At 36.6% G+C, this 144,179-nt stretch overlaps 7 protein-coding genes and 4 pseudogenes across 7 annotated transcripts; 7 read left to right on the top strand and 4 right to left on the bottom strand.

Annotated features, from left to right (window-relative positions):
- The first annotated feature begins 2,428 nt into the window (after window positions 1-2,428).
- On the top strand, window positions 2,429-2,869 carry LOC143549620 (ethylene-responsive transcription factor ERF011 pseudogene; annotated as a pseudogene).
- Window positions 2,870-6,993: 4,124 nt separating this feature from the next.
- LOC143549619 (uncharacterized) lies at window positions 6,994-8,027 on the top strand. The gene is made up of 2 exons (XM_077040486.1): window positions 6,994-7,625; window positions 7,883-8,027. Exons 1-2 carry the CDS (start codon window positions 6,994-6,996, stop codon window positions 8,025-8,027), a joined length of 777 nt encoding a protein of 258 aa, XP_076896601.1.
- Window positions 8,028-27,621: 19,594 nt separating this feature from the next.
- Window positions 27,622-30,198, top strand: LOC143549641 (ASI1-immunoprecipitated protein 1-like). Its single transcript, XM_077040500.1, has 4 exons — window positions 27,622-27,779; window positions 29,132-29,587; window positions 29,665-30,079; window positions 30,117-30,198. Exons 2-3 carry the CDS (start codon window positions 29,144-29,146, stop codon window positions 29,860-29,862), a joined length of 642 nt encoding a protein of 213 aa, XP_076896615.1. The 5' UTR covers window positions 27,622-27,779; window positions 29,132-29,143; the 3' UTR covers window positions 29,863-30,079; window positions 30,117-30,198.
- Window positions 30,199-57,969: 27,771 nt separating this feature from the next.
- LOC143549640 (AP2-like ethylene-responsive transcription factor TOE3) lies at window positions 57,970-61,834 on the top strand. Its single transcript, XM_077040498.1, has 9 exons — window positions 57,970-58,413; window positions 59,070-59,095; window positions 59,203-59,233; window positions 59,330-59,417; window positions 59,837-59,982; window positions 60,335-60,379; window positions 60,507-60,598; window positions 60,666-60,829; window positions 61,370-61,834. Exons 1-9 carry the CDS (start codon window positions 57,998-58,000, stop codon window positions 61,742-61,744), a joined length of 1,383 nt encoding a protein of 460 aa, XP_076896613.1. The 5' UTR covers window positions 57,970-57,997; the 3' UTR covers window positions 61,745-61,834.
- Window positions 61,835-70,213: 8,379 nt separating this feature from the next.
- On the bottom strand, window positions 70,214-71,796 carry LOC143549639 (caffeoyl-CoA O-methyltransferase-like; annotated as a pseudogene).
- A 1,486-nt stretch (window positions 71,797-73,282) lies between these two features.
- LOC143549638 (caffeoyl-CoA O-methyltransferase) lies at window positions 73,283-74,832 on the top strand. Its single transcript, XM_077040497.1, has 3 exons — window positions 73,283-73,511; window positions 74,068-74,344; window positions 74,432-74,832. The coding sequence occupies exons 1-3, from the start codon at window positions 73,348-73,350 to the stop codon at window positions 74,723-74,725; spliced, it is 735 nt and encodes a 244-aa protein (XP_076896612.1). The 5' UTR covers window positions 73,283-73,347; the 3' UTR covers window positions 74,726-74,832.
- A 963-nt stretch (window positions 74,833-75,795) lies between these two features.
- On the bottom strand, window positions 75,796-80,007 carry LOC143549663 (PI-PLC X domain-containing protein At5g67130-like). Its single transcript, XM_077040522.1, has 7 exons — window positions 79,811-80,007; window positions 79,607-79,732; window positions 79,401-79,538; window positions 79,003-79,101; window positions 77,193-77,496; window positions 76,147-76,370; window positions 75,796-76,077 (listed from the first exon to the last, which is right to left on the bottom strand). Exons 1-7 carry the CDS (start codon window positions 79,889-79,891, stop codon window positions 75,796-75,798), a joined length of 1,254 nt encoding a protein of 417 aa, XP_076896637.1. The 5' UTR covers window positions 79,892-80,007.
- Window positions 80,008-88,468: 8,461 nt separating this feature from the next.
- LOC143549636 (uncharacterized) lies at window positions 88,469-89,965 on the top strand. The gene is made up of 3 exons (XM_077040496.1): window positions 88,469-89,063; window positions 89,249-89,434; window positions 89,554-89,965. Exons 1-3 carry the CDS (start codon window positions 88,620-88,622, stop codon window positions 89,839-89,841), a joined length of 918 nt encoding a protein of 305 aa, XP_076896611.1. The 5' UTR covers window positions 88,469-88,619; the 3' UTR covers window positions 89,842-89,965.
- A 13,859-nt stretch (window positions 89,966-103,824) lies between these two features.
- LOC143549664 (mitogen-activated protein kinase kinase kinase 20 pseudogene) lies at window positions 103,825-104,981 on the bottom strand (annotated as a pseudogene).
- A 27,926-nt stretch (window positions 104,982-132,907) lies between these two features.
- Window positions 132,908-133,610, top strand: LOC143549635 (transcription factor HEC1 pseudogene; annotated as a pseudogene).
- A 2,600-nt stretch (window positions 133,611-136,210) lies between these two features.
- On the bottom strand, window positions 136,211-140,243 carry LOC143549634 (uncharacterized). The gene is made up of 5 exons (XM_077040495.1): window positions 139,941-140,243; window positions 138,270-138,845; window positions 137,202-137,472; window positions 136,522-136,603; window positions 136,211-136,375 (listed from the first exon to the last, which is right to left on the bottom strand). Exons 2-5 carry the CDS (start codon window positions 138,751-138,753, stop codon window positions 136,211-136,213), a joined length of 1,002 nt encoding a protein of 333 aa, XP_076896610.1. The 5' UTR covers window positions 138,754-138,845; window positions 139,941-140,243.
- Window positions 140,244-144,179: the final 3,936 nt, after the last annotated feature.

Below are 144,179 nucleotides of genomic sequence, written 5' to 3'. Positions count from 1 at the left end.
TTTAACCAAAAACACGTAGGATATAACTTTAGCATAATTTCAAAAATCTTAGCCCTAATGCATACACAATGGAATTTGAGTTAGTATTTCCATGCACACCTCAAGCCAAATTACATCACATGCTCTTTCATGTATGTTTGACATGACCTAGAATTCGAAGGGCATAATCATGAATTTGACCAACAACCAAAATTAATAATTAGGTTTTCAAGATTTAACGTTAAAATATTTCATGTTAAAAAGTATTTGTATTTGATCCCGAAACTCAAGAATCATTACAAAAAACTTCTTTCATATATACATTATTTTTCTTTAGCACGACCCGTTCAAAAAAACCTCATCAATATTTATTATACGTATTTTACAATACGGTGACTATGTTTTAAGTGATCTTGCTTTTAATCACTTCTTGTCTTTAAATTGTATTAAGCTTATTGCATCATGTTAAATTTTACTAAACTTTTATAGATCATTGCACGACTTGGATATCACATAGAGCAAAGTTGTTTTAGATCCGAAACAATCTTGATATAACATTAGGCTTAGCGTAGCTAAAAGGGTCTCACCCTAGTGTACATGCATCCAATACGTAGAGGTCGCCTGAGTGCTTCCATGCACGTCGTATAACATATACGTGATACTAAAAACTAGGTTTTGAGAAGTCACACGATAAATTTCATAACATATATGTGATATTACGTTATTTCTTAACATGGTAATCAGTTCTTAACCTAATCAATATATACTAACTATTTTTCTCTTATATTCTTATTAGAAAAACAAATCAAAGTTATTATAATCTAGCGGTATTAGGATTTGCCAAAATATGTGTTATTTCCCGCTATAGACATTGATGTAGTATTATTAGCAGTATGCTTAAGTGCTTAACATAGATGTAAGGGTCTCACCCTAGTGTACATCCAGTACGTAGAGGTCGTGTGAGTGATTCCATGCACGCCGTATAACATATACGTGATATTAAAAACTAGGTTTTCAAGAAGTCAAGTGATTCATAACATCTATGTCACGTTATCTCTTAATGTGATAAACTCTTAACCTAATCAATATTAATTAACTAATTTTCTTTATATTCTTATTGAAAGAAATCAAAGTGAGTATAGTCTAGCGGTACTGCTAGAATATACATAAGATGTGTTATTTCCTTTAATAGACTTGTTAGTAATTTGGAGAGTTGTTCTAAATGAAAGGTATATATTGATATAAATTTATGCACAAGTTTAGGTGGTTTATGAGAGTAGATATTAGGAAGAAAAGAGAGAGTTATCGCAGATTCACATGTTCACACCCGTTGATTCAGGGTTTCGTTATAAGGTGTTATAAGGTTTTTTTCTGTGGGGTTTCAGGTTCGACTCCAGTAAGTATTTACTATTAAAAGGTGGAGAACGCTATTGTAAGATCAAACTTGGGATAGAAGTTGATAAGTGTGAGACAATGAATAGTGGATTTACGAGGACATTTTATGTCATGTGATGTCATCTCACAATCGAAGCTTTATGTCAAAAGGAGTGTAGTGGATGAGAGTCACTCTAATAATTATTTGTATACTACAATTAAATTAAATATAAATAATATAAGTATGTGAATGGCTAGTGTTTGTGAGAATAAATTTAATTGATAGGAAGCTTTGAAACATAAAAAAATGTCCACTACACATGGTCTTATAATCATTTGAAAAAGACACTTATCAGACCCCTTGCTATGGGGCGGCTTCCAGGCTGAAGGCGGGCGCCGTTGGGCACTCAACACCTTCAAGAGGCGCCTTTGGTGGTTGGGCGTCGGTGCTGCCGGTGGTTGGAACGCCGGGCGCTGAAGAGAGGAAAAGGTGGCCCTCTCTCTCTATGATACATACATAAATACATATGTGTGTGTATATATATATATATAATGCGCCTTTGGGGCATTAAATCGTAGCGGGACATCTTTGGGGTGAGGCTTCGATGTCCTCGGTGCTTACGTGACGCTGACGTGGCACTGTGGAGGAGCTTCAAAGCCCCCATCATAGTGGATAGCCTCACCAAACTAACACCGATACAGGGAAAAAAAAAGAGAGGAACAAACAACCATAAACCAAACATTGATGACACAATTAATATCAACAATGAATAAACCTTTACATTAATTAACTTCCCACTATTTAACTCTCCCAATCCTCTCTCCTTTTCTCAATATCCCACCAACAAACCCTGACCCACTCATAGAAACCACCTCTCTAGAGTCCACTCGGACTCAATCTCCGACACACCACCACCCCACCTCGATCAAATCGCCTATCTGATTCTAACCCACCAATAATAATAAACAATACTTGTCGGTGCTAGATAGCTCTTCAAATTTTATTATTCACAACTTATAACATAAGTTACATAAGTAATAACTTAATAATATTAATAACCTCTAGTTCTATATCATGGCTAACAATAACAACATGATCTTTCTTGGTGGTAATAGCTCATCTCCGGCTATTAACAAGCCCGAGCCGAAACCGTATAAGGGTATTCGAATGAGGAAGTGGGGAAAATGGGTAGCCGAGGTTCGTGAACCGAACAAAAGGACAAGAATCTGGTTGGGGTCATACCACTCCCCGATAGCAGCGGCTAGAGCCTACGACACGGCTACTTATTACCTTCGTGGCCCCACCGCGAAGGTAAACTTCCCCGAGTTGTTAACGTTTGATAACGAACGGGATAACTTGTCGGCGGATTGTGTTAGGAAGATAGCAACGGAGGTCGGTGCTAAGGTTGATGCTGAAATCCGTGGGGTACGTGTGCATGAGGCTCGGTCTTATGATACGTATTGGTTTGTTGGTGACATTGACTTGAACAAGGAACCCGAACCCGAATTCGAATGATCGAGGTACCGGATCATGGAGAATAAGTAGAGGAACAAGCAATGAAGCAAATGTTTTAGTTTTATATATATATATATGTCTTTCTTAAAGTTATCTAGATTAATTATCAAGTTATCAACTTTTGTAATTGCTTGTTTAGTTAATAAAAATAATAATTTACTTACAAAATACAAATAATAACATATTAACAATAGATATGTGAATTTATACAAATGCTGTGTAGTGTATCTAAGTCATTATTGATGTATGTATTAAATAATAGATTGAAGAATGAAATAATTTAGTGATTGTGTTTTTATTTTTTAAATAATCAATTTAGGATGGTTGTTAACCTTACTTTCGACCTAATTAAAAGAAGTTTGTTTAAATATTATCATGTTTTTGTTAATATATATATTTATTTAGTTGTGGACAGAGAAAGAACAAGAAATGGGACCACTTTTAATGTAAAAGGAAAATGTTTAAGAATGAAGTTGTCTTATTTTGGATTTTCAGTTGTGAGTCTCGTTCAAAATTAAGAATTTTGTTCGTGTAGTTGACATCCAGGGACACAGATTTTGTCTCTTGACGAACAAAACAAAGAGACATATATGTTTTCCTTTTCATTCTGCCCATTATTGATATCCCTTTGTTTGTTTTTGTTTATTTATTTATTTACTTTTAATTATTTTTTTAATAGTATTTGAAACTTCCCCGATCCAATGATTAACTGACCTTCTTAAGATTGTGATTTCAACCGTTCATATGAATTTCAAACCAGAGACAATAAAGATTTCAAACATTAACTATCACTCATATCATTGATTTGTTATTAAGTTCTAAAGTGCATATTTATGATAACAATAAATGTCGTCCCCTAAAATCCTATAAATTGTATTATTTATGTTTTTTTAAAAAAAGAGTAAGCTTTGAACTTTAGGATAAATAAGAAAGTTTACACTTATATAAAATGGCTAGAATGGAGTAAAGTATCCGAAAGGTGATTTGTAAAGTAAGATTATATTATATTTTTCATATTTGTCATTCATACCTTAGGATGATCTATATAAAATATGTTGATTTTGACATAGTATCGTTGACAAAGTCATTTTAAACCAAGTAGTTAATTTAGTGCCGTTAAAAAAGTAGTTATTTTAATAATAATAATAACAACAACAACAACAACAATAATAATAATAATAATAATAATAATAATAATAATAATAATAAAGTGTTATTAACGACTAATAGCTAGAAGAGTGGCCGGTGGTATAAAAAAAAGAAAAAAAAAACCAAAGAGATAACTTTTGAGTAAATGATGAGTATGTTGGAAAGCATGCAAAGATAGTCATATATATTGAATTCATGAACTTAGTGATGTCATTTTGTAACGTATAATTAAATAAAGGGGTCAAATTTTCTCATCAAATTTACGTTACACATCATGTTTTAAGGAAAAGGTAATGTTAAGCTATTAATAGTTTGAAATTTTTTAATTGATAATAAATAAAGTACTTTTATCCTTATCAACATGCTTTTGATCTTGTGAATTGTGATACCAAGGTATTGGGTAGACTCGTTCCTTGGTGTATCGTATAAATATGTAGAAACATACTAAAACATTAAATAATAACTTAAATGGTGTTGGTTATTTTATACAATAAATAGTTGGTTTTCGTTAGCAAATTAAAAATATTACATAAATATAATTATAAAACATACTAAAACATTCAATAATAACTACTAAGTATAAGATAAATAAACTACTAAAAAAAATTCAAATGCAAACCGCAAATGAAAATATTAAATATATATCTAGTACTCCTAACAGTTGTTTGTTAGTTGAAATGCGTAAATATATTCTACTAAACTTACCAATATAGGTGTCAAAGCCGCTTACGAGACTAAAAAATACTTTATTTTGAAGCTTGATTGGTTTTCAATAATAATTTATATCGGAAAGTTAAAAAAAACAGCAAGGTATTTAGGTTTCTGGAAACAAAAAACTTAACTAGCACAAGTTATCAAATAAAAAAAATCAAATTAACTAGCAAATGAAATTATTCCGTGGAGACTTCAACACCGGTATACCACGATTCTTCCATCTACGAACAGTAAGGGAGGGGCGCAATGTTCGATGTGTCTACGACTTCAACTATGACACAACTTATGTATAAATAGTAGAATTATCTACACGTTGTGACAAGCATTCGGCTAGTAATAAAGACAATACTTTTTTTTAAAGCGACTAACATAACGTTATATCATAAACAAGCCACAAGAGGTTAACAAGAAGCTAGTCCCTACAGTACCGTGAGATATAACATTTAAATTATATTTTTTGTATGAGTTTTGAGTTTTAGTGGTGAAAAGGGAAACTGACGATTTAGCGGTGTGTTAATGGATTAGTTTATACTTGGTGAATCGCCTAGCGAGTCATCTATTTCATTTCTATATTTCGGCTGGTTGGCATATTAATGTTCAAATCAGGGATCAGGGATTTGGTCCACAATTTTTATACAAATCATACCGTAAAAAAAACATATGTATAATATTTATTAAAGGTTTTTTTGTTAGAAATATTTAGTGGGTATGCCAAGTTCATCTTCATCTTTAATAGGTTGGGTCTGTAGCAAATTAACAATGGTGTGAACATAAGTAGAAAAAAAATGATTCAATCACTAAATGTACTAGTCAATTTTTAGTTGTTGATTCTAATGAGTGCTTTTAATGATTATAAAGTTTTTATAAAAAATCTAAAGACACATTAAGTTTGAAAACAATCATAGATTCATAGATAAACAGATTAAAATACTTCTTATTGAGGATTATGCAGAAACGATACAAAGTTGTTCATGTCCACGAAGGCCAGCCGAATGAATCTTGATATCGCATGTAATACCTTCTTCGATATTGATCCTTTTTTCATATTATAATTATAGTATTAGAATGTGTAAACATGATTCTTTAAAATGAAAGTTTTAGTCAAGTTGATCCAAAGTCCAAACAATGATTTTTTTTAATCGGTTTGATAAAAACGGTTAACAATGATATTAAGATGTTTAGAATACCTTTCTAAGTGTTTGGCAATCGTACATATATGGAAGGTGATAAATTTATATTGTTGGTTTAATTACTTTTCTAGGTGTTTTGTCGTTGCAATGCCCGACCATCTATAGCGGCTGGTGCTTTATGTTGTTTTTGGGTTTGCCGCTTATATATGATGACGCTATGTGATTTGGGGTAGCAACCTATGTTGCATCCATAGCAGAGATTTAAGGCTCGAGTAATCTAATTTACATTTCGAGTTTTTTTTATATGTATTTGCTATGTTATTACTTTTCGGTTACTGATTTTGGGTTTGATGTTTTGATGATACATATTTTCTTTTCATTTGTGTTTTGAATAGCGTTAAAGTTTTCAGATGCTCACATGTTTGTTTTTCTTTATTACGAACACCCCACGCGCAAGTTATAAAACCTTGTTTAAGTTAACAATTAAGCGTCTTAAATAAGTTACCAAAATATTAAGTGTTATTAAGTGAACATATCAAGCTGGCAAGGATCGATCAAGTGAACCAAATTTTGCCACTAAACACTAGGTGTTGACTTTGTGTTATCCAATTTGTAGGTGTTGACTCAACTATGAATAACAATAAACAAAGACTCCAAATTGCCGAGGTAAGTGCACGATCTTTTTGTGACACGACAACACCGAAAAAGGACAAGAAGTCAAAGTGTGCTCCTAAAGTATAGGAGATGGTCTTGGTGTTCTAGAATGTTTATCTGTTTATTTATCTTTAAGTTTGTTTTGTATTTGAATTCAATTTAGTCTTCTGTATTTGAGTCGGTTAATAACGTATTCCATAGGGAACAAGATAGTCTAGTATAAATAGAGGTCAATGTCGTTTATATGTTATGCGTCTTGTAATCAAGTTTGTCTTTGATATAATAAAAAGAGTCGAGGGTTGTCTCCCCAAATCGGTGTGTTCGTGTACGGTTTATTGCTCGATTCACTTCGTTTAATTTAACAAGTGGTATCAGAGCCTCGTTTAGGCTCGTATAAGAACCCGTACAAGGTCCAGAAGGTGCGTTCGAAGCGATAGCAGGTTAGAGGAGGTCTACGCTTGATTTCAAGAAGGTATCATGGCTAATCTTCAAGTTACCAGTGGGATGAGGAAGCTTAATCAATCAAACTACAACACATGGTGTACTTGTATGATGTCGTATCTACAAGGACAAGATCTGTGGGAAGTTGTTAATGGTTCGGATACCGTCCTACCAAGAAACGACGTGAACAGGGCAATCGGTAAGTGGAGAATCAAAACGGGTAAAGCGTTTTACGTACTCAAGACAACTATTGAAGAAGAACTGTTAGAACACATCAGAGACCTTCAGACACCGAAACATGCATGGGACACCTTGGCAGCCTTGTTTTCCAAGAAGAATGATGTCAAATTGCAGCTGCTCGAGAATGAATTATTGTCAATAACCCAAAAGGATTTGACAATACCACAATATTTTGATAAAGTGAAGACCTTGTGTAGGGAAATCGGAGAGTTGGACCCTGAAGCAAGGATCGGGGAGGCTCGGATGAAACGAATCTTGATTCATGGGTTGAAACCCGAATACCATAGCTTTATCGCTGCGATCCAAGGGTGGCAAAACCAACCAACGATTGGTGAGTTTGAAAACCTACTGGGAAGTCAAGAGGCTCTAACTAAACAGTTGAGCGAGAGTCATGTTTCAGCTCCGGTGAAGTCTGAAGAGGAGGCATTGTATGCCGAAAGAGGAAGAGGAAGAGGAAGAGGAAGAGGAAGAGGAAGAGGAAGAGGAAGATCTCAGGCTAAAGGAGGTGCCTATAATCGAGGTCACGGTGGCAGACAGAGAAATTCGCAACCCCAAAGAAACCATTGGGAACCAGAAAAAGATCGAGAAGTCAAAACCGATGACAATAAATCCTCGCAAGATGGTATTTCCCGTACCCATGTTATAATTGGGGTAAAAAAGGGCACATGGCTTGTGATTGTCGAAGCCAACCAGCCGAGCAAGGAAACGCGGTTGAAATTCAAGATGAAGAAGAATGGGATGTCGAGGCGAGGTATGCACAAGACAAGCATGTGTATGCTCTAACCACCACTACTACTCAAGATCAAGTAACAAGTTTGATGAGTGGATAGTCGATTCTGGATGTTCGAACCATATGACCGGCGACAAAGGACAATTAAAAGACCCGATCAACTATGGTGGTAGCCGTGTGGTGGTGATAGCAGACAACTCGAGACATCAGATTGCTCATATCGGAGATGTTCAATTCCCGCCAAAGAGAAACGGTCACAATCTAGTGCTCAAAGGTGTCTATCATGTTCCAGGTATGAAAAAGAATTTATTATCGGTTCCTCAAATTACCGAAACAGGTCGATACGTATTATTTGGACCAAAAGACGTAAAGATATTCGAAAAATTTGAAACCAAATCAATCCCAGTTATTGAAGGAAAGAAGTCAGATTCTGTTTATGTTCTCTCGGCCGAAACCGCATATGTTGAAAAGACAAGAACTAATGAAAATGCCAATCTTTGGCACCGTCGTTTAAGTCATGTCGGATACGACAAACTAGAGCTTATGATAAAAAATAAACTCGTAAACGGAATACCGACGTTCCCGGTACATAAAGACGTTGTATGTGGTGGTTGTCAGTTTGGGAAAGCAAGCGAACAACCATTTGAGCGATCTAAATACCAAGCCCGTGTCCCTCTTGAGTTGATTCATTCGGATGTTTGCGGTCAAGTGAAACAACATTCCTTTAAGGGAATGAAGTATATGATCACTTTCATTGATGACTTTTCTCGGTATGTCTGGGTGTACTTTATGAAAGAAAAATCTGAAGCGTTCGAAAAATTCAAAGAGTTTAAAGTCGAAGCCGAAAGTAGAATTGGAAAAAGTATACGATGTTTAAGATCGGACAACGGAGGCGAGTATGTGTCTCACGAATTTTCAAAGTATCTAAGAGATCATGGAATTGCTAGACAACTCACGTGTTCCAATACGCCGCAACAAAATGGTGTCTCAGAGAGAAAAAATCGACATCTAACGGAGGCGGCCGGAAGCATGATTCATGATAAAAACGTGCCAGGATGTTTTTGGGCAGAGGCAATTAGTACGGCAGCTTATGTGATAAATAGAACCCCACAACAAGGTCTAAAATACATGTCTCCGTTCGAAAAGTTAAACAATGTTAGACCGAATGTCAAACATTTTAAAGTTTTTGGTTGCGTGTGTTACGTGTTTATACCAAGTCACCTACGTCACAAACTTGAGAAGAAAGCAACCAGGTGCATTTTTATCGGGTATGATCAAGAACGTAAAGGGTGGCGATGTTGTGACCCGGACACCGGTAAATGCTATACATCTAGGAATGTTATTTTCGATGAAGCCTCGTCGTGGTGGTCAAGAAATAAAGAAACATTACCCGATTCAGTAGAGTTAAAAGAAATATTAAATTCATCTATGTTCAACATCAATCTACCTGATGAAAAAGATGACAATGAGAATGAAGAGCAAGAAACGGTGACACCAGAAACGGTGACACCAGATGTTAGCGACCATGCGAATGAACGAGAAGATTCTGACGATACATCATCAGTTAGAAGGACGAGTCGAACAAGAAAACCAAATCCTAAGTATGCTAACATGGCTATAACAGTAGACGAAGCCGAAGAGCTAGAACCAGAATTTTTTCATCAAGCACGATTGAAACAAGAGTGGGTAAATGCAATGGAAGAAGAAATTTGTGCATTGAAATCGAATCAAACTTGGGAGCTCGTTCCTAAACCAAAGGAGGTCCAACCAATTTCGTGCAAGTGGGTTTACAAAGTGAAACGAAAAACAGATGGAACGATTGAGAGGTTCAAAGCTCGGTTAGTGGCCCGTGGTTTTTCACAAAAGTACGGTCTAGATTATGAAGAGACGTTTAGTCCGGTTGCAAAAATTACTACAATTCGTATGCTACTCGCTCTAGCTGCAAGTAAAGGTTGGGATTTGTGGCAGATGGATGTAAACAACGCGTTTCTATATGGTGACTTAGACCATGTCATATACATGGAACAACCGATAGGCTTCGAAAACAAGGTACATCGTGATTATGTGTGTAAACTAAAGAAAGCGTTGTACGGTCTAAAACAATCGCCAAGAGCATGGTTTGGTAAAATTGGCGAATTTCTAGAACATAACGGGTTTATGAGTACCCCATCAGATGCTAGCTTATTTGTTAAAAAGGAAGGAGACAAAGTGGCAATAGTATTAGTGTACGTCGATGACTTGGTTATAACAGGTGAACTCAAAGAGGTTATTGATCTAGTCAAAGCAAATTTAAGAACAAGATTTAAGATGAAAGATCTAGGAAGGTTAAAGCGCTTCCTAGGACTAGAGGTGGAATATAGAAGTGACAGTATTGTTTTATGCCAAAAGAAGTATTCAATTGATATTCTTAGAAAGTTTGATATGGTGGATTCCAAACCTGCCGTCACACCAATAGATGTTAATACAAAGCTGCTCTCAGATGAAGGAAGAATGTGTGAGGATGCTATAGTGTATAGAAAGATGGTTGGTAGTCTAATTTATCTAACACTAACACGACCCGATATTGCGTTTTCGGTTGGAGTGTTGAGTCGTTTTATGCAAGAGCCAAGGGTGCCTCACTTGCATGCCTTGCGAAGGGTATTGAGGTATGTGAAAAACACAGTAGACTATGGAGTTAAGTTTATTGAGGTATGCCAACGGTATCCCTATCTACTACCGAAGCTGGGTATAGGTCTGCCGCAATGGCGGCTCAAGAGATGGTTTGGCTTGTGCAGTTGTTGAAAGATTTGAACCAGAAAGTGGATTACAAAATTAAGTTGTATTGTGATAATATGTCAGCAAAACAGTTGGCTGAAAATCCCACATTTCATGCTCGAACAAAACACATTGAGGTACATTATCATTTTATACGAGAGAAAGTCTTGGAAGGAGACATCGAGCTGTTATATGTTGATACGAACATGCAAGTAGCTGATGTGCTAACAAAGGGGTTACCGAGTGTGAAGATTCAAGAATTGTGCAAGTACATGGGATTGGAAGATGTCGGTGTTGAGAGGGAGTGTGACACGGCAACACCGAAAAAGAAGGACAAGAAGTCAAAGTGTGCTCCTAAAGTATAGGAGATGGTCTTGGTGTTCTAGAATGTTTATCTGTTTATTTATCTTTAAGTTTGTTTTGTATTTGAAGTCAATTTAGTCTTCCGTATTTGAGTCGGTTAATAACGTATTCCTTAGGGAACAAGATAGTCTAGTATAAATAGAGGTCAATGTCGTTTATATGTTATGCGTCTTGTAATCAAGTTTGTCTTTGATATAATAAAAAGAGTCGAGGGTTGTCTGTGACATTCGTCAATTTCAGGTTAACTCCGGTAACTCAACTCCGTCAATTCAAACTTAAAGATCACCGAATCTGTAACGCACACCTCATTACATTTAAACTAGGGTTTAAATGACGCTTGACACTTACTACATGTGTAGTCTTTCGGGAATTGCACCGAAACGCAAACGAGTTGACGCAAACCATTAGTGAATAAACGAAAAACGTCAAAACAATAATTATATGATAATTATGTGTTAGGCTTATGTGTTATGTGATAACATGTTATATAACGTTAACTCAATGTGCAAACTAAGTTAATTAAGCTAGAAAAGTAGCATTTGAAAGTTGAGGGACTTAAGTGTAATATATTATTATTATTAATATTAACCTAAACCCTAAACTCTCTTCTCTCTTTCTCTCCCAAACCGATCGGCCCTCCCTCTCACTCCCTTGGCAGCCGTCGACCTACACACACATACATACAATCAAGATTGTTCAAGTTTGATTGAAGATTAAGGTGCTAGGAAGGTATAAACAACTATCCTATGCATCCTCTATGCTTAATTTCGATTTTTAATGGGTTAATTATAAACCCTAGGTCCAATTTTTATATGTGATTGTGTTCATGTGTCTTGTTTTGATTGAAAGATGTATTGATTGTTGAATTGATAGCTAGTATTGGTGTTATTGCATGTTAATCGTTTGTTTCTTGATTTTGAGTTCAAGTAAAACCCTAATCATGGATGTAATGTGTATTTGATGTGCATGGATAATGATTATGGTGTCTAGAACGTCATATGAATGGATTGTGGTCTATAGATGGTTAATATGTTGAGTTTGGATGCAAACAGTTTCTGGACAGATTATGTTTTTGATGTTCAATTGACTGTAACGGGGTGTAAATGTGAAAATTGGTTGAGATTATTGATACTACAGTAAACTAGGTTGAGTCTAGTTTCTAAAGAATATAAATTTGCAATTTTTGAACGTGTAAAAGTTAACTTTTATGATTTTACAAAAACGTTGTGCAAAGCTGAGTTGTGAGACCTGCTGTTAGGTTGTTTTGTAAATATTATATCTCATGAGCTACAAGACCAAATAGGTTGGTTCCACTTCTGGAAGTTAACTTGTTGAGTTAAGAACCTAACCCAATTGGTCTTGCAATTGTTGGATTTTTCATTTAAAGGGAATTTCAAATAACATTCTGTTGCGCATGAATTTGACTGTTATGAGCTTGATGTAATGTTTTGATCATTGTGAGAAATCTATGTGGAATAAAAATATAATAAAATATGTTCTGGAAACCTAATTCATGTATGCTTTTGTGATGATTTTTGGTAAATTAATTGAGATGCTATGATCGGTGGAATAGTACAATCTTTCAAGTAGAATTTCTGTCTCGGTGAAACTAGCTGCTGAATTTTGTGAAAATGCATGAAACATGATAATTGCTAGTTAATTGTTATGTTTTGACCAAATTGCCCCTGCGGGGAATACTTGCTAAATAGTTGTGGTGTTTTGACCAAATTGCCCCTGCGGGGAATAGTTGCTAGTGATATACATTATTAATACATGACACGTAAATAATTGTTCACACATGTATCGTATCACAAATGTACTTGTTAAGTCACACACGATTCACAAACGAAACACGAAACGTAATTTGTGCATAGGTGTTATGTGCCGAGTCTAGAGACTCGATAATAGTTCCGATACTTAGAAAATCTCTTTGTTGTTTTAGAACGCTAGAGAGAGTTTTCTGTGACGCGCATCACTTGGTGATTTATTTTTGGGAATTCTTCGCAAACAGTGAGTTTCACTTACCCCTTTTAAACTTTTTAAAAGCTTTTCACTTGGGGGAGATAACATACTCCGAAACACTTTTAGATTTTGTTATGAAATTATATATCACTTGTAAAGGCTAAGTGGCAAACGAAACAACTGAAGTCCTACACATCGAACCGTTTAGTATTGGATAATAGCGAGTCACTGTTGAGTAGTACTACTGGGTTTGACAAACCCCGCCCAACGCTAAACTCGACTGGAGGTCGAGTGGGTGTAATTTTGGCAAACACATTACCATGGTCTGGATGACCTGGTGGCAAGGCACTTGATAAACAGTCAGCTTCGGTGTCGAACACTTAGTAATACTTGTTGTATAGGCTAGCTACCTATCGATATATAATTGATTTAACACTATTTGGTAACGCAAAACGTTGAACGCAAAACGCTAAACGCTTTATTTTAGATAAACTTGTGAACTCACCAACCTCGTGTTGACACTTTTAGTATGTTATTCTCAGGTAGCCGAGGCGGGCGCGCGGTATAGGATCATGCATTGCTTGAAATGCTTTTGTTATGCAAACTATTTTAAAACTGTTATCATTGGGTTTAAGTCGTCCTGCGTGACGCCACATTTATTTTATGGCTTTTACGCTTCCGCATTTAATTACTCGTAAACGTTTTTGTGGTTTGAAAACTTTGTTTTATGGTTTGATTATAACTAATGAATCCGATCCTGTTAGTTCACACCCTCTGACGGTAAAACTCCGTTAGTGGATTTTGAGGGTGTGACAGATTGGTATCAGAGCCATTGGTTATAGCGAACTAGAAGCTGCATGCATACTAGACTATAACCGCGGCGACCCATTAGTTATAATAATACGCATTGCATATGTTTGTGTAGTCTTCGTTATCTTATCTCTTTACCTCTTTCACTCATACGCGCGCATACACGGCTTACCTGTAGGGATGTCGACTCTACCATCATCATCGTCTGATCAGATGACTCATGCTCATGGGAAGGAACCGCAGTTACCTAACTCATCGCTACCCCGTGTAGTCCCGGAACTCGAAGCTCCTGCACCGAAGAGGTATCATTTATTCGGAGGCATGTACGAAAATGAAGTTAGCTGGGATTGGTACCCTAATATGATCAGGCGTATGGTCTATCGTGAACAAGTTCCCCCGATACCTCACCCGAACCATCCTGCTTACCCCAACACCCTACCACCCATAACCGAACCTGTGGAGCGAGTTCTCGCAGCTGTCGTTTCTTGTTTGGAGCATGATGTGGGTTACATGCGCTATACGAGAGCTAACGTTTCCGGACTGTTAAAAGATGGAACCGAGACTAAGGAGGAAATTTACCGCATGACAGCGGCCATGAAGGAAATGCAAGAGGCTAGTGATCAACAGATGAAGATTATGAGAAAGATACAAGCCGAGATGATAGACTTGCAAGAGCAACTCCAAGTAGCAAGGACTCGAACCGAGATTGTCACACCCTCAAAATCCACTAACGGAGTTTTACCGTCAGAGGGTGTGAACTAACAGGATCAGAATCATCAGTTATAATCAAACCATAAAATAAAGTTTCAAAACCATGAAAACGTTTACGAGTAATTAAATGCGGAAGCATAAAAACCTTTAATCCAAAAGTTGCGTCACGCAGGACGACTTAAAACCAATGATAACCGTTAAAAATAAGTTTGCATAATAAAAGCGTTTTCAAGCAATGCATGTTCCTAAACCACGCGCCCGCCTCGGCTACCTGAGAATAACATACTAAAAGTGTCAACACAGGGTTGGTGAGTTCACAAGTTTAAATAAAAATAAAGCGATTAGCGTTTGCGTTCAGCGTGTTGCGTTAAGCGTTTTGCATTACAGCGTTTTGCGTTACAGCGTTTTGCGTTACAGCGTTTTGCGTTACCAGATAGTGTTTTGTCAATTATATATCTATAGGTAGCTAGCCTATTAAGCAAGTATTACTAAGTGTTCGACACCGAAGCTGACTGTTTATCAAGTGCCTTGTCACCAGGTCCTCCAGACCATGGTACGTGTTAGCCAAAATTACACCCGCTCGACCTCCAGTCGAGTTTAGCGTTGGGTGGGGTTTGTCAAACGCAGTAGTACTACTCAACAGTGATTCGCTATTCCAAATATTAACCGGTTCGATGTGTAGGACTTCAATTGTTTCGTTTGCCACTTAGCCTTTACAAGTGATATATAATTTACTAACAAAATCTTAATTGCGTTTATCTAAGTATGTTATCTCCCCCAAGTGAAAAGCGTTTAAAACAGTTTAAAGGGGTAAGTGAAACTCACTGTTTGCGAAGAATTTCCCAATTTAAATCACCAAGATGCGCGTCACCGAAAAACTTTCTCTAGCGTTCTAAAACAACAAGGAGATTTTTCTAAGTGTCGGAATATTATCGAGTCTCTAGACCCGGCACATAATACCTATGCACATAATATGTTTCGTGTTTCGTTTGTGAATCGTGTGTGACTTTAACAAGTGTATTTGTGATACATTACATGTGCAAGCAATCATATACGTGTCATGTATTCATAAAGTACATCACTAGCAATTACTCCCCGTAAAGGCATTTTGGTCAACAAATAACAATTAACTAGCCATTATTCCCCATGAGGGCAATTTGGTCAAATCATGGCAATCAATTAGCAATTATTCCCCGCAAGGGTATTTTGGTCAAAACATAGCAATTATGTAGCAAGTATCATGTTTCATGCATTTTCACAAAACTCAGCAGCTAGTTTCACCGAGACAGAACTTATACCTAAAAGATTGTACTATTCCACCGATCATAGCATCTCAATTAATTTACCAAAAATCATCACAGAAGCATATATGTCTTAGGTTTCCAGAACATATTTTATTATATTTTTATTCCACATAGTTTTCTCACAATAATCAAATCATTACAGCAAACTCATAACAATCAAATTCATGCGCAACAGAATGTTATTTGCAATTCCCGTTAAACGAAAAATCCAATAAATGCAAGACCACTTGGGTTAGGTTCCTAACTCAGTAAGTCAACTTCCAGAAGTAGAACCAACCCAATTGGTCTCGTAGATCATGAGATATAACATTTACAAAATAACCTAACAGCAGGTCTAACAGCTCAGCTTTGCACAACGTTTTTGTAAAATCATAAAAGTTAACATTTACTTGTCCAAAAATTATAAATTTATACTCTATAGAAACTAGACTCAACCTAGTTTACTGTAGTACCAATAATCTCAACCAATTTTCACCTTTACACCTCGTTACAGTCAATTTAACATCACTAACACATTCTGTCCAGAAACTGTTTGCATCCAATCTCAACATATTAACAATCTATGAACTATCATGCATTCATATAACACTCTAGACTCCATAAACACCATCCATGCACATCAATTACACATTACATACATGATTAGGGTTTTTGTTTGAACTCAAATCAAAGACACAACAATCAACATGCAACAATATTCAATCTAGTTATCAAATCATCATCAATCAACAACAAACATATTAACTTCATACATACATGAAAAATCGGCAGCTAGGGTTTTCAATTAACCCATTAAACATCAAAATCAAGTAACAAGGATGTATAGGATAATCAATTATACCTTCCTAGCACCTAGTTCTCCAATCAAAGGCTTGATTTCTTGGTGTTATGTGTGTGTATAGTGGACGGCAGCCAAGGGAGGTGGGGATGGGGTTTCCGATCGGGGTTGGGATAATAATAATAATAGTTAGGGTTTAGTTGTTAAGGATATATTTATAATAATAATAAGTTACACTCAAGTCCCTCCACTATCAATTGTTGTTTTTCTAACTTAAATAACTAGTTTACATCTTGAGTTAACGTTTATAACCATGTTATCACACAACACATAAGTCTAACACATAATTATCACATAATTACTGTTTTGACGTTTTTCGTTTATTCACCAATCGTTTGCGTCAACTCGTTTGCGTTTCGGTGCAATTCCCGAAAGACTACACATGTAGTAAGTGCTAAGCGTCATTTAAACCCTAGTATAAATGTAATGAGGTGTGCGTTATAGATTCAATGATCTTAAGTTTGAATTGACGGAGTTGAGTTAACGGAGTTAACCTGAAATTGACGATTGTCACAGAGATAGCTTTAGAGCGTTGCGATGTCTTACAAATGCAAATTGCTCAGAACGAGGCCGAACCTGAGGCAGAGCCCGAAGTGGAACCTGAGGAAGATCCTGAGGAGGAACCTGAGGAGGATCCCGAGGAAGATCCCGAGGAGGAACCTAAAGAAGAACCGGAGGAAGAACCGGCTGAGGAGGAGGCACACTCAGAGGTGTCCTCAGATTATGACATCTAAGGATGATAACACCTAGATGGAGGGGTTGTCTCCATCCAAACTATTATTTTCTATGATTTTAAGGATTGGTTTTAAATACTTTGTAACGAATACAATGGTTTTAATCATGAATTATTATTTGGATTATTGTATGGTTGTGATGTGATGTTTGTTTCTTTATTTCTTTCTTACCTACCTTTTATTACATGTATGGTGTGTTGCATATGAAAGAAAAATTCATGTTTAACATTTTATGCTGTGATTCTAGGAAATGGCAGGAAGAAACGCTGGACACGGACGTGGTAACATCAACTTGACTGCAGCAGAACTCCAAACTCTGCTGAATGACCACGCGGCGGCCGCTCTAGCCGCACATGTCCAGAACCAAGCTAGAGGTCCAATTGGAACGTGTACCTTCAAGAATTACCTTGACTGCAAGCCCAGTTCGTTTAAGGGCACTGAGGGAGCTATAGGCTTCCTGCGTTGGGCTGAGAAGGCCGAATCGGCGTTTGAGATGTGTAATTGTCCCCCTGCCAGTAGGGTCAAATTTGCTGCTGGAACACTTGAAGATTCTGCCCTCACTTGGTGGAATTCAAACGTGCAGATCCTTGGATTGGAACTGGCTAACGCTATGAACTGGGAGGAGTTCAAAAACATGATGCGAGAAGAGTACTGTCCGAGAGAGGAGATTGCAAAGTTGGAATCCGAGTTTTGGTCATTGAAGATGGTGGGTTCAGAAATCGAAGCCTACACCACCCGTTCTCACGAGTTAGCTGTGATGTGTCCACGGATGGTAGAACCGCCGAGTAAGAGGATTGAAATGTATATTGATGGGTTAGCACCGCAAATTCAGGGCATGGTGACGTCTTCCAGACCAGCCACGATTCAACAAGTGATCCGGTTAGCTCACAAACTGACGGATCAAGCAGTGACCCAAGGTGCGCTACCACCTAGGGGTTCAACCACTAAAGCCCGTGACAACCCGAGTACTGACAACAACAGCAACAATAACCCGAGCAATGGGAAGAGAAAGTTTGACAACACCAGATCCTCGTCCTCGAACCCCCCACAGCAACAACACTACCGCAAGCCCGAATTCACTCGGGGCTTCAACAATCAGGGTCACAATAACAACGGTGGCGGGCAGGGTTCGAGCGGCTATGCTGGGAAATATCCGAAGTGCAACAGGTGCAACTATCATCATGTTGGCCCGTGTGACCGTGTCAAGTGTCTGAGATGCGGAAAGATGGGTCACCAGGCAAAGGAATGTAGAGGAGACCTTGCGGCAAAGGGTGCTTCTAAACCGCCTATGACGACGAAGGGATATTTCGAATGTGGTCAGGAGGGTCATTTCAGGAAAGATTGCCCCAAGCTGAAACAGAACGATAACAATGGAAGTGGCAGTGGTGGTGGAAGCAATGGTAAAGGAAGAGCTTTTGTTATTGGGTCGGGTCAAGTCCGCAATGATCCGTACGTGGTGACTAGTAAGTTCCCTGTGAACGATTGTTTTGCTTCTGTTTTGTTTGACACTGGAGCTGATAGTAGTTTTGTATCAAAAGCCTTTAGTCAACTCTTAGACTTAACTCCAACCCCGTTAGATGCTAAGTTTCCTGTTGAATTAGCTGACGGTAAGACTATAGTAACGACTCATGTACTTGCGGGATGTAAGTTAAAACTGTCAGGTCATATTTTTGATATCGACCTCATACCTTTTACGCTTGGTAGTTTAGATGTCATTGTCAGCACGGACTGGTTATCTGAGAACCGAGCAGAGATTATTTGTCATGACAAGATAGTCCACATTACTACCCCTTCCGGCGAGATCATTTCGATCCGGGGTGAGAGAAGCGGCATGATCACCAGCGTCATTACCCTCATGAAGGCGCAGAAGTATCTACGAAAGGGTCATCCTGCAATTTTGGCGCAGATTGTTGAGAAACCCGCGGAGGAGAAGCGAATTGAAGATATACCGATTGTGCGAGATTTTCCGGAAGTTTTCCCGGAAGATTTGCCTGGACTCCCTCCTATACGGCAAGTCGAATTCCAAATCGAGTTGACACCCGGTGCAGCACCCATAGCACGAGCCCCGTATCGGCTCGCACCGGCGGAGCTTCAGGAACTGTCCACTCAGTTGCAAGATTTGTTGGATAAGGGTTTTATCCGACCTAGCTCATCGCCATGGGGAGCCCCTGTCTTATTTTTCCGAAAGAAGGACGGGACTTTCCGAATGTGTATCGACTACCGGGAGTTGAACAAGGTGACGGTCAAGAACCGTTATCCTTTACCCCGAATTGATGATCTGTTTGACCAGCTCCAAGGATCGAGTTATTACTCGAAGATCGATCTGCGGTCTGGTTACCATCAACTAAGAGTGCGCGAAGAAGATACCTCAAAGACGGCTTTCAGAACACGGTATGGTCACTACGAGTTTTCGGTTTTGCCTTTCGGCTTGACCAACGCACCAGCCGTATTTATGGATCTTATGAATCGAGTGTGCAAGGCGTACCTCGACAAGTTTGTGATTGTGTTTATTGATGATATTCTCGTCTACTCCAAGGACAGGGCTGACCACGAGGAACACTTAAGGGTAATTCTGGAATTATTGAAGAAGGAACAACTGTACGCAAAACTTTCGAAATGCGAATTTTGGCTAATGGTATCCATGTCGATCCCGGTAAGGTAGAGACCATCAAAAACTGGGAAGCACCTAAGACTCTGACTGAGGTGCGGCAATTCCTAGGGCTGGCCGGCTACTACCGGCGTTTCATCGAGGGATTTTCAAAGATTGCTCAACCCCTCACCGCTTTGACTCACAAAGGCACTAAGTACAATTGGGGTGACGCACAAGAATCCGCTTTTCAACTGTTGAAAACCAAACTCTGTAGCGCCCCTATTTTAGCCCTCCCCGAGGGAACAGAGAATTTTGAGGTACATTGTGACGCATCGATACAAGGTCTCGGTTGTGTGCTGATGCAACTCGAGAAGGTTATAGCCTATGCCTCTCGACAACTACGGATTCACGAGAAGAACTACACGACCCACGACTTGGAACTCGGAGCTGTGGTGTTTGCTCTTAAGATATGGAGGCATTACTTGTACAGTACCAAGTTTACCATTTACACCGACCACAAGAGTCTCCAACATATCTACGATCAGAAGGAGCTGAATATGCGACAGCGCCGTTGGGTCGAGTTGCTTAAGGATTATGATTGTGCCATCAAGTACCACCCTAGCAAGGCCAATGTAGTGGCCGACGCTCTCAGCAAAAAAGAAACAGATAAACCCAGGCGAGTGCGAGCACTGCAACTCACGATTCATGCCAACTTACCCGATCAGATTCGCGAGGCGCAACTCGAAGCTTTGAAAGATGATAATCTTCCATCAGAACTCATGCGGGGCATGAGCAAGCAACTTGAAACCAAATCGGACGGGGTCCGATATTTTGAGAACCGGATTTGGGTTCCACGATACGGAGAGTTGAGAACTCTAGTGATGGACGAAGCACACAAGTCCCGATATTCTATCCACCCTGGCTCAGATAAAATGTACCATGAATTAAAGGCACTTTACTGGTGGCCGAACATGAAAGCCGACATTGCCACCTACGTGGGCAAATGCTTGACTTGTGCCAGAGTCAAAATAGAATACCAGAAACCATCTGGCCTACTACAACAACCGGAACTTCCAATGTGGAAATGGGAACACATTTCAATGGACTTCATCACGGGATTACCTAAAAGACCGACGGGATGCGATACCATCTGGGTGATCGTTGAGCGATTGACTAAGTCTGCACACTTCTTAGCGATTAAGGAATCGGACAAAATGGAAAGACTGACTCGTGTCTACATGAAGGAAGTAGTGTCTAGACACGGAGTGCCTGTCTCAATCATTTCTGATCGAGATTCTCGTTTCACTTCGCACTTTTGGAAGTCACTACAGAGCGCACTAGGCACCCGTCTTGATATGAGCACAGCATACCATCCTCAGACGGATGGGCAAAGTGAACGAACTATTCAGACCTTAGAGGACATGTTGCGTGCATGTGTGTTGGATTTCGGAAAAAGTTGGGAACCTCACTTACCTTTGGTAGAGTTTTCGTATAACAACAGCTACCACGCAAGTATTAAAGCAGCGCCGTTTGAAGCACTGTACGGACGAAAGTGTCGATCACCTCTCTGCTGGGCAGAGGTGGGTGACAGCCAAATCACTGGTCCAGAATTGGTACTCGAAACCTCTGAAAAGATTGTTCAAATCCGAAACCGCATGGCAGCAGCACGAGATCGCCAAAAGAGTTACGCCGACAAGCGCCGAAAACCTCTCGAATTTCAAGTGAACGACCAAGTATTACTCAAAGTCTCACCTTGGAAAGGTGTGGTTCGCTTTGGGAAGCGAAACAAACTTAACCCACGATACGTCGGTCCTTATCGAATAACTGAGCGCATTGGTCCGGTGGCGTACCGACTGGACCTACCAACGAAACTCAGTGGCGTACACAACGTATTCCACGTATCCAATTTGAAGAAATGCCTATCTGATAAAACCCAAGTAGTCCCTTTGGATGAACTGCAAGTTGATGAACAATTACGCTTCATTGAAGAACCAGCCGAAGTTTTGGATTGGGAAACCAAAACACTCAAGCACAGTAAAATTCCAATTGTTAAGGTTCGTTGGAACTCGAGACGTGGACCGGAGTTCACGTGGGAACGCGAGGATCAAATGATGAAAAAGTATCCTCACCTTTTTGAAGGGCTGACCAAACACCGAAAACCGCGAAACCCGGCAAACCGTCAGAAATCACCGGAGGTATGAATTAAATTTCGGGACGAAATTTCTTTCTACTAGGGGATGATATGACAAACTGAAAAAAAAAAATTTCTTACTTTTTCAGACACCCATCACGACTAGACTCAAATTTTCGGGACGAAAATTCTTTAACATGGGAATGATGTGACATTCGTCAATTTCAGGTTAACTCCGTTAACTCAACTCCGTCAATTCAAACTTAAAGATCACCGAATCTGTAACGCACACTTCATTACATTTAAACTAGGGTTTAAATGACGCTTGACACTTACTACATGTGTAGTCTTTCGGGAATTGCACGAAACGCAAACGAGTTGACGCAAACGATTAGTGAATAAACGAAAAACGTCAAAACAATAATTATATGATAATTATGTGTTAGGCTTATGTGTTATGTGATAACATGTTATATAACGTTAACTCAATGTGCAAACTAAGTTAATTAAGCTAGAAAAGTAGCATTTGAAAGTTGAGGGACATAAGTGTAATATATTATTATTATTAATATTAACCTAAACCCTAAACTCTCTTCTCTCTTTCTCTCCCAAACCGATCGGCCCTCCTTCTCACTCCCTTAGCAGCCGTCGACCTACACACATACATACAATCAAGATTGTTCAAGTTTGATTGAAGATTAAGGTGCTAGGAAGGTATAAACAACTATCCTATGCATCCTCTATGCTTAATTTCGATTTTTAATGGGTTAATTATAAACCCTAGGTCCAATTTTTATATGTGATTGTGTTCATGTGTCTTGTTTTGAATGAAAGATGTATTGATTGTTGAATTGATAGCTAGTATTGGTGTTATTGCATGTTAATCGTTTGTTTCTTGATTTTGAGTTCAAGTAAAACCCTAATCATGGATGTAATGTGTATTTGATGTGCATGGATAATGATTATGGTGTCTAGAATGTCATATGAATGGATTGTGGTCTATAGATGGTTAATATGTTGAGTTTGGATTCAAACAGTTTCTGGACAGATTATGTTTTTGATGTTCAATTGACTGTAACGGGGTGTAAATGTGAAAATTGGTTGAGATTATTGATACTACAGTAAACTAGGTTGAGTCTAGTTTCTAAAGAATATAAATTTGCAATTTTTGAACATGTAAAAGTTAACTTTTATGATTTTACAAAAACGTTATGCAAAGCTGAGTTGTGAGACCTGCTGTTAGGTTGTTTTGTAAATATTATATCTCATGAACTACAAGACCAAATGGGTTGGTTCCACTTCTGGAAGTTAACTTATTGAGTTAAGAACCTAACCCAATTGGTCTTGCAATTGTTGGATTTTTCATTTAACGGTAATTTTAAATAACATTCTGTTGCGCATGAATTTGACTGTTATGAGCTTGCTGTAATGTTTTGATCATTGTGAGAAATCTATGTGGAATAAAAATATAATAAAATATGTTCTGGAAACCTAATTCATGTATGCTTTTGTGATGATTTTTGGTAAATTAATTGAGATGCTATGATCGGTGGAATAGTATAATCTTTCAAGTAGAATTTCTGTCTCGGTGAAACTAGCTGCTGAATTTTGTGAAAATGCATGAAACATGATAATTGCTAGTTAATTGTTATGTTTTGACCAAATTGCCCCTGCAGGGAATACTTGCTAAATAGTTGTTGTGTTTTGACCAAATTGCCCCTGCGGGGAATAGTTGCTAGTGATATACATTATTAATACATGACACGTAAATAATTGTTCACACATGTATCGTATCACAAATGTACTTGTTAAGTCACACACGATTCACAAACGAAACACGAAACGTAATTTGTGCATAGGTGTTATGTGCCGAGTCTAGAGACTCGATAATAGTTCCGACACTTAGAAAATCTCTTTGTTGTTTTAGAACGCTAGAGAGAGTTTTCTGTGACGCGCATCACTTGGTGATTTATTTTTGGGAATTCTTCGCAAACAGTGAATTTCACTTACCCCTTTTAAACTTTTTAAACGCTTTTCACTTGGGGGAGATAACATACTCCGAAACGCTTTTAGATTTTGTTATGAAATTATATATCACTTGTAAAGGCTAAGTGGCAAACGAAACAACTGAAGTCCTACACATCGAACCGTTTAGTATTGGATAATAGCGAATCACTGTTGAGTAGTACTACTGGGTTTGACAAACCCCGCCCAACGCTAAACTCGACTGGAGGTCGAGTGAGTGTAATTTTGGCTAACACATTACCATGGTCTGGATGACCTGGTGGCAAGGCACTTGATAAACAGTCAGCTTCGGTGTCGAACACTTAGTAATACTTGTTGTATAGGCTAGCTACCTATCGATATTTAATTGATTTAACACTATCTGGTAACGCAAAACGCTGAACGCTGAACGCTGAACGCAAAACGCTAAACGCTTTATTTTAGATAAACTTGTGAACTCACCAACCTCGTGTTGACACTTTTAGTATGTTATTCTCAGGTAGCCTAGGCGGGCGCGCGGTATAGGATCATGCATTGCTTGAAACGCTTTTGTTATGCAAACTATTTTAAAACTGTTATCATTGGGTTTAAGTCGTCCTGCGTGACGCAACATTTATTTTATGGCTTTTACGCTTCCGAATTTAATTACTCGTAAACGTTTTTGTGGTTTGAAAACTTTGTTTTATGGTTTGATTATAACTAATGAATCCGATCCTGTTAGTTCACACCCTCTGATGGTAAAACTCCGTTAGTGGATTTTGAGGGTGTGACATTGTCTCCCCAAATCGGTGTTTTCGTGTACGGTTTATTGCTTGATTCACTTCGTTTAATTTAACACCTTCTCAAACGGGACATTCATCATAATATCATTTTTTTACTATTTAATAATTATATTTTTGAGTACCGTATCATATATACTCTTCACTTTATTACTTATGTACTTTTGCTAGCATATATACAAAGTTGAAGTACTAATCATCTCGTTCTGATGTAGTGACGTATGACTACTTAGTTTTAATTACATGTAAATTACAAGCAAAGAAGCACATTACCGAAATCTCGTTGATATACATGTAGATACAAGCCTTAATATGTACAAGGACCGTTTGCAATGTCAAGGGTGGTTATAAAGGAGAAGGACATGGATAAGATAGAGCGGAACAAATATGAAGTTACACGGAGAGAAAAGAAGAATAAGGGTAGTTCTGAGAGAAGAGAGGGGACCCACAGGTCCGACGTCCGTTGCAAAGAAGGGATAGAAGGGTTGGGCAACTTAGGTGGCACTGGACAAGAGAAAATTCCAATTTGCCTCCCTGTGATATATCGGCGGGAGATGGTCTGACCACTGAAAAAGAATTTGCGCATTATGTAACAATATAATTGTTAATTTTGTAATATGAGCCCCTGGTTGAGTGTATTGAGCCCCTGGTTGAGGGTACTTTAGTAATTAGACAAATAATAATAATAATAATATCTAATAATAATAATAATAACAATAATAGTAATAATAATAATACTAGAGCAGCTCATCATCATCATTATCATCATCTCAACCATCATCATCATCTTTTCAACTCTCTCATCCCTCCCCAGTCGCCACCGTCGCCGTCGTCGTCCACCGGAAAACTTCCCACCACCAAACCCATAGGTTTTCTACAAGAATTTGAACAAAAAAAACATAGATCTAGATATAAGGTGTGGATGAGATTTGAAAATAAATATGGTGATGCCACTTTGGTGAGCAAGAATGGTAGCGCATGGTGTTTGGTGAGTAGTGATGTGATGATGGAGGTTGAAAATGTGAAAAGGGACGGAATCCGATTTTCCGGCAGCCGGTGGCCGGAATCTGATTTTCCGGCATAGAGGCATGAGAGGATGGCGGTTGTAATGTTTAATGACCGGAATACGACTTTCGGCGATGGCGACGATATCGAATTAGAAGTTACAGCGACGGCGACACGGTGATGGTGACGGGTTGCGGGGGAAGAAGATGGGTGGTGGTGATGAAGATGAAGATATGGTGTGGCGAAGGAATGGTGGTGACGGCAGCGGTGATGGGTTGTGGGTGAAGAAGATGAAGATGAATGATGAAGATGAAGATATGAGTTTGTGTTTGAATGATGATGTTAATTTATGTGTTTGTAAAAGATTTATGGGTTAGGGTTCTTAGACGGAGATGATGTTCTTGATTTTTTGGGTTTGTGTTTGTGTTAGGGTTATTGATGTTCTTGATTTTCTGGGTTTATGTTCTTGATGTGTGTGAATGTTAATGATGAAGATGAAGATGAAGGGTATAAGTATAATAGTCATTTAACCAATTATTAACCACCGCATGGAGCATTCTGATCATAATAAACACTGTATGGAGCCAAAAAAACCCGCCCAGTAAACACAGGTGCGCAAAATGAGCAAATTCTTTTTCAGTGGTCAATCCATCTCCCGCCGATATATCACAGGGAGGCAAATTGGAATTTTATCGTCTTAGAATCATACAGAATCCTAATCATATTCCTTGGAGTTGGAAATATGAATTTTGTGGGTTTAATGATTATTAAATGCCCTTCAGGATTTTTTTTTTTTATAGTTTTGTCCTGTCGGTATATTGGTATTGTGTTTCCCCTTATAAAAATGAGATAGTGAGTTCCAAGCATTGCAAGTGCAATGTTTGGAGGATTTTGGATGGAAAAATTTTGTTGTAAACGAAAAGAAAATAGTGATTATTAAATAAGTCTAGATAGGCACGTATATGACGTTATGTACTAATAAACTTGTACAATTTGGGATGAGTGTGTTTGTGTTGCAACGAATTTGGACGGATGCCACTCAAATTACAAGAAATTTATCATGAAATGGGGCAAACCCTATGCACAAGACTTCCTGATACTGATACATGTTTCCGGTGGTGTCAGGCCACTTGGGCCTTTCACTTCCTCAAATGATGAAAATTTAATCGAGTTGGGTTCTCCACAAATTTGTAAGTAAAAACACATGGTAATCTAGTTGCTAAATTCGTTATTGAAATAGTAGTTGCCACTTTGTCATATGACATGGCATGGCATGCTCATTTTACTTTAATGAGTGTGATCGACGACCCATCCTAGGTTTATATATATAAAAAGCTTTTGTTAAGCTTGCCATATTAAACATAGATTCCATTTATCGCGCACCAAGCTTAATTATAAAATTTCAAAGCTAAATATAGCATGTATGGTTAAAGTTAGACATGCACTAACCGGTTAGACCGGTTAATCAGGTCAGTTAGTAACCGGTTTTCAAGCACAAAAACCATAACTATAACTGAACCGGTTAACCGAAAAAAACCCGGTTTAAATAAATAATTTAAAAACCTAAAACCGGCCAAAATGAAAACCGGTTACTAACAGCTGGTTTTTTTTCTGGGTAGAAGCCGCTTAGCGAGGGACCGGTTACTAACCGGTTAGAGAATCAAATAAAAACGGGTTTAGTACTTTCGGCCCAGTACTTTTGGCCCAATGGGTTCATAATTTCTAGGAACACTAAAAAAGTATAACCCGAATCAATCAATCAATCAATTAGACAGAATTCACTCCGGCGATTAACATTCGAAAGCTCGTCGGAAATTATCTCCGGCTGCTGACGTCACACCACCACCGATTACCGGAACTGTTATAGGTACAATATTCCTTTACCTAATTACTCTTACGCTGTTGAATTAGTTTGTGTGCTATTGTCTAGGGTTAGGGTTTTATAGAATTTGAGGGTTTAGATGCATAGATTCAGGCTAAATTAGGCTGCGGGGTGCAAACGAGCTCATTTTGACTCACGAGAGCTCGAGCTCAGCTCATTTCGAGTGGCTCGTGAGTCGTTTTTTCAAATAATTTGTTCAAATAGTTTTAAAGGGCTCGTTTTGATTCCCGAGAACTCGAGCTCGAGGTCAGCTCATGAGTCACATTTTCAAGCTCAGGCTCGGCTCGGTTATTAGTTTTTACTTATACTTATTATTATTTTTTTTACAACTTTTTTTTTTCATATTATATCATAATATTAAAAATAAAATGATCCAATTACAATAAAGAGGCAGGTAAGCGGGCAACAAGCTGCGCCGCCACCCCCTTTTGAATGGCAAAACCGATCCTACTGAAAACAAAGTTATCGTTCTTCGGCGTCGATGAGTTACTGTGCACGACCCGCTGAACTCTTTTTAGAAACGTAGCAGCATCGGGGGCAAGAGACCCAAAAAGCTTATTTTATACTTATTATCTACAATTTCAATGTTTTTATATAGTGTCAATGTATAATTATTATATGAGTTATATAATAATAGACTCGTTTAGATTCACGGGCCAGCTCGATAAGGGAAGCTTGGGCTTAGGCTTAGGCTCGTTTATTAAACAAGCTTATTTTAAGGCCTTATATGTAACATAGTGTATATTATATAGTTAATTTATCATAATTTTATAAGTAATAAGTATTATTATATACATACATACATACATTTATAATACTTTAAACATGAGTTATATAATAATAGACTCGTTTAGATTCACGAGCCAGCTCGATAAGGGAAGCTCGGGCTTAGGCTAAGGCTCGTTTATCAAAAAAGCTTGTTTTAAGGCTCGAGTTTGCTAAGGCTCGTCTCAGTTCGTGCTTTTAACGAGCTGATCTCGAGTAGCTCACCAGCTGGCTTGGCTTGTTTGCACCGCTAAGTTTGGGCCTCATTCTAAACTGGTTACTCTATATCTATATATCATTGGTGTTCAAATTTGTTCAGTCTTTGGTCTAGATTGCTCAATACTCACACACGTTGCTCATTTAATGATCACATTTGTTCAATCAGAATTAAAAATTCGGATTCATTGCAATTTATTGTCTAGTTTGTATGCATTTTTAAACTTTACCTGCTTGAATATTTAGTACTTAATTACAAGCTCGTTGTTTCAGTTCTGGTGTTCTTTATAATAATCATATCTTGCTCTGTATTATTTGCAACTTCGGTTTGTAACACTTTATTGTCTTCAAATTAGATAATATTATTAATGGCGCAATCAGCTGATGAAGCGTACGCTGCATTTGAAGAAAAGGTGAAAAAAACAATTTACGTTCATAACTTATCGCCTCAAGTCACCAAAGCAGTTCTGGAAAACGCGCTTAATCAGTTTGGGAATGTAAAAGATGTTAATTTTATTCCCAACTACTTCACAGCTTGCGGTGGTCATGCTGCTTTGGTGCAAATGGAATCGGCTAAACAAGCTGAGGAGGTCATCCGTGACATTGCTGAGTCTCCACTGATGGTATCCGGGATGCCCAGGCCTGTTAAGGCTCAAAAAGCCGAGGCTGATATGTTTGAGGACCGGCCCAAGAAGCACAAGAAAAGGATTGTGTGCAGGTGGATCGACCCGAGTGACAAAGACTTTGAGGTTGCTAAGAGGAAAAAGGTTCAGACCAAAAAACATGCCGCTGAGATTCAGTTTTTGATGGGGGTAAATAGTAAAAATTACTTAATTTTTCTGTATTTTGGTTTAACATGTTAAATATTGTATGAAATGAATGTGATCAGGTTGACTTGGCAGAAGAAGAGAAATTGCATAATCAGCAGAGTGAGACGTTGAAGATGAATTACAAGAAGTATGAGTTGATTGATGGTACTCATACGGATGGAAACATGAAGCGTTTAGCAGCCCATACGGGACAAAAATTAATGACTACTGATTTTGTGGTTTTAATCTTCATGACAAACTCAAGAAACATATTTTAGGCTGTTTATATGATCTATGTGATGCTGTTAACGTCCGTCACTGATTTATATTATCTTGACCTCTACTTGTTTATAGCTTTGTCTCTAAAGCCCGGGCTTGGTTTGTAAGTTACTTTTTAAACTCTAGCTTGGGCTCAACTTGGCGTGGTTATTATTTATAAGTACTTTTAATTTATATTGTGTACATTGTTTAGTTAAATTTGTTCGTACTGTTTGTGTATAATAATAGTTATAGAAATAGTAGGCTTGATAAGTGACAATGGGTTTAGACTTGTTTATTGAGCAAGCTTAGTTTTAGGCTTGAGTTCGTTTAAGCTCGACTTGATTTACAATTCTAACGACTAATCTTGGCTATGGCCATGAGAATAGAGCATGAGGTCAAGTCTAGAATCTACTTTTGATGCTTTATCCCATGCTAATCTTATTTATTGTAATGTCAACTAAGAATTCTTGTGGCAAAATGAAAAGAAAACGTAAACTTGATGTTGGATATGAATATTTGATTTGTCAAACAAGTTTAACTTAGATTGGGTATCATTTAATAGAGGTGCACAGTATACCTGGTTCCCGACCCGACCCTGAACTAGTTCTTACCGCTACCAGATCGGCAAGTACGACCTGGTATTAGGTTTCTCCCTAGACTTGTACCCGGAACTGGACCCGACTCGAGCCTACCCGAAACCCGAAAAAAACTTGGTCAAACATCTGATTATACCTGGAACCGGTTCCTACCCGGCCCAGATTCTAAAAATACCCAATTTGTGCACCTCTATCATTTATTGCGTGGTCCGCATGGGGCTTGTTCTTAGAGGTGCAGAAATCGGGTTTTTCAAACACCCGGTTCCGGGTATGGAACCGGGTTCGGGTATGACCAGGTATTGAAAAATCGGGTATTGGCAATACCCGGTTCGGGTCCGGGTCCGGGTAGTGCCTCTAAAAAGTAAATACCATACCCTATGTATTGGGTTCAGGTCGAGTATTGAAAAAAACCCTATTTTTGGGTTTTTTCGGGTTATTTGCCGGGTATATTTAGGGTATAGATCGGATTTTTTTAGGAGTTAGCACTTTTTAGGGGTATTTTTAAAGTATTTTTTTTAGGATTTTTAAGGTAATTTTGGGTATATCGGGTATTTGTAAAACCCGGTTTCGGGTATTGGAAAAAATCGGTTTCGGGTATGGAATTTGTTTCGGTTTTCGGGTATTACCGGGTACAAATTGGGGCCGATTCGGGTACGGGTTTTGGTATCGAAATGCTTACCCTATCCATACCCTACGGGTAGGGTCGGATACTGGTTCGGTATTAAAAACCCAGGTATAAAAAAACCGGTTTCGGGTTCGTTTTTTTTTCACCTCTGCTTGTTCTTAGTGGTTTGCAATGTAGTGCATTAGTGGCCCAAGTATAAACCCATTAGGTTGCATGGGCGTGTTTTTGTTGGTTAGTAGGTTGGGCTTATTAGTCTTGTGTTTAGATCCAAACCTGTTAGTTGTCGATGAGCTAGTAAATATCCCAAAACAATAACTAGTTACAAGGTGGTGTGAATTAATTTGTTTGATTGTGGTTATATTTAACTAGTTTTTATCCCCCGTATTACGGGGTTGTTTTATATTGTTTGTTCTAATATTTATTTATTTTTTGAATTTATATTTTTTATTGTATGAAAGTTAATAATATACTTATGGTTTGATGATAAATTGTTTAACAAATAAATGAGATGTTATAACCCGGTTTAAAAGCTATATGGTTTTGATGAGACCCAAGACCCGTTTATTTTATTTTTTTTACAATAAAATTGGTTTTTTAATTATAAATAATATTTATGAAAGTTAATAATATACTTATGGTTTGATGAGACCCAAGACCCGTTTATTTTTTTACTATGAAATTGGTTTTTAATTTAAATAATATATATATATATATATATATCTTTTTTAAAATAAATAAGATATTAATTTTTATTATATCCTATTTTATAAGATTTTTACATCAATAATTTGATGAGAATAATTTTTAATTTAATGAGATGTTATAAGCCGTTTAAGAAATATCTGGGTTTGGTAAGACTCATACCCATGAATTCGGGTCAAATCCATGAGAAGCCTCCATTTAAAAATCAAGCAAATCTGGTGACTCCAAAAAAAGGGGGAGCGACCACATCGCGACACGTGGGATTTTTATATCTTCGTTTATATATATTATTATAGATAGATTGCACTGGTAAACAACTTCTATACGAATCCGTAATCTTTTAAAAACTTATAAAAGACATAAAACAATTTAATCTAATTTGTTTCATAATAACGCCAATGCTTATATGAATAATTAATAAGTAGTTGCACATATATAAAATGCACCAAATACTAAGCATCGGTTGTGGTTAGGGCTGTTCACGAGTCAAGTTGATTCAGGGGAAGCTCGGCTCGGTTTTGAAGCCGAGCTAAAAATATGAGCTCAAGCGACTCAACTCGATTTAGCTCGGTTTAAAAAATAAATTTATTAAACATTTGAAACAAAATAAAACTGAAAAATGAAAATACAGGATTTAAACAGTAGACAAATGTTTTAAGATGAATTGGTTACTCCTATAAAAATGTCAATAAATCATAAAAACTGTCTAAACGACACTAAACCTAAAATTAGCAACCATTATGGTCTTCATTTGTACCCATCACATGGAATAACAATAATGATGGTTTGCATGATCACATCTAATTACAGGAAAAAAACATTTTGTTTGGTTTTAAAGTTAAATGTCTTACTTTGGCTTATTCATGTGAGAAATAAATGTTTGTCCATGTGGGAGTTAGTCAACATACATTGTTTCCCAATTACAAGTTCATGCATGATCCATCTTTTCACTAATAGAGAGTATTTGAAGCATATATACATATACCCACTCAAAAGTAAGCACAACAATTTAAACACTAAATACAACTAGACCATTTGATTCACTTAACATACCTTATTTATAGAATGAAAATTAGATTTTAATAATTCAAATTAATAATTATGACTCATATTAATCTCAACTAACAATCTAACTGCTAATAACAATCTTAACTTTTAATTTTATTGCTGATAACAACTCAAGTTTAACGGATGATAACTTCGTATATTTTTTGATAACGTGACCCTTATGTGCTAGAAACACATCTATTTCAAAAGTCAAAAATACTTTTAGTTTAACAAACAAAGAGATAGTGTTTTAGTGAGCCCCACCAACTAAATAACCCAATCCCCTAGAGGTGGAGGGATTGAGTTAATTTTTGTTGATGGAACCCACTAAAATAAAATCTCTTTATTTGTTAAATTAAAAATATTTTTGAATTTTGAAATAAATATATTTTTGCCACATCACGCGACACACCGTCAAAAAATAAACGAAGTTAACCGTTTGTCACATTCGGACTGTTATTAGTAACAAAATTAAAAATTGAGATTGCTAATAATCAGATTGTTAGTTAGAATTATTATTGGTTAATGGTTAGTGTTTTGGATTATTAAAATCTATTTTTTCTTTATAGAGAGATGAATAATTCCATACCTAATTTCAATTAAATGAGACTAAATGCTTCAAGTGATTGTAGCACCCATGTGTGTTTCATGTTATAATGTTTTGGGAAAGGAGGATGAATCGTGCTTCGTATTTTGCCAAGATATTTTTCACATGTGATTTTCTAAATGTAATGATTGATGAAGTAGTCACTAATTAAGAGCATACGGAATACCAAGTCGCGTGTCATCGCTATAGGCACGTCTCCTTTGTTATTTCACAGTTTTCACTATGGTTAACTCGAGAGTGCGTGATAGGTGTGCCTCCTTTAGTTTTTCATAATTCTATTAAGAAAATTATTTAAATATTTTATTTTTTTTAAATGTGTTAATTAAAACACAAGTTGTTAATAATACTAATTATATTGTTATAATTAATATAAAGTACGTGTAATGATTAAAAAAAATAAAACTACGTCAAATAGTAGAAAATAGGTGATATTAAAGAAAACTCAAAATTTAGTTCTTAATTTTTTATATGTATTTATATATTTTGGTTAAGTTATTCTACAAATGGTAACAAAAATGAGAAGTGTGAGAAGCCATAAATAATTGACATATGTCAAGTGGGGACCAAAAGAAAAAGGGTATATAGGTAATTGTACACATTTTCTCTCTCCACATGCAAGGCACATGTTAATACCCCCATCATTTTAGAACGTTTATAACTTTTTCGTATGATATTTTTTTTAAAAAAAAAAGTTCACCATAATAACAAGCGTTTTTTATCTTTAATATGAGTATGATTTTTGTTATATAAAATTTAAAACAAAAATCAAGTCATTGTGTCTTTTTTCGTCATTGTGTCTTTTCGCACACCATTGTGTCTTTTCGCTTATCATTGTGTCTTTTTTCGTCATTGTGTCTTTTCGCTTATCATTGTGTCTTTTTTCGTCATTGTGTCTTTTCGCACACCATTGTGTCTTTTCGCTTATCATTGTGTCTTTTTTCGTCATTGTGTCTTTTCGCACACCATTGTGTCTTTTCGCTTATCATTGTGTCTTTTTTCGTCATTGTGTTTTTTCGCACACCATTGTGTCTTTTCGCTTATCATTGTGTCTTTTCGCACACCATTGTAACACCCCGACCAAAGGCGGATTATACATCGGGGCGCCACATATTGTTTCATTACTCGTGACACTATTGGGTGTCAATATTTAATAAATACGTTCATTCGCGCACGCGCAGGGTAAACAAGATAACATAAAACATCATAAATCAATATATTATAAATCATAATATTCGAACAGCAAAAACTTGTCTTGATACATTTTAATCTAGGTCCAAAATAAAGAAACTTCCTATGTGTCCACAAGCTCCAAAACAGCTACTGCAAACCTGAACATGTGTTAAAATAAAACGTCAAACACTTGCGTGTTGGTGAGAAATCAAGTTTAATACAATACATAGATAACAATAAATCTGCGCGCAACATGTGTATGTCTGGTTTTCAACAAGGGTGTAATCTGATCGGGACCAACTCTAAGATTCATAAGACTGCCAGTGCTCACAATTGAGCTCACAAACAAGACAAACTGTGCATGTGTAAACAAAAGAGAAAATCATAAACGATAGTTCTCCCGTGTTCATCTAATGGTACCATGAGAACTGCGGAATAGACCGACAAGACGGTTAATGATCCACACATACAAATAAACAGCCAAGTCTACGTCCTCAACACATGGGATACTACGCGACTAAAGTTCATAAACAAGTTTAAGACTCTAAGTTTGTATGAACACATGAACATCCCAAAACATTAAAAGCAAAACGGGATTAGATACGAGATTACTCACTTGATAAACGATGCGGTGTAAGATAAAGCAAGAACCAACTTTAAACAAGCACAAGTTAACCTATAAATAAGATTATTGTTTTAAGTCTTGATTATAAGTTAGCATAACTAATAAGTAAATTATTATATATAATATATATATATTACCGGAAAAGCAGGGCAGAACAGGGAGGAAGACGGAGGCAGAGAGGAAGACGGCAGAGAGAGCAAGGAGCAAGAGAACAGGAGAGATTAAGTGTTTTGTGTGTGTAGTGTTATGAAAATATTATTATTATTTATAGGAAATCCCTAGGAGACATAATCCCTAGAAAAGGGGAAAAGATCTTTAACAGGATCAAGCAAAAGATATCAAAAAGCATAAGAAAACAAAAGCAAAAGATATGGAAAGATATGGCAGCTGCAGGGGGCAAGATAAAGCTGACAGGTAACAGTAAAAAGCATGGGCGGGTCAGATAAAGGTACTGGTCAAGCATGGAAAAAGCAGATCTCCAAAGATAATGTCAGTCACTTTTTCTGCCAACCAATAGGGTTGGTGCGCATGCTGCGCCGAAAGTAACTTTTCAGACATAAAGCAGATTAGGTCAACAGCACAAAAGATAAGACAACACAAAAGCAACGGCTAGATTAAACAGAAGAAAACTCAAAGGGTTCAGCGCGAGAAGGCTCGAGCGCGAAGGCAGACACAGAAGGTCAAGAGAGCGCGAGCGCGAAGGCAGACAGAACCAACCTTAACGCGTCGCGGAAAGAACTACATTTCTAAGCGCGCCGCGGGAAGAATCACATTTCTTAGCGCGCCGCGGGAGGAACTAAAATTCCTAGCGCGCCGCGGGAAGAACTATAATTCTTCGCGCGTCGAGGGATGAACTACGATTCTTAGCGCGCTGCGAGAAGAACTACAATCCTTAGCGCGTCGCGAGAAGAACTACCGTTCTTAGCGCGCTGCGAGAAGAATTACAATTCTTAGCGCGCTGCGAGAAGAGTTCGTCTCGCGTATCGCTGAAACAGGTGGTCTTCACGCAGGATTCCTTGTAAGGGGTCTGGCGCGTGGAGCTGCGCAGACAACCTTAGGCGGGAAGGAACAAAGGACAAGCAAAGAGTTAGAAGAAAAAGAGGGAAACAAGGCTTAAGGGCGGGACGGCGACAAGAGGGAAAAGAAGGCGGAAAGAAAAATATATTATTATTAAAAATAAAGTATAAGTATAAATAAATATTAAATCATAAAAGAAAGAGATCGGATAAGAGAAACGGGTACCTGGGTCGGGTCGGATCGGGGCAGATGTTACAGTCTCCCCTACTTTAAGAAATTTCGTCCCGAAATTTATCTCGAAGTAGGTTGCGCAGAGAACAGGTGCGGGTACTTGATCTTCATTTGATCTTCCCTTTCCCATGTAAACTCGGCTCCGCGCTTGGACTCCCAACGAACTTTCACGATAGGGATACGACTGCGCTTGGTTTGCTTAACCTCGCGATCCATAATCTCAACAGGCTTCTCCACGAAATGCATAGTTTCATCAACTTGAACTTCATCAAGTGGAATGTGAAGGTTCTCGTCAGCTAAACACTTCTTGAGATTGGATACATGGAACGTTGGATGCACATTACTGAGCGCGGGCGGCAGGTCAAGTCTGTAGGCAACTTTTCCTACATGCGCGAGAATCTTGAATGGACCAACATAACGAGGAGCAAGCTTACCCTTCTTCCCAAAGCGGACAACACCTTTCCAAGGCGACACTTTGAGGAGAACAATATCACCAACTTGAAATTCGAGAGGCTTTCGCCTACGATCTGCGTAACTCTTCTGTCGGCTTCTGGCAGTCAGCAGATGATCACGGATCTTGGCGATTTTATCGGTTGTCTCTTGAACAAGTTCGGGTCCTGTGATTTGAGTTTCACCCACTTCGCTCCAACAAATCGGGGAGCGGCACTTACGACCGTAAAGTGCTTCAAATGGGGCCATACCGATACTGGAATGATAGCTGTTATTATAAGAGAACTCGATCAAAGGCAGGTGCGAATCCCAATTACCTCCAAAATCAAGAACACAAGATCGGAGCATATCCTCAAGAGTTTGAATAGTTCGCTCAGACTGACCGTCAGTCTGAGGATGATATGCCGTACTCATGTCCAAGCGAGTTCCTAGCGCAGATTGGAGAGATTTCCAAAAGCGAGATATAAAACGGCTATCGCGATCGGATATGATGCTCAAAGGAGTACCATGGCGGCAGACAATCTCTTTGACATAAAGCTGCGCGAGATGCTCAACACGGTAGTTTTCACGAATGGGCAGAAAGTGAGCAGACTTAGTCAAACGATCCACTATTACCCAAATGCTATCATGTTTGCTTGCTGTCAAAGGTAACTTGGTAATAAAGTCCATCGCTATACCTTCCCATTTCCACGTAGGAATTTCTGGTTGTTCGAGCAAACCAGATGGGCGTTGGTGTTCAGCTTTTACTTTAGAACAAGTCAGGCATTTAGCTACGAACACAGCAATATCCTTCTTCATACCGGGCCACCAATAAGTAATGCGCAAATCCTTGTACATCTTATCAGCGCCAGGATGAATAGAATACCGAGATTTGTGCGCTTCACTCAGGATATCAGCGCGAAGATTCTCATCAAAGGGAATCCAGATGTGATTGAGATAGCAGAGAATTCCACTCAGATTAGGGACAAAGTGTGCTTCCGCGCCACACGCTAACTCGGCGCGAAGGTTACCATTACTGATGGATGCGCGCTGCGCGTTACGAATACGCGATTCAAGGTTGCTTTGGATCGGCGCAAAGTGAAGCTGCGTGCGCGGCAAGATACAGTTAAGCTGGCAGGGTTTTCGGCTGAGCGCATCGGCTACCACATTAGCCTTACCAGGATGATACCGGATCTCACAATCGTAATCGCTGATGAGTTCGTTCCATCGGCGTTGCCTCATGTTAAGTTCCTTTTGATCAAAGATATGCTGAAGGCTTTTATGGTCAGTGTAAAGGATACACTTAGTACCATAAAGGTAGTGTCTCCAGATTTTCAAGGCAAAAACAACTGCACCAAGTTCGAGATCGTGAGTTGTATAATTCTTTTCATGAACCTTGAGTTGCCTTGATGCGTAAGCGATAACCTTGCCTCGTTGCATAAGAACACAACCGAGACCTTGGTTGGAGGCATCGCAGTACACGACAAAATCATCATTACCCTCAGGTAGCGCAAGAACAGGAGCTTCACACAACAATCGCTTGAGCGTTAGAAAGGCTTCTTCTTGCTTCGAGCCCCAAATATACGGTTTACCTTTGTGCGTTAGAGCTGTTAAAGGCAAAGCGATCTTCGAGAAGTTCGAAATGAAGCGCCGGTAATAACCAGCTAAGCCCAGAAAGGAACGGATCTCGGTAGGAGTGGTCGGCGTAATCCAGTTCTTGATTGCTTCAATTTTGGATGGGTCGACATGAATACCCATCTTGTTCACAATATGGCCAAGAAACTGTACTTCATCAGACCAGAATTCACACTTGGAAAGCTTAGCATAGAGCTGCTCGGTTCGAAGCTTTTGCAATACCAATCGAAGATGTTGCTCATGCTCGGCCTTGGTCTTAGAATAAATCAGAACGTCATCGATAAACACAATCACGAATTTATCCAAGAAAGGCCTACACACCCGATTCATTAGATCCATGAAAACGGCGGGTGCGTTGGTCAAACCGAAGGACATGACCAAGAATTCAAAATGGCCATAACGAGTTCGAAAAGCAGTCTTGGGAACATCTTCATCGCGGATGCGCAACTGGTGATAGCCAGAGCGGAGATCAATCTTGGAGAAACAAGAGGCACCTTGGAGTTGATCAAAGAGGTCGTCAATACGCGGTAAGGGATACCGGTTTTTAATGGTGAGTTTGTTCAACTCGCGGTAATCAATACACATGCGAAACGATCCATCTTTCTTTTTAACGAACAACACCGGAGCACCCCAGGGCGAAGAGCTAGGGCGAATGAATCCTTTAGCAGTCAATTCTTGAAGTTGGCTTGCCAATTCTTGCATTTCAGCGGGCGCAAGACGGTAAGGAGATTTAGCTACGGGGGAAGCACCAGGGACAAGATCAATACGGAACTCGACTTCACGAGCGGGAGGGATACCAGGAAGATCATCAGGAAAAACTTCAGGGAAATCACGCACAACAGGGATAGCGCGAAGCTTCTTTTCTTCAGCAGGTTTAACCACATGGGCTAGAAATGCAATACACTTCTTCCGCATGAGTCTTCGGGCTTCGGCGCAAGACATAAGTTTAAGACCACTGGAGGGTTTTTCGCCGTAGATATGAAGATCACCATTTTCTCGAGGTATGCGAATCATCTTCTTGGCGCAAATAACTTCGGCGCGATTATGCGAAAGCCAGTCCATACCAATGATAACATCAAAGCTTCCAAGAGGCATAGGGATGAGGTCAATCAGAAAATCGTTTTCGTTAAGGTTAAGCGCGCAATCTTTAATCACTGAGTTTATTAAAATAGTTTCGCCATTAGCCAATTCAACTGAAAAATCTTCTTTTAAGTTATCGCGCGGTCGCGCAAGCTTCTGCTCGAAGGCGCGAGAGATAAAACTTCGATCGGCGCCAGTATCAAAAAGTACAGAAGCATAAAATCCGTTAAGCAAAAATGTACCATTAACTACGTCATTATTCGCTTGCGCTTGGTGCGCGGTTATGTTAAAAGCTCGTCCACGCGTTACTTGGTTTGAAATCTGGTTCACCGGATTCGCTTGTGTGATTTGCACTTGTAGTCTCGGGCACGCGTTCCGGAAATGACTGGGATCACCGCAGTTAAAGCACGATCTGGGTGTAGGTTGGTTGTGGGTTCTGCGGGTAGACTGGTGGTGTTGGCGCAATTGGGTTGGCGAGAAGGACCCTACAGTTTTCTGCAAGGTGACCAGCGCGGCCACATCGGGTACAAAGTCGACATGGGACTTGAGGTGGGTGGTGGAGTCTACAGGTTGGGCAAAAGGGGTGGTTTCCTGTGTAAGGTTTCTTAGGTGGATGGGCAGGGAGTGCTGGATTGGTTAAGGCATAGTTGTGGGCTATAGGAGGTGTTGGGTAGGTTGACAGTGGGTTAGGCGCATAAACTGGAGGTTGGTATGCGGGTTGCTGGACAATGGGCGGGTTGGTAAGCGCATAGGCCTTGCGCCTGCGCTTGAGGTTGTTACGGTTTGAGGGTTCAGGTTTGGTTTCTGTTGGTTCAGGGGCAGTCTTGGTGGGTTTGGTCTTTTCTGTTCCCCGCAGGAACAGGGTTCCTGCTCTGACATGGTTGTCGCTGAGCACAGCGGCCAACTCGATGGCGTCAGAGAGGGTTACTGGGTTTCTGGCCCATACAGAATCTTGAATTTCCATGGGGAGACCCCCAAGGAATTTCTCTATGGCTCGGCGGGAAGGGGTAACAAGGTGAGGGACAAGCAGGCTTAGTTCATGGAAACGCGTCGCGTACTCGCGCGCTTCACCGCTGTATTGCTTCAAGTTCCAAAATTCTTCCTCCAAGCGCTTAACTTCGTTGGGAGGGCAGAATTCTCGCGTCAGAATTTCCTTAAATTCCTCCCAGAGCATGCTAGAAGCAGGTTCTGCGCCACGCGCATGAGCTACTCCATTCCACCATGTAAGCGCTCTAGATTCCAGGACACTGGAAGCATACAGGGTTCGTCTGTCTGAGGGGCATTGGGTGTGGAGGAAAGTGTTTTCTATTTTCTCAAGCCACTGGAGCATCACGGTGGCTCCTTCAAGACCTGTGAACTTTGGAGGGTTACCCGCGTTAAAGGACTTAATGTTGTAACCAGAGGTGTTGGTATTGTTTTGGCTCAAAGCTTGGGCTATTGCGGCGGCCATTTCCTGGGAACGTTGCTGTCTACGCATGCGCGAGGCTTCTCTTCTCTGAAATCGGCGAGATAGCGGAGGCATTCTATAAAAATTTTAATTTTAGTTAATATCTTGGTTTTAGCGCAAAGTTTTAATCTTATAAAGCTTGGTTTCGCGGAGTCAGTTACTGTCAAAAGTTAAAGTAAAATAAATGACCCTAAATGCAGACTTAATAAAGGTAACAAATTCGAATCAAGAATCGACAATTCATGTATCACCATTACTTTCCGAATTCCTAATTTAAAATATACGAGCAAACGAGTATTGGAGATTGACGATTCATGTATCACCATGACTTTTCAATCTTCAATATAAAATATACAAGAAAATGAGTATTGGAGAGTGACAATTCATGTATCACCATGACTTTTCAAGTCTCCAACCTCAGAACATAATCGTAAATGGGAATTGAAAATCAACTATTCATGTATCACCATGACTTTTCGGATTTTCAAACCCAACAAACGAATATGTAAGAAAAATCAATAAAAATCGAAATTCAACAAAAATCGAAATATCGCGAAATAAAACATAAAATCATATACTGCGCAGGTGCGAGCATATTCATAAATAACGAGTAATTAACAATAAGCGCGCAAACATGAGATTTCTCTCATGCGCGAGAAGGGACTCTTAGGTATTCTAGGCCGTTACGTCTAACCACCTATCCTAAAGTCAACGAGCTCTGATACCAATCTGTAACACCCCGACCAAAGGCGGATTATACATCGGGGCGCCACATATTGTTTCATTACTCGTGACACTATTGGGTGTCAATATTTAATAAATACGTTCATTCGCGCACGCGCAGGGTAAACAAGATAACATAAAACATCATAAATCAATATATTATAAATCATAATATTCGAACAGCAAAAACTTGTCTTGATACATTTTAATCTAGGTCCAAAATAAAGAAACTTCCTATGTGTCCACAAGCTCCAAAACAGCTACTGCAAACCTGAACATGTGTTAAAATAAAACGTCAAACACTTGCGTGTTGGTGAGAAATCAAGTTTAATACAATACATAGATAACAATAAATCTGCGCGCAACATGTGTATGTCTGGTTTTCAACAAGGGTGTAATCTGATCGGGACCAACTCTAAGATTCATAAGACTGCCAGTGCTCACAATTGAGCTCACAAACAAGACAAACTGTGCATGTGTAAACAAAAGAGAAAATCATAAACGATAGTTCTCCCGTGTTCATCTAATGGTACCATGAGAACTGCGGAATAGACCGACAAGACGGTTAATGATCCACACATACAAATAAACAGCCAAGTCTACGTCCTCAACACATGGGATACTACGCGACTAAAGTTCATAAACAAGTTTAAGACTCTAAGTTTGTATGAACACATGAACATCCCAAAACATTAAAAGCAAAACGGGATTAGATACGAGATTACTCACTTGATAAACGATGCGGTGTAAGATAAAGCAAGAACCAACTTTAAACAAGCACAAGTTAACCTATAAATAAGATTATTGTTTTAAGTCTTGATTATAAGTTAGCATAACTAATAAGTAAATTATTATATATAATATATATATATTACCGGAAAAGCAGGGCAGAACAGGGAGGAAGACGGAGGCAGAGAGGAAGACGACAGAGAGAGCAAGGAGCAAGAGAACAGGAGAGATTAAGTGTTTTGTGTGTGTAGTGTTATGAAAATATTATTATTATTTATAGGAAATCCCTAGGAGACATAATCCCTAGAAAAGGGGAAAAGATCTTTAACAGGATCAAGCAAAAGATATCAAAAAGCATAAGAAAACAAAAGCAAAAGATATGGAAAGATATGGCAGCTGCAGGGGGCAAGATAAAGCTGACAGGTAACAGTAAAAAGCATGGGCGGGTCAGATAAAGGTACTGGTCAAGCATGGAAAAAGCAGATCTCCAAAGATAATGTCAGTCACTTTTTCTGCCAACCAATGGGGTTGGTGCGCATGCTGCGCCGAAAGTAACTTTTCAGACATAAAGCAGATTAGGTCAACAGCACAAAAGATAAGACAACACAAAAGCAACGGCTAGATTAAACAGAAGAAAACTCAAAGGGTTCAGCGCGAGAAGGCTCGAGCGCGAAGGCAGACACAGAAGGTCAAGAGAGCGCGAGCGCGAAGGCAGACAGAACCAACCTTAACGCGTCGCGGAAAGAACTACATTTCTAAGCGCGCCGCGGGAAGAATCACATTTCTTAGCGCGCCGCGGGAGGAACTAAAATTCCTAGCGCGCCGCGGGAAGAACTATAATTCTTCGCGCGTCGAGGGATGAACTACGATTCTTAGCGCGCTGCGAGAAGAACTACAATCCTTAGCGCGTCGCGGGAAGAACTACCGTTCTTAGCGCGCTGCGAGAAGAATTACAATTCTTAGCGCGCTGCGAGAAGAGTTCGTCTCGCGTATCGCTGAAACAGGTGGTCTTCACGCAGGATTCCTTGTAAGGGGTCTGGCGCGTGGAGCTGCGCAGACAACCTTAGGCGGGAAGGAACAAAGGACAAGCAAAGAGTTAGAAGAAAAAGAGGGAAACAAGGCTTAAGGGCGGGACGGCGACAAGAGGGAAAAGAAGGCGGAAAGAAAAATATATTATTATTAAAAATAAAGTATAAGTATAAATAAATATTAAATCATAAAAGAAAGAGATCGGATAAGAGAAACGGGTACCTGGGTCGGGTCGGATCGGGGCAGATGTTACAACCATTGTGTCTTTTCGCTTATCATTGTGTCTTTTTTCGCCATTGTGTCTTTTCGCACACCATTGTGTCTTTTCGTTTATCATTGTGTCTTTTTTCGTCATTATGCTTTTTTCGCACACCATTGTGTCTTTTTGCACACCATTGTGTCTTTTCACTTATCATTGTGTTTTTTCGCACACCACTGTGTCTTTTCTAGTCATTGTGTCTTTTTACACACCATTGTGTATTTTCGCTTATCATTGTGTCTTTTTTCGCCATTGTGTCTTTTCTCAAACCATTGTGTCTTTCCGTACACCATTGTGTCTTTTCGTTTATAATTGTGTCTTTTTTCGTCATTGTGTTTTTTCGCACACCGTTGTGTCTTTTCGCTTATCATTGTGTCTTTTTTCGTCATTGTCTTTTCGCACACCATTGTGTCTTTTCGCTTATCATTGTGTCTTTTTTCGCCAGTGTGTCTTTTTAGTCATTGTGTCTTTTTGCACACCATTGTGTCTTTTCGTTTATCATTATGTATTTTTTCGTAACTGTGTCTTTTATTTTTATTTTTATATAACAATATTACACAATTAAAAAAAACACAATGGAAACAACATATTACACAATGACACAATGAACAATAAAAAAACACAATTAAAAAACCCATTAATTTTTTTTATTTTTATATAACAATATGATACTCATATTAAAGATAAAAAAAACGCTTATTATTATGGTGAATTTTTTTTTAAATTATGTCGTATGAAAAAGTTATGGACATTTTAAAATGATGGGGGAATTGGCATGTGGCTTGCATGTGGAGAGAGAATGTCAACAAAGGTATGTTATTACTTTCATGCCATTTCCATCAATTTTTATTTATTAAATTAATCTCAGTCATTCAATTCTAAGATCAATGGACATGGTTCTTTCTCACACTTCTCATTTTTGTTGTCCTTTGTATTTTAACTTTACCCTATATATTTATTATAACTACAATTAAGGTTAACTTAGCCATGTTATAAAAGAATAGTTAAAGACTTAAAAGGACTAAGTTCTTTTGCATTGAGTTAGCATTTATCAATTACGAGTATATGAAAAAAACCAATACTGGTGACTTTTTTTTAAGTTAACATAATTTATAACTGTCAAGTTAAAGTTTATTTTTTATAACCACATTTTGATGATTGTTTGTATTGATAGATTACATTAAATTTTGTTCAACCCGTGTAAATACACGAGATTCTAAATAAACCAGTGTGTATTTAGAAATATATAAATTTCTCATTTTATATATAAAAATCTTTATTGAATTTACTGGATTTTATAAATTAAACAAATTTTACTTTATAAACTTAGGAGGCATTGAACTGTTGAAGCATTAACGAGAATGAATATTTTGCCATTTTAGTTTTTTTATTAACTTTTATAGAACCCTGATCACCATTAAAAGTTTACTCTTTAGATTTTAGTATCATTTTAGTATTTTAAACTTTTTAATCATAAATTTGATATTTCAGTTTTTTATGGACTTTGATAAATAGTTTACGCCTATTATATGATGATTTAACAATATATACTAATGTTTAATTGATGATGAAAACAAATATAAATGTATTTCATATAATGAAGAATGTAACTTGAATGGTATGTATATCTCATAGTCTAAATAGTAAAATAAAGCTATAACCCTAGAAGTAAATTACTGTTTGTGTGTATCTATGTAGACATGCATTTTAAATGTATGTGTTTGAATACGTATAGTATAAATATGTATGTATGTGTGTGTAGAATATGATATGTTTATGTTAAATTGTTACTTGATTTTAATATTTGAATGTGTGTATGATATGTGTATGTATGCATGATGATTGTGTTTTTCTGTTATGGCAAGTGTCGGTGTGAACTAACCCTCAAACTCTTAATCGTGGCTATTGATTTCTTTATAAAACGGAATTTAAATCAGAAGGAGAATTGAAGTATTCATTGAGTTTCTAGCCTCTAAATACCACCATGGTCACAAATCTATTCATTTAAGTTGATATATTTGTCCTAACAAAGGCAAAGTTCAACTTCAATCGATTAACTTCTCATTAAGTTTCGTTCATAGACAAAGTCTATTAATACTGCACTAGAAAAACCTCGGGCGTGTCGTAACAAAGACGAAGCCTCAAAATAACACTTAATGAAAGAAACAGAATATAACTGAGAGTTAGTTTGTTATGGATGATGACCGCAAAAAGTGAGAACATATTTTACTTTTGTGATGTAATCTGAAATTCTGTATTTTGCAATTTCAATTCCGTATTTAATTTGTAATCTAAAATTTCCATGTTTGATATTATTATCAGGGTTTTATTTGTGAATTTTGAAAGTTACCAACAGATTAGCGATGACTGTTGCCTTCAAGCATATTAATTATCATTGCATAACTATAGTCATTATACTCCGTAACTAGAATAAATATCATTCTAGTGTAATTACTTTAGTTATAAGTGCTATTATTTACAATTTCGTCACTACAATCTATTTTCTCCTTTGATTCATACGACTTCGCACGAAAATCTTATTTGTGTTAGAAGTGACTTAGAACCTAACTCCTACTATAGATAAGGCTAGCAAAATATGCGTCAAAATGGGATATGCAAACTTTTTTTTTAACTAAATACGAAAGTTATTGCATGGTTATCCTTTACTTTATACAAGTCGAGCTCGAGCCTAGTCGAACTAATCGGCTCCGCTTGTTTGCACTCCCAAGTGTAAGTCAACGGTTGTTTGGAACTTACCACCTGAGCCATTAAGAGGGCTAACTGATTCAATCATTCAAAGACTCCATTGAACAAGTTTGTAAATTTGATCGGATAACTCTGTGACTGATTCAGAGGTTTTCTTTTAGTGAAACAAACGCACTTTAGTGCTTACCAATTCAGATGTGGAGACTACCAAATAGTCCCCTAATAAATCTCGTAAGACTATATCTTTACTATCCTATTGTGACATCTGGTTAACATGTTGTGGCTCATGATTTTCTACAACTTACGTGCCACTATAGCGAGAGAGATTGCTCTAAGGTTTACATAAAAGTGTTACATTGTTAGAAGTTGTAAGAAATATGATTGACTATACATAGAACTTGTGTCATACATTACAATAGTTTTTTTGGGGACAAAAATGAATGTGTGCATTGAATTGAATGTCAAGCACTCAAGTTTAAGGGGCTATGAAAATAGAACAAACATAGATAGTGTATGGGACCATTACATTATTGAACTGAAGGACAACAATTTTGACATTTCGGTATATAATTTTTGTGATACATATGAAACTTGTAATAAATTGAATGCTTAAATGATCAAGTCGTATCATTCCAATGTACTCAAAACTATAATTCGTTTGATGTAAGATTTTGACTTAAACGTAGTTCTCTTTATATCAGGGAAGAAATTTATCCTTTTATGATAACTAGGTTGTTATCCGGCAGCCGGCGCGTTGCGCCGGGGCGCGCTGGACAATTATGTATTGGTTATACTCGGGTGTCGTTTCTATAAGTTGGCGCGAATTCAGTTGGTATCGACAACGTTTTTTACGGTATCAAAACTAAACCAAATAAATAATTCCGCAACGTATTTAAAATAAATTAAAAAACGAAATACCACACCACCTTACTCCTTCATGCTTGATTTAGTATGGAATCTATAAATACAAAAATCTATTTCAATTTAACAAAAAACAAAAAACAAATAAAATGGCTTCAAGAAAGCTCGAACTCACGACCTTTCAAGTTACAAGAACAAAACAATACCATCACAACAACTACCTTTTTTTTGTTACTTTTATTATTTTCAAGTGAAAAAGAAAAAAAAATGGCTCAAGGAGATTCGAAGTTGGACCTAGAGCATTCAGCAACACAACAAAACCACCACACCAGCTTCAACTCTTGACAGCAAAGTTAGTTTCAAATTATTAAATACCCAAAATAAAGTCTAAATATTAAAAAAAAGGAATCTTAGTGGCTGCCACATGGCAGCCACTGATTGTACCTCCCATCAAGTTATTTTAGCTATGCATTTCCTTTAATATATAGGGTAATATTATAATTAATTATAACAAGTATTATATTTATAATCTAACATATAAAAAGATTATATGTGTCAATCTTCGTTTGTTTCTCACAAACTCTCAAGCCATTAGATTGCTTAACTTGTGATTTGAAGATTCTCATGCGTTTGATCTGAATTAGGGGATATGGGTCTCATGACCCGGATAGTCTTTAGTTGAGTTATAACATCTTATTTATTTGTGAAACATTTTCATAATCAAACAATAATTTTCTTCGGTCATGGGTCTCACAAAACCCGGATAACCGTTAAAAAACTTATAACATCTCATTTATTTGTAAAATTCTTTCATCATATCAAACCCCAATTTAAATTTTCTCATCTACATATTCTTCGTCGCTAGCTATCACCGGTTAACTTCCGATTACCACTCACCATCATCAACCTCCCCTCTCATGCATAACCACCACCGTCACCTACATCAATTGCTCGTTTTTCATAAGACAAATATTTGTGTTCATGTTTGTTCATTTAAAAAATCAACATATTCGTGTATGTTTATGTTCGCTAACAATCTGGAAAACCTACACATCTCAATTGAAATAGCCAAACGTTAGAAAATATAATGAACGTAACAAACTAATATACACGCACACACACACACACTCACACGTATTCAATCAAAACAAAACTACGTTAAAAATCATAACAAATCACTACAAAATATATTGATCATGAATTTTTTTTTACGTTGAAGTTTGACTACAAAATTTTATTAGCAACTTATGAATAAATAGTGTTTTCAAGGTTTATAGAATCCCCCTAAAATGAAACGCTCTGGGATAGGGGTTTTAGACTTTTAACAGTTGGATTTAAACATTCACGTAGTACTTAAACATAGAGATTTCATTCACTTGTTGCGGAAAATAACAATAATGTCCTTACAAAATGTCTAAATAACAACTAGTGAACAAAAAAAGTAATAATTCAATATATATTGAATTTTGTGTTTTTAAACAATGACAATTTTAATTGAACGGAGGGAATATGAGATAACTGAAAACATTACGTATCTTTTTAGTGAGACGATTTTAACCAACATAACAATGACTTGATAGACCTTTTATCTTATGTTCTTTGTGAAACCAGTATCAATGTTTTTTATTCTTTCAAGAAATTGATTAAAAACTGTGACATGAAAGGAGAATCTCCCCAAGATTTTGAAAGCAAATTCATGTCATAAGATTCCAATTTAGGCATAAAATGAATCAGACACTTTAGATATTTTCGAGACCTTAAAGGTTTGTAAGCTATAATAGGAATCTATAGTACGGTACAAAGTTTTACTATAAATAGTATATGACAAGATTCACCTGTCGCCCCTCACCTTTTTAAAAGTACTCTTTGAACCACGAAATAGGTTAATTAATAATTCATATAGGGTAACTAGAAAATAATCTAGAGGAAACTTAATTCACCTTTTTTGATTTTATAAATGTGCTCGTAAACAGTAAAAAATATATCATACAACTATCCATACAATTAGGGGTGTTCATCGGTTCGATTAATGATTTAATTAATTTAATTTAATTTAATTCTTTAAGACATTTATTGGAATCAGAACGCTGGATAAAGGGGGAAATTCCTAAAATGAATCTATTTTGGAAAGAAAATTCATTTTTGTTTCCTAAACTATAGAATTTCAAAAATGTCCACATCTAACTTATTTTTGACCATATGTTAAAAAGTCTAACACGTCGTCAAAGATGTGTTAGACTTAACACGTCGTCAAAGACGTGTTAGACTTTCTAACACATGGTCAAAGTTGAGTTAGGCCTCAAAATACATGGTCAACGACGTTTTAGTATCTAAACACATAGCCAAAGACAAGTTAGCATTTTGTTTGTATTTTTTAATATTATATTACTATAACTAATATACTTATATTTGGTTTTTCTTTTATAACTTTTAATAAATAAAGTTTTATATTATTTTGAATAAACCGACGTAACATACTTATTTCCATTTTGGAAATTTTCCAAAACTGGGACAATACGGGTTGTTTTGAAAAAGCAACCATCCACCTCACCCGCAAGATTAATAAAAGTTTGTTTTAGCCATTTGAAAAAACAAAAATGACGCAAGGTAAGTGTTAGTGATATAAAGGGTTGAACGCTAGGTGAGGTGGCAGTAAATATTGCCTCTTTCCACCACAAATGTTAAGGTTATGTGTAGTGGAGAGGCTACAAAATAAGACAATTTGTGTCATGTGGCGCACAATTAGCAAAGTGAAGGTATTTGTTTTAAGGGTGTAGTGATGTTGTAGCCCCTATTAATTATGTGTGTGTATATATATATATATATATATTATACACACATAGTTAATATAATAATAATAATATTAAATCAAAACACACACATAGTAGAAATTCTAGTCGCCCATCACCTTATCGTCCATTTTATCGCCCCGGGGCGGTGTTGTCGCCTCTCGCCGCCCCGAAATTGTCGTCCACTACGCATAGTCTAATAAAGAAGATGCATAACAAATGCATGAAACTTTTCATTTGATTACAAGATAGATAAAAGTGAATCATTTGCTTTCTTTTTGGTTGTTAGAGACAACAAAATGTAACTACAGGAAATGTTGTTTTAATGGATTGTGCACAATAATTTGTCGACACCAAAGAACTATAAATTTGTTATTAGTTGGATCGGGTTTGCTATTCAAATTGGGATGACGACGCAGCTTGTTGCTCGTTTACCCGGCTCTCTATTATAGTGGATCCTTTTGTTCAATAATAAAAAATGTTTTGCTTCGATCATTAAGAAAACACTATTTCACAAACAAATTTGATAGATATAGTTAATATTGCAATTTTTACCTTTGAGCTTATGCAATTTGATAATTTTATTGTCATGAAATATAACTATAGTTAAAGATGCATTAATAACAGATGAACTTTAGTACTCAACTACCAAGATTTGTTGTAAAAGCAGAAATTATTGTGCTACATTAATATTATTGTGGTACACTAAAATGGGTCATAATTACCTTTTATAGGAGAGGATATGGCCACACACTATATTGCTACTCAGTTTATTCAAACGTGTTTTTTGGTAGGTGAATGCACATTAATGTGTGGCCTTTATTTTTTAGTATATTAAACTTACCATGCAATGAATAATAACTTTTACTTAGATAGCCCACTTTGCTTATTATTATATACGCAATTAGTTTTTAACTCAACCAATAGGGTTTGTGATTATCAAAAAAGGCAAAAACTTTAAAATGTCAGCGAGGTGAAGATCTTGGATTCAAGTCCCATATGATAAAAATTTGCTGTTAAAAATTAGTTTTTATTTATCTGAATTAATAAATTTTTTTTTTGACCTTTCTCAATAACTTCGCTTTCATTTTAAACTATCATTTTGTTTATTTTTTTTCTGATCTCTTAATCTAATTATATTAATAAATTAAGAATCGATTTAGAGAAGTCTAGAGAAGTAAAAGAGATATATAACACCACTTTAGAAAAGTTTGATAAATGGAAGAGGAAAATCTTATATAACAGACTGGTGTGAGAAAGAGATGGCCAAGAAAACTAGAGAAGCCTAAAGAAGAAATGAAAACCGTAGATTATTTGTTCGGTTTGGTTAATTCATTTTGGTTATGTCGTTTAATTTGATTTCAGTTTGATTAATCTGGTTTTTCTGCTCACTCCTATAAACATATACCGGTAGCGTTGTTGTCGAGGAGGTGTTTTTACCCGTACTCTTTGATTGTCTATTTCTGGAAAGTTCTTCATTTGTTTTTCCTCCTTCCCCAAATTTACCCTTTGGCTATGCTGGTCATCTCCATTTCCCCTGTACGTTTATAAATTTTATATTTGATTTTGAGGCAATAACATTTCGTAGTCCTTTTTAATAATCAAAATTTTAAAGGCTTGAAATTTCATTTAATACAAGAACTTAATCATAAGGATGGGAGGGGTGTATTAGGGTAAGGTACCCTAAAAGTGTACACCACCCCTTGTTAGGTTACATAAGTTATGTGTAGCGGGGGCTACAAAATAGGAAGGGGGAGGCAGAGCTGCGATTTTCACTTGTCCCCCTCCCCTTCGGGTATCGCCCCACATATCGCCAGGGGGAGGGGGAGGTGTTGTAACCGAAATTCACCTAAAAACTCTCTCCTTATCGCCTCACTACATTCACTCGTATGGAAGAGAAAATAGAATGTGCAAATGGACCCTCAATCTATACCTACCCAATCATCCAACGTCTTCATAAATACTTAAAAAAGAAGAAAACCAAAAAATGGTTTTTGTGTAATTGAGATGATTGTTGCCCGCCATCAAAGGGTTTTAGGGGGTTTTAGGGTAGTTGATGATACGAATGACATGACAATGCAAAATTTGTAAAACTCAGGGTAGTGTGTAGGATCACCCCTCCCACTCCAATAAAAATGTGCTTTTGTTATATTTTAAAAGGCTAAAGATTTAAGATGAAATCATCAAATTAGCCATTTTCCCAAGTTTGTTATAATTATATATTTTAGTAAAAAAAAGTGACATATATAGAGTCTAGTATTAAAAAACATGTAAACTTTTAAGTGTTTTTTTTTAAGAAATCAACCGACCCTTACCCCCTAATGTAAGACCCCATCCCAGAAAGACTAAAAGAAAATAATATATAAGTCCAGATAAATCAAAACCGAATATTCTAGTATCAAATTTGATTTGTTTTATGTTTCTTTTGACTCTTGAGATACATGAATTTACTGTCATAAAACATACTTTAATCCGTGCTAATTAAAAGCATGTCGTGCGGAATGCACAACTGTTTATAAGTTCTTATCTTTCGATCATGTGTTATTGGCAAATGTGCATTCGTTGCTAGCTAGCTGAAAGAGTTAAACATATACACAAAATGATTGCATATTATCCCTGTTCCTCATGTATTTCAGATGAAATGACAACGTACATAATACTTGGGTTTGCTATTTAAGACAAGATTTTGACACTTAGTAATTGTCATCATGAACTTACTTGGGTGGGTGATCAAGTGGTTTTTTCATAAGGTTTTCTATTGAGGAAGTTCGGGATTCGACTCTCACAAATGTATGCCACTTATTTGGGGAGGACGACAGTGTAAGTGGATACTAACTCGGGTAAGAAGTGGTTTGTATAGAAGTTTCTATTCAAAAATTAACTTGTGTGCCAGACTAACACCATTATAAAAATATATATCAATAACTAATACAGTCATTTAAACATACACACGCATAGTTGTCTATTTGCCACTTTATCAATAATGGTTATCCAAACATACTGGACATCTTTTGAGTTACAAGTTCAACCGTTGTTCTTGGTTGGTTTGTAATTTATGGTCCAAAAGTGGATATGTCTAGAGTGGTAAAATTGGTATAGCCTAACATAGTTGATTTTTTTATGTTCAATTTTTTCAAAGTTTCTATATTTTTTTATATGACAATATTTGAAAGAAAAACGCACTATAAAAGCGAGCATCCTATTCTTTTCAATTTAAGTATAGCCTTGTTTTAATATGCATTATGTACACGAATTATGAAAATAGGTTGTGTATTTATCAACATAGGTTGCGTATTTATCATATAAATTGCGTAAGTATTTACTAATCCTCCGTATTGTGGCGCAGACGAATTTAGCCCCTACTCAGCGACACGCATTGTGCATTGGTGGCTTCGTACCCTTTATATGATTAGGAGTCTTTATACAATAACCTATCCATATATGTATGTATATTAGTCATGTTTTCTTGTTTCTCAACTTATCCTGGAAAATAACTATTTGACTAGTTCTGATTGTGTTGTTGAGGTGAGACGCCCAAATAATTCAATTTAAAAAGGAGGATGACTTGGGTACAGGTATCACATGTGATAAAAATAAAGGGTTCGCCAAGTGGTTTTCTCACATATGATATGTTTTATCCTGACAATGATCTTCGGTACTCGGAGAATGAAGATGATTGTATGGATCAGTGGCCCAGCAGTGATTAAAATTAGTTGTTAAAAAAAGTTCGTATTGTGTTATCTTTTGAGATATTCAAATTTAGTAAAAGGTAGGGATAGGAAGAGGGAAAGGGACGATGGTGTTGAAATAATGAAATATTGAATGAATGAATGAGATGAGTGTGGACAGAAGAGGGTAAAATTAACCCTTTCTAGCCAATTAAGGAAACTAATCAAGCACTCGTATTTCTGGTCAACCTGCGGTCTATCAATCTTTTTCAGGCTCTACAAACATAATAACTATATACTATATATAAATATATGGCTGGGTGCTATTATTTGGACACTACTCCAGTTCTAGATATCACATTGTTTTGACCTATACGAGTCGTATAAGTCTATACAATTTGTATAGGTTTTACCAATCGGACAAGTATACAGAGGTGTGGAGCCTGACGGTGTTAGGGAGTCATAGGATTTTTTGTTTCTATATGAGTATGATCGGATGAGTAGTATAAACAAGCACGAGTATTAACATGGCCGGCTCTTAGGGTGTGCAAAGCGGGCGACCGGCCGGGACACGTTTTCTTTGAGGGCATAAAATTTTTAAAAATTCCCGATGTTATATTTGTAGAATACCCGAATATTTATAATCATTATTTTTATATTACTCAAACAAAACACCTTTTAGACCCCGTTGTTTGGATTAACCAAATACTTATAGGCCCACTAAAATTTGAAAAATGCCAAATACTTTTAATTAATCAATATAAGTTAAATAAATTGGAGAAACGAATAGGCGCGATAATAGCAAAATCGACTTCGAAGACCAACATCCACGTCGACTTCGAATACCAACAGTCACGGTAGCATATGAAAATATGAGTTTTTCAAAATTATAGTTATTGAAATCCTATTTTCGACCCAAAATGCCTCAAGAAAGACTTAGCAGGTTGGCAATGAAAGTTATCAAGAATGGAACATTAGAGAGCATAAACTGCGAAGAGTTAATTCACCAATTTGCAATAAAAATGTTATGAGAGTTTCACAAATCCTCAATTAGCTATTAATTTATTAAGTGTGTCATAAACTCATTATAATATCATGATTTTCTAATTTTTATGTTAATCGCTATAATTTCAATCAGCGTATAAAAATGTGTTTACATTATTTAGTATGTTAAGGTTTAAGAGACATATTTTTTCGGCTCGGCCGAGGCACGTGAATTTTCACAGCCGGCCCTGAGTATTAATTATTGGACGAGTCGTATGAGACATAAAGGTAGCACGTAGAGGATGAGTAGTATAAGACCACACAACGATCGTACGTTTTGTATAACTTTTTAAATAACAAATTTAATATTTTTCTCTAATTATCTTTTTAATAAAACTAAACTGAGCGCATACAAGTCGTAAGTAGTTACATTTTCATCTTATATCAATATCTATATAGGTTCAAAGTCAAATCTCATATTATCAACAACAAAGGAAACATCACGATAAATAACCAACCACTCAAAAACTAACTTTATTTTTTCATGATTTGGTTGTCGTAAAAACATCATGAGCATTGGCAGGCACGTTGTTTTGTTGGTTGATGTGTAACAACCACTCTTTTTCAAAAGACCGCATGAGAAGTAATCAGAAGTCGTCATGAGCATTGGCCTAAGACGTTGTATTGGCTGAAGTGTAACACCCACTTTTAAAGACTTGATGTTAATTAAGTTAAGCGCGTTATTCAGGTATCGGATTTTTCTTTTCTCAAAATATGTTAATCTTAGTAAATGTGTCAAACTTTACACATTATTAACTATACAGAAGCATTTAAAATATTTTCGCCAAGCAAAATATTAGTTTGACACAATACGAATCGATCATAAAAATTTGGTGTTTCGTATTAGTACGTCCTATGACTGATATTCAATTAACCGGTGACTTGGTGCTCCTAGTTGAAAGTATATATCACACACCACATAGACACATAAGTGAAAAAGAAAATAATAAAAATTAAGTGCAATATGACACCAACATGACAAATAACAAGAATTCGCAAGTAGTGACCCATACCAATAATACGGGTCACTACATGTTAATTAAGTTAAGCGCGTTATTCAGGTATCAGATTTTTCTTTTCTCAAAATATGTTATTCTTAATAAATGTGTCAAACTTTACACATTATTAACTATACAGAAGCATTTAAAATATTTTCGCCAAACAACATATTAGTTTGACACAATACGAATCGATCATAAAAATTTGGTGTTTCGTATTAGTACGTCCTATGACTGATCTTCAATTAACCGGTGACTTGGTGCTCCTAGTTGAAAGTATATGTCACACACCACATAGACACATAAGTGAAAAAGAAAATAAAAATTAAGTGCAATGTGACACCAACATGACAAATAACAAGAATTCGCAAGTAGTGACCCATACCAATAATACGGGTCACTACATGTTAATTAAGTTAACACATTATTAACTATACAGAAGCATTTAAAATATTTTCGCCAAACAACATATTAGTTTGACACAATACGAATCGATCATAAAAATTTGGTGTTTCGTATTAGTACGTCCTATGACTGATCTTCAATTAACCGGTGACTTGGTGCTCCTAGTTGAAAGTATATGTCACACACCACATAGACACATAAGTGAAAAAGAAAATAAAAATTAAGTGCAATGTGACACCAACATGACAAATAACAAGAATTAGCATGTAGTGACCCGTACCAATAATACCGCATAAACGCATAATCTTACTCGTTTCATTTTCCATATGCTTCCGCAAATAATATATTTAAAATTTTTTAATAAATTACATGTATACTTTTTCCTAGCAGAAATATGTATGTACATTCACTTACTTAAAAAAGAATCCTGTTAGTTTTTACATTTTTGTTCCAACACACGACCCCACCTTACCTTCTTTTTCGATTTCATTAACGTCGGAGACCTTTGTTAAGAAAGATCTCTCTTCTCTCTCCACACATACTCTTTCTCCTCCCTATACACACATGGCGAGTGTATGTGTTATGCGTGTGAACCAAAAATATTAATAGAAGCAAAAGCAGGTATAGATATCTAACAGGGATTAACCTATACATTATTATATAATAATATAGAGAGAGAAAGTGAGAGATTTTTTTTTTCGATCAGATCAGTGAATTTCACAATTTATTTATCTCACTGCGCAAACATGTCGCCCCCCGTCACCCCACTCGGGCCAACTATGTTAACATGATCGGAATCTACGCTGGCATCCGAATTTGGCTTGGTGATCCCGGTAAAACCCTGTTGGCTCACCCCGCCCGAAGGCACGAAAAGTTTTAATGCACTGGTAAATCCGGTCGGAATCAGGATTCGAACCCGGAACATCTGGGTTATTCATCATGTTTCTGGCCATTAGGGCAAGCTCCGCTGGTTAAAGTGAAAGAGAGATTAATAGGCTATATCTATGTTGTTAAATAAAAGGTTATTTCTATTTTTATACATTATACTCTGTCCTCTCAATAAAAGTGTGATGGTTTGGAACACAAAATTTAAAATCGAATGAATGATAGTTTTTTTCTTATCAAATGATAATAATGCATTGAAAATTGAGCCTATAAATATTGTTTATTAATGTTAGTTGTACATGTTTAATGATAAATTTTGAAATTGGCTAATAAATTTTGAAAGTGAACATTTGTAATGGGACAAACAAAAAAGAAAATATGAACACTTTTAATGTGAAAGAGGGAGTATAATAATATTTGTAGACACACATCGCATACAAGGAATGCCTCAAATGCGAATCCGATTTCACTCGAGTTTTATAACAGTAAGCCTTCGAAGACTAATCTTTTTCAAAAACAGAAGATAATAGACTTGAGCTACTTGATGCTGTCTGCGATCACGAACGTATAAGGCCATCTTACTCCAAATAACCCGACCTAATTTATTTGTTCGTCGTTTAAAAAAAAGCTATACATGTACAATTGTACATAACTAGATATATAGATATTTTTTTCCAATACAAGATCTACCAACAGAACCTACAAACACCCTCACCTACTCTTCACTATAACAACCCTACATCAACAACAATATTATTATTATTATTATTATTATACATATATCTACATATTATGCAGAGAGAGGTATACAGAGAGATTGAAATCAATTGGTTTAAGTTTTTATTATGAATTCAGAAATAATGTGGGATCTAAACGGATCACCTGATCAAGAGGAATACTATAACAACAACAACAACAACAACAACAATAATAATAATAATAATAATGTTCTAAATGAAGACTTCTCCGATGAAGATCATGATAACACGCCGGTCACTCATCAGTTCTTTCCGATGGATGACTCTGAAGTGGGGCCCACCACCTCAGTTGGTCCGATGTTGTCTTCTAATTTTCCTATGTCCAACTGGGTTGGAGTTGAATTCTCCAACCAGTTGTCTGATGTTGCATATTCCGGTGCCGTAAAGGTTACTGATGTTCCTCAACCGATGAAGAAAAGCCGCCGTGGACCGCGGTCTAGAAGCTCTCAATACCGTGGTGTTACATTTTACCGGCGAACCGGCCGATGGGAATCCCACATATGGTTAATTTTTTTTTTTTAATTAAACATATGGGACGAGTATATCCAAAACCTGACACGCACTGGGTTGATTATGAAATTCAATTTTTGACTTTTTTCATCTTTTACTTCATTTCTTCAATTTTTTCCCCACATTCTTGTAAAGAAATGCATGGGATGAGTATATCTGAAACCCGACGCGTACTGGGTCGGGTATGAGATTAAATTTTCATTTTTTTTTACCATTTTTCCACGATTCTTCTTTTTTTTTTCTTTTTTCCAATTCTTTACTTGATCTTCTACATTTTTTTTGACATTCTTTACTTGAAACACATGGGGCGGTTATACTCGAAACCTGATGCGTATTGGGTTGGGAATGAGATTATTATTCTTTTTTTTTTTACCATTTTTACTCAATTTTCTTCATTCTTGATTTTTCTCATTCTTTACTCTAAACATATGGGACGGATATATTCAAACTGATGTGTATCGGGTTATTAAATATTTTCCCCATTCTTTACTTGATTTTCTTCAGTTCCCAATGTATCATCATTTGTTTTATTATTATTTTTTAAGTAAGAAAAACAGTATTATTATTAGTATTATTATTATTATTATTATTATTATTATTGACCTCTTCCTTTTATTTTTTTTAACATTATTATGTTTTCATGATCCAGGGATTGTAGGAAACAGGTCTATCTTGGTATGTTGCACTTTCATATATATTTTCAAGATTATATATACATATACAAACATATTAATATTAATGATTTATTGGTATAAATCTTTGTTTGCCATAACAATATATAGGTGGATTTGACACAGCACATGCAGCTGCACGGTGAGCACAAAATAAACTTAAGTTCAATAACATTAAAAGAATACAAAAAGTTAAATAAAAAGAATAATATATCTAAGAAAATATATACGGCTGCAGTGCTTATGATAGGGCAGCCATAAAGTTTCGTGGTGTGGAGGCTGACATAAACTTTGCTCTTGAAGACTATGAAGATGACCTAAAACAGGTGTGTGTTTTCAATGGTGTTCTTGGTGTGTGTGAAATTTTTTATTTTTATTTATTTCTATATAAAAGGGTTTTTACTTTTTTTTTCTTCCTATTTTTGTAAAATTAGATTTCACCTTATCTTGAATAGTGGTGTTGCAGCCTTATCTTGAAACACCTTTACATTGGTTGTTGTTTTTAATAACAAAATTCAAACACAAACATAAATAATCTAGCCATCTCCACTTTGGTGGGATGGTAAAGGCTTAGGCCTTTGGGTGAGAGGTCCAGGGTTCGATCCCTGGGCAATGGCGGTTTATTGTAAATAGTAGGAGGCAAGCTTAAACATTCAAAAAAAAAAAAAAACATAAATAATCTAGACTCCTAGTTATGTTCGTTTTTGTTTGTTTGTTTTTTTATAAGACTGTTTCCAAATGACAGATGAGTAATTTGTCAAAGGAAGAGTTTGTGCATGTGCTTCGTAGGCAAAGTACCGGTTTTCCTCGAGGCAGTTCGAAATATCGTGGAGTTACTTTGCATAAATGTGGCCGATGGGAAGCTCGAATGGGTCAATTCTTGGGAAAAAAGTATGTTTTCTAAAATTTTTTACTTTTGAATAAAAAGGTTATAAAATGTAGACAAAGTAATCAAACAAGACATAAACAATATTATCTAGTCATTTAAACAAGATTATGTTATTTTAGTTTTTTCTTTTTTTATTTAGGGATTGCATTTTATATTTTGAGTTTGGTTTCTCGAATTTCGAAAAAAAGTTACTTTTATTTTGATTTAGGTGAATAGAACAATCTATCAAGTTATCCTAAGATCAAGAAAACAGGACACCTTGGAACTATTGTTTTTTGCCTTTTTTGGGTTTGTTCATTTAATAATGTCATGTGACAAATTTGGGTTATTTTATTTTATTTTAATTTATAACAGGTATGTGTATCTGGGTCTTTTTGACACTGAAGTTGAAGCTGCCAGGTAAATTTCTGGTTTCTAGAGGGACCATTATTGTCAAAGTCCAATATTCAAGGGGTTTAAATAAATAAATTATATTTATTCTTTTTTTAGTTCATTTATTTTTATCTAATTTTTAAAAACATTTTAGGGCTTATGATAAAGCAGCAATTAAATGCAATGGGAAGGATGCTATTACAAATTTTGATTACAAGAGTTATGAAAATGAGCTCAACTCCAATGGTAACATTTATATTGGATTAAAACAATATCACGTTTAAAACATTCTTGAATATTTCTTTCTTCTCAGAATGTTCGAATAGCGCCACCATCGCATCCTCGGACCATAATCTTGATTTGAGCTTAGGGGGGAGTTCAGCCTCGAATAAGCAACCAAACATTGAATTTGGAAATGATTACCATAACTCGACACATCACTCTAATTCCATCCAATTTGGATTTGGTGGACAACCGGTATGTTTGCGTATTCAATCGTTTTGTCATTCTAACTCGACCCAGTTGTTGGATATCGTTGTAAATGATGTTGGCTCAGTAAAAGAGCCTACCTGAGCCAGGTTTGGCTCGGGCATACGAGTCATTCGGGTTTGCTCATTTATCTTAAGGAGCTGAAATCACAAAAAGCACGAACCAACATGTTTATTTTTAAAATCTTAAATTAACTATTTTCAGTTTCATTTTTATTGAATAAAAAAAATTAATATTTAACATAGTATAATATAAACTACATAGTTTATGGTTAGTATATATTACTATTTGGTTAAAATGTATAAATATACTGAAGTTAATTTGGGTTTAATATAAATCATCCAAATTATAACGATTTAGCGAGCCCCATATGAGCGTACCTTGGCTCGGGCTTGTCAACAAATTAACGAGCAGACTCTCAACGACATCTTCAGCCGCAAGCTTTTCAAACTACCTTTTTTTAAATGTGTAACGTTTGTTTTGTTGTATCTAAACCTTATATTTTCATGTTTACATTTTCTTAAAAAGGCATGTGGGTCAGGACAATCCAGCTCGGGTCAGCTCGTTTATCATAACGAGTTTGATGGAGGGAGAAGAGAAGCTTATAATGAAGTCGAGACAATCCAGCTTCTAAGTCAGACACACCTTCAGTCTCCTTCCGGATCCTTAACCGGTAACAATGAAGCACATGCATACATGCATTTTATGCGACCCACTGACCTGGCGCCTATGCTTCATGGATTCAATAACAACTCATTGAGTCATCATCACATGTATGGAAATAGCAGTAGCACCGGGTATGAGGGAAGAAGTGATCAATACGTATACCAAATGTACGCAGATAGTTCTGCAGCATCATCAGGATTCCCACAGCAAAGATTCAACATCGGACAGCCCCCTTGAAACTTGAAAGCACCAAGTGGGTCCCACGTATAGTACAAGAAAACCTAGTCACGATATTATTTGTGTTTAAAGGTGTTTTTATGTTTAGTTTGACCAACTAAACATACAGTTGACTTTGACCATGAAGATCAATTTTTTAGGTTCTTGAGTTAATTATATATGTAAGACACATTAAAGGGAAGAACACTTTCCTTTTAATTTTACTTTTCTTCGTTGATCAAGTTATGCATGAGATATTGAGATGTATCAATTTCATGTGTTAATGGGTAGAATATTTATTTCTTAATTTAGAGGGATTAGTGAAGGAGACGAAATGGTCGTATTAATATTAGCAACCAAAAATAAGCACGTCGTAAATGTTAAAAATTAGACCGAAGAAATAAATAACACTCTTTCAAAAACATTTTAATTTGTAAAAAGTTCGCTTAAATGTTCTTGAGTGGTAAGTTTTACTAAATTTACATTTCTAACATAATAAAAGTTGGTGTATGAACTTGTGAATATCACTTATACAGTTGTATAATAACTAGCCATAAGTAAACTGAAAACTAATTACGATGGTTTTATAAAATCGTAATTAAGCTGATTACATACATTTCAAAATTTATCTTTATCAGACTTTGCATTGCGGATATGACGTGGAACACCGCCAAGGTGGAGTAATTAATAACTAATAATTTTCATCAATAACATATGGTCATTTTGATTTGCAAACATGAAGATGCAATTTCGTCATCTGGGTTGTCATCAATCTTATTATTATCATTAATAAAATAGTCAAATGATACATATATAATAATATTAATATGTGTCCCAAAACCCTAATCAATGATCGATGATGGTTTCTTCGATGTCCGTATCTATTTTATTTATTTATATTATATTACTATGTAGTAAACCATTTGTTGTTTTAGGGAATTTATTCTCTTCCAGTACCTACGAAAATAGTTTAAATTATACATTATAATATTTCTATACTTGGCAACAAGTCTTATTTAGGAATACTTATTTAAAATTAATGTTAATGGTCAACACTATTAGAAAATAGAAAAAAGACTGCTGGTGAGGGATTAAAAAACCCCCACAAATATAAAAACAAACTTTAATAATTATAATCGGTTGACGATAGTACTCAGAATACAAGTGGTATTACTTATGGTCAACTGGTAGGGTGGTTTGAGTTTTTTAGCAGATGCCCTAAGTTTAATCTTCACTTATGACATTTTAGTGGATTATGGCAATTAAGAATTTGAGCAAAGCCTTGGGAGGTTATTAGTTCGAAATATCCCGAGCCACCCGGGTTTTCGTCCCACCTGTGTTACGCCAATAAATTCTGCTCTTGTGGCGGCATGACGACTATCAAATGACAGACGGAAGTATGGTTTTCCTGTGGAAAACTTAAGCCAACTTTAAAGTTAGCGTAAGCTCGGTTAAAACAACATAGTCTTGCGCTCTCTAATATAAGAATACACCCTCATATACAAGACAGTACATGTGGTATTTTTTGTGTCTGAAAAACAGAAGTTAACGTTGTAGCCATATGTATTACAAAATTGAAACCGCATATTATAAACTTGTTATTCTCAAAGTTAAGCTCCCGATTTATTATAATTTTAGGGACACCATCCGGACTATTTCGTAAACAACTTATCTACTAATATGGATTAAAGTTACGATTAATAAGATCTAACTATCTTTTTTATTAGTAAGTGTCGAGTTTAAACTTATATGAGATTTACATGACCATATTGACTTCGATCGAGTTACTTGTTATTTTATTCATTTTGTAACAAGTCAAATATTCCACCAACAACTAACTATATTTATAAAAATGAAAACAAATTGTCCAACAAAAATTTGGCCACTTTTAAGTTATATTACATTTGAATACTTAAGATTTTAATATATGCATTCGTGAAATGGGGTGTAATCGCGTCATGTGGTGCGTCATCAACCTCCAAATCCAAACAGCTCTATTCCCTTGTTGTCGATTAAATAATAAACATAATATTTTAATTATTAATTATTAATTAAAGAGCAACTGTTGTTATTAATTAAGAATAAGAAAACCTTAGCCTGTCCCTCGTACCCAATTTGTTTCCTTAATTTTTATTTTTTTATTTATTATTTTTTTTCTCATAAAACATGGTATCTATTTTTTCATTATATAGAAACATAAATATTACATCAACATAGCAGGTAGGCGGGCAACAAGCTGCGCCGCCACCCCTTTCTGAATTGCAAACCCTAACTTGCTAAAGGCATACCCCTGCCCCTTTGGAGTCGACACATTGCTATGCACAACCCGTTGGACCCTGGTTAGGAAACGGATAGCTTCCGGTGCCAAGGAGCCAAAGGTATCAAAAGCCAAAAGGACAAAAACATGTTGGTTCTCTTCGCAGACTTTAGCATGTTTCTCCACCTTCTTTGTTTCCTTAATTAAATATTAATTCTCTTATATGATGTTAAATACTTAAATCTTGTTATTTAGTCAATCATCAATCTCTAGACCATAATTAATCTTTAAAGCCTTTGATAATTCTGTCTAGATCAATGTCCATGTTTGATTATTTATTTATAAATAGTTTGAAAATGTGTTGAAGTTATCTACTTATATAAGACACGATAATCGGTGATCATGCTCATTGGTTGCAATGATAGAACACCACTACTAGAAAACTACACTTTTACGTTTTACCAATGGACAATTAATCTGTCACAATCCTATCGGATGATTCTCTCAAATGTTAAGTAATTCCACTTTATGATTCATAAAACCAAGGGCGTAGTTTTAAAGGTGGCAGGGGTGACCCTGGCCACCGTCGTTTTTCGATTCGTAGGGTAAATTTTTGTGATTTCAGTAGAAATAATTGTAGGTATTGAACCTGGCAATCTTCAGTGACTTTGATCACCCCTATAATTTAGCCCATACTTAATTTGTTACTGGATCAAACTATATATATGCATCGACACATAACTATTACCATATTATCAAAAGAGACACATATTATATATTTTCTACACTTAAAAACAAGTTTTAACGTATACATTGCTTGTCCTTTAGAACCATTATAATGCATTTGGATTGGAGGTGCTAATCATGTCAGGTTGGTAGATTGAAATAGGAACCCGACTCATTTTATTACTTGTGTCTAAGATTTCCCAATAACCCGCACACACATAAATTCGAGTCAACCCAAACACGACCCGTTTGTCGCATTTATCAATTAACTTTAAAAAATAGATATAATTTAGAGGCGGTAGATAATTGAGTAATATAATTGTTAAAAATAGAAAAGCCAAATAAAACATGGATAAAAATACAACTATAAAAGCTTTTTTAAATACTTAAATGGGTTAACATGTCAGCCTAAACCTGACTCTTAAAACGGGTAAACCCAAATCTGACCCGTTTTTAAATACCCGACACCTTTTTTCGTGTTTGTTCTAGTCATGTCGACAATTGACACCCCAAATTTGGATCCATAAATTACCGACAATGTTTAAATAGCCTAAACCTGACTCTTAAAACGGGTAAAACCAAATCTGACCCGTTTTTAAATACCCGACACCTTTTTTCGTGTTTGTTCTAGTCATGTCGACAATTGACACCCCAAATTTGGATCCATAAATTACCGACAATGTTTAAATATTAATTAGGATTTGCATAGTACAAGGCTACAAGTAATGACATGCATGAAGGTGTAGAACCCCATATTAATTTTCTCCAAGGCATGGGTAAATAATCAGGCAACGTACGTTTCCAAAAAAAGTAATATGATATTTCCTTAAATAGACAGTACATGGTAGTTGCTGAAAACTTATGTTTCTAACCTACCGACCTCCTTCCTTCATTACTAGCATTGATTTATGTTCCACCAGTAATTTTGACTCCCTCTACTTCCCATATTTCACATAGTTGTGATGGCCGGACTGGATTGGCCGGTCAACTGGCTAGAAGGCAAATCGTTACGGGTGTCAATAATGTCTTGTTTGCAGCGTATGTTGAAAAATTTCAGTTGATGGATTGAATGGTGAACTCACACACACTTAATAATATACTGTGTATGTGTCACGTTTTAATTGTTATATTTTGTTACTTAGTAACAATTTAAACAACTAAGACAAAACTCAAGGAAACTTTCTTTTATTGTTTCCTTTTAATTGTTTTATTCCTTATTTCTCAATCCTAATTAACAAAAGTGAAATACATTTAATGTAGATACCTGATGGAAAATGGAGGATGCGAAGTTATAAGAAGTAATAAATAATAAGAAAAAATGGCAAAAGACGTCCTTTATATTTACACGGTTTTTCAATAGACATCATTTGGCAAACTTAATGACAGAAAACATCCTTTACATTTAAAAACTCTATCACGTTACGTTCTTTAACCCTAACCCAGTTAAAATTTCTCGTTAAATATGGTCATGTGCATCCCACATGAGGGTAGTTTGTAAATTTATAATTATATATAATTAAAAATAAAACATTGGGTATTTATAGAATAGTCTCTCTCTCTCTCTCTCTCTCTCTCTCTCTCGCCCAACATCATGACACCACCACCACATCTCTTCCCTCTATGCCAGTCGCTGTCTCCACCTGCCGACCACCATCATCACCCCTTTCGCTTTCATTTGAATTTTAATCCCCTATTCAGCCCTCCTATAGAAACCCCAACCCCAACAAATCTGAGATGGGTTCTTGGATCGAGTTTACAGATCTGATAACGGTGGTGGTAGTTGCTTATGGTGGATGTAGTGGTGGTGAAGGGATGTTTATTTACAGCGGGCACCATCATTCGACTATCACCACAACCATAGCCGGAAAAAAAAACCTTCGGAATCATGAGTTGGAGGCGACCCTAGTTTTGGTGTGATTTATTCCCTTGCCTTTGATTTTGATTATATCCAGGTCTGATTCAGGTCCAGTTTAGGGTCTTTCTAGTTTTATTTTCAGATATGTGGCAACAAATGATTGACCACCACTCTTTGCGATTGGTTTTAGGGGTTTTTATGGGGGTAAGTAACTGATGGTTTATTTGAGGCGCATTTTGTTATAAATGATGAAGGGTGATGGTTTTGATATTGATGGAGAAGGGCGACAATGGTGGTGGTGGGTATGGTGGTCGGGGACGGATATTCTGGTGATGGGTGGTTGTAGTGGTGATGGTGAAGGGTGTGCGATGAACAGTGGTAGGGTAAAGGTTTTCGAGTAAGTGGTTATGGTGGTCGGCAGGTGGCGGCAGCGACTGACAGAAAGGGGAGAGAAGTGGTGTTGGTGTCATGATGTTGGGCTTGGCCGGGAGGTGAGGAGAGAGTTTATTTTATATATACCCAAAATTAGTTAATTACACAAATAACCCATGAGGGGGGTAAAAAAACCAAATTGCCCTCACATGAGGTGCACATGACTGGATTTAACGAGAAAATCGAACCCTCGTTAGTGAAAATGACGAACCGTGCAAGGTTTTTTGAACATAAAGGATGTTTTTTATCATTAAGTTTGTCAAATGACGCCTATTGAAAAACCGTGTAAACATAAAGGACGAGTTTTGCCATTTTGTCTTAGTTTAGTATAAAGAGTTTGTGAAGATTTTAGAAAACATAATTAATTTCAAAATGAATAATTAAAGAGGAATTTAAAGATAAAAGTATTAAAACTTTAAATGTTAACACTTTTTTAATCATCCTCCACAATTTAAATAGAATCTTTTTAGAAAACACTTAAAAACAGATAAACAAGTGTTTTTAATTCAGTCTAACCCATTTTTGGACCTTCTTCGGGTTGATTTTTTTAATAAACATGTTGTTTTACAGAATTAAAACATGGTTATTCATGTATCTTGTAAGTTGAAAATAACTTTCATGTCTAAAACCCGCCGATCTTGCCTTCTCACTTTGCTTTTCGAACAAGGTTTAGAAAGACTCGATCGGCCGTCGATTAATAATTGTCTTAAAACATTAATATTGGTTTATTGTTTATTGTTTTTGAGAAGATCAAGAAGTTCGTGGACGTCGGAAAGAATTTTGCATCTATACGCCAAGAACCACAATCGAGACTACTTATTTTTATTTATATTATTTTTTTTGACTTTTACCTTCTGTTTATTAATTGTTTCCAGTCTAGGCATCTGATTCTCTATCGCTCTGACTGCAGTATTGCGAGATGTATTGAAACCTATAGTGAAAATGACGAACCGTGCAAGGTTTTTTGAACATAAAGGATGTTTTTTATCATTAAGTTTGTCAAATGACGCCTATTGAAAAACCGTGTAAACATAAAGGACGAGTTTTGCCATTTTGTCTTAGTTTAGTATAAAGAGTTTGTGAAGATTTTAGAAAACATAATTAATTTCAAAATGAATAATTAAAGAGGAATTTAAAGATAAAAGTATTAAAACTTTAAATGTTAACACTTTTTTAATCATCCTCCACAATTTAAATAGAATCTTTTTAGAAAACACTTAAAAACAGATAAACAAGTGTTTTTAATTCAGTCTAACCCATTTTTGGACCTTCTTCGGGTTGATTTTTTTAATAAACATGTTGTTTTACAGAATTAAAACATGGTTATTCATGTATCTTGTAAGTTGAAAATAACTTTCATGTCTAAAACCCGCCGATCTTGCCTTCTCACTTTGCTTTTCGAACAAGGTTTAGAAAGACTCGATCGGCCGTCGATTAATAATTGTCTTAAAACATTAATATTGGTTTATTGTTTATTGTTTTTGAGAAGATCAAGAAGTTCGTGGACGTCGGAAAGAATTTTGCATCTATACGCCAAGAACCACAATCGAGACTACTTATTTTTATTTATATTATTTTTTTTGACTTTTACCTTCTGTTTATTAATTGTTTCCAGTCTAGGCATCTGATTCTCTATCGCTCTGACTGCAGTATTGCGAGATGTATTGAAACCTATAGTGTGTAGGGTTTTAATATCGAGCTCACATGTCCGATTTAACTCTATACATTGTAACCATCTACTAGATGAAATGCAGCAAGTCTTCTACCAAGTTACGGTTAATGTTGTTCATGTATCCAAATATGTTATTTTTTAAAAGATGTATACCTCATTTACTCTATAAAAAGTATGCTTTTAAAGGTATTATCCAGAAAATTAACAGAAAGTAGTCCATCTGTCTTGTGGAAGTATGGGACATCTCCATGTATAATTTTATTCAATTAGTTTATTTAAAAATATGAACTGATATTTTATAGTCTTGTGAAATTATACGAAAAAAACATATATATGTAAAGTTAGCCCAAATGAGACAGGCCAGTGGGTCAGCCCAGTATGCTATCCTTCAAGGGTTGACAAGTTGACCCAAGGCTTTGCCCAAACGTCCGAATATTCACTACTAATCAAGTCCAACAAGAGTCTAGACTAAAGGTGGGCATAAATTTATACCTAAACCCGGAGCCGACTTGGAATAGGTTCCGATATATATACTTGACCTACGAGTACGAAGCAGGTTTCAGTTTCTTAGAGAAACCGTACATGAACCCGGAACCAAGCCAGACTCGCTGGAACCGATTCCACCACTACTCTGTCAATACCTGGACCTGAACCGACCCAGCCAAAACCCAATAAAAACCCGGCAAGACTAGTCAAAATGCGGTCGAAAATCCGATGATACTTGGAACTGGTTCCTTGAAAAAACCTTGGTTTGCTCACCTCTACAAAAAACCCTTAGTATATTTAAATCGTTATAACACCCACAAACATATTTAAAAGATTTGAACATAACTTTCAACTCATTTTAATAATTAGTGTTACACTGCCGCGCATCATTTACCATTTTTTGTGAATAAATCAGGTTGGTGCGGGAATTAGGAATATAATCAAGGATATTATACATTGTATATACTTTAAATAAGTAAAGAAGAACATGTCATGTATACAATCAAAAAATCGGTATGTGCTATCGGGTAATCAGGTCAGGTAAACGGGTATATGACCATTCATCAAATCCCAATAATCCCATGCCTATCTCATACGGACAACAAATTCCAAAGTAATCACATACATGTCTCATGCTCGATTATCTGCTCTATTCCCTAATTCCCGTCCCAGATGTTTTCGGGTTTTGGTTATTCCTATCTGAGTGATGGATATCACCTGGGTAAGTTTGCTTATTTGTATAATAGGTAGTGGTAAGTTGGTGCTGGCCCGGTTGGTTAGATCAAGTTGATTTCAGACTTGGCCAACAGTTGTACGTTGACAATAAGGATATGGGAGTTGGTAAACTTGTTGAGTTGTTGGCTTTATTTTATTTTATTCTCTTTATCGTGGAATCCCTTAATTTAAAATTTGACTTAGTCTCATACTTGTAATGTCAACTCACTACTCAAATTATGAAAATTATTGCACATTTGATCTCTTTTGGAGATATATACGATTGAAACACCAAAACGAATATAGATAGGGTAATTATAAGCTATAACACTTAACCATGATATATGATTAACTTATAGGACGACATAAAGTGATTCCATTACCTATAGGAAGCTACAAATCTCCACTCTCGGGTCAACAGCTAAAGCTTTGTTAAGCTCTAACACGAAATCTTTGTAATACCTTACATACTTTCTGAGCGGTGCGTCTGGTGGGGCAACTAAAGACCCATTCCAAAGGGTGCTATCGTAGCCTATCACTCCCCCGATTTTGACTAGATCGATTAATCTTTTGTGATAGTTTAAGTAGTTGTCTTTATCAGCATTCACGAATATAAAATCAAAAGATCCATGGAATTTAGCCTGAAAATTGTACAAAAAAAATATGCATATATAACTTTTATTTAGAGATGAAAATAATTAAGAAAACAATGCATTCATATATTACTAGGGGGCTGTTTGTTTACATCTGATTCATTCAGACTTCAGACTGTTTGACTCTAAACAGAAAAACATCTGAATGGCTAAAATTATGTCTGAATCATTCAGACTCATTGTTGTTGCTGAATGGGACAGAGGTTCATTCAGATCTGACTCATTCAGATCTGAATGAACCAAACAACCCCTAGTACTTACATCATTAACCATTTGATCAAGAAGGGGAAGAGCAGGGCCTTCTCTAAAGTCAATCTTGTGAGCTACACCGGCTTTCTCAGATTTCGTAGTTTTCACGTTTATATCCATAGCCAATATCTTTCCATCTTCTGGAAGAGCAAGGGCGGTAGAAAGTAGAGAATAACCGGTGTAAACACCGATCTCCGTCGTGTTCTTGGCATTTATGAGCTTGAGAAGTAGATTAAGAAATTGTCCTTCATCAGCTGATGTTGTCATCAGATTCCTATATTTGATAGCATAAGTGAAATGTTAAATTTCATAGCTACATAAGGAAAAAAAGTTATGCATAGGAGTTAATAAAAAAAAATCTATTAGTAAATGGTGAGAATGTGAGATAGAACCATTCGTTTTACCATTTTACTGGTTGTACCTAATTTATAAACCAGATAAATGATATAAAAGTAAACTGTTAACAATATATTTATAAACCAGATAAACAATATATTATGTTTTGATAAAAAATTTCAATTTTAATACTAATATATATATATATATATATATATATATATATTAAGAATCAAATAAATAAAATTTGGAGCATAGTGTACTGAATTAATCAGCAATGAGATTTTCATAGAAATAAATTGAAAATCCGACCCGACCTCTCGGTCTAGTTCACTAGTCGTATATAATCACTACATTTCAGTTTAAAAACGAATTAATAGTGACAAACAAAAGTATGCACATGTATAAACGATAATATTTTATAATTTGATAGCTCTAACATTAAAAATAAAAATTACTAGTCCAATTGGTTTGACAAGCCAGTCCAGTGCGGTCCAATCGTGAAAACAATGCTAGAAAGCACTTACCAAGTGTGTTTAGCAGTGACCTCACGTAGCTCTTTCATGGGCTGAGGTTCCCTCGAGTAAACGTTGGTTCAAGAATGTATTGGTAAAGTGCATCACTTTGGAGGTGACTCTTGTGGCCAACTTCTTGGTGTTTTGCGGGTTGAGATTCTTTGGTGGCCGCCATCAGATTTACCTCATATTACAAACTTTCTTTAAAAGCAATCATTTTCTTCTACAACAACAAACTTTCACAAACCATTTTAAAAAAATTATTACGGGCCTTACATCCGGACTTGGAGGCTACATCAATGAAGTTTGTGATTCATGAATCTGCCTCTATGCCAAATTCGTTATACATGCTCTTCGTTAATTTATGATTTGGAATTTAGATTAGACTTAAAAGTTTAAACTTTTAGGATTTTAGATCACTTCAAGTAGACTACTTCTAAACTGTTAGTATGGATTGGATTTGGTCATCATGCTATGTCAATATAACTTATTATTTGATATCTTTTTTACTTAATAATTCTATACTCCATGTATACTTAGTAGCAAGTGGTAAATAATAGGGGAAATTTTCAAATTAGCAATGTTGAATTCTTCAAAATAGGCAATGAAAATTAACTTATCGAAACTAGGCATGGTCAATTAAATAACGACATCTAAATTGGGTAGGCAATGTTAAACACAAGAAAAAAGAAATGAAATATTCCCACCAACTACAAGTGACAGTAAAATTATAAACCAATATAATATCTAAAAACCAACATTTTAGACATTCACCTTCTACTAACTTAATTTGGAGGTTTATTCGTTGGTGAGTTTTGGTAATTTCTTAAAACTTCAACTACTTAGTACATATTATTTAAACTTTTATATATATATATATATATAACCAAAACCTTTAAAAGCTCTATTGTTGCTTTATATATTTTCTCAAGTTACTAAATTGCTTTATTTGTAAATGAAATGAAGGCTTCTCATTTGACATAAATTTACGGGTATGATCTTAGCATACCAATATAGCCCTTAAACGGGTTATAACATCTCATTAAATTAAAAATTAATCTCATTAAATATTTGATGTGAAAATCATATAAATTAGGGATATATTAAAAATTAATATGTGGATTTATTTAAAAGAATATTATTTATAATTAAAAAACAGTTTTATGGTAAAAAAAATATGTGGGTCTTAAATCTCATCTAACCTAGATAACTTTTAAAACGAGTCATAACATCTAATTTATTTGTGAAACCTTTTATCATCAAATCATAAGTATATTATTAACTTACATACAATAAATAAAATTAAAATTCACAAATAATACAAATATTAAAAACGAATAATATAAAACAACATCCATAACACAGGGATAAAAACTAGTCTAAATATAAAGACATCACAAAACCGATATTAATTAAAAATTAATATAACAAAAGGAAAGGTAGTACTATACAAAATACAAATGCATATTTAAGCGTCAACCAGAAATGAAATATAATAACTTAAAATAAAATACATCCACTGGCTTACCAACTCTAGTTTTCCACTATGGTTGGCGAAGTCAACAACTACAATGATAGATCAAGTCTGCCAACCAGACCACCTTCCACGATGCTTACCAAGTTACACCCTATATAATCCGATACACTTATCCTTTCATCTCAGGCTCACTTCTACATTTGATTATAACACACACACACACATCACCAAATTCATTATATCTTTATATCAATGGCATCCACAGGAGAAACTCAACCAACAAAACACCAAGAAGTTGGCCACAAAAGCCTCCTTCAAAGTGATGCACTTTACCAATACATTCTTGAAACCAGCGTGTACCCGAGAGAACCACAACCCATGAAAGAGTTACGCGAGGTCACTGCTAAACACCCTTGGTATGTGCCTCTTAATTCATCTTATCTTACTATACTATTAAAGCAATACAAAATATCAACATGACCTTTAAATAATATGTCCACATAGGTTTCCAAGTCATCCGGTTTCATCTATAGAATTACCACATAATTCACTAATTAATGTTTTTTAAAATCACAACCTCACTAATTAATGTTTTTTATAATCATAACCAACGTTCCTTTCAAATAATTTAAGAATCGTTTTTTACCACAATTAATTATTTATAACTGATTTTGTGTTCCCTTTTTTAGTATGGCTATTATTTTCGCAATCAATAATTTGTATATATATACAGTTTCTCATTCCATCATTTATATATATTATTCCTACATATTGTGGTTTTGCAGAGGACACGGTAAAGAATTCTTATGATATCTACATATATATGACGTTTGAAATATTTTCTGTCCATGTATAAAACAGGCCAATATCCTAGTTTCAAAATATTGTAACACATTAAATATGCACATGACACAACATGTTACGAATGGTGCACTTCATATAGCTAATGATTAATATTATTACTAAATGCAGGAATCTTATGACTACCTCTGCCGATGAAGGACAATTTTTGAACTTACTTCTTAAACTTATAAATGCTAAGAACACGATGGAGATCGGTGTGTACACCGGTTATTCCCTTCTTTCGACGGCCCTTGCTCTCCCAGAAGATGGAAAGATACTAGCGTTGGATATAAACCGCGAGAATTATGAAATCGGTCTTCCCATTATTGAAAAAGCCGGTGTAGCTCACAAGATTGACTTTAGAGAAGGTCCTGCGCTTCCTCTTCTTGATCAAATGGTCGAAGATGTAAGTGTTTAAACTTTTGTGACACACTCTTTTAATAACTAATTTTCGAATAACAAATTAATTTATATTTCTGATTGTGATTAACAGGCAAAATTTCATGGATCATTTGACTTTATCTTTGTGGACGCTGATAAAGACAACTATCTTAACTATCATAAAAGGTTAATCGATCTAGTAAAAATTGGTGGAGTGATCGGCTACGATAACACCCTTTGGAATGGGTCTTTGGTGGCACCACCAGATGCTCCACTTAGAAAGTATGTTAGGTATTACCGAGATTTCGTGTTGGAGCTTAACAAAGCATTGGCTGTTGATCCAAGAGTGGAGATTTGCCAACTTCCGGTTGGTGATGGAATCACTCTCTGTCGCCGTATAAGCTAATTTCAAACTGTTTTGAGTGAAACTTATGTGGTTGATTGATTCTTTGTGACAAACTATATACTCTCTTTAATGTTTGACATGTTTTAAAATTGTAAAAAAAGGACATATTCCTGTTCTTTTTGTTATTTCACAAGTTTATAATGATGTTTACTTGTTTATTCAATCATGTACTCCAAAAGCTATATACATATTCTCATTTTCAACTAGTATTTTAATTAATTTATTTGGACCCCCAATTATTAAAAATTATGGCAAAAGATTTTAAAATTCAGATGTTAATTGGTGATGTGTGTATGTTATAATCAAATGTAGAATTGAGCCTAAGATAAAAGGATAAGTGGCATCGGATATGTTTTCGATCTAGTTACAACCCCATAGATTTTTTTTTAACAGCTAATTGTTACACTGTAGAAGCATATATTGATATATTGAACGTTTGACTTCACATTCTTCACCCTAACCATCTTACTATTCCACCAAAGTGGGAAGAATTAAAGGAAAGTTACCACCCATAAATGGCTTAGAATCTTTATCTTCTACAATTTGTTCGGGCTTGTGTTAATGCTGTAGAAAATAATTTATTTCTCGCTTTCCTTAGACTTCATATTGTAATACTAAATTGATTGAATCATCAAGGATTGTGCGTGGGTGTCTTTGATTAGCTCGATAATGTGGTTCCACCACGTCAGGTATGGAGATGTAAAAAGGAGGCAGCTTTCACCACCTTGAAATCCCTTGCCAAACCGGGTCTGCCCATGAATACATTATTAGCAAATGCTCTACAGTCTCGTCGTACTCCACGTGTTAAAATGCCTAAACTCGACAAAAGATAAACTTTAACAGTTTTGAAGTAAGTCGAAGTTGAATATCAAAAAAGTTCGTTTTAGATTCTATCTAGGTTTATTGGGTTTAAAATTATAAAAACACAATAATTAATTAATTGTATCTAGTCTAATAAATAATAAGACTAGATAAATAATAAGTGTAATTTCCTACAAATAATCACCCCCATATATATCATATATAACAAACAATTGAACCTATACAAAGGACATAAATGGTACATAAATTTACATCACTAGCAACATGATCAATACAATAAAAACTACCAAACTGAACCATCCTGGCTGCGCGGTTGTATGTGTCGCCAAACCAAAGCCGCCAAAACCTCCAAACGACCCGTCTGGCTGTGGTGGCAGCGCAAGCTGCGCAGGCGGCGGTGGTGAAAGAACTGGAATATCACATGTCCCAAATGGAGCATTCACCTTACAATATGCAATATTAGGACAGCTACATGTCATGTGACCATTGGCTATATCCACTGCTTCAGGTGCTCCTCCACCATCACTCCTCTACATTAATAATAAACCAACAAAACATTAAAAACCATCAAGAAAATTTATTCAAAGTTTTTTTTTTACCTGGTAAAAATCAACAGCAATATAATTTGGCCAACGTCCGCCTGCGGCTTGGTGGCATGTGTTCATCATGGAGATAAGTGAACCGGAGTTATCGATACAAGCTCCGGTCACATTAGGGTTAGTAGAGAAGTAGTTTAGAAGAACTAGTGATCGGGTTGTTGTGTTCATTGCAGGGGATTCAGACCGGTTACGACAGGTTCCAGCAATCTTACCCTCATTTCCATCTGAGTTCAATCACTAGATTACAACTTATCACTACTAAGCAAACAAAGGAGTATCACTGACGGTTAATTCTGTCGGTGAAGGTGTTTTTATATGAAAATTAGTTAATATAGTATAACCAGATTAAAATCCGACAGGTTGGTTTTATGTTTTTCCAAACACTGATTTTTTTGGTTTGGTTTGGTTTTGATTTTGCAATTAATGAAAAAACATGTTCTAAGTAAATTTTTAGATCCAAATGTGCAATCAACTTATAACTAAATAATAAAATAAAATAAAATTTAGGATCAAATTCATTGTTTTCTCCTTTTCCCTAATGTTTTCAAGCCCAATTTTTTACAAACAAGAAAACCGAAACCAAACTAAACCAATTGTGAATACTAAACACGAAAAAGAACAAAACAAACGGTTTTCAAAAACCCATAGACCGAATATTTGAGTTTTGGTGTACTTTGTTCCTAAAACCGACTCACTTACACCTAAACAAAAAACAGTTGTTGGTAATCTCATTCGCCTCGTATTACTGATGGGCCACTTTGTATTTTTGTAACGTATATCATGTGTTGAAATATATATATATATATATATAAGTTTCAATTCAATAGCAAATTAATATTTATGATCCTGAGTGTATTCTTTGTTTATGATAGATCATGTTGTTAGTGTTATGATTTTTGGTGTTCGGTTGTTCTAGTTCGATCATATTTCTTCATTCTTGTATTGTTATTGGGTTAAACAATTGTCGCTTGGGTTTAATACAACGTGATTTAGTATTCGTGACATGTGCGTATAAAGCAACAAAAATGTTAAACATTCGATCTTACATTGGGTTTCAACCACGAATGACCATTCATAAGCGACGCCCTCCGATGCTTCTTTTGCCAATTTGGAGTTGAAGACAACCAGACGTTGATTCTTGGTGACCATATCGGTGATCAAAGGCCACTCTCCACCGTCTCTAGGCATCCTGTTTACCGGGAACATGTATTTAGTGAGCCCTGATGCGCTAAATACTCTGGTCAATCCACCTGGAGATGTCACATAATCCTCAATGAAAATGGTGATGATTTCATTGGGGTTTGCTTCTAAAAACTTTTGAACCTCTCTTAGCACATTGATGGCTGGTTGCTAGAAGTTAAAAAACGAAGACAACTTAAACAATTAACCAAGTGCTATATAAAAAAAACTAAGTTAAAAGCTTTGATTTATATTAATAGACTCAAATTTAATACGTGTGATTGGTTGTTTATAAAATATGTGTCATCGTATTCCTACACGTGAAAATTCTAAATAAATAATATATTTTTTAAGGAAAAGTTCTGATTTTAGAATTCACACAAGTTTTTTACAGCATAAATAGATAGAATACATTATTAAAATGAGAAACAAAAATCGTAGAGAACCGTGAGAATCGGATATGCCATTTGTACATATTACTTAGAGTGTAGTATAGAACATAGTTATTCATAGGGGTGAGCAAATTAACTGTCATAACCGCAAACCGAACCATAAGTGACATAACCGAACCAGTTTTAACCGATAACCGTTATAACCGACTGGTTGGTTTAATGAATTTTTGAAAGCCGCCAAATGTGGGTCGGTTTTGGTTAATATTAATTTCAAACCCGCCATAACTTAACCGCCCATTTATGTAACTATTAATCGAAAAATAAGGGTTTGGAAATTATAATTTGTGCATGAGCAGGATATTTGTACACTTTTACACTAATTGCCGTTACAGAAAAAAGTTCTCCATATCTACTAGGATTTAGGCAAAATAATAATATTGGTGATATTTGTTACCATATTCATTCTAATGTTCCATAATTGCCATTCTAAATTTCTATCCAAATTGTCATTTATATTATTTAATATGTCAATTAGATATGTGTATTCTGTCAATTGTAGTAAAATATATATATATATATATATATTTGAATTCCACAATACAATTAGCGACTATTCAGTGTTCACAATCATAAAAAAGATTGTTTATTTTAATCACGGTTAACCGACTCATTATAACCGTTAAAACCGACTAACCAAAACCGCCATGACGAATCGGTTATGGTTATGGTTATCTATTAACCGCTATATCGGTTATGGTTATGAGTTTGACCAAAAACCGCCCCAAACCGACCCATGCACACCCCTAGTTATTCAACCGCTTAGTTTCTCCATCTCATTACCTTTAATTAGGGGAAGGTTTATGTACAAAATAATCTTAACTTGAGAACTTAGGAAACAATACCAGTCTACCAAAAATAAGAACATAGGAAACAATATCAACTATAATTCAATCTACATAAGCAATGTTTTATAATAATAATAATAATAATAATAATAATAATAAAGAAAACTCTAATAATATCAAAAGAATCAAAATTAGCAACAAAATATTAACAGATCATACTTATAATAGCATAAAAAAACTAATAATAAAAATAAAATGTAAATCAACAAGTGGCAAACACTTACAAAAAAACACGATTCTCATATTAAGAATTATTTGTATTTAATCTTGAAACACTTTAATTATCTTTTATGTTTAATGTGTACTACAAGTGTACTATATGATATTCACGATTCTCATTATATTTTGATTCTGAAAAAATGCCACAGAAATATGCTTACATATGCGGTTATGTTGTAGCATTTGCCACCGAAAGAATGACACATCCAAATGTCGTTATTGAAATCATACATATCCACCATTAGCCCTCGTACCCCATTCTACATAGAACAAAAAAAGAATCAAATTACATCAAATCGTTTGAATCCGGTGTTCATAACATAGGTTTATTTTATTTTATTTTCTTTTTTTGGTTATTTGTTATTAAATAAAAAACAATATTAGATGAAAATTAATAAAAACACAACTTGTGGACAATCTTCATCTTATGTTCATACATACAACAAATCAAATCAAAAGCTAAATCTTTCTTCTTAAGACCATGCAATTAAAGATCCATTATTGTTATCATTTTCATACAAATTCTATTAGCTAGGTTTTCACGTAAAATCTTACTTACACGTAGTTGAGATGCTACATCATCTTCCTGGTTAGCCGGACCAAGAACCGGAGAACCAGTGGGTGATTTTGAACCCGAAAGGGCATATGCATTATGCGTCGTAAGCCACGAATACCGATTAAACGGAAGCCCATTCACCTGTTCATTAAATACAAATAAAGCCATGCAAAAATCTAATTAACCGAAATAACTAATTATCTTTAGACCTTTGAAGTAGGATTGATCGGTTGGATTCGAGTGCACCTAGGGCGGGTATTGCCACTCGCGGGGCACGTTCCACACCGCAATCCAGCGTCGCATTGGTTCCCATCGGTCGAACATGTTTGGCCTATCTATATTATTAGCAATGGGGATTAGCTAGGGAAGAAATAAGATGATCGTGAGAGGGACTAATTAATTAATTAACAGACCTTTAAGGATGATGATAATTGGAATATAGAAAGATTTGATAGGAATAATAATATAGTGATGACAAGGATGAAATTGTGCATTTGGTGGCTTGTTCTTCGCAAGATTCGACGGAGAGAGAGAAGCGGAGATTAAGATTGGTTTTCATATATTTGTTCAACATTTTCAACATGGGAAATTAATGTAGGGAAACTAGAAACTAGGAGAAAACCAAATGTACCTCTTTCATGTTTTATTCAAACTTGGTTTTTCTATTAGAGAGAGGGGGGGGGGGGGTAACAAACAATATTTTAAAAACCGTTTTGTATCAGTTAAACTGAATCTCAAGTAAGTACTCAATACGTTTTAGGGCAGTAAATTAGGCGAACTGTTTGTAATTAGAATCGTCGGTAATGTATATCGTCATACCACAAGCTCATCAAAGTAAATTTTATTGTTTAGACTTTAGACTAAAGACTTTTAGTGACCTATATTTGCCTCCGACAAAAAGTTTTAACTTAAAGGTCTTTTCATGTACCATCGAATCGATCAGTTTTAACCTAATGGCCGCCTTTATGATCCCATGAAATTATATACTTTCGTATTATTTTTTTAATTGAAATTGTATTTTTATGAAATTAATTATATGGTTAACTAGTCAACTTGGTTGAATTGGCCATGACAACTGGTTGTATCATGTCTGAGCCCAACTTAATAAGATTCAAAAACCGGTTTTTAAATAATTGGTAATTAGAATAGTAATTTCTTCTTTCTATTATACATTGTACGCAAATGAACAGTTTTTATTCGTATTAATAAGTAATTAAATTATTAAAGAAACTATTAAAATCGTCCATAAGATTAAATTAGATAATTTGTCAGTTTAATCCAGAAAATGCTACTTGAATCAGACCAAAGATTTTTTTACCAAATCATAAATAAATATTCAGTATTTACCCTACATCCTGTTGTAAGTGGTTTCATGATCGATCATTAATCAAACAAACACGAGTAATGAATTATAAACGGTATACGGTATTTAGTCTTGAGATGTTGAGATGCAAGTATTTGATAGAATGATAACATACGATAAATAAAAGGAGTGTTAATTACAAACTGACTCGCAATCGGATTTTATAGGGATGATGAGGCACGTACACAAGTATCTATACTCTATAGTAGCATCTGTTAAACACGTCGGTTTGAAGCAAGCGTTAAACACTAGCCTTGTTGTCTTGAAAACACCCTAAACCACCGATTACAACCAACGTTATACGTACATACGTGCCTAATACTAGTATTGTCTTGTGGCCCAAATACAAAATTTGAATTTGAGAGTAAAGAACTAAATATACTAAAAAACACACTAGTATCTTTATAGCATATATATAATTTTTTTTCTTCTCGATATGGCCACTCAAATTGAGTACATATCGGATTACGTGGGACAGGGGATGTGGTATCATCATCTCTCACATGATTATTCATATGTTAATTGCCAACTAGCGTTACTGAATGATATGCCACCTACCACTATCCAATTAGTGCTAAATTATTTTAACTTCATCGGATATCCATGTTGAGTTATTATGGGGGTCAGGTGTCTAGTTGCATGTGCGTCTTTATTATTTATAGTTTTATGCATATGCTAGTTATGACTCTCTTTGTCCCATGTCATGTTTAAGAAACAAAGTTTAGAACAGATTGAATGATTATTTTTTTTGTTTACCAAATGACATTAATCACTACAACAAATAGGGGCTTTAGCGAAGACAAAAGTCGTCGAGATAGGCCATGTTTGTCCTTGATATAGGCTTTCTCGACGACTTGTCGTCGATATATCTGCCGTCGCTGCATAATTTTTAACGAGACAGATGGATTATTTGCTAACTGCACTTCTTGGTAGGATCATTAAACCGAATAAAAAACACACATAAAAACGTGATCTCCAAAATAAAATGTAATGTTATCGATACTATACCAGATAGATAAACACAAAATATGAATATGAGCGTTAAAAAACACGAAAGCGATGTTATGCACCATATACGAAGACATGGTAAATAACAATAAGACCATATGTAGTCATAAAGCCTCACCCCTAGGCATTATGCGACACGTGACGCCCAGTCAGAGTTATGATTTTATACAAAAATAGAGTGTAGTCATAAAGGCTCCATAAACCCATAACTTTATTATTTTATTATGCCTTCCATGCGCGTCATATACAAAACGTCCAAAAAATATAAGCCATAATGCCGGGGGGGGGGGGGGGCGGTGTGCCCCCGACGTTTTAACCCATAACGCCTCTATAAGGCCTGCACTACGCTTGGTCTAATAATAATCTATACTATATAATAAATAAAGGTTTTAATGTCACATGTCATCACACAAGATAGCCTCTTACAAAATTTTTCCACCCATCTCTCTTATTAAATACATTTCCTTTTTTATTAATAGTAGTTATATATTTAACTTTTATTCTTTTTTAATCAATTATTTTCTCTTTTTTAATAATTATTTTTTAATTTAAAATTTTAATACAAACATAGATATATTATTTAGTTTTATATAAATATGTTGTCTTAGTTATTAGTATTAAGCTTTTATAAGTACGATTTTCACGTGGATTTAGATAAAATAATTAATTTCAAATAAAGAAATTTTAACTTTATGTTTGTTTTGCAATGAAGATTAATAAAAGTTAAATCACTGTAGATGGTTTGATTTGTTTTTGAGACAATATGTTTTAGCATATGGTAAGTTATGTGTTTCATTATCTAAAGTTGAAATAAAAAACAAAACGAAACTACTAATTTTGATATGTAGGTTAAAACAAAAAAAATTACAAAGATTATATACAAAAAAAAAATTTTAAGATTTATGAATTTTCAACATTTTATTTCCATATTGTGTAATAGGTAATTTATTCTACCATACATTATATCTTTATATCATTTGAACATATTTTTTGTTTTTCACATTGTGTTATTATCTAAACATATTTATTTATTATAACTCGCGTTCTACACGGGTCTTAATGCCATATGCCATTACACATGAGTAATCCTTACAAATTTTTCCCATTTCTCTCACGTTAAATATATATTTCTTTTACTTATTAATAGTTTTATATTTTATTCTTTTTTTCTTTTCAATTTATTATTATTATTTTAATAATTATTTCCCGGATTAAAAAAATTAATACCAAATAAATACATTATTTAGTTTTATATAAATATAATTAGTATTAATATTAAGTTTTTATAAGTATTTCCAGGTTTAAAAAATTTAATACCAACATAAATATATTATTTTGTTATATATATATATATATATATATGGTATTAGTTAATAATATTAAGGACGACTATCATTACAAAACTCTTAAATTATTTAAGAACTTGAAGAAACCATTGAAAACTAACGTTTTTTATAAAAAAATTTGTATGTTAATGTTATTTGAGTGTAGTTTAATTATTTTGTATATCTATATTTATAATTATAATTTTGAAAATTAGTTTTTATGCATATCTATGCTTTATTTTACATCTATGTAAATTTGTTAATACATAAATTTTACACATATGTAAACTTGTGATTTATATATGTAATCAAAAATTTTTATATAAAATATGATAAAACTACTTTTAAATAATGTTAGTATATAAAAAAAAATTAAAAAAATGTTTGATTGTTTAGAGTTCCTAACAATTCTTAACTTTTTTGGAGTTCTTAAATGATATCAACCCATAATATTAAGCCTATTATATGTAACGGATTTTCACGTTAATTTAGATAAAATAATTAATTCAAATTTCAAAGAACGAAAATTTCACTATATGTTTGTTTTGCAATAAAGATTAATAAAAACTAACATTAATCAATTTAGATGGTTTGTTTGTTTTTGAGAAGTTTATTTTAACATATGGTCAACTAGGTGTTTCATATATAGATTTGAAACTAAAAACAAAGTGAAAATACTAATTTTAATATGAAGGATAAAGTTATAAATTAAATTACAAATATTGTATACAAAAAAAAATATTTAGAGATTTTTATGAATTTTCAACTTTTTATTTCCATATTCTGTATTGTGTAATTTATTCAACCATATATTATTTTTTTATATGTTGAACATAGTTTTTATATTTTACATTGTGTTATTATTTAAATAAATTTATTTATTTTAACCCTTGTTCTACACGGGTACATAACCTAGTGTAAGGCCCCGTCACCGGTAACCCTACTTTCGTGTTGGATTTACTCATAAACACAGTTCTAAATATCAGAGTTAATTAAAACTTTACGCGGAATATAAAACTTTCATAAAACATTACATATCAATTCATAATCATGTCTTAAAACATTCCTCTTGTCTTTCAAAATCAAAACATAACTTATAAAACATATCAGATCTTCAGATGCCAGGCTTTAGTCTTCTGCCATGTGTCCTCCACTCAAGCCAGCTGTCTCAACCTACTCACCTGCGTTCATACTAAAAGTCAGCTACGCTGAGTGAGTTATAGTTAATCATACAATACCATACAATACCTTATTACATACATACGTACTTAACCTCATAACTTTCTTTCATACACACATAAGTACTCATGCCTTCATTCTTACTTACATACTTTCTTTCTTACTTACATACTTTCTTTACATTCATAATCATACGTTTTAAAGAGCCTTTCGCCCTATAACCTCACAGATATTATAAGGGTCTGGTCCCTAACATCACAGATATTATAAGGGTCTGGTCCCTAACATCACAGATATTATGATGGTCTGGTCCCTAACATCACAGATATTATTAGGGTCTGGTCCCTAACATCACAGATATTATTAGGGTCTGGTCCCTAACATCACATATATTATTAGGGTCTGGTCCCTTGTTTTCGAATATTAGTAGGGTTCGATTCCCTCTTCGTTACCATACAACCATACATCATACCTCGAGTATTATTAGGGCTCGGTACCCTTTTCGTAACCATACAACCATACAACCGTCATTTCCTTCTTTTATTAACTTTATTACGTTCATACACATAAACATACATATCATACTTGCCATATTTATAACGTTACAACCTGACAGTACGTGCAATATCCGAAGATCGTTCACGTACCATCAAGCAATCATTCATACATATCATACTTACCATATTTATAACGTTACAACCTGACAGTACGTGCAATATCCGAAGATCGTTCACGTACCATCAAGCAATCATTCATACATATCATACTTACCATATTTATAACGTTACAACCTGACAGTACGTGCAATATCCGAAGATCGTTCACGTACCATCAAGCAATCATTCATACATATCACATATATCACATATGGCATACACTTATCACTTAGGATAAATGTATTAACAACACATCAAGTATGCACACAGCCCCGAAAACATAACAAGGAATGGGGCTAGAAACTCACCTGGATCCTGTTACGCTCGCCGTTGATCGTAATTCCTTTCTTTAACTGGGCTCGGCTAACTGTATAATATTTACACATATCAATTAACTACTACTTCTCGTTTTGTATTTCTATCTATATATGACCCACAACGAACGGGGGTCCGGGGGCAGCGCCCCTGGCAGCAGGGTTCTAGGGGCGGCAGCCCCTAGCGGGGTCCAAGGGGCAGAGCCCCTGGCTGGGGTTAAGCTGCCAGGTCAGCTTGGAAAAATTTTATTTTCGATAACTGCCTTAACACATTTTCCATTAGGTTTTTAATTTATTTTCTAAACGAACTTCACTTCAGGCGAAGTTAAACCTTAGGCGAACTTGACTTCAGGCGAAGTTAAACCTTAGGCGAACTTGGCTTCAGGCGAAGTTATCCTTAGGCGAACTTGGCTTCAGGCGAAGTTATCCTTAGGCGAACTTGGCTTCAGGCGAAGTTAAACCTTAGGCGAACTTGGCTTCAGGCGAAGTTAAACCTTAGGCGAACTTGGCTTCAGGCGAAGTTATCCGTAGGCGAACTTGGCTTGAAGGCGAAGTTACGCTTGAAGGCGAAGTTACGCTTGAAGGCGAAGTTCATCAGGCGAACTTAATCTTGCAGGCGAAGTTATCGCGCTGCAGATCTGTTTGCCCATAACTCCTTCGTTTCTTAGCCAAATAACTCGATTTTGGTACCCACGGAATCGTATGATCGGCGCCTACAAATCCCAACCATCAAATCGGCCTAAAATCGACGTTTTAGGGGTCCGATTTGGGCAGTTTGGGTTTCGGGTCCGGTTAACCCATCCAATCCTAACCATTTACAGTAATAATAGCTTTGTTGGATTGTTCTTACCTTAACAACTCAGATCTATCAACAAAATCTCGGGTTTCGGCTTCGAATCTTGATCGGTTAGAATGTGTGTGTTTTGAGGAGTGTGTGGAGTGTGTGTGGAGTTTGGTGAGAAATGAGATATTTTGGGATTTTGGGGGTATTTATATCCCTGAAATCCCATTATCATTTATCCTATCTCAATTAATCCAAGTCCATGACCCGCTCCTACTCGATATTAATAATTAAAAACGCGAAATCACTAACATAACTTTCTTTATTCAACATTATAAATTTTAGGATGTTACACCTAGTAACATATAAATAAAAAATAAATATTAAGCAAAAACTTCGACATAAAAGGCTTTATTATTTTATAAAATGGGGTATATTTTAAAAAGTGAAACTTTCTATTAATAGAAAAAATATTTATCTTAGTCTCATCTTTCATAAACTCTACCTGTGCATTTTAATACGAGAGATATCTTATTGGATACGTTTATTTGTTTACTTCTCATTTTATGTAATAAAAAAAACTTTAATGTTATTTTCATATTATTACGGAAATACATTTTGTACAAATTAAATACTTTTTGTAAGTTAGATTAATATACAAATAAGAAAAAATGAAAACACAGCTAGCACCTCCCAAGTACCAACATATAGTAAATTATTTTCTCAAAATGGTCGAAAAAACCTTGCATGCCAACCGGCATTAACATTATCGTTTCCAACACCAAATAAAAACGTACATCAACCAACAAAGTTGGTACTTTTATGAACGTTGTACTTTCGTAATTTAATTGAAAATTAAGGTTAGTTTGAATTTCAAATAATAATTAGGAATCTTCAAAAATGTAAATTATTCACTTAAAAAACACGGATCTAATCCCTAAGGAGTTAGATCAATGAATTCACAGGATCCAGGTCGGGTAACTTTCAATCCAACTATATGAGTCCAATCCTACAAGTACGATGACGAAAACCTGCAAAACAACCACAGTGAGCTCGTTACGGGAATGATAAAAGTTTTTCCATAACCACCATTCGACGTGAGGATAAGTACCGTTCTGAAAGAGAGAAAAGTAAAGTATTTAGAGTAATCCGTGGGGAATATTATTAAAGCCGGAGGGTTAGGGAATATTATTAGTCCAGTTGTCCCTTTCCAGAAGATGCTTTCGTAACAATCTGGACACGTGTCCGCATATGATAGGAATGGCTAATTGGCCATGTGCACGGTTATAACAACCTTGTCAGCTGTCCTTTTCTAATTGGTTGTTGCATCACGTGCTTCTCAAGGAAAGATCCTTGTAAATCTTCTAGAAGGAAGTTAGTTAGTTACAGTTGTCCCTCTGACGTCACCCTCTAGTCACCTTCGCGCGTGAGGATAATACTCTGCGGATGACCTCTGATGACGTCTTGGTCAACCCGCAGGTAGTCTTTGGAATTTAATCCTAACTTTCCTCGGACTTGAGTTATGCGGGTGATTGAAACGTTCCGCGGGTGACTTTTGAGGAAGTCTTTGTCTACCCGCGGACGATCTTTATGGGTATTTGGGTCTACTAAAATCATATATGCATTATTACTTTATATACTAGTAATTTTAGCGAATGTACTATTTAACGTTGTAGCAGTACTCTTACGTATTTCATAATAAATTATTTCAGTTAATGTAATAGAACTAATTTTTTTAACTCACTGATTATGTTAATTTAAAATATATATATATATATATATATATATATATATATATATATTTGATATAAAAATATATATATGGATTTCAATAATAATAATAATTAGTATTTGGTATGAAGAATGCATAAAAACATCAATATTCCTTTTTTAGGCCAAAACTACTAGATAAGCATGAATTAGTTGTTTGCCATGTTATGGTGTGTTGTCAAAAATAATAGGTTTAACTCAGCTATCACACGAATCATGAGGTTTCAAGATATGTCCATGCAGTCGTTAAAACCACCATACTTTATTTGGACAGGACACGTTATACCGCCCGTATATGAACATATTTTTTTACATGTTTCATTCCACTCGAATTTGAATAATTAAGTTGTAAGTTTTTTCTCCGAATTTAAATTTAGTTTATATATAATTTTCAAATTCAAATAACCCGAATCGGATTCAAAAAACACCTCATTGAAAGCACATGTGTAAAAGCGTCTATAGTTTGACAACTTGACAATTGACATACACATTAACAAGTAAATCGTTTTTATAGTTTGCACACATACAATGACTTTTAACAGCTAACAAACTATCACCGTTGACTTCATACATACATACATATATATTTTCAACAAAGTTTTAAAACATTATATATATTAAATCTCTAAATTATGTTATATAAAAAATACTTTTTCCTTTGTAACAAAAAAAAAGTATATTTATTTGTTTATGTTCTTCCAATAACAAGCTTCCTACTATCTTCCCTTTGTTTATTATTCTCTCACTTTGTATAAGAGAGAGTAATATTAAACACTTAAAACACTCACTAACACTTGCACTTGCCGGAGTTCCAAACAAACCAAAAATGTCGATACACGGTAAGACGGATTCCGAGGTCACGAGCTTAACCGCGTCATCACCGACTCGCTCACACGGTCGTCCAGTCTACTACGTCCAAAGCCCGTCACGCGACTCGCATGACGGCGAAAAAACAACCAATTCATTCCATTCAACTCCTGTCTTGAGCCCGAGCGGGTCACCCGGTCGCCAATCCCGAAACTCATCATCCACCCGATACTCCGGATCGCTAAGACCCGGATCGAGAAAAGGAAGTCAACACCATAGGAAAGGCGAAAAAGGATTTGATGCGATCGAGGAAGAAGGACTCTACGAAGAAGGTGGTCGGCGAGGGATTCCTCGCCGATGCTATTTTCTCGCCTTCGTCGTAGGATTCTTTCTTCTTTTTACCTTTTTCGCCCTCGTGCTGTGGGGCGCTGCCAGACCTCAAAAGCCTGTCATAACCATGAAGGTAAGTACAGTCTTTTTTTATCTGGAATAGAGGTATGATTTGCCTATATCTTATTTTCAAATATTTAGGATATTTTCATTTTAAATTGAGTTTTATTATGTTTTACTATTATTGTAATTCTTTAGATCCTGTTAATAACTTTGCTATAACAGTATAATTAAAATTTTACTGTTTATGTTTTCTAGAGTATTTCGTTTGACCAATTTGTGGTCAACGCCGGAGCGGATGCATCCGGGGTAGCCACAGAGATGGTGACGTTAAACGCCACCATCAGATTCAATTTCCGCAACCGCGGCACATTCTTCGGCGTTCACGTATCATCCACTCCGCTAGATCTCGCGTACCTTGACCTGACTCTCGCCTCGGGAACCGTAAGTCACAACTTATTTTTTTTTATAACAACATTTTTTCCGAGTCTATACGTGACATAAGTTATAACCATATAATCACATAACAAAAAAATAACATTTAATTTATTATACCCGTACAGATAAAAAGATATTACGAACCACGAAAGAGTAACCGACTAGTCAGCGTAAATATCCGCGGCCTTAATGTGCCATTATACGGAGGTGGTGTCGATTGGAGTAGCGCGAATGGTAAATTAACCGCGCCGGTGGCGATGAATTTGAATTTTACTGTTAAAGCTAAGGCTTATGTGCTAGGGAAGCTAGTGAAGCCAAAGTTTAATAAAAAGGTGTCATGTGCAATTGTTTATAAACCTACTAAAGCAAATAACACACCAATGTCACTCAAGAACTCATGTTCAGTCCAGTAGCTATGAATATGCATAGAGGTGTTGATCTGATTGACCGTGAATAACTCGTCGGTGACCTTTGGGAATATTATTATATGAGTTTATTATATTTGTTATTTGGTGTTTATGGGAATAGGAAATTGTTATATTTAATATTATTGTTTATTAATTTTTTTGGATTTTATGGTGAGTTTTTAAATAGGTTTAAGACAAAAGAAGTCGGTGTTTGTATTTGGATTTTTTAATTGGTTATTGAAGTCAGAGAAATTATGCTTGGTTTAACAAATCTTTATTTGTCTAGTTTGTAGTATTGTACAATTTTAATATTTTTTTCCATGATAAAAAAAGTAGTTAATGTTAATGTTTTACATGGCTATATAAGCCAAAGTGCTATTAGTTATTGTTATGGCTATAGATGAGCCGAGCTGCTCGCAAGTACTCAAGTTCGGATCGATAGAACGCTTGAAACGAGTAGAGTTTTCGAGCTCCAGCCTCAAATAAAGCTCGTTTAGTTTCGAGCCATGTATTTGAAGCTCGTTTAAGCTTGGCCAGCCTTATCGAACCTTATATATTTTTAAATTTTACGTATTTTAGACTTCTATGCATTATATTAACACTCACAACTGAGCTCGAGCCGAGTTTAGGTTGTTAAGAGTTTTTCTCAATTTATATATAAAATGTAAAAAATGTATGTAAATTAATTAAAAAATGATAAATGAAACGAGCCCGTGTTTATAAAAATAACTCACGAGCTGAGCTAGAGCCTTAGAAAAAGTGCTCAAAACAAGCCAAGTTCGAGTTCGAGCACTAGTTATTGTTTTGTTTAAGATGATAGACCCAACCAGGAAACTATATTTAATATTGGCTTAATGGCTCAACAAGTGCATTAATAGAGTACCGTTTAGCTATTAAAGGATTGAGTATGAATCACACAAGAGTATATAAACCACTTAGATAATATTAATTATTTTATAATAATATTAATAAATTAAACATTTAGATTAGGTGTGCTATGTCGTTTATAAACCAAGTAACATGCATCTCCTATTTTTAATAGTTGTTGACTAAATTAATATGGAAAGAAAACTCCATAATCAACTAAAATGTCCATGTTCATCTCACCTACTAATTTAATCATCCCTTGTTTGTAAGCAGCTACCACCTGCCATCAGTGTTTTATACTACAAGAAAATTAAGGTACAACCCACGGATTAAAATCCGTGGGAAGCGATTGTTGGAAACGTTACATTAACGTTCCGACAAATCTTTGAGAGAATCCGTTGAAAAACTCATTTTTTTATTATAAAATATACACGTCACTAATCATTCACAAACTTACAAGTGGCCCAAAATAGGTCGGAAATCCTTTCGATAGCAATTCTTCGGCCATTGTGTAACTTTCCAAACGTGATGAGTAGTCGTTTGTACGATAGCTGTCAGTTGTCACTACAACTAAAAGTCATTTAATGACACAAAAAGTTTCACAAGAAACCAAAGAAGTCCCACAAAAAAACCATGTTGGAATGAGTGACATAAAAAAATGTCACTAGAAGTACTACCGCTAAAGCCTTTTAGTGACACTTTTTAGTGTTCCCTCATACGTGACAGAAGGTCATGATAACATGTTGGTATTTGATTGATTACCTAGCTAATCATATCGGTGTTAATTCGTTATAAGTTGGATGCATATCTTGTCGATCCTTCATTACATATCGTGTGCTTGTTTAATCGAAGTTAGGTCTATGTAACTTTCTAATTTGGTTAGGTGAGTTAGGTTACATATTGTGCTATCAAACAAGAAGCCATATGTGATCACTTATTTACTGTATTGTGGTTTCTTGTGTGTTGTTTGGTCGTCTTTCTTAATTGAAGTGCAATTTAGGTTAATATAATACTATCCACGTGCTACTCGTTAATATGATGCCCTACCTACCTTTGCTATCTAGCTAGGTTATTCGGACTTTAAAAAATTATATGTAACATGTATAATTTATAAACTACTTAACACTAGTTTGGTTTAAGTTATCTATAAATTTTAAATATATAAATTATATATTATATGGTCAGATAATCAGTTTCCATGATCTATAAACCTCATTGGATAATCAGTTTTCCTCAATTACTGCCGGAATTTTTTACCCGTCTTCAGTTTCGTCATCAATGCCTGGTAATTGAACGAAATTACCTCTGAACTGCATATTGCATACTTTCTATTTTAATTATTCTTCAGTTGGGGTTTAATACCTTATGATATTAAACTTATTTTTGGTCTTCTTCGCCTTTTTCAAATAGGTACTGTGAACAAGTCTTATAAAACAAGGTAATATTCATTCTTCAATTAGCTAGGCTTCTTCCCTTTTTTTGACGTTATAATTATGTTTCGTCACTTAAATACTATATGTATGCTCATTCAAATTGCTATGAATTTCAAAAGGGGTATGCACACCAACTGTTTGATTAAATGCCTCAACAATTTATTTTCATAGATTTAATTTCTTTGATGAAGATATTACATTTGAATTGTGATTATCTTTTGTAATTGATCATTGTATCTACAAATAATAGATATTTTGTTGATGTATGTTGTAGGGATGTCTGTAGTAAGTAACTCTCTAGCTTAATGGAAGTTTACCCACATCACTTGGAAATTTGAGAAACCCGTTAATTTGGACTCTCCAGCAGGAGTTGGAATGTCTTATTCGGGAAATAAAATCGACTATGTAACCAGGGATACCAAAACAGCTTTAGGCACGCACACATTTCTTCTTGAGGTATTATTGAATGTTGATAATTGAGAAATTTAGATTCCTGATGGTTTACAATGTTAAATTTGATTTTTTTCTTTCCTTATTTTTTACTTTTCATTATTTGTATAATAATTTGTTGAGTTGTTTCTTTGTATAGATTAATTGTAGCCACAATTATTGATTCATCCTCTGGTCAAGGAAGAACGAAGAGCCCTTTTGGTAATTTTTTAGTTTCATTAATGTGGAAAAAGGTGAAAACAAGTCGTTTTGGATAACTTAAAACGTGAAGTTAATTGTTGCAACTCATACTGCAGGTTTGGGATGTTACATACAGAAGCATCATTAACCGAATAGGATTAGAAGGGCACTTTGGAAATAACATGACTTTTGTATAAAAGTCAGTCTTAACAGATTTATGCTAACGCCTCAAACCAGGTTGGTAAAAATCTTGTGCAATTATTATTATTAAAATCAGAATAATTACATCAAGGTTTGTTCCGCCTAATTTATTAGTTCAGGTTGAAATATGTATAAAAACGTATGTTTATGTATAACCTAGGTTGATTAATAACTGAAACGAAAGCGGTAAAATCTTAAAAACTGACCAGACAAGCTATCCACGAACCCAAACATTTCAGAAACTTAAAGTACATAAAAACGAGTCTAAATCAGTTTACTTTGGTCAAATTATGTGGTCGACTCAATATTTCTTTATGTTTAACTACACGTTTAAAAGTGTGAAAACGGGTTTTTGCTACCCAAACTGGTCCGGACAGTTGGTAAAATAATGTTTTAACCGATGAAAAACTATTATAGAAGGTTTTGGGTCAGTTTATATTTGCATAAGCTTACGTTTAACTACACCTTTAACGTGCTTAAAAGTGTGAAAACAGGTTTTTGCTACCCAAACGGGTTTGGACAGTTTTCACGTATTATTTTTATGTTAAAATAGTGTTTTAAATTATGAAAGATATTATAAAAGGTTTTTGGGTCAGTTAAAGAGTTATACGTGTGTTTAAACGTTATATAAATGCGTACCGACACTTTAAATGGGTCGGAACGGGCACTTCGGTACTGTTTTAATTGTTTGGACATATTATAGATGTCCAAAAAAAGTATAAGACCACCTTAAATATATTTGAAAACTTATTTCAATTTCTAACCCTATAAACGTTAGACATCCATTTATTAACAAAAACTGACAAACGTATTTTTGGGACTGCTATGAAACTTAAAATATATTACTCTAAGTTCGACAATGAATAATATCTTTAAGATGTAAAAGATTTACTTTGCATATTACAGTATGATATCTAATTAGACCTCAATTCATAACATTCTGTTGCATTTTACTGCTCAAAAATACAGTTGTGTTTACTTCAAAACTAAAACGAGTCATTTTAAAAAATTAAAGATTTGGCAAGGGTTAAAACGGGTCATTTTTTAAAGGTAACGAATTGGTTCGGGTTAAATCGGTCAGTCGTTTTAAAATCATATCAATTTGGTTCGGGTCTAAATGAGTCATTTTAAAAAGTTATTGATTGGTTCGGATCAAAACGGGTCAATTTGTTTCATCACAAACTTATCCAATTAACTTGGATTTGTAGCTTTTGGAAAGCTTTGGTGCAATAAGCAGGTGATATTCCCAAAAGGTATTGTTGTTAACAGGTAGTTTAGTAGTTAGTTTTCATTTAATGTTGTGTTTGTGAACATTTACTCCTACCAAAGTGAGTTAAATATTACAGTTTTGATGACATGAATGATGACATGGGGTGTTGATGTTTCAACCGTTAATCTATAATTATAAAACTTGAAAGGAAATAACAAGTTTAAAGACAACAGGTAACGGGTCTATGGGCTGCAAAAGGATCATTTTGCTAAAGACAACAGGTGAAGAAACGTGGATCGGCTCACTGGTAGACGATCAACTTTCCTCGGGTATGAGTATGCTATTTCACCGATGGTTCTCCGGAGTATGAATTCTTCCACCTACAAAAAGAGCAGCACCGTGAACTTACCCCTCAGAAAGGGACAGAGGGGCCCTCTTTGGGGTAACCCTCCGGTGTGAGAATAAGAGATTGTAGGAGAATAATAATAATAATCTGAGAGTGAGTAAGGGTTTAGAGTGTATTTTCTTGCTTACCTCCCCTTGTAGAGGTGGTGTGGTATTTATAGTGTTAGGGTTTCCAATGATTGGGCTCAGATCCCATTAGGGCCTTTTTGGCCTCCTCCTATTGCTTCGCGCCACGTGTCCTTAGGACACCTGGTGCTTTTTCATTGATTATTCTCTGACCAAGGTATTTCACCTGACCCATGTGCAATCACGTGGTAGCACATGGGTTTTGCTGAGTTGTCCACCTTTCATTGGCAGCTGTCAACATCAGCATATTCTTTATTCCTTAAATGATACATTCTGGAAGGTTGTCTGATGAGCACAATCAGGGTTGTCCTTATCCTGATTTGGATAAGGACGAGGTTGATTATGTGCATGTGTGATATGCGCCTATCCTGAGGATGCGCGAGGTCTTCTCTTTATTCTCACGTGCAGATGTTTCATGCGCAGATGTAATATGCGTGAGCATATGTGATATGCGCCACGCGCAGATGCGCCACGCGCAGATGTGATATGCGTGAGCATATATGATGCGTGAGCATATGTGATATGCGCCACGCGCAGATGCGCCACGCGCAGATGCGCCACATATGTGATATGCGCCACGCGCAGATGCGCCACGCGCAGATGTGATATGCGTGAGCATATGTGATATGCGCCACGCGCAGATGCGCCACGCGTAGATGTGATATGCGTGAGCATATATGGTGCGTGAGCATGTGATACGCGTGAGCATATGTGATATGCGCCATGCGCATAGGTTTTGGCTTTGTGCCTTCATGACATCTTGATTTCAAGCCTCTTGTCTATATCTTGTGGGTTGACCCGCCCCGCTCGATGTTAAGCGGGTGCATACCTCTTCAAGCCCCCCCAGTCTAATGTGTGTCTTGTCTCGCGCGAGCGAGGTAAGACAGATATTAGACTTAATAGTTTGCTCTTTTAATAGGGTTTTTTCTTCTCTTTTTTATTTCTCATCGTTGCGCGAAATTCTATCCTTTTGGTTGAAATGAATCGTCCATGTACGTGGTTGGTTGGTGCTGACATGCGTCAGAGATGGAGACATGTGTCAGACTTTTCGTGTGCTCGAGGTGCTACAGTTGCCTTTCATGTCCCCTCACACAGTGTCAGGAACACGTGTCGCGCTCGCGTTGGCCTGCACCTGCGAGTGGGGGCGCGTGAACTCTGATCAGTACCTGTTTCGTTCCCTTTCATGTCCCCTCACACAGTGTCAGGAACACGTGTCGCGCTCGTGTTGGTCTGCACCTGCGAGTGGGGGCGCGTGAACTCTGATCAGTACCTGTTTCTTTCTCTCTCCTAGGCCTATAAAAGCAAGCCTTTTGAGTTGTTATTCTTCATCTTCATTGTTATTTCAGAGCTTTTCCTTTCATTCCGATTAAGAGCCTGTCTTTTGCTTCCAGATTTCCATTCTTGAAGTAACCGCTGTTTGATTCACAGTTGTATGTCTGATAACCCAGACACCACAATCTCCCCCAGCAAACGCCGTGTAAAATCATCAGTCATGTCCACTTTGAAGAAGACCGGCAAGGGAAAACGGGCTGCCGAGGCCTCGTCGGAGGAGGTGGGGAAGAGCAAGACAGTGAAGAGGTGGGATGAGATTCCCTGCAAACTGAAACAGTTTGATTTCGACAATCTCATCGCCTCTCAGGGTTTTCTCCCTGAGTACGGCTGTCTGCTCCAGGCGGCCGGGCAAACGGCGGCAGATCCGCCCACCGGCTATATCTCCTTATACTGCCACTTTTTCACTCATTGTAACCTTCGTCTCCCGATGACAAGGTTTATGGGCGCGCTGCTTCAGTTTCATGGGATTCACGTATCCCAAGTCCATCCTTGTGGACATGTGCGCATGACTCATTTTGAGTTCATGTGCAAAGCTCAGCGCGAGGAGCCCACCCCTCGGCGCTTTCAATTTTTTTACAAGCCAAAAATCCAAGATTCTTGGTTCTCATTTATACCTCGCAGTCAGAAGGTCAAGTGCTGCACTGTTTCCTTCAAAAGCCTTCATGACTGGTCTGAGAATTTTTTTTTATATTAAGGCTGGTGTGGTTCCCATCCGCTATGACCATGCGCGCGATCACTTCTGCGCCCGCGGATGAAAATGTTCTTAAAAACCCAACTGGCGCATGGGTTAATAAGTTGACTGCTGAACCATCCCCCGCCAAGAATATTTGCGAGGAGGCGCTGGTGGGGGTTGGTATGAGCAAGAGGTGGACCGACAGCGCGACTGAGCCTGTCATTCAAGTTGATGGCTTATGTGAGTTATTAGCTCATTGCCTTATTTCTGCACGAATATAATTCGTTTTGCTGATATCATTTGTCTTGTTTTATGCAGTAAGCAAAGAATACGTCCACGCCGCCTATGATGAGCATATGGAGGGTGGCTCTGTCGCGCTGGGCGCTGGGGAAGTTGCTTTCCCCGATCGCTTCGACGATATGTTCATCCCTGTTGATTTGGGATTTTGCTTTGACAGCGATGCGCCTGGTAAGCCTTTGTACTTATGCTTATGCCTTTATAATACCAAATTTGGTTAACATTTCTGTTGCACGTATTGTAGATGCGCTTGAGAACTATGAGCTGGAGCTCGCGGAAGAAGAGGTGGAGGAAGAAGCTGAGGCGCCACAACTCAAGCGCAAAGCTAAAGGCAAAACTGGCGCAGGGGCCAGTAAAAAACAGAAGAAAAATGATGCCCCTGTTGCTCAGGATCCTCCTACTCAAGCGAAGGGACTTGAGAAAACCAAGGGGTTTACCTCCAAGTTTTCCTTGTCTTCTTTGCCTCGAGGTGTGGGCAGTCCTCCTGTCCACACGAGTTATGGTGCCGCCACCTCATCTCTTCGCGCGGCGGACAAGGGAAGCGGCGCTGCGCCTGCTGTTTCCTCTTCTCCAACAGGTATACTTTGTTTATATTTTGTGGTTTTATGAGCGTGATTCCGATAGAGTTATTAATGAATCTTTGCTCACTCAAATGTTTGTAGAGCCGGCGACCTTGGTGGATCAACCTCAGGCGCAGCAAGGTACCGAGGCTGCGCCGAAGGTTGCTTTGAAGTCCCCTGTTTTACCCTCGAAAAGGGGGAAAATGGACTTCATGGCGATGTTCGACTCGCGGACGGCGGTGCGCCAAGGTATATATTGCGCTTTGATTTTCTGAATTTTTTCTTTTAGATCAAGTCATGAATCATTTCTCTTTGGTTTTTTCATAGGAATTATAGCTGGCACACAAGCTGCTGGCGCCGGCGCCGGCGCCGTTGGTTCTGCTCCTGCTCCTTCAAGCACTGAATCTCCCCTCATTGGAATTACTAAGGAGCAGGAGACTGTTTTACGCGCTGATCTAGCGGCGTCGAGACCTCCCTCACCTCCTCCTGCGCGCAGTCCTCCTCGCGAGACTGGTTTTGATTTTTCCAAGTCGCAGGAGAAAAGACCTGTTACAGAGGATGATGAGGAGGTCAATTTTGAAGACTCCGATGGCGGCCGCGCAAGCCCTGTAGCGCCACGAGATTTCGTGGCGCAGCCTTCTCGTGGGGCTGGCGCTGACTTTTCTGCTTGCTCTCCGCAGGTATAAGTTCGTTTTGCTCCGCTGTGCGGACTTCCATATTAGTGTTTAGATGACTAAAACGTTGCTTTGTGTTTGCAGGAAGCCGATCACATATACCGCCCGAGATGGAATATTACTGAGGATAGCTCATTTCAATCCATGGGCGTGTGTGAAGACTTCTGGGCTCACTCTGTGTCTCCAGCTGAAAGGAGGTTTCAGGAGGACCGCGCCCGCGTGGACTTGCTCAACGACCATCTTTTTGCTGGGTATGCGTTCTTTGCTGCCTCCCAAGAGCTTCGCAATGATTATATAAAAGTGCGTGATGCTCTTGTGGAGGCCAAGCAAGAGGCTAAGGTTTCTGCTTGGAATCTTTCTGACGCTCGAGAGAGAGCTGAGAAACTCCAAGCAGAGCTCAGCGAGAATCGAGCAAGTGCCAACGCTGCCTTTGTGAAGCGCGGGCATAAGCTGCAGGCTGCGCGGGAGAAGTTGCAGGCGGCAGAGGCGGATGCAGCCAGGTACGCGCGGCGAGCGCGCGATTTGGAGCTAGAGGCAGAGGCGCGTGATCAAACTCTTGTGCAGGCTATCACTGACAAATCTTTATTAGAGAGTGAGGTTGCGCGCTTGAAGAAAGAGCTTGAGGCCGCGCGGGCAGAGAAGGATGAAGCCCTGGCGGCAGCAACGTCTGGCCAAGAAGAGCTCGATGCTGCGCGAGCGGAAAGGAATGAGGCCTTGGCGGCGGCAGCGTCCGACAGAGAAGAGCTAAAACAGACCAAGGAAACTGTTGAGTTGTTAAACTCTCAGATTCCTGCTCTTGAGACGTCTGTTTCTTCCCTCGCGCAGGATCGCCAATGGCTAGTCTCACAGGGTATGACTCGTTGCGCTTATGCGATGAAATACTCAGACGAGTTTCAGACCCTTGTGATGGATTGCAACGCTGCGTCGCGCTTGGTGGGTCGAGCTGAGGGGTTTAAGGATGGCTGTGAATATAGCATGCTGAAGAAGAACCCATCCGACTACCCTAATCAGCTCGACGTTGTCTGCGCTGACATGGCCGAGGTGGGGGAGAAGTATTTGAATACTCTCATTCCCATCCTTGAGCAGGTATTTTAACCTTAATGAGTTTACCTTGACTTATTTTCCTAGTCTTTTGTACTCATACTTTTCCTTATGACTTGCAGATAGCCTCGCTTGCTGACCAGCCCGATCTCGGCGCTCTAAAGAAATCACTTGACGAGTGTGAAGGAGCTGGTGGCAGCGATGATGGCGCAGGAAATGCTGCCTCTGCTAGCGGCTCTGGCGTGGCCAAAGGACCCGCTCCTGACACTATCGTGATAGAAGACGACTCCATTCAAGACGAACAGCTTGACTATGGTCAGCTTGGAGATGACGAGGAGCGGGCTGCGCCAGATGCTGAGGGAGGTAATGATGAGGGCGATGAAGAGGCTGATGTTGATATAGAGACTTGAGAAGCCCTTCATGTTTTTTTTTTATTTGTAGTTTGTATCTCATCATTTTGTAAATTTGTAAACTTCTATGTTTTGGAATGAAATTTTGTTTCTCCCTTATTCGCACCTTGCGCATTCCCAATTCATCTCTTTATATTGCATGTGTTTGCTTGTTGAATATAAGATATGCTTGCACATTGAAATTTGAACAAGGTTGTAAAGAAATTATTTTACTTAATCCTTGTCATATTTCAAGTTATTTTGCAATATTCTGAATATGCTGACACGTGCCTTGGCCTTTCATTATTCCTCTTTTGCGCGACATTATCGCGCATTTATTATAGGGAATTATGAATGAGTTTTTTAGCCTTTACGTGTCAGTATGTGTTACTCTGATATCCATTACAATCCCATGCGCGACCTCGACCTGAGACCTTAACAACTATGTTTTGGCATGTGCTTTGCCTTAGCTGTGCTTAGGTATTTTTATGGTCTAGCTGCGCAGCATGTAGGATGGATGTTGTGAGTAATTTGAGCTAAGGCTCATATTATTGGGCTAAGGCCCTGAGCTAAGGCTCATATTATTGGGCTAAGGCCCTGACGTTTTAGAGTTAAAACTCGTTAACGCGTTTGAGCTTGGAGCTCGCGCATGTATGTTTTACTTCGTTTTATTTTTAGTTTTGATGTCAATACAATGTTGTCATATTGCTCAAAATTAATAAAGGGAAGTGTGAAACATGTATGCAAAAGGTAATAGAACACACATTAAGAGAAAATAGCGCGTATCATTATTCATAATGGCTTAAAAAGCCTTGATTACAAACTTGACATTTTTTACATGAAACATTTTCTAAGCTGTGCTGCGTTCCATGCGCGCGGGATCTTCTTTCCATTCAAATCTTTTAAAGCGTATGCGCCTTTTCCCAATTCTTCCGAGACCTGATAAGGTCCCTCCCAGTTGGGGGACATTTTTCCCGGAGGTATTGCGCGGCTAGCTTCATTGTTCCGAAGGACGAAATCATTCTTCTTGAAGTGGCATTCTTTCACGCGCTGATTGTAATATTTTTCTAGTTTTTTCTTGTATTTGGCTTCACTGATGATAGCCGCCTCTCTGCGCCCTTCAAGTAAGTTGAGATCCAACCTTCTTTCGCGCTCGTTATCCATCTTACTCATCATGAGCACTCTATGGGATGGGCATCCAATTTCTGCTGGAATCATAGCCTCCGTTCCATAGGTTAGGCTGAACGGGGATTCGCCATTGCTGGTTTTGCTTAATGTCCTGTGCGCCCACAGGACATTAGGTAGCTCCTCGACCCATGAATGGGATTCTCCCTCCAACCTTTTCTTCAGCCCATTCAGCAAGCTTTGGTTCGCGCGCTCCACTTGGCCATTCCCTTGAGGGTGGTATACTGAAGTGAAGACTTGGTTGATGCGCAATTCCTTGAGCCAGCTGGATATCTTCCTGTCAGTGAATTGTTTGCCATTGTCGCTCACAATTTCCATTGGCAGGCCAAAACGGCATATGATGTGGCTCCAAATAAATTGCTTCATTGCCTCGGCTGTGATCTTTGCTAGTGGCTTGGCTTCAACCCATTTTGTGAAATAGTCTACTGCCACTACCAAAAATTTTACTCGCCCTTGCGCTTGTGGTAAGGGACCCACAATATCGATTGCCCATTTGTGGAAAGGCCATGCGGAGGTCACTGGAATCAAGTTGTTCTTTGGCCGCATGGTGTTTGGCGCATAGCTTTGGCACGCTTTGCATTTTTGGATCTCTTTTAACGCGTCCAAGTACATGCCTGGCCAATAGTAACCTGCGTTCATTGCCTTGGCAACCACCATACGCGGGCCAGCATGTATTCCACAGATTCCTTCGTGTGTATCTCTCTGATCACATAACTTGCTTCCTCGGCATCCAGGCATTTCATGAGCGGTCCAAGATAAGAGCGTCGATATAACGTACCATCAAGCAGTTCGTAGTTCTGCGACTTGTGTCTTATCTTCCTCGCCTGTGCGCGATCGTCCGGTACTTTTCCCTCCTTCAAGAATTCCATTATTGGAGTTATCCATGATGAAGGTGTCGTATGAATTACAAGGACAGACTTCGCTCCCACCGACGGGTTGCTCATTACTTCCACCCTGACATCTTTGCCAAAGTGATCGAAGCTGGTTGATGCCATCTTGCTCAGCGCGTCAGCTGACTTGTTTTCACTGCGCGGAATATGTATGATTCTGAAGAAGTCAAATTGCTCGGTGAGTTTCTTCGCCTGCTCTAAATACAGAGGCATAGTGTTCTCCTTGGCATCATAAAGGCCATTGACCTGTGCTGCTACCAAGTATGAATCAACATGGGCCTCTAGCTTTTTAACTTCGAATTTGTGCGCGATGCGCAGACCAGCCAGCAGGGCTTCATACTCAGCTTCATTGTTGGTGCTCTTGAAATCCAACCTGATTGCGTAAGTATACTCATGACTTTCTGGATCCACCAGTTTGAGGCCTGCGCCGGACCCTTCGTTGTTTGAAGCTCCATCAGTGAATAATCTCCAAACATTTTCTTCATTTTTGGCTTGTGGAGGGTCTACCTCGCGCTGAGCCTCTTCAATTTTTCCTTCAGGGATTTCTGCGATGAAATCAGCTAACAGGTAACGGGTCTATGGGCTGCAAAAGGATCATTTTGCTAAAGACAACAGGTAACGGGTCTATAGGCTGCAAAAGGATCATTCTGCAACAGGGGCATGTTGGTCAAATTTTTAGGGCGTAATGGAAGATGAGTGAGAAATAACTTAGCAGTGAAGCGGTCATCTAAAACGTCTATCAAGATTTTTGGCTTAAAAACAAGAAATCCTATTGCTTCACAAATACATGGCCAACAGAAGCCTAAATACATTTTTATTTGATATGCATCTATTGGAGACTGATGTACTCCTCTCATCCCATGTCAACGCCTTTTGTCATTCTATTTTTCTTTTAGTATATTTTAAAATTTTGATGTATCATATATGATTGTTGAATATATGTTATTGAACATGTAGGAAAATGGGAAAAAGGTAGGAATCCCATTTTTTATGCTTTGAAATACGGATTAAATCAAGAAAAAAAAATATCAACGACCACCTTACAACAATTGCAAGGATCTGGTGTGAAATTTTTAAGGATTATAAGAATTTAAGATGTTTGGCTCGTGACACTGCATCATGTAGGTCACATTCCTGAGTTGATGTTCCCGTCCACCGGACGGGTAAACTACTAGTTTTTAAAGGAGAGAGAAGCCTTGTATCCAAATTGGGCTTTCCTACACTTTACATCCATTGGGCATTTGTGAAATTAATGAAGGCCTACAAAAAAGCCCAACCTTCTAGTTTCATACTCTACTCTCTTAAATGGGCCTTTTGTAACATCAAATCATCAATAGAAGGATTATCGAATATGCTTTTTAATTTCAGAATTTTTTTAAAGTATGAGACGGGCATAATATTAAGTGATAATTGGTTGGAAAACTCCAAACATCCATAAAATTTGGGAGCCAGAACTTCAAATGCTAAATAAACTAATTGATATACCTGATTCCTAATGAGTAATGATTAATCATATGCCAGACTTAATTGAGTGTGAAGCATAGTTTACAATCAAGCTTGAGATTAAGATCATCAAAATAAATGTTATAAACAAAGTTACACAATGTAGTGTTCAAAATTAAATGAAATATAATTTTAAAAAACATCGTATGAAACAGTCAGATAACCTTACCAAAGGACAAATATAAACCCGTCCCAATAGTAAACCGTAAACATAACCGGTAGTAACGTAAATACATAACCTAGAACAATTCAACAATATCAACATAGATGGTAACCAATGTGAATGACCATTACATTATGGTTATATATCATCATATAAACATTGATTAACTTACGGTACATATATAATAATTATTAACTTTAAATCGACCACTATTAGAATATCTTTTCTTTGCTTCAAACCCAAGTTACATCTCTACCTTTTCACACTAAACACATCATTTAAAGTAACTTAAATTAGTTCCAAAATTAAATTTGCAAAAAGAACATCACGTCAAAAAGTATAAAGAGTTAAAGGTCATGTTTATCTAAATCATTTGTATGAATGTATTTACATCTAATACCAAAATTTAAAACCTAAAGATAAAACTTAAAAAATTAAAAACTAGTTTCATAATCTAATTACACGTCATCTAACGGTGATCCAACTACTTTCAACAGACCAATCAATTATCTCCACCTCATCCATCACCGCTAGCTGTCGTAATCTACTCGCCGGCGACACACCCACCTCAACTCCGGCCCAAGATTTTGATTCCAATTCCGACGACGACAACGACGGTGTCACATTAACCGAATCATCCGATTCCCAATCCGGAAAATCAAATGGATCTCTTGGCGAAATTGACGTGACGCAATCCTCACCGTCCATAAACGGATGATTTAAAAGCATATCCGCGGTCCATCTTTTACCCGCGTCTTTCACAAAACATTTCACTAGGAAATCTTTTCCTGCATCCGACAATTCCCGAGGAATCTCAGGAATGTCGGCCCCACAGCCAATTTTCATTAAAAGCGAACCAATGTCCGAACAACTCCACACCGGCTTCCCGGTTATCATCTCCACCACCAAACACCCTACCGCCCATATATCCGCCGCGGGCCCCTGCTCCCCACCGACAACCATCTCCGGCGCCATATACAACGGCGTACCTCGTACCTCGTATTCCGTGCCAAAACCCTCCGTTAACGCCTTTTTCGACAACCCAAAATCCGCAATTTTAACATTGTCACCATCAAACAACAAAATATTCTGAAGCTTAATATCACAATGAACAAACCCTTTCTCATGAATAAACTTAACCCCTCTCAAAACCGACTTCGTGTACCCGCGAACCTCGGATTCCGACAACCTTAAACTCTCCGAACTCTTAACCTTGTCGGCTAACGACCCGCCGACCGCGTACTCCAATGCGACATTATACAACTTCTGACCGTTTTCAACCGTGAAACAATCACCATAACACGTAATAATATCCGGACAGTCTTTAAGTTCATCTAGTATCATAAACTCGTTCATTAACGAACCCGATTGGTTCGCGGCACACGACTTGACCGCTATTAGTGACGGGACACATGAACCGTTAGTGGTTTTGGCTAGACTGACCTTTGCAAAGGTTCCATGGCCGAGTAGTTGGCCTCTGATCCACTCCATGAGAGTAATAATAATAATAACAATAATAATGTTATTATTATTATTGGTATAGTGAATGAATTGGTGAAGAAGATGAAAGTAGAATATATAGGAGGGTGTGTGTTGTGTGAATGATATTCGAATAATATGAAATGTAACATATATGATTTTAATATTTGGAAACAGAAAGAGAGCGTGATGTTGATTGATGAATATTTATTGAAAACGTGGATGATATGTTTTTCCGCGTTTCTAAATATATACTGTTTGTGGCCAACGATGGTTTGGAGTTGGGTTGTTTATGAATCAAACCGAACCGGGCACAGACATATTCATACATGGTTTGGTTTAAAAGTGAGCCGAACTAAGCGACTTGAATTCGAATAAACGAGCGATATGTTTATGCTTTAACTTGGTTTGGTTTTAATCGAGCGGTTTATTCAGCTTGGTTTTCCTTGGTTTCGTACAAAGTTTTTAATTTTAAAATTCTAAAACTCCAAAATGTCATTAATTCAAAACTTTCAGCTAAAAAAATGTATAGAGTTCTAACTCTAAAAAGTCTAAACTCAAAGTTAACAATAAAACATAAATAATAAGCTCAACGAAAATATATGGTGGATATTTTCTCATAACAATAGAAAAAATAGTTCATGTATCAAGTGTGACGAGAACCAGTAGCTAGTTTTCAAAGCTGTAATCGAAGTACTAAACGACATAATGTCAGGAAATTTTATGGAAAGTGGAATTGTGGAAGTATTGAACAAGTGGCTTAGGTTTAAAATTAAACTTTGAAGTCAATACAAAAGTGAGAAAATAAAAATCCTTAAAATTTTGTATATTTTTATATAAATACATATTATATATAAATTTTAAACTAAAAAAATAATTCGAGCAAAACAAACCGAACCGAACCAAGCGAAGCTTTGCTTGTGTCTGGCTTGTTTTCAAAATAGAACCGATCCGATCGGCTCATTTCCAAATCGAGCGCAAATCGAATGAGCATTTTTTGAGCAATTTTTGGACGAGCGACGAACGTGCAGCGAGCGGTTTCGACATCCCTAATTCCCTAATTTGAAGGTCCGGTGTATAGACGGTCCTACGACCTGATTACCGATAATATATACTCGTTTATCCTATTATATACACGAATTCTTTTCATTTACTTATTTCAAGTATGTACGATATATATGATATACTTGATTATATTTGTAGTTCTCAATATATTTGTAGTTCTCAATTGTATATATATACAATATATACAATATCTTGTACCCCGATTTATTTGAAATGAACATGGAATATAAAATAACCAATAATATACCGAAACTCATGGATATGTCCGATACATGAGAGACAGTTTTACCCGATTAATATGTCACAAGTTTTGAGTTGCATACAGAACAAGCTTTGATATTCGAGTATGGGTTTGAATTACCTAAACCTATTAAAAAAGCCAACCCATTTTCATCCTATTTAAAGATTTTGCAAAATTAATCCAAAGTCAACTAGAATTAAAACAAATATTTAAAACTTCAACATGATCACGTTACAGCATTGTGATTCATTTACATTCTTTAATTACATTTAAATAATTTGTTATTCAATAACCTCTTAATAAAACATGATCAAATACATTTTATTTTTAACATGAAAACAGTGAGAATCAATTTATTGTTATTATTAGGTTTATTTTCATAGATGTTTGCAGTTATTTTTTGTTCGTATTTGCTAAATTTCGATTATGAGACGTTATAAGTATTTGCAGATTTATGTTTTGTTATTATTAATTTTATTTTTGCTGTTATAAGTATTTGTTGGTATATGTTGTTATTATTTTGTTCTTCATTTTGTTTCTTTTGTTGTAATTTTTAGGTTTTTTTCTTTGATTTTATAAATCATTGTTTCTGTAGATTGGTATTGTAGTTGAATTGTTTCTTACGTTCTCATTTTTTTTATAAATTAGTATTATTTCCTACGTTCTCATGTTAAAACTAAAATGTACATGAACCTTCCCCCCTCCTAATAAGATTTAGACAACATGCCTAATTATAACTTCAACATACTTCTACGTAAGTCAAACTTTTAAATTGGCATTCAACAAGCATACAAATTGTTACATCATTCATTAAATTAGTATTAATCGCGTTAAGGTTTCACACATGACTTTCTAATTATGGTTGTTTAGCACTAATCTTTTTCCTAATGATCCTTCGATCACTTCGTGAGTGCCGATCTCTAATTATTGACTTGTGGAAGGCAACGTATGCTTTGTGTTAAACATGCAATTATTAATCACAAGAACCTATATCACTCGTACGTGGTTATGATAAACTAAACATTAGTTTAAGACATACCAAACATGTTTTTCTCACCTTGCATTCCCCCCCCCCCCCCTCCGGTCCATTAAAAGTGTCATAATTTGGAAAACACAAAGTTCAAGGTAGATTGAATGATTACTTTTTTTGCTTAACAAATGACAATAATGCCCTTAGAAATTGGGTCCGTCAATATTGTTTATCAATGTTAATTGTGTGTATTTAATGGTAAACTAGGAAATTGACTAATAAATTTTGAAAGTAAACATTTATAATGAGACAAACAAAAAGAAATATTTACAATTTTAATGGAACGGATGAAGTAACTCTTTCAAATATAAACTTTAATTTTAGTGTTTTGGTCTTTTAATAATAACTGACAATAAACTTTAACAAAAGTTCTATTAAGCAGTAAAGATGCTATAAAGTTGGAAACAGTTTCAATGAATATGGTGTGGTGCTAAGTTGTCTCCTCATTATTTCAGAGGTGGATGATTCAAATCATGCAAACTACATGTTTAAATAGTTTACAGATGTATTTAAGAGTTAAAAAGAAAACAATTAGCGTATAGTAGAAAGAACATTCTATGAATATTCTTGTGCAGGTACGGGTGAGCCGCTCTGGGTTAAATGTACAGTGGGCCCATTAACCAATCATATGCACATAGATGGTTGAAGAGGGCACCAAGCAGAAGCACCGCGCGAAAGGAGGGGCAAACAAAACTCTGTATGGTCCAGGTTGCAACAAACCAGTTTTTCTCCCGCAGAAAAGCAGGCGCAACCAAGCTCACCCCAGCCCCAAAAAGACAGTCGTAATCGCGGAGAGGGTGACAAGAGGGAGGGGGGCAGAGAGCCTAACAGACCTCTACCAAGAATATGGACTCCCCTCACTAAAACGCCTTCACAAGTGTTAAGCACAGAGAATGTCCAGTTTAAAAGCCCCAAGCCACTACACTATAAGGGACCACCAAACAGTGGCAAGTATTGTGAGTTTCACAAGTCCACAGGGCACAACACCGATGCATGCCACCATTTGAAGGATGCGATTGAAAGAGATGTGAAATCAGGCAAGTTGGCTCACCTGGTGAAAAACCCAAGACCAGAGAATGAACAACCAGATGGAGCCTCAGCCAGCAAAAAGTTCAAAAGAATCTGTGTAGCCGAGGGAGGAAGGCAAGGGCAAAGATCGAGAAAGAGAAGCGCGCAAGTCCAAGGAGATTGGCGCGAGCAACAAGTAATCTTCCCAAGAATCAGAGGAGGCCCTTCTATCAGCAGTCCTCTAGTCATCACTACACACATTGCTCATTATGAAGTGTCAAAAGCCCTGGTGGACACTGGCAGTGAATCAGACATCATGTATGAGCAATGTTTCAGGAAGTTGGATCCAGCAGACCAAGCAAGGCTCGAAATTGTGAATGCACCAATCTCGGGTGTTTCAAATGAAATCATTCACCCCTTAGGTCAGATACAATTTGAACTAACTATGGGGGATGAGAAACACAAGCGAGCTGAAATTGTCAACTTCTTGGTCTTGCCCACCACTTCATGCCACAATATGATCTTGGGTAGAGGAACGATTGCCCAATTCAACGCCATACCGTCGCCAGCGCACGGCGCGTTGGGGTTCCCAACACCAACAGGTGTAACATTTGTATACCGAGATCATTTGTGCGCAGTGACAAGTATTCCGCGGGAAGGGAGAATGAAACTTCCAATGGCAAACAACGCGCCAGAGGAATGGATTCTCAACCCAAAATTCCCAGAGCAAACAATCACAATTGGAGCTACGATATCAGACGACACAAGGTTGAGAATGAAAAGATTGCTCACAACGTATATGTCGGTCTTCGCGTGGCAACATTCCGATATGACTGGGGTTCCGCGAGACCTGGCGCAACATTCTCTCAACACGTTCAAGTCCGTAGAGCCAATTGCTCAAAAGAAGAGAATCATGGGGGATGAGAAGGCAAAGGCCATGAATGAGCAAGTAGAGGATCTACTGCGCGCAAACATCATCCGCCCAATACGATACCAGACATGGGTAGCCAATCCTGTGATGGTAAAGAAGAGCAACGGGTCATGGAGGATGTGCATTGACTTCAAAGACCTCAACAAAGCATGTCCAAAAGATTGTTACCCCCTCCCAAACATTGACGCGAAGGTGGACTCCGTGGCGCCATTTAAGCTCAAATGTTTTCTGGATGCCTATAAGGGCTATCACCAAATTCAAATGGCACCACAAGACGAGGACAAGACTGCCTTCAGAACCGACAAGGGTGTTTTTTGTTACACAAAAATGCCCTTTGGTTTGAAGAATGCGGGAGCCACCTACCAAAGACTCATGGACGCGGTTTTCAACGAGCAAATTGGAAGAAACCTAGAAGTCTACGTGGATGATTTGGTGATCAAAAGCAGGGAGGAAAAACAAATGCTCAAAGACATCGAAGAAACCCTTTGGCGCCTAAAGGAAGTAAACATGAAGCTCAACCCGAGCAAATGCACATTTGGCGTAGAAGAAGGGAAATTTCTCGGTGTAATGGTCACCAAGGATGGTTTCAAGGTGAACCCAGAGAATGTGGAGGCTATCCTTGACATGCCCTCACCATCCACCATGAAAGAAGTTCAAAAGTTGAATGGTAGATTGGTATCAATCAACAGGTTCCTAGCGAACCATGCAAGTAAATCTACCCCATTCGTTAACACATTGAGAAATTGCCTAAAGAAAAGCCAATTCAAGTGGACGCCTGAGGCCGAGCAAGCTTTCAGTGAGATAAAAGAATGTCTGATAAATCTGCCTGCGCTCACAGCTCCACTTCCTGGCGAAACTCTAACATTGTACCTGTCAGCAGGAAAGCGCGCCATCGGCGCAGTGTTGTTGGTGGATCGCAAGGGAATCCAAACACCAATCTATTATGTGAGTCGGGTGCTGACAGATCCTGAGACGCGCTACTCCATCATGGAAAAGTTAGTTTTGTCACTAACACACGCGTCGCGCAAGCTTCATAGATATTTCAATGGTCATCCTATTGAAGTTCTGACTGGTTACAACATCCAGCAAGTCTTGCGGCGTCCCGCGCTCTCAGGAAGGCTGACAAAATGGGCGCTGGAATTAGGAGAGCACACGATCGCCTATAAGCCCCGTCCAGCAATAAAGGGACAAGTCTTAGCTGATTTCATCGCAGAAATCCCTAAAGGAAATATTGAAGAGGCTCAGCGCGAGGTAGACCCTCCGCGAGCCAATAATGAAGAAAATGTTTGGAGATTATTCACTGATGGAGCTTCAAACAATGAAGGGTCCGGCGCAGGCCTCAAGCTGGTGGATCCAGAAAGTCATGAGTATACTTACGCAATCAGGTTGGATTTCAAGAGCACCAACAATGAAGCTGAGTATGAAGCCCTGCTGGCTGGTCTGCGCATCGCGCACAAGTTCGGAGTTAAAAAGCTATAGGCCCATGTTGATTCATACTTGGTAGCAGCACAGGTCAATGGCCTTTATGATGCCAAGGAGAACACCATGCCTCTGTATCTAGAGCAGGCGAAAAAGCTCATCGAGCAATTTGACTTCTTCAGAATCATACATATTCCGCGCAGTGAAAACAAGTCTGCTGACGCGCTGAGTAAGATGGCATCAACCAGCTTCGATCACTTTGGCAAAGATGTCAGGGTAGAAGTAATGAGCAACCCGTCGGTGGTAGCGAAGTCTGTCCTTGTAATTCATACAACCCCTTCATCATGGATAACTCCAATAATGGAATTATTGAAGGAGGGAAAAGTACCGGACGATCGCGCACAGGCGAGGAAGATAAGACACAAGTCGCAGAACTATGAACTGCTTGATGGTACATTATATCGACGCTCTTATCTTGGACCGCTCATGAAATGCCTAGATGCTGAGGAAGCAAGCTATGTGATCAGAGAGATACACGAAGGAATCTGTGGAATACATGCTGGCCCGCGCATGGTGGTTGCCAAGGCATGTACTTGGACGCGTTAAAAGAGATCCAAAAATGCAAAGCGTGTCAGAGCTATGCGCCAAACACCATGCGGCCAAAGAACAACTTGATTCCGGTGACCTCCGCATGGCCTTTCCACAAATGGGCAATCGATATTGTGGGTCCCCTACCGCAAGCGCAAGGGCGAGTAAAATTTTTGGTAGTGGCAGTAGACTATTTCACAAAATGGGTTGAAGCCAAGCCACTAGCAAAAATCACAGCCGAGGCGATGAAGCAATTTATCTGGAGCCACATCATATGCCGTTTTGGCCTGCCCATGGAAATTGTGAGCGACAATGGCAAACAATTCACCGACAGGAAGATATCCAGCTGGCTCAAGGAATTGCGCATCAACCAAATCTTCATTTCAGTATACCACCCTCAGGGGAATGGCCAAGTGGAGCGCGCGAACCAAAGCTTGCTAAATGGGCTGAAGAAAAGGTTGGAGGGAGAATCCCATTCATGGGTCGAGGAGCTACCTAATGTCCTGTGGGCGCACATGACATTAAGCAAAACCAGCAATGGCGAATCCCCGTTCAGCCTAACCTATGGAACGGAGGCTATGATTCCAGCAGAAATTGGATGCCCATCCCATAGAGTGCTCATGATGAGTAAGATTGATAACGAGCGCGAAAGAAGGTTGGATCTCAACTTACTTGAATGGCGCAGAGAAGCGGCTATCATCAGTGAAGCCAAATACAAGAAAAAACTAGAAAAGTATTACAATCAGCGCGTGAAAGAATGCCACTTCAAGAAGAATGATTTTGTCCTTCGAAACAATGAAGCTAGCCACGCGATACCCCCGGGAAAGATGTCCCCCAATTGGGAGAGACCTTATCAAGTCTCGGAAGAATTGGGAAAAGGCGCATACGCTTTAAAAGATTTGAATGGAAAGCAGATCTCGCGCGCATGGAACGCAGCACAGCTTAGAAAATGTTTCATGTAAAAATTGTCAAGTTTGTAATCAAGGCTTTTTAAGCCATTATGAATAATGATACGCGCTATCTTCTCTTAATGTGTGTTCTATTACCTTTTGCATACATGTTTCACACTTCCCTTTATTAATTTTGAGCAATATGACAACATTGTATTGACATCAAAACAAAAATAAAACGAAGTAAAACATACATGCGCGGGCTTCAAGCTCAAACGCGTTAACGAGTTTTAACTCTAAAACGTCAGGGCCTTAGCCCAATAATATGAGCCTTAGCTCAGGGCCTTAGCCCAATAATACGAGCCTTAGCTCAAATCACTCACAAGATCCATCCTACATGCTGCGCAGCTAGACCATAAAAATACCTAAGCACAACTAAGGCAAAGCACATGCCAAAACATAGTTGTTAAGGTCTCAGGTCGAGGTCGCGCATGGAATTGTAATGGATATCAGAGTAACACATACTGACGCGTAAAGGCTAAAAAACTCATAATTCCCTATAATAAATGCGCGATAACGTCGCGCAAAAGAGGAATAATGAAACGCCAAGGCACGTGTCAACATAGTCAGGATATTGCAAAATCACTTAAAATATGACAAGGATTAAGTAAAATAATTTCCTTACAACCTTGTTCTTATTTCAACGTGCAAGCATATCTTATATTCAACAAGCAAACATGCAATATAAAGAGATGAATGGGGAATGCGCAAGATGCGAATAAGGGAAAAACAAAATTTCATTCCAAAACATAGAAGGTTACAAATTTACAAAATGATGAGATACAAACTGCAAATAAAAAAAAAACATGAAGGGCTTCTCAAGTCTCTATGTCGACGTCAGCCTCTTCATCGCCCTCATCATTACCTCCCTCAGCATCTGGCGCAGCCCGCTCCTCGTCATCTCCAACCTTGCCATAGTCAAGCTGTTCGTCTTGAATGGAGTCGTCTTCTATCACAATAGTGTCAGGAGCGGGTCCTTTGGCCACGCCAGAGCCGCTAGCAGAGGCAGCATTGCCCGCGCCATCATCGCCGCCACCAGCCCCTTCACACTCGTTAAGTAATTTCTTTAGAGCACCGAGATCGGGCTGATCAGCAAGCAAGGCTATCTGCAAAGCATAAGGAAAAGTGTGAGTACAAAAAGACTAGGAAAATAAGTCAAGGTAAACTCATTAAGGTTAAAATACCTGCTCAAGGATGGGAATGGGAGTATTCAAACACTTCTCCCCCACCTCGGCCATGTCCGCGCAGACAACGTCGAGCTGATAAGGGTAGTCGGATGGGTTCTTCTTCAGCATGCTATATTCACAGCCATCCTTAAACCCTTCAGCTCGACCCACCAAGCGCGAGGCAGCGTTGCAATCCATCACAAGGGTCTGAAACTCGTCTGAGTATTTCATCGCATAAGCGCAACGAGTCATACCCTGTGAGACTAGCCATTGGCGATCCTGCGCGAGGGAAGAAACAGACGTCTCAAGAGCAGGAATCTGAGATTTTAACAACTCAACAGTTTCCTTGGTCTGTTTCAGCTCCTCTCTGTCGGACGCTGCTGCCGCCAAGGCCTTTTTCCTTTCCGCTCGCGCAGCATCGAGCGCTTTTTGGCTAGACGCTGACGTCGCCAGGGCTTCATCCTTCTCTGCCCGCGCGGCCTCAAGCTACTTCTTCAGGCGCGCAACCTCACTCTCTAATGAAGATTTGTCAGTGATAGACTGCACAAGCGCTTGGTCACGCGCCTCTGCATCCAGCTCCAAGTCGCGCACTCGCCGCGCATACTTGGCCGCGTCCGCCTCTGCTGCCTGCAGCTTCTCCCGCGCAGCCTGCAGCTCATGCCCGCGCTTCACGAAGGCAGCGTTGGCACTTGCTCGGTTCTCGCTGGGTTCTGCTTGGAGTTTCTCAGCTCTCTCTCGAGCGTCAGAAAGATTCCAAGCAAATACCTTAGCCTCTTGCTTGGCCTCCGCAAGAGCATCACGCACCTTTACATAATCATAGCGAAGCTCTTGGGAGGCAGCAAATAACGCTGACCCAGCGAAAAGATGGTCGTTGAGCAAGTCCACGCGGGCGCGCTCCTCCTGAAACCTCCTTTCAGCTGGAGGCACGGAGTGAGCCCAGAAGTCTTCACACACCCCCATGGACTGAAATGAGCTATCCTCAGTAATATTCCATCTCGGGCGGTATATGTGATCGGCTTCCTGCAAACACAAAGCAACGTTCTAGTCATCTAAACACTAATATGGAAGTCCGCGCAGCGGAGCAAAACGAACTTATACCTGCGGGGAGCAAGCAGAAAAGTCAGCGCCAGCCCCATGAGAAGACTGCGTCACGAAATCTCGTGGCGCTACAGGGCTTGCGCGGCCGCCATCGGAGTCTTCAAAATGGGCCTCCTCATCTTCCTCTGTAACAGGCCTTTTCTCCTGCAACCTGGAAAAATCAAAACCAGTCTCGCGAGGAGGGCTGCGCGCAGGAGGAGGTGAGGGAGGTCTCGACGCCGCTAGATCAGCGCGTAAAACAGCCTCCTGCTCCTTAGTAATCCCAATGAGGGGAGATTCAGTGCTTGCAGGAGCAGGAGCAGAACCAACGGCGCTGGCGCCGGCGCCAGCAGTGCCGCCAGCAGCTTGTGTGCCAGCTATAATTCCTATGAAAAAACCAACAAAGAGAAATGATTCAAGACTTGATCTAAAAAGAAAAAAGTCAGAAAATAAAAGCGCAATATATACCTTGGCGCACCGCCGTTCGCGAGTTAAACATCGCCATGAAGTCCATTTTCCCCCTTTTTGAGGGCAAAACAGGGGACTTCAAAGCAACCTTCGGCGCAGCCTCGGTACCTTGTTGCGCCTGAGGTTGATCCACCAAGGTCGCCGGCTCTACAAACATTTGAGTGAGCAAAGATTCATTAATAACTCTATCGGAATCACGCTCATAAAACCATAAAGTATAAACAAAGTATACCTGTTGAAGAGGAAACAGCAGGCGCAGCGCCGCTTCCCTTTTCCGCCGCGCGAAGAGAGGAGGTGGCGGCACCATACCTCGTGTGGACAGGAGGACTGCCCACACCTTGAGGCAAAGAAGACAAGGAAACCTTGGAGGTAAACCCCTTGGTTTTTTTAAGTCCCTTCGCCTGAGTAGGAGGATCCTGAGCAACAGGGGCATCATTTTTCTTCTGTTTTTTACTGGCCCCTGCGCCAGTTTTCCCTTTAGCTTTACGCTTGAGTTGTGGCACCTCAGCTTCCTCCTCCACCTATTCTTCCGCGAGCTCTAGCTCATAGTTCTCGAGCGCATCTACAATACGTGCAACAGAAATGTTAACCAAATTTGGTATTCTAAAGGCATAAGCATAAGTACAAAGGCCTACCAGGCGCATCGATGTCAAAGCAAAATCCCAAATCAACAGGGATGAACATATCAGCGAAGCGATCGGGGAAGCCAACTTCCCCAGCGCCCAGCGCGACAGAGCCACCCTCCATATGCTCATCATAGGCGGCGTGGACGTACTCCTTGCTTACTGCATAAAACAAGACAAATGATATCAGCAAAACGAATTATATTCGCGAAGAGATAATGCAATGAGCTAATAACTCACATAATCCATCAACTTGGATAACAGGCTCAGTCGCGCTGTCGGCCCACCTCCTGCTCATGCCAACCCCCACCAGCGCCTCCTCGCAAATATTCTTGGCGGGGGATGGTTCAGCAGTCAACTTATTAACCCATGCGCCTGTTGGGTTCTTAAGAACATTCACATCCGCGGGCGCAGAAGTGATCGCGCGCATGGTCATGCGGATGGGAATCACACCAGCCTTAATATAGAAAAATTTCTCAGACCAGTCATGAAGGCTCTTGAAGGAAACAGTGCAGCACTTGACCTTCTGACTGCGAGGAACGAATGAGAACCAAGAATCTTGGATTTTTGGCTTATAAAAAAATTGAAAGCGCCGAGGGGTTGGCTCCTCGCGCTGAGCTTTGCACATGAACTCAAAATGAGTCATGCGCACAAGTCCAAAAGGATGGACTTGGGATATGTGAATCCCATGAAATTTAAGCAGCGCACCCATAAACTTTGTCATCGGGAGACGAAGGTTGCAGTGAGTGAAAAAATGGCAGTATAAGGAGATATAGCCGGTGGGCGGATCTGCCGCCGTTTGCCCGGCCGCCGGGAGCATACAGCCGTACTCAGGGAGAAAACCCTGAGAGGCGATGAGACTGTCGAAATCAGACTGTCTCAACTTGCAGGGAATCTCATCCCACCTCTTCACTGTCTTGCCCTTCCCCACCTCCTCCGACGAGGCCTCAGCAGCCCGTTTTCCCTTCCCGGTCTTCTTCAAAGTGGACATGACTAATGATTTTACACGGCGTTTGCTTGGGGAGATTGTGGTGTCTGGGTTATCAGACATACAACTGTGAAATCAAACAGAGGTTACTTCAAGAACGGAAATCGGAATAAAAATGGAAGGAAAGGAAAGCTCTGAAATAACAATGAAGATGAAGAATAATAACTCAAAAGGCTTGCTTTTATAGGCCCAGGAGAGAGAGAAACAGGTACTGATCAGAGTTCACGCGCCCCCACTCGCAGGTGCAGGCCAACGCGAGCGCGACACATGTTCCTGACTGTGTGAGGGGACATGAAAAGGAACGAAATAGGTACTGATCAGAGTTCACGCGCCCCCACTCGCAGGTGCAGGCCAACACGAGCGCGACACGTGTTCCTGACACTGTGTGAGGGGACATGAAAGGCAACTGTAGCACCTCGAGCACACGAAAAGTCTGACACGTCTCCATCTCTGACGCATGTCAGCACCAACCAACCGCGTACATGGACGATTCATTTCAACCACAAGGATAGAATTTCGCGCAACGATGAGAAATAAAAAAGGAAAAGACAAAACCCTATTAAAAGAGAACTTTTAAGTCTAATATCTATCTTACCTCGCTCGCGCGAGACAAGACACACATTAGACTGGGGGGGCTTGAAGAGGTATGTACCCGCCTTAACATCGAGCGGGGCGAGTCAACCCACAAGATATAGACAAGAGGCTTGAAATCAAGATATCATGAAGGCACAAAGCCAAAACCTATGCGCACGGCGCATATCACATATGCTCACGCATCACATATGCTCACGCATATCATATATGCTCACGCATCACATATGCTCACGCGTATCACATGCTCGCGCACCATATATGCTCACGCATGTCACATCTGCGCGTGGCGCATATCGCATGCTCACGCATCATATATGCTCACGCATATCACATCTGCGCGTGGCGCATATTACATATGCTTGCGCATATCACATCTGCGCATGAAACATCTGCGCGTGAGAATAAAGAGAAGACTTCGCGCATCCTCAGGATAGGCGCATATCACACGTGCACATAATCAACCTCGTCCTTATCCAAATCAGGATAAGGACAACCTTGATTGTGCTCGTCAGACAACCTTCCAGAAGGTATCCTTTAAGGAATAAGAATATGCTGATGTTGACAGCTGCCAATGAAAGGTGGACAACTCAGCAAAACCCATGTGCTACCACGTGATTGCACATGGGTCAGGTAAAATGCCTGGGTCAGAGAATAATCAATGAAAAAGCACCAGGTGTCCTAAGGACACGTGGCGCAAAGCAATAGGAGGAGGCCAAAAAGGCCCTAATGGGATCTGAGCCCAATCATTGGAAACCCTAACACTATAAATACCACACCACCTCCACAAGGGGAGGTAAGCAAGAAAATACATTCCAATTCCTTACTCACTCTCAGATTATTATTATCTTCTCCTACAATCTCTTATTCTCACACCGGAGGGTTACCCCAAAGAGGACCCCTCTGTCCCTTTCTGAGGGGTAAGTTCACGGTGCTGCTCGTTTTGTAGGTGGAAGAACTCATACTCCGGAGAACCATCGGTGAAATAGCATACTCATACCCGAGGAAAGTTGATCGTCTACCAGTGAGCCGATCCACGTTTCTTCAATGGTGTTGTTAACGTCCATTCTGTAACACCACAAGACATGTGTAGTTTTATTTTTATATTTTTATTATTAGTATTATACCTTTAGAAAACAAGATTTTAGGTAGTTACACAATAATAGAGCACGTGCTAGCTCCAGCCCACTTAAACACTGAACCACATATTAAGAGTCAAACATTTCAGACTCGGTGAACATATTTTTATGTTTTAAAAGGAACACGTGATTATGTGAGCAATGTCTTCTTCTCTTTGTTTTTTCTTTTGTCTTCTTCTCTTTGTTTTTTCTTTTCATTTTATAAGTTTCCTTTTACTGCACTTTTTAGTTTTTACAGCCTCTTGCTATGCATTTTTAATCATTTTCTTTGCTGTAATTTTTTCATATCAATTACTAATTTTTATTCTAAGTGTTGGTTTCTTATAATAACAAGTATTTTTACCCATTTGTTGCAGCTGAGCACGTTAAATGCATTACAAGTTGCTATGGGGATACAATGGAAACTCGGTAGGTATCATTTCGGTTTATTGCAGTAAAAGTTTGTGGCAAAAGTTAAAAAATGTAAAAAGTTAAAATTTTGGCCAAATTTGAAGTCTAAAAGTTTTATTACAAAAATGTAAAATTTTTGTAATCAAAGTTAAAAAGCTATCTGTTTTGTAGTAAAAGTTTGTGTTGCTAGAGTTGAGGAGCCAACTATAACAAACTTTTTGAGTTGGGATTGATTTTGGCAAATAATTCGAAGTTGAGATTATTAAAATTTATTATTTAAAAAAAAATTTATTAGAACATCTCTCTATATAATAAGCAAATGGATTTCCATAAAATTCTCATTTTGTTTTTTACCAAATTTCTTCAAATTGCCACATGGCATTTCCTAATTATTTTTTAATTATTTTAACTTTCTATATAATAAACAAGTTTGGTTCACCAAATTCTCCTTTTATTTTTCACTAAATTTCTTCAAATTTTTACATGACATTTCCTAATTATTTTAATCAATTTCAAAATCAAACTTGTGATGCCTATTAATTTTTTATCATCCTAATTCACATGTTCTAACACTTGCAATCACCATATACATATTACATTGAAATTCATCAGTATTTAAGGTAGTTATCAAACATTTGTAATCGGATTCACATAATCAATTGTTTCACAATCACATATTCAATCGGATTAACAACTTCAATCGGAGTCAATCAATTTACCTACACATATTCAATCGGATTTAATCGATTCATAGGTTCAATCGATCAATCTTCTTAATGCGATTCATTTAATCTAAATCATGTAATCTGATTCACACAATTGATTTATATGTAATCCGTTGTCTTTCAATTGAAACTCTAATTTTATGATCATTATATAACACAAATTATTTACATAGAGCTATATTACAAAAAAAAAAAAAAAAAATATGCCATCAGTTATCGATAAGTATTAATTGATAAAAGACATATTTATTTTAAAAATACACAATAAAATGTCAAAAAAAAAGCAATTTAATATAGTGTAAGATTCAATGTTTAATAAATTAATGGGTAAATGTCTTCGAATATGCAATGTTTGAATTACTTTTATTCTTAGTGGATTGTTTTCGAAGAATTATGGACTTTTATATTTTGTAAAGAGATGATTTGTATCTAATATTATTTTTATATTTAACTGTAAATATATTTTTACGTGAATTCCTTGTCAAATAAAACAAAAGGGATAAAAGAAAAAACAATCACTTTATAAGTAAAATGTTTTTTTTTCTTTTTGGTTTTTAATTTTTAATATGTCAGCATGTTTATAATTTTTTGTAAAACATTATCATATTAACACTTTCTTCACTACCAAGAATTTCATATGTAGACATTATGATTTCTTGTGTTACAAATTTACATATTTAATAATTATCAGTTACCATAAAGAAATTGGTTTGAAAATGGTAAAAAGATTATTTTTGTGAATTGGAAAATAATGAAGTTCGTTTTTCTTGCTCCATATATTTTTATGCAGAAATTGATTTTTTATTTAATTAATTTATTATTTTTTGGGGTTTGATGTTTGAAGTAGTTGAAATAGGATTTTGTGACTTAAAAAACAAAGAAATAAATTTAAGATCATTATCAAAGTTTAAATATGGTCATTCTGGATCTGTGTTTTCTTTAACCACAAGTGTCAGTCACAAATTACCAGCAACATATTGTAAATAAAATTTGCATATGAAGGATAATTATAGAATTTTTTATTTGTTATTTTTGTAACATAAAATTTGCAAATTAAAGGTTATACATGTGTATGTGAACATATCAAATATTTATTTCGAGTTAAGAATTTGAGTGCGAGTCAAAATTCTTTAGTTTTTTGTCAAATGGTAGTTGAGGGATTTGTGAAAGTTTGGTTCGTTTGAGTTAAAAGTTGCAGATTTTTGGTCCTGTAGTAGTAAGAAGATTTTTTGTTTCAGTTTTACTACTATTTTAAACACTATATTTGTTTTTAGCATTATATTTGTAGTTTGTGTATTTTCAAGAATTTAGATTTTTTAACTAACCCGTGTGTCACACGGGGTCTAACCTAGTGTATAAATATGATTAGTTAAAAAGAAAAGTATTTGTTTAAGACGATTTACACATACAATTTGAATTCATGATTTAATTATTTTCATAATGAGAAAAAACAAAAAGAAATTATTTACACAATCATCGCAAAAAAAAAAAAAAAAAAGTAACTAATGGTGTGACTTCTTGTTCGCTTATCATTTATTTTGATATAAACAATTCTCTCTTAAATGAACGAAAACAGTGAGCAAATATGAGAAATTTTGCCATATCAAATTCACTTATTACTTGTTCACATATTTAATTTCCTAGATATATTGTACCGTGATGCTGTTTGCACCGTGTCAAAGTGGTGTGTTGCCCTCCAACGTCTTACTTCATTTAATCGCCCTTGGCTAATAACGAACAAACACGTCATAATTTTTTCAGTTTATTTATTTAATTTAAAAATTATTTTAATTAAAATGGTGGGTGAAACCATCTGAAAGCTGCAACTTGAAGGGCATACCATCATTTTAGTAATAAAACCTGCAGGAGTTCAATGCTTTTAAGCAGTGGAAAACAGGAAACAAATAGACTCAACTACAACAAAAACCCGTTCATCTAAAGCCAAGTTCCAGAATTCGGTTAGTGGAAAGTTTGGGTGGTTATGGCATATGGGGTATTTATAGTCAAAGGAGTTATCACATAGTCAACGCATCATTTTCTGATGTCGGCACTCGGAAGCTACATAGTTTAGCATTATAATCAAATGTGATAACAATCTATCAAGCCACATAGTTTAGCATTATAATTAAATGTGATAACAATCCATCAAGCCATATGAGTCGTGTATGGGTTACACGAATTTAAGTTTGTCTGTTAGGTTAAATGCCCGGACTATCTAAGTTCAATGATTTAACACACAAATCAAAATTGATTCCCCTAAACTGAATCCTAGCTATATTTTTATTTGTGAGTTAGTGTCTAAAACATGTAATGTGTGCAAACATAAAATTTTGCAACATGAAATACCTCAAGCTCGAAGAACTTCTCGTTTAACTGTGTTTGACATCCGCTTGATTCGGAGAGAGAGAGAGAGAAAATCTAATTCAGACCATGGTTTGGAGAGTGAGAGAGAGTTGTGCATAATCTTTATACATGTGATAAGGCAAACTGAAATGGAAGAAACAGATGAAACGTGGCTTAATCTTTGTAAAACACCTACACCACTATCAATGAACGTGGCTTAAGAGAGTAAGATTACAAATAGCAATGCATAATATACAAACAAAAAGAAGCAGTTTTTACAATAAACAATAACTTACAGTCTTAGACCCAACTTGCAAAATATAATATATAATAATACGAACTTTAAGAAATAATTCTAACATATATTTGAAAACATGTATATCTATCAAGGGAAATTACTATATGTTCCTTTTGTATTAGATTGGTCGCTATGATGTGGGGCTTCGAAGCCCCTTCACCGTGCCACGTAAGCACCGAGGGCTTCGAAGCCCACCTCAAAGATGCCCCGTTATGGTTAGCGCCCCTATTATATATACATATATATATGCATATGTATGTGTGTGAGAGAGATGGAGAGAGCTGCTGAAAGGGGGCCCACCAAAACTCAATCAACCGCGCCGACCATTGCAACGACCGGATCTTCGTCCCCCCTCCCCCGTTCGCGCCCCACGACGGTGTTCGGCGCCCGCTACCTCAGCCATGGACGCCCCATAGCGTATAGTCTTATTATGTCTATCATAACACGCAATAAATCATCACATAACATTATCAAAGTTAATCCAAATATCCAATTCACTAGTTTTTAATATAAAGTTACTTAAAAAAATAATTTAAATGATTAGCAATATAAAAGATAATTTAATAACCTTACTTTTCTTTAACTTAAAAAAGTGGAATTAAATAAACCATGCCGAAGTTGGATTTCATTTTAAAAGTGGTGGACTAGTAGGACCCAATGATTCCAATTCATGAAATTCACATGGAGATGATACAAGAGTCAAAATGACACCACTCACATACCCGACCCAGATATATCTATATATATAACTTGTGAATCACGTGATTCTATATTATTACACAATCACCGTTTTGTCAGATATTCCCAAAAAATAGTCAATCCCAGAGTTTATAATTTAAGTATTTAAACTGTATTAAAATTTTTAAGCAAAAAAAAAAAGGAAAATCGTATAAGCACTTATACATGATGTACAAAAGATAATTACCACTTTGGTCATGAGAGAAAGAAAGAGAGACAATTAAAGAACCATATTACAAGTCACATATAAAAAAATTAATTTAAATGTTCATGCAGTTCTTATAATTATCTACTTAAAATTTTACAAGTGATTTTCTTATTCACTTAAGATGGGATGAACTTATAATATCACTATTTGCTCAAATGGCTTTTTGACATTTAGTTACAACATTCATACTTAAACAAACGTACTTTTAAACTTGGTACTATCTGAAAATTTATTGACCATTTATTTGGTTATCTTTTCTTGTTATGTTGACGAAATTTATCATTGTAAATATGTTTTTGATAACCATTGTCCCATTTGAAATCTCCCAACGTTCTGGGAAGTATTTTGCCAATGATATTAAAAGGTTCATGGAAAATTTTTGCTTTGAAAAAACTAAGACCCAGAGGCCAGAAGTGAATGAATACTAAAGTTTTCGGCTTCAAGCGCTATAAACTATTAGGTTGTTCTCTATGATGGGGGGCATCAAAGCCCCTATGTAGTGCCACGTCATCGTCACGTAAGAAACGGGCTTCGAACCCCTTCTCTATAACGCTCTGATGTGGTTTAAAACCCCTTAGGCGCCCCATTATATACACACACACACATGTATGTGTGTGTGATAGATGGAGAGAGAGAACGGTGACGGTCGTTCCAAGCCCCCCCTTTCCGTGCCCCAGCTATCTGCGCTCCTCTGCGGTGTTTGCCACCATCCACGCCCCCAAAGGCGCCCTTAGACGCGCCCATAGCGTGGAGCCTCAAGGAGTATAGTAAAAATGTTGTTTTTTAAATGGTTGAGTGTTCTAGTCTTAAGATGGACATTGGTGTCAATTTTTGAATAAGTTTAGAGTGTGTTAAGTCGTTTTAAAATAACAAAGTGAATGTATGGGTCAGACCAGGCTAGATAATCACATAGAAACTCAATCCAAAATATTCTAGCCCAACCCAAAAATATTAATCAAGGATAATAATAACTATCGTAACTGACTAACTGGTTGCCTTGGTTTGTCTTCATGGGCTAAGCTTAAAGCCCTAAGTCCCTAACTAGTCACATTAAAAGGCTTGATGTTATATTGATTAAGGCTCATGATCTATTGGGCCTGGGTCTTTATGCATCTCTATTTTCATTCAAATAGTGTTGTACTAAATAGTAATCGCTAGTCAGACACTAAAATGAGTACCAGCAATTAATCAGGACTAATTGAAATTAATTGACAATTATCAAAGGTTAATTTATGCTTAGTCATGATTTTTACAACTATACATGACTTAAAAAATGAGTATATATAAATTTTAAAATGTATACAACCAATAATTAATCATATAAAAGTTAGTTTGATAATGGCATTGCATCTAGAGGTGCAAAACAAAAACTTGAATTCGGAACCGGATCCGAAATAAAAACCTGGAACCGAATTTTTAATACCCATGTTTTTAATACCTGAACCCGTACCCGACCCTACCCGTAGGGTACGAATAGGATATGCATTTCGGTACTAAAACCCGAACCCGAACCCGAACCGGACCCGATTTGTATCCGGTAATACCCGAAAACTCGAACCGGTTCCATACCCGGAACCGGGTTTTTCCAATACCCGAAACTGGGTATTTCAAATACCCGATGTATACCCGAAAAATACCTTAAAATAACCCGAAAATAGCCCTTAAAAGGGCAACATTTTAAAAAAATAAAAATATTCAATCTATACCCGAAAAATACCCGGAAAAAAGCACGAAAAAACCCACAAAAAGGGTTTTTTCAATACCCGGAAATAGGGTATTCAAATACCCGGTTTTAGAATATCCGGCTCTATACCCGACCCGAACCCGATGCATAGGGTATGGTTTTTAGAGGCAATACCTGGACCCGACCCCGACCCCGACCCGGTTTTTACCAATACGATTTTTCAATACCCGGTCATACCCGAACCCGGGTATTTGAAAAACCCGATTTGTCCATCTCTAATTGCATCTATCAAAATAAACATCATGTGATGTTCTAAATAACTGTCTTTATAATGACTTTTGATAAATTCCAACCGTCAACATGATGGCAAATTATTATAGCTGAAACATTTATAATGGTTAATGTACTTTAAAACCTGCAGGTAATTTATAGTTTAGTAGGCCTTTCAAAAAATATGAAATAAAAAAGGTTAATAGTTTAATATATATTTTATTTAAACAACAAAGATTAAATTGAGAAAAAACCGGATAGTAAGAAATTAGACAAGACAAGACAAAGATACAAACCGAACAAAAAAAAGACCTCTAGAAACAAGTACAAGACTAGAAAAGAGAAACACACACAAACTAAACACACGAAATGAAAAGAATATTGAAAGAGAAGGAGACGAGATCAAATTCCCATGGGCCGATCCTAAAGCCCATTGCACTATACCACAATACCACATATACAACGCGACGTAACCTATTTCTTTAAACTCCTGCATGATCGTAAATGTTACTCGCCCCTGTAAAGCATATAAAAGAATACTATTTTTTTTCATTTAGGATTTTTTTGCATCTCTTTAAATTAATAGGGAAGAATTCAATTCATTTATGCAACCGAGCTAGATAAAAAAGACCTTGAATTTTCCCTCTTGGATCTTTATGTAGCCAACTATTCTCCGTTTCTAGAACATTATGTTTCGATGAACCAACAAGTGTAGCCATGAAAAACTCAGGTCAGAGTAAAGTATAATAACATCTATAAAATGTCTATTGTTCTTTCTATTATTATTAACTTTTCAGTAACCAAATAACATTGACATATCTATATTTATTAACACGACTAATGAACGAACACGACAAACACATCATTTTCTTAATATTGACATATTTAATAAGCATGTGCACAATATGAAACTTTTTACATGATTAAATGTAACCAAGTAAATAAGTAACATGAATGGTACCGAAGGACATGTATATGTGATTAGATATAAGCAATTCAATGTCACGAATAACACAACACGTTTAACAAAATTATTGACATGACTCCGTAAAAACTACTAAGAAATAATAAGACAGGTCCATATTTAATCATAATATATTTAATTATTATTTATGTAACTATGTCGTTTGTATAAACGAACGATACACGTGTTATATGTCGACCTATATATCAACCTTGTTAACACGATAAGTTAAGCATGTTACGTGTGTCAAAAATGAGTAGGTGGGTTGAACACATTTAGACAATGTTAATCTGCTCATTAACATGTCCAATCATTTATGACCTTGAACAAACACTACCCCTTTAAGTTTGTGTCGTGTCATGTTATAAATGTTTTAACCCTAGATCAAAAACCCGCTACATAACCGGTTTGCTAAGTATTCTTATCTTCCTTAATCTGAGACATCAATCACGGGCCAAATTAATTAAACTAGCAAAATGGACAGTTCGTTTGACAGGGTTCTTATATTTTTTTTTCTAGTGATTCATTTAGAACTTATTTTGGGGTTCATACAAATTAAAATTACAAATTCACATAAAAAAAATAATAAACCAGTTTCTTATTTTAATTTAAATTTATGACGTTATCTGGTTTTAAAAAACAGACCGACCAATAAATCATTAACACTATAAATTAAACATAATAGTAAATATTTTATACGTGTTTATATCCAAATCTATATTGTTCCTTTACATAATATTTTTGTTTTCACAAAACTCCAACAAACCAACACAACTAAATGAAGTTAAAATCTAAAAACATGCAGATTGAAAAAAAAATGTCATTATATCATAAACCATACAACCATTTTGTAAATGCTTCTAACTGAAGAGATGATGAACATATTCAAAAATAATTGATCAACAAGAAATTCGTATCTTCCCGATGACGTACGCTATCAAAGGGTTTCACAAATCCCAGAAGCAAGAGTTTCCTATAATATCATCAACATATATATGCTGATGATGTCAATACCTCAAATCACCATGTACTTTATGCGCATGCACAGATAATAATCTCTAGGTGTTTTTTCACTTTATTTTCACATTTAACTTGTCTGATACCCAAAAGGGTTCATTTATTTTGGTTGGAAAATGATGAAGTCATTGTAGATTTCAATCATGCATTTTGTTGGTTTTGTTTGGGTTGTACTTTAATGGATTCAAGTTCTTTGAGGATATATGAAGATGAAAGATACTTATTCCAATTGTTATTGGATTGGTTAAACCATGTGAGGATGTCAATGTGGATTGATTGTTTATAGGGGTGTGATTGTGTGAATATATCATGAGTTCATGACACGGCATGAAAACATGACACAAACCTGATATGAAATTCGTGGATTAGGGTTTAACATAAACAGGTTCGGGTAAGTTTTGGGTCGGGTTTGGGTCAACTTTGTGGATTTGTTGGTTGATTCGTGTAACTCATTTATATTTATTTTTATTTTTTTGTCTAATTTATGTAAAGATTTAAAATGAGTGGGTATATTATGTCAAAATATAACTAAAATGAAATTTACTTAAAGATTTTATAATTAAAATGTAATTTTATATAAATTTATATCTTTCTGTTGTAAAAATATAAATTAAAGTATTAATATGTGATAAAATAAAAAACCAAAACTTGCGGATCAAACGATTCATGTTCTGGTTAACCTGTAATTTCGTGTTGTGTTCGGGTTTGTATCAAATTTTCAGGTTCATGTGGGGTTGGATGCCAACACGCAAACACGACCTGTTTAACACGCCTAATTGTTTACCATTTAGATCGAACTCATGGCGCGCAGTGTGTGTGTGATTTCTTAGGCAACCATGCATATGCATGTGCTTTTTGTAAAGACACTTTTATCATTGCATTTACTACATCCCTGTGCTTTTAGTTTATGATCAGGCTACCCTGCATTCATGTCAATTTCCATCATAATTGCACCTACAACTTTCAGCAATAAAAAATGAGCTTTTTTGTACCAAAATATAAAGGGATTGGAACCCAATTTGTGGAAGTTGTGAAAATATGAAATTTTTTTTACAAGGTTACAAGGGGATTGGAATCCAATTGGTGGAACTTGTACAATTTTTTTGTATCAAATTACAAGGGTGTGGTAACCAAATTAGTGGAAATTGTACAGATTTGAACCTTTTTTTAATATTTTTTTTGTATACAAGAGGATTGAAACCCAATTGGTGGAAATTGTATAGATTGAAAATTTTTGAAACAGATTACAAGGGATTAAACATGTGAAGACTTGAACTATTTTTACTAAATTAGAAGGGGATTAAATTACAAAAATTTGAACTATTTTTACTAAATTACAAGGAGATTGAAATTATAAATATTTAAAATATATTTACTTTTTTATTGTACGACATATAATCTCACGTGTAAACCTACCCTTTCAGGGCTATATCCAAGGTTTACTCATTGACTGCCGTGAGATCGTACCTCCATGATGCACGGGAACCAGATAGAATCTGTAGACCCTCGCATCCCTACCGGGTTCGAACCCGGGATTAAAGCCCTGATTCATCCCTTCACCCAGATATCCTTCGAACTGGCCTAAGTGAGAATCGAACCTGCGTTTCCACATTGGGACAACATGCCTCTTACCGCTAGACCAACGTCTCAGGATAAAAATCGTAAAAACTTGAACTTTTGTTATTAAATTACAAGGGGATTGAAATTTTAAAAATTTGAACTATTTTTTACTAAATTACAAAGGGATTGAAATTGTATTATTTAAACTATATTTTTACTCAATTACAATTAAAATTGTAAAGATTTGAACTTTTGTTTACAAGATTACTAGAGGATTGATTGGAAACCAATTGGTGGAAATTGATGTGATGACTTTGAATTGTTCTTTTGCAGAGAGATATGGATATGGCAGAGTGAAAAGGGTGAGAAAAAAAAATGATAAAATTTGGGCAGACAATCTGAAAAAGAAGGGTGGAAATTAGGTGCCTGGAACAAGAGCCATGAAAGGAAATAAGTTGAAAGCAAAAGCCTGTGTAATCAAGTAAAATGGATATTGGACCACTTCTTTATAGCCTGTACCAATTACTCCCCTAGATCATCACAATCAATTACCATCTAGTGTCTTGTTTCTTAGAAAAGGTATGAGCCCAAAATTTATGTGTTTTATTCACTTTGTATCTACTTTTTTAGCTTGGTCCTTTCTCCCTTAGCTTGTTAGCTTCATATTCAGTCTTATAAGTCATATTGTAACAAGTTATTAACTAATCTTTTCGTCATTATTTTAGTTCACTTATATCGTCAGTTACTTATGGTTTTAGGTTGTCATAAGGTTATACGTAATGCTTAATGCCCCTTAATTAAGGGGCATTTTTCGTCACATCATAGTCAACATTTTAGTTAAAATAATACGTAATGGATAATGTCAATTCAATGTTTTATAACGCCCGTAATGCCTGGAATTGGTGTTTGGATTTAGTTTCTTCTTATGGGGCTCATCTTTTGAGTTAGATGTTTTCCCAAATTTTAGCTGTATCATTTTTATCATTTTGTTTGTAAAAATTCGCAAATCATTGATTAATTTACGTGTTAATTAGGCTTGTATATTTTGTTTATGAATGTTTAAAGATTTGATATAAAAGTTGTGAATGGTACAATGTTGATTAGGGGGTGCAGCCATTATGCATTTAAGGCTTGAACAATATCATTGAATGTTGAGTTATCATGATTTGAATGAGACAACTAGAAAATGGAAAGCAACATAGGACTAATAAGTCAAAAGGTTTACTACAACACAAGGACAACAGCTTCATTTTTACCTTTTTTTGGAATCATATCTTCTTATGCCTCTGAATAACCCTAAGGAGCTTCAATGAGGCTTTGGTCATATTCACGCGTCTAACTTTAATCAAGTAAATGAAAAAATATATATAAATATATAAACGTAATGCTGTCTGTTTCTGTCCATTTATTAAAAAAATAAAGTTGTTCATGTTCACCGATACGCTAAATAAACATATATGATTACAATATATAAACATGGTTGTATATATATTTTTTATAACGTATTGCTAATATATATGAAACCATATATCATCACTGTGTGATGCAGTGGTAAAACGATAACGAAGATCTACCACGTTGATTCTGTGAATACCCGTGCTGAACTTCACCAAAACTCCAAATTCTCACCCAAAGGTTAAGGAAAGTGAAGAGAAAAATATTTATTATCAAAATTCAAGTCTGACAATCCATATTACATCAACATCATATAAATAGGCTTTCTAATACGAAATAAACATATATGATTACAATATATAAACATGGTTGTATATATATTTTTTTATAGCGTATTGCTAATAGATTTGAAAACCATATATCATCACTGTGTAATGCAGTGGTAAAACGATAACGAAGATCTACCACGTTGATTCTGTGAATACCCGCGATGAACTTCACCAAAACTCCAAATTCTCACCCAAAGGTTAAGGAAAGTGAAGAGAAAAATATTTATTATAAAAATTCAAGTCTGACAATCCATATTACATCAACATCATATAAATAGGCTTTCTAATACGAAATAAACATATATGATTACAATATATAAACATGGTTGTATATATATTTTTTTATAACGTATTGTTAATAGATTTGAAAACCATATATCATCACTGTGTAATGTAGTGGTAAAACGATAACGAAGATCTACCACGTTGATTCTGTGAATACCCGTGATGAACTTCACCAAAACTTCTAATTCCCACCCAAAGGTTAAGGAAAGTGAAGAGAAAAATATTTATTACCAAAATTCAAGTCTGACCATCCATATTACATCAACATCATATAAATAGGCTTTCTAATACGAAATGGACCCAAAAAAGGCCATGATCCAAACACAAACCCAAAAAGAAAAATATAAAAACTGACAAAAAAAACATAAAAAAATCCATAACTTTATTTAGGAGGCATTTTTGGGCTTCGAACATGGGCCAAACCGTTGTAGGTTGTTTGCCACAATGTGCTCCTCGTCTCAAGCTTCTATTTGACTGGTAATAGGCTCGAAATGGAGCTTCGTGGGCCAAGTTATGCCTATTTTCGTGGGCCACATTTGAAAGCACGATCATTGACCTACAAATATAACATGACACGTTCTTCAATACTTGGGCCTTCATCACTGTGTCATCCTCATCGATTTGTAAGGTTTAGCAATGTTTTACGTTATGTTAATGTAACGCATAATCTCGTTATATAATATGTCGTTAGGAAGCTTATTTTAGTTGTAGTTTCAATGTTACAACTAGAAGCATATTTTATGTTCAGTTAAGCTAAGGGTTTTTTTTAATAGTATTTACTATTTAGGTATGAGTCGAGTTTTTATGACCGGTCCACACACATGGCATCATGTGATATTGGGATTTTCTTAAAGCAACCACCACACTTAACATTCTTCGTCTAGCTCACTCCATATTTCACTTTCAAATTTGAAAATCAGATAATATTGTTTTATATTTATATATGTAGACAATTATTATATGAATATTTTCAAGGTGGTTGAAGTTGAAAATATAATGTAAAGGTTAGGTAATTCAAGGGGAAGATAATATATACAATATACAATATAATGCTACCAAACATTGGCATAATCGTGTTGGTCACTTTGAAACTCCTTTTTTTCTTATTAGTAAATTTTAAATTTATTTATTAACGTTCTATTTGTTATTCTTGTCAAAATTTCACTGATAAAAGACTATTCATTCGATTTTCATTCTCTTAAATTTGCATCTTTTGACAATGTCCATTGTGATCTTTGGACCTCACCCATCACTAGTAACACCGATTACAAGTATTACATACAATTTTACAAGTATGTGTAGGTCTATTCCCTAAAAATTCAAATTTGAAACATTTACCAAATTTTATACACTTACACAATTCAACAATAATATCAAAACGTTTGAATGTAACATTTGGGGGGGGGGGGGAGGAAGATACAACAATAATGATTTCAACACGTTGCCGAATGTGCATATCTTTCATTTCTTGTGTCTTCAAACCTAACCACATAACGATAAATTATAACTCATAATCAGACACCTAAATGAAGTTATTCGCTCTCAAATTTTTCATGCCACTCCTTCCACCCGTGTTTTTAGTAGAGGTACTTCACACTACTTCTTACCTTCACAACGTTTACCATCTAAAAACTTTCAATCCCGAACACCCACCTTTGCCCTATACAACTGCCAACCCACCTACGATCATCTTAATTAGGGTGTTCGGATGTGCCTGTTACGCGAACCTTTCTTCAACACATCCACATAAACTTCACCATTGTTCTATTCGGGAATGCCTACTACCTAAACCATAGTATTCACCCCACCACCACCGCCTATCAAATGACCCGATCACTCACAACTCATAGCCCAAACAACACCCAATAACCACCTAATGACAACCCGATCAAAACATGGGATTGTTAAACCATAGCCCACTAAATATGCATCATAACTACCTACACGCTAGAACAGAGACTCATTTGGAGTCGTCCCCTACAGACACCATAACTATCTACATGCTGGAAATTTGGCTCATTGCGTATTTTGGAGTATCTTTTTAACTAATTGTCTATTTTGAAGATTTTCACTTCTTTTAAAAAGTAAAAGGTGTGATGTACTCTATGGTAAATGGTGTGCATCTAGTCCATTTACATGATGCATGTGTGTCCATCTCTATAATGGACTTTGATTACGCATTATATAATGCGTGCACCCCACTTATATGGTGCGAGTGTATGTTTCTATAAACCGCACATACGTGTGTAGCATATGTTCATGCTTTTTTTAAGATTGTTTCACAAATCTTTTTAGATTTTCATACATATAAATGTAACTAAAGTGTTATTGAGTTGGTTTTCATTTAATAATGTAACTTTATATTTATTAATATCCACATATGCAATTAGACAAACATAAATATCTGATCAAGCATGTGTTGTAGCAATAAATACAATCTCCAACAAAAGTACATTAAATATTAGTCTTGAAAGTGTTATTTATACCCCTCCCACAAAACCCTAATCCATGCTTTTGTGATCATATGGAGAGGATACCTATCATGGAACTAGATGAGCTTCCTGAACAACTTCCTCAACCTTTTCAAGATCTTTCTGAGCCACCACTCATGGAACTCAACCACCCTACACCACCACTACAATCACAAATCATATACCGTTATCCACCTCCTTTTATCACACAATCACAATGGTCATTACACGAATTCGCACGAGGGAACTGGTTTCATCAGAAGCCTGAGTCTGTGGAGGCCATGAGGGAGATGATATTCCGAATGGCGGCTTTGCAACCGGTGCAAATAGACCCAGAGTCCATCAAGCCACTCAAGAGAAGGAATGTGAAGATATCGAATGACCCACAAACCGTGGCGGCCAGGCACCGGAGAGAGAGGATTAGTGAGAGGATTAAGATACTTCAAAGATTAGTTCCTGGTGGTACTAAAATGGACACTGCTTCCATGTTGGATGAGGCTGCACATTACATGAAGTTTCTTAAAAAACAAGTGCAATCATTGGAACAAGCCGCGGCTTCAGGCGGTGGTGGTGTGTTGACAAAAAATAACACCACCACCTAGCCATTATTCTCATAATTTGGTTAGAGGTTATGGTCAGTCTGCTATTAATTAAGCCTCTCATGTTTTATGGATTTATGTTGTACGTAAAAACCTTTAGGTTGAATATTGAACTATGCTAGCAATTATATTTGTGGTGTATTTGAATCAACTAATATAAGCTAACTTTATGTATGATGATTGATGACAGTGAAGTGGTTAGTTATATTTTTCAAAATTAATATAAATAAAAAGTAAAAATTAGGCCTTTAAATAGATAACTAATTAAGCCGGTGTACTTGAAAATACCTAATCTTAGTTATGCATTAGCATACAATAATAAGAATTTAGCATTTGTATCATATTGTCCAAATTATATTAATTTTGATTATTTTTCCTGTTTTGTTAAACTTCTGCTATTTTGTATAAAATAGTTATCACCATATAAGAAATATAAAAATCTCTTCTGTTTGACATCACGGGTTCGTATCCAACTCATATGTCATATTCTTAGTTGATGAATTAGGCTTCATGACATCAAACACCCTGAGAGCTTTCTAAGAGTTTAGCCAGTATTCGTTGTTTAAAAAAATTGTTTTAGAATAATGGAATCAGCCCTAATCTATGAAAAGTTGATCATGGATAAGATGCACATATATATTATTATATATTATCATATGATAATAAAGAATATATGTGAAATTATTTATGGGTAAACAAGGGGGTGCGTATTTCTTTATCAATTTTCTGTTTTGGGCATGGTGAGGTCAGCTGAGTCTTCCCTTTAACTTAAAGCTCGGAGAAAGATTCAGATTTGTTATGCTTGTCTGTGCCCGAATATATATTCTTTTAGTTTTTTCTTCATCAAATATATTTTAATATTGCTTTTCAAAAAGTTTTTAATATATCTTTAAAAAATAAATTGTATATATTCTCACAAAATCTAATGTTTTGTACTTTGTAAGTTTGTAGATCCCTCACCTTGTATGTCTAAACGCGCGAAAGATGTCGTCTAAAATATGTTGGAAAAAATCCCGATCTTGATAAAGATGTCGTTAGTTTATTAAAGTTTAGTTAAACTATGTTAGAAAGTTCAGTTAGTAAAGTTAGGTTGCAAAGTACGTAATTAGATAATAGTTTGTGTGAATGTTGTAACTAGTTGTGTTAACCAAACACAATGCATGACAATTGGCAACTACTTCACTCACTTTATACCCTCCGGCTAACGTAGATTGCATCTCGGAGACTAGGACCACCGCAGATATCGGATTGCTTATGATGGTGTAAGTTGTCAGAGGACGTTACCATAACCACCCAATGTTGCTTGCATTGTACTTTATTGTTCTCATCATTTGAAGAAACTGGGAATTAACTTATGATCACTTAATCTTACCAGTTTTAACTAGCTGCTTTAAGTACATCAGTAAGGTTGTTTGTTGCATCTAGTTTTGTTTAGTGTAGTGTTATACTTTTTGCTTATATTTAGTTTTAGTAACCAATAGAACGATACTGGAAAATTCGTGGAACCATTTAATCAACGGGATTAGATAAATCGTAGCTTAGGCTGGACAGATGACCTTTAAAAGGTTGTGATACAATATTGGTAGACAAACGACGAACCTTAAACCTATTTTTAAGTGGATTTATCATTCAAAAGTTTACTAGTACACGACCGTTCGAATGTTTACTTTTTATGCTTATTAATTAGCTTGTGCATACATGTTTTAGGTAAATGTTGCATCAGTTTGAAATATTTAATCAAATTTTATAACCTAAGTTTATTGCATTATTATATTTTAAGTATTTTAGTTAGTCCGTTAAGGGCGGTTATTAGTTAGTTATTTGGTAATTAAATAACTACCATAGTACCACCCCCAAGTGTGTGTGTGTATTGTTGTAAACATGTGTTGTGTGGATGAAGAAGATGCTCATCTTTTATGTCTTTCAAGGAACTTAATATTTACCCAACAAAATTGATATCTTGCCTTTCAAACTTGAGCATTAGACCAATCAAGACATATGTTGATTGTAAAAAAAATCAAAAGAGACATCAACATGTACATTGGGGAGTTTGATGCTGACATGGTTGTAAGACGACTTGTGCGAAAGAAAGAATACCTTCATGGTTTTTTCGTGAGCATTTTACGCTACTTGAGTTGAAAGAACATTAGATAGATTAATTTCGCAATCACTGCATTTATATATTTTAATTTTATCCATGTAACATCTAGTTTTTGTTACCTACACATGAAATTGATTTGCAAAATTTGTGTTTGATTAATTTTCAAAATTGTGTTTGATTATAACGTGCTTACGATTGCAATTTTGAGGTAATTTCATTGTAGACATGTATACGCGGATATAGAAACTCACAGATTAAACAATATACATTGGTATAAAAAGTACGTGTGATGTGTTTGACACAATGATTGAAACACATCATTGCAGTTGATGCTATATGGTAATAAGTGATGTGGTCTGGTGTGTCGCCTTATGCAATTGACCGGTATTTGGACAGTTAGACCATAAGTCGCAAGTTTTTCAAATTTGGTTGAACAAATATGGCCATCGGATATACAAGTCTGACCATCGATTGAACATATATGACTAGATGATGAGAACAGCTTATAATTTGGTGCTTAAAACATAAAAATCTAATAAGTTATTTACTAAGAACCGAGTATTTATATACTTGTTCAAAAACACTTGAGAATTGCATAATGAACCACAATGTGTACCATCAAGTAACATTAGAAACATGCATTAAAGTTCATTAATTCAAGGATATTGTTTTGAACAAAAGCAAGACATGACCTTAAGGCTGGTTTTAGGAGCCTCATTTTCAGACATTCTTATTCTCATCTCTTCGGCTTTCATTTGAGCATTTCTAAGCTTCTTGATAATATTATCCATAGATTTTGTTTTCTTCTTTTCGAGTTTCATCTGCAAAGAAAACAATGCATATTTATAGTTATCCCAAAAGCAATGAGAAAACAAGACATATATATATATATATATATATATATATATATATATATATATATATATATATATATATATATATTACGCGGTTGATGGTTAATACGCACCTCAAGTTTTCGAATCGAGGCTTCGGCTTTTGCAATCTGTAGATTCTCCCAAGCAGTAATCCTTGCTTCCTCTTTCTGGACCCTGCGAACAAAATGGAAGAGAAAAAATTTTTTTAGTTAATTTTGTCTTTCGTTTAGGAGTTTTAACTAGTTTAACTACTTGTCCGAATTCTCTTTCTTTTTAAACCTTGGTTCGAGTTTTCAGATTTTTAACCATTTGAGTCCTTTTGGCCAACGGCCTTAATTAGATTTTTCATTTTTTTAAGTGGAAGGGCATTTTAGTCATTTTACATATAATGGCTATTTATATGAATTACAAAGATTATTTAATAGTTAAGAGGACTATTTATGTAACTTACTTAATATAAAAAAAACAACAAAAAAATAAATTACATTTAACAAAAATGGCACCTATTATAAGTAAATTACACAATTATAGTCCTCTAACTATCACATAATCTTTGTGATTTAATAAATAGCACCTCATATATTAACAGACTAAAATGCCCTTACATTTAACAAAAAAATATAATGATGTTGGCCAAAAGGACAATAATGGTTAAAACTTAAAAGTTTCAAAACTCAAGCAATGATTTTTTTTAAAAAAAAACAAGAATTCGTAGTCTGGTAGTTAAACTGAGTAAACCTCAAGGACGAAAATTGAAAACTTTGATCCGTACTTTGACGATTCTATTGATCCTTCTATAGGATTCCAAGTCAAAGTCCGGTCGTTGACTTTTGTTGACTCATTCTTTTCTATTTTCTTATTGCGTCTTTTTGGTTGCTTTGTCATTGTAGCTCGTTTGTCCACCTGGACATCTTTGACTTCCGGTCTAGCAGAGCGGTGGTTGTTAGACTCTGCTGACGTGGACAACAGATCCCTTATCTTTGGAGAGGGATCTGGGATATCTACTGGGCTCATTTGTGTAGCCATATCTCGTCTCGAGACAACTGTATACATGGGTAACACATTTAACAAAAATAATATAGTTAGCTATCAAAAAGCATAGTAGATACAAAATCATATAAAGATCAGTTCTAACTACTAATCTAATAAGGTGTTAAGCGTGCCCGATTGAATTGTCAACTTGAACATGACCCAAAAATTTTATTTGTGTCGAAACGTCAACCCTAAGTCGCACTCACTTAAAACCATGTAACCGAACATGAAGCGTTTAACCGGCATGTTTTATCTAAACATGTCAAATTGGTTGGTGTGTGGGGGTGTGAATTTCTGACACGACATGAACCTAACACGAAATTTGTGGGTTTGGGTCAATGTCGGGTTGAACATGCCAACCCATTTAACTAAACGGTCATGTTCGAGTCAGACAGGTTCATGGGTTGACCCGTTTAACCCATTTGTTTGTTATTTTATTATTTTAATGAGTTTTAGTACTCAATTAAGTTAACATAAGATTTTATTACTATAATGTAATTGATTTATATAAATTTGTATTTTTAGTTATAAAAATGTAAACTTAAAGTATTAAAATGTGAAAACAATTAAAAAAAATAAAAAAGCGTTCAGGTCGTGTTCAGCGGTTAGACACGATCCGTTTAACACCCCTATTATAGTGATAATCAAGTTGTAAACATGTTAATCGAGTTGGTTGGTTGGTTGGTTGTACAAAAAAAAGGTTAAAAGGGTCATAAACGGGTTAAACATGTCAATCATAATACAACCCGTCTAATTAAACAGGTTAACCCGAACACGACCTGTTTACAACAAACAAACAAGATTATACCTTGAGAATCAGGGTGTGAAGAAGACTCAATAAGCAACTCCGACGAGGCCCGTTTACACTTGATATTAGCGTTAACCGAGTGCGCATCACTTCCACCAAAAGAATATCCACTAGGTACCAAAACACCAGTAGTAACTACTGGGGAGCCTGCAAACATATTATTTGTGCTTCCACCTTCCACCAAACCAAAACCAGGTGAATAGCTTGAAAAGTAACCGTCATCAGGAGCGGGCCCCAGTGGCCCGCTCTTTGACTTGGGTCGTCTCTGAGTCTCTGGTTCTAGAGTACTACAAACTCTAGAACCAGAGACCGGACTTGTGATCCACCTCTCTGCATCATCCCATTTCGAAGGCAATGGTTTTCCATTATTAAAAGGCATCAATATATTGACACTCGTACGCGTATGCTTATTATCCGCATAATCAGGAGTACCCGGGCTTGTGTATGCACCTGAATTTCTAAGTGAAGTTGAATTCTTACTCATGGATCTTAATTATGGTAAATAGCACACTCACTGTTGTATCAATATGTTATAAAATGTATGCATGTTATAGGTGGAGTTTATATAAGAGAAATCTGCATCTTAAGATTAAACAATGGTTAGATAAGCCACAATTCAAGACGATAACGCATTTTCTATGGCGAATAAAGAGGCATGTAAGCGTAAATCGCAAGTATATACATCATTTAGTTGAACGTAACAATTTTGTTTGCTAACACGAGACGCGCTGATTACATTTCTCAGTTAAACACGATAGATAAACAAACACACAACTGCGGGTGTATTTTAGGTTAAAATTTCCGGGTTTCGGGTTTTTCAGGTTTCACAGTTTTAAATCCAGAACCAAAACCTGTCACGATTTTTCAGGTTCGGGTTAATTGGTTTCGAGTAACTAGAAAAACGAAAGCGCTTTAAAAAGTTACAGGGCGTAATGCCTCGCCGAGCTAAAATAAAAAGGTCCGTAAACCCTAACGATTAACAAAATAAAAATGTCTGTAGGCCCAATATCTCGAATGTGTTATGGGTAAATAAAATATTGGGCCCAATATCTAATAAGAGGATTAAGATATGTACCTATTTTATAAAAAAAATTATAAAAATATATAAAAAAAATATAGATATATAAAAAAAGTTGTGCCTCCAAAAATTAATTGCCCGGGCCGGTTGTCAAGGTTGCCCAACTCACCAGCCAGGCCCAATATCTAATAAGAGGATTAAGATATGTACCTATTTTATAAAAATAATAATAATAATTATATATAAAAAAATATAGATATATAAAAAAAAATTGTGCCTCCAAAAATTTAGTGCCCCGCCGGTTGTCCAGGTTGCCCAACCCACTAGCCGACCCTGAAAGCTACAATGCTAAAACTAAAGCAGCATATTCATCTTTCACTAGTAACTAAATAACCAAATAGTAAACCAACATAATCAAAAAATGCGAGCATAACCTATCAGAGTATAAGTCATTAATTGTATATATACATTAAACAATATTGATTCAGCCATAAATTCAACCAAAATGAGAACATATCCGAATTCTTCGGCTGGAATACCAATTGAATAGCTATACAACTTTATATGGATTTTCAGGTTGACCCGAAAGCCAAAACTTAGACTCAATAGACTCAATAAGACAATAGCCAAAACTACCCGAATTACCAACTCACCTGATCATAAAAACAAGCTTCATCATTCATCAATGGATGTAAATGAAGAAGAATTAGAGATAGTTTAAAGTAATAAGATAATGAATATATTGCAGTCAAGTCAAAGTAAGGCTGAATAAATGGGATGATATACTAAATTCTTACCTGCAACCAACAAGTCCGTATGTTATGTCATATGTGTGATATTTGGTCCAAAAACTGGTCGGTCAAGATGATGTCATCCATGTGGTGGTGGGCCAAAAGTCTTATTTTTCTATGTGTACATACTTGGGAATTTGGATACATTAATGACACGTGGGGTTCCAGAAATTACATGTGTTATTATAATATTTGAAATAAATTTTAACCATGTAATAGTATAAACGGTATACGTGATCAAAAGTATACTTGTTAGTTATGAGTTATGACCCCATGACTAATATTATAATCATCCATGACTTAGATTAACAATCTTAAAACATACAATTTTTGTTGTGCAAGTTAATTTGTTTATGCAATTTGTTGTATACATAGTATATGTTAGCACATGCTTAAGTAATTCTTAAATGTGATGTTATAATAAGTTGTTAACACAAGAGATGGCTTGAAAATAAGTGTAATAAAGCAAGGGCTTTAAGTCTTGATTTCCTAGCGCTAAATGCTAAAAAGAAAATTTATGTGTAGGTGATATGGGCTTTGAGATTGTTGACGCCGGGATTTATATGACCATACATACATACATACATTACATACATACATACATACGGACGATTTAGGAATCTAATACTAAATAATTTTTTTTACTTTAAACGAAAAAAGACCCAAACCCTAAAAAGAAAAGTTATATTTATGTAATACATATATGCATGGGTTTAAATACAGACATGATTTGGTGAGGGATGTTCTTAAACGGGCTGGAATTTTGGCTAAAAAGGAGGCCCCCGTAAACTTCCTTACGGATCCTCTTGAAGGAAGATTTACTTTACGACCGGCCAATATTCTTGTTTTTTGGTGGGTAGGGAGGAACATGTTTGTGTGGATCTTACAGGAGTGTTCTTTCTTGTTGGGCTTAGGAACAATGAGTTTGTAGCAGGTCAGACAGTGTTGAAGGTGGCATCGAGCAAGGTTGCTAAACACGAGAAAGTCTGTTTGGAGAATCAACATATGTTTATCCCCTTTGCCTTTTGACACATTTGGTTTCTTAGATCCGGATGCCGTGGACCTTTTAAACAAAGTTCAGAAAGTCGTGCGTAGTAATTTATTGGTTCATAAGAACCGAAACTTTGATTTTAGTATGATTGGATTTGCTATCCAAAAGGAGGTTGTGGGGCAGCTTATTACCCGCTTACATGCCACTTCATTGTAAATCGTTTAATGTAAATCGTTTAATAGCAAAAAAAAATATATGTAATTTGGCTTTTAGAATTATAGAAGGTGAATTTTATGGTCTATTGTTAAATGTTATGCGTGCATACGGTTGGTTTTGTGGTCTATAATTACTCATATGTACGGATGATACAAGAGTTTTGTCAATTAACAAGTTTTAACAGAAAAAGAGTAGCAATGTTAGCCATCTAGACAGAATTCATAACAAATAGAAACCACAATGCCTTTAGGCAAACATAAAAAAAATATTGAATTAAAGCGGAAATTATGGACACACCACATGAATAAAAATCATAATTTACTAAGATCTTTGATGCATGTGTCGGTAACTAATCATACATGTAATATTTACCACGAATTTAGAACAGAACCATCGTATGTAATATGGCATCCCGAATATAGAAAAAGGCTATGTAATGTTGTATATATCATCACTTGCCAAAATGTTATAACAGGTAAGGATTCGTCTAAAGAGTAAGGTTAAAATAAGAAGTAAAACTATTCTAAGAAGTGTAATAAGTGGTTTTTACCCTTAAAAAAATAAAACACACCGAACTAACAAAATAAAACATACCGAGCAAAAAACACACTAACAATATCCACCATCAGATGATCACATCCAACGCCCGATATTACTTCTCACACTTCTTACAAATAATTAACTTCTAATTCTAACCACATTCAAATGTTTATATGTTAACAATATAAATTGGGTGGTGTAGAAAGGACAAGTTGGATGGGTCAGGTAATTAGTTAAAACGTGTTCACATTAATCTGAACTTTAAAAAAAGTATTAATTTGCTTTTAGAAAAATAAAATTGGGTTTTGAAGAAACACTAAGTGACCCGGTGCAGATTATAGATAATCTGGGGGTTAAGTAATGTTTCCCACGGATGAGATCTAGCTGAGAAGGTTGTTCTTCAGGAGACCTGCAAAACAGACACCGTAAGCTCGTCACTGAGAAGGGGGGTTCCTCCTTGTGACCACCCTCCGGCGTGAGAATCAGACTAGATTGCTCTGAATATAAGTGTATATTAAGAGATTGCTAGATAACAGGATAGCAGATGATCTTACCATTCCAAGATGTTGGAGTATTTATAGCCGAAGGTAGGTTTCCTAGAAGGTACAGCCGGCTGAATAGTATTCCTGTTCTACCAACAGTGGACTGTGCACAGGCCATACTGGTTGGTGGATAGGTTACGGCCAACAGTAACAAAGTCGGCTGCACTGTTCCACCAACTGTAGATTATGCACGTCCCACCTACTGTGGATTATACGCAGGCCATGCTGGTTGGTGAATAGGTTACGGCCAACAGTAACACTATTCCACCAACTGTAGGCTGCGCACGTCCCTCAGTAAGAGTTGGTGAGTAGGCAGCGGCTAATAGTGATACAGTACTAGAGGGTGCTCCTCCTCGTACTGTTGTCGGTGAGCTGTCACCCTGTGATTGACTCATGGGCTGTTCTGGTCAGATTGTCTGTCCTATCCATACCTTGGTAGGTATAGTACAAAAGATCTTTCAGAATCATACGGACTGGCTCATTTTGGCGGGATTGTTCCCGCCTTGCTCATTCCTTCATGTGACTACTGAAGTATCTATTGTCTTGTGCGTGTAGCCCTGCTGTCTGCGGGTAGCCTTCCCTGATGGCTTGTATCCGCAACTGCGGGAACAGGCGGGGTACTTCACCATTGGGAGGCTTTCCCTGCGTGTTCAGCTTGCGTACTGCGCGTAAGGTTCTCTGAGCATGGTGGGTCCTGCGGGAGCAGATGGCCTTTGCGCAGACGTCCCTGTTCAAGGTGAGTCTTGCGGGACCAACTGGGCTCTGCTGGGACCTACCTCTTCAAGTCCCCCCAGTCCAATGTTCTTCTCATGAATGTTTAATAAAGTGAGGTGAACTTTTGGACTTTAAGCAAGGGGTTTTGAAAAGGGTTTTTAGTTTTAAGGTTCTCCGTGGGGATTCCTCCCGCGGGTTTCCTAATGTCACTTGCAAAAATTCCCGATTTTTTTTGCTTGATCTTTGGGTATGATGCGGGTAGGTATGTAACCTTCTCGCAAGTCAGGAGCGTTGAGTCTTACTTGTATATAGTCTCCATGGGGTTCTGGTGGTTTTCAACATAGTGATCAATTATGCTAAGACCACCAATTCCATCACGGAGTTTCAAACAATATAATTCTCGACGTTCCCGTTATGCGGGGATGTTACTCCTCTATCCGCAAGCATTGCCCAGAAGATCCTTCTTGGTTTCAATTTTCTGCGGGGCGCTAGGTATGTGAAGGGTTTTGCCTTAACACTACCCGCGCTCGTCTTACGGTTACTTTACTTCCAAGGTACTGGGGTCCATTCCCTGCGGGTGCTAGGTATGTGAAGGGTTTTGCCTTAACACTGTACCCGCACCTGTCTTATAGTTGGTTGCCAAGGTATTCTTGGCGTCAATTCCCTGCGGGTGCTAGGTATGTGAAGGGTTTTGCCTTAACACTGTACCCGCACCTGTCTTATAGTTACTTGGTTGCCAAGGTATTCTTGGCTTCAATTCCCTGCGGGTGCTAGGTATGTGAAGGGTTTTGCCTTAACACTGTACCCGCACCCGGCTTATGGTTATTTGTTTGCCAAGGTAAGGGGTGTTTTCCCGCTTACTTTTGAATCTTTTTTGAATTTTGAATTTCGAAATTCGAAGAGTTGGTGGAAAGATAGGAACAGTCCAAACATCTGAAACGTCGTGCGACGGTTTCTTCTGACTGTGTCAGGACGTGCAGGAAGTTATGGTGACGTGACAGTACATGGTCATTCCAGACGCTTTTTCAGGCGCGTGGGCGCGATTTTTCAGGCGCGTGGCTGCGAAATTAATGGTACGCGTCCTGTCAACAGCTGTTG

The sequence above is a fragment of the Bidens hawaiensis genome, unplaced genomic scaffold (genome assembly GCF_021521415.1).
Source record: "Bidens hawaiensis isolate Kalapana, Puna unplaced genomic scaffold, B.hawaiensis_p1.1 tig00015706_1, whole genome shotgun sequence".
Classification (NCBI taxonomy): domain Eukaryota; kingdom Viridiplantae; phylum Streptophyta; class Magnoliopsida; order Asterales; family Asteraceae; genus Bidens; species Bidens hawaiensis.
Note: the sequence above shows the minus strand (reverse complement) of the source record. Positions and strands in the feature narration are given on the sequence as shown.

Excerpts from the sequence above, each read along its gene's own strand:
- LOC143549636 (XM_077040496.1), top strand. The coding sequence starts at position 88,620 with ATGTCGATACACGGTAAGACGGATTCCGAGGTCACGAGCTTAACCGCG. Across the intron at positions 89,064-89,248 it reads AGCCTGTCATAACCATGAAG|AGTATTTCGTTTGACCAATT; the intron begins GTAAGTACAGTC and ends TATGTTTTCTAG. Across the intron at positions 89,435-89,553 it reads TGACTCTCGCCTCGGGAACC|ATAAAAAGATATTACGAACC; the intron begins GTAAGTCACAAC and ends ATACCCGTACAG.
- LOC143549641 (XM_077040500.1), top strand. The coding sequence starts at position 29,144 with ATGGCGCAATCAGCTGATGAAGCGTACGCTGCATTTGAAGAAAAGGTG. Across the intron at positions 29,588-29,664 it reads AGATTCAGTTTTTGATGGGG|GTTGACTTGGCAGAAGAAGA; the intron begins GTAAATAGTAAA and ends GAATGTGATCAG.
- LOC143549638 (XM_077040497.1), top strand. The coding sequence starts at position 73,348 with ATGGCATCCACAGGAGAAACTCAACCAACAAAACACCAAGAAGTTGGC. Across the intron at positions 73,512-74,067 it reads GTCACTGCTAAACACCCTTG|GAATCTTATGACTACCTCTG; the intron begins GTATGTGCCTCT and ends TACTAAATGCAG. Across the intron at positions 74,345-74,431 it reads TTGATCAAATGGTCGAAGAT|GCAAAATTTCATGGATCATT; the intron begins GTAAGTGTTTAA and ends TGTGATTAACAG.
- LOC143549634 (XM_077040495.1), bottom strand. The coding sequence starts at position 138,753 with ATGAGTAAGAATTCAACTTCACTTAGAAATTCAGGTGCATACACAAGC. Across the intron at positions 136,604-137,201 it reads GGATCAATAGAATCGTCAAA|GGTCCAGAAAGAGGAAGCAA; the intron begins GTACGGATCAAA and ends TTTTGTTCGCAG. Across the intron at positions 136,376-136,521 it reads CCTCGATTCGAAAACTTGAG|ATGAAACTCGAAAAGAAGAA; the intron begins GTGCGTATTAAC and ends TTTTCTTTGCAG.
- LOC143549663 (XM_077040522.1), bottom strand. The coding sequence starts at position 79,891 with ATGCACAATTTCATCCTTGTCATCACTATATTATTATTCCTATCAAAT. Across the intron at positions 79,733-79,810 it reads AATTATCATCATCCTTAAAG|ATAGGCCAAACATGTTCGAC; the intron begins GTCTGTTAATTA and ends CTAATAATATAG. Across the intron at positions 76,078-76,146 it reads TTGCTGTTGATTTTTACCAG|AGGAGTGATGGTGGAGGAGC; the intron begins GTAAAAAAAAAA and ends TTATTAATGTAG.
- LOC143549640 (XM_077040498.1), top strand. The coding sequence starts at position 57,998 with ATGAATTCAGAAATAATGTGGGATCTAAACGGATCACCTGATCAAGAG. Across the intron at positions 59,234-59,329 it reads ACAGCACATGCAGCTGCACG|TGCTTATGATAGGGCAGCCA; the intron begins GTGAGCACAAAA and ends ATACGGCTGCAG. Across the intron at positions 59,418-59,836 it reads ATGAAGATGACCTAAAACAG|ATGAGTAATTTGTCAAAGGA; the intron begins GTGTGTGTTTTC and ends TCCAAATGACAG.
- LOC143549619 (XM_077040486.1), top strand. The coding sequence starts at position 6,994 with ATGGCTAATCTTCAAGTTACCAGTGGGATGAGGAAGCTTAATCAATCA. Across the intron at positions 7,626-7,882 it reads AAGTCTGAAGAGGAGGCATT|CCAACCAGCCGAGCAAGGAA; the intron begins GTATGCCGAAAG and ends TGATTGTCGAAG.